We start from the raw sequence: 136,350 nt of genomic DNA, 5'->3' as shown, positions 1-136,350 counted from the left end.
TCGCATATCCACAGGGGAACATTAATGAAGGTGGAAATGTAATTAACGTTAAGAGAAATAACTGCTTACTCACTTATTTCTACTGTATGTCCTTAGGATGTGTTGGTTAGATGAATGTCAGATATCTTTTACAAAAATTATAAATCTTAAACAAAATAGTTACAAGGTACTATATGTTGAATACAATACATATCCCCACCAAACACCACACCTGATAAACTCCCACACTGACCCATATGTGAGAAATGACTTAAAACCACTGAACTTTTAAAACATCTGTTAATATACAATTTCTAATGAGAAGTCAATCTCAGAAACATGAAGAAAAGCAATTGAAATCCTAGGTTATCCATAGCCTAGTCAATCCGAAAGCAATTCGCTCTAAAAAAAAAAAAAAAAAAAAGGACTGCTGAATATATTGTAGTAGAGGATGGGTTGTTTCTCAGTTCGGTTAAACTATGGGTAAATAAAATAAGGAAAAAGTACAGTAAACCCTACAGTACTCAGTTTATTTAAACAGGATGATTTTCATTTATAAATCATGCACAGTACAGTACCACTTCTATGTGTTACACATAACCCTTTGCTTTCCATTGTCACTGCAACGGACCATGTAATGCAAACAACAGATTCTCACCCAAATATTCTTTTTTAAATTTTCATTTAAAAATATTATGATATGTTGTACCACTTGGTTAAAGAAAGCTCTCAATTTGCAAGTTTATTTCATGGTCTGCAGAGTCAAAGAATACTACTGGCTTCAAAGCATTTGTCAACATGGGAAGAAAAGGCGGCATTGAAGGGGTGGAGAGAATTTAGTTCTCTATGTAGAAGAACCAGGAATTGAAAAAATAGACTAATAGGCATGCAAACCGTGAGCTTTCTTAAAACTAGTATGTTTGCTATTACTGTACTTGTGGTTCTTTCTTCAAAACTACACATGTTAGACCAGAGCGAATGGAAGTGCCCCACAGTTAAGGCTTTTCATTTCAATTGCTATAACCCCTTTCATTACTTGTATAATTATGCATATACTCAAGCGCAATGGGATTCATCTGGGACATGGTTACAACCCACAGGCAGCATTGCAGTAAACTGCTTATCCAACACAGCACCCAGCCGCATTGATTACAGTGTGTGCTGTGTTATTCAAAGTGCTTAGAATGACACAGACTGCAGTTCCACCCAATTAGTAGGAGTAGAAGACTCACGACTACTATGTCAATTAGTGTGATAAAGGAATTGCAGCTGAACTCTAAGACTGGTTATATCCTGGTCCAGTCAATTTGTGTCACTTAAAACAACATCCTAATTCCACTGTTGGGCGGATTTTGTAATTTTGTCAACCCACTTTAAGTTACTGTAGACCACCTGTGGTTTAATTACCACTTAGATACAGTATCTTGTCAGTAAATACCAATTTGCTTTACATGGCCATTTTCTGAGAAAATCACAACTTTTATATTACAAACTTCTTGACAACTATTAACTTACAATGATACATGAAGATGCACATGTACTCAGAACAACAAGAGACAACATAACCCATACTTTAACAGTCATATGTAAGATTATCTGTGGCTATAAAATGCGCCAATGTGTGCGGTGGTCTCAGCTTGTCCCTCTGTGCCAGTTGGCAATAGTCCCAAAGCCATTACACAAAAGAGGACATGGATTTGATGGGCATGGAGACTGAGCTGTTCCCTCTACCACTGACAGACTGGTCTCTCATCCATTGTCTACTTGACAAATAATGTGTGTGTTCTAAAACTATGTGGCAATGAATGGTATATTTTGTACAGGACAACACTGGAAATAGAAATTAACTGAAAAATAAAATCATAGAAAATAACTGCTTACCAACTGTAAGAAAAAAAAACAGTAAGGAGTGAATTGTTTATTAAGGAATGTTGATGACATCCTATTTAATTGAGAAAATTATAGAATACAACTGTGTACCAAGTATTAAGACAATAAATCAAAGTGTTCTCCCTCTATACCCCAGAAACTTTAAAAAGTCACATGGCCTCAATGTGACAGCCATATTAAGTCAGGGGTCAATGTCAGGGTAACCAACAAATTTAGCAAACAGTGTTTATGTAACCCTGCAAACATAAAAGCCACTTCCTTAAGTTCTCTGAGATATGAGGCTTTGGCAGTGTGCCGCCAGCCACTTTATAAAATTACTGCCACAAAAGGGTTCATTTTTCTTGTATGAGACCCACGATCGAATAGACTTGAAGAATCATAGAATTCAACTGTGTACCGAGTCCGAAGCCAGCATCTCAAAGTGTTAGGTCTTTATCATCCGGAAACCAAAAAGTGACATGACCACAATATGTCAGCCATCTTACAGTAGGTCACAGTGAGGGGTGCCGTTAGATTTTCAAAAAACTGTAAATATGAAGATGGCTTCTGTAATGGTTAATGAGATATTAGTAATTGGAATAGGGTAGCAGGAGCAGTAGAGGAATGACATATAGGCTCCCCTCATAGGGATGCATCACTTTGTTTTTCCATTTGCAATGGGAAGTCTGATCCCAAGCCAACAGTGGTAGTGAATATCTTTCTACCAAGTTTTATCACAACATGGAAGACTACGTGACGTACTGTATGTACATGCAAATGTCTCCACTAGATCCCTGAGGGAAATAACATTGATAAGTTCAATTTTTATATAATGATTAGTCTGGCTTTTTTTCTATTGTTTCCTTTCCTATATATATATATATATATATATATATATATATATATATATATATATATATATATATATATATATATATATTAATAAAAACAAAGGTCAACCAATCCTTGCCAGGCCTGAAAGCCCAGGAGGCAAAGAAAACTATTGATTTTTAAGAAGTTAAAACTAATTGAAGTGCAATACATGAACTTCAATTGTATTATTACTTGTACTGTGATACTTGAAATGTATTTGCTTACGATTGTAAGTCGCCCTGGATAAGGGCGTCTGCTAAAAAATAAATAATAATAATAATGAACATAAGGGCACTAAACCAATTAAAGAGTTTCAACAAAAAATAACCCTGGCATTGTATCACATTCTAGAATACTGTTATCCATTCATATTTCACAGGGTCAACAGAGAGGAAAATAAAGAGCCCATTTGGAATTGTCACCCGTAATTAATGTGTCAAAAAATATATTAAAGTAATCCTTATCATTTTTTTAAAAGGTTCTCTCTGCTCTATTCCATTTAAAGTACCATAATCATGTTTCATTGTTGGAACTCACTCTGTAAGTAATTTACTTCCGTGTGAAAGTTTTCATTCATCACATTCTGTTCTTAAGAAGCAGACATGTAATAAAAAAGCTTTTTTAAGATCACATACTGAAGCGCTTATTGGTATTCGACACACACATAGCTCGTGTAACCCAAATACCAGCTTGATGAGTAAAAAAATAAGTAGCTATCCTTGTGAAAACCTCTTAAATGGTCACCATGTACCATGTGTTGTTTAGATGGTAATGTTGTCTTGAAAGTTTCTACAGTTTCTGAGGCAATAAAAATATATCATCCCTTTGTCACTAAATCAAATGGCTGCTAAATGCAAAACGAACTGTATACCAGTGGTACCAAACTGGGGTCCGGGGACCCCTGGGGTGCCCCAAGATGGTTTCAAGTGGAGTGCAACAGCACAGACGGAAATATTTCCTCGAAAACAACCATGACAATTCCAGGCATTAACTACAGGAATGCTGCTGGCTCCTTGACGTTTGCTCTTAGTGCATTTTTAGTAACCGAGTCCTCATCACCACCTGACGCACACTAATGATGTCCTGTTTGTTTTCTGTTTTGGCAGTTGCTACAGGAAAGTCTACTGTATGTGCTTGTTTCAGCTAAGCAGTGGGTTATTACCCTCCATGATCCTACCCAACAGTTCCCCTTTTGTGCCCATAGATTAATTGTTGATTGACTATACACACACCGTCTCAGATATCTGTGAGACCAGTATTAAGAGCACTGGGAAACAATGCAGACCAATAACAAGTACCCATTAGTTCTTGGTTTAAACAAAACCTGTTGAGGACCGACACTGAGAACTACTTCTTAACACAACACCAGCATTACAGGAAATGAAATGCTTTATAAATACTGGGCTGACAATGGTGAGAGTGATCAGCCCTTATCAGGAATTGGATGAGCAGTGTCAAGGTAAGGTAAAAAATAACTATTAAAATCGACAAAACTGTAGGCTTGTGCCTTCATCAGTGTACTAAAGATATTGCTAAAATATATGATGTACTGTATTGGTATCACGGATTAAAGTTTCATCAGATTCATAAACAAATTAAGTGTGGGTCTTCTAGCAAGTAAAAAGTCATATCCCTGTTATCTAATTTTGTCAGCCCATCTGGCAAGTCATCCAACAGGCTGGTCAATCTTTCTGAGAGGGGTGGGTGGGGGCGGAGTCCACTGAAAAAGCAATTACAATTGGAGTCACAATCACACCCCCCCCAGCAAGGAGTCTGCTTGGCAGCTCTTCTGAATTAGCTTTAGAAACGTGGAAAAGCTGGGGAGGGGGTCAGGTAGCCCTCTCAGTGCATCCTTTGGGCTCCGTTATTAAAGCCTCCTGAATTTTAATTATTAATATTTCAGAAGCTGTTTCAGTGGCACTTCAACTGTGCGGAGGCAATTAGCGCTCATCTTTCTTGTTTCCCAAAGCCATCTGGATACCGCGTTGCCTAGTAATTTCTTCATAATGGTAACTATTTTAAAATAGGAGTAAAATGTTGCATAAATAGGGATATTACTCACTACTGGATGGGGTGCAAGACATTTCCCTGAAATGTTACAATACTGAGGTAGGAGTAGCAGGATTTTTGTATGCTTTCACGGGACACACACACAAAAAAGAAAAGAATAGTATTCAACATGTGACAGTGCACAATACTGTGTAATAATAAATTCACAGTGCTCTCGTCCAACAGGGTATCATTGCAGACATTGCTATCATGTGCCAGTCAGTGCAATATTCATACATGTACAGTACATGGTCGATTTTGCATCAGTGTTTTTTTGCCACCCACAGCATCTGCAGCTGAATCCACGTACATGTAGATAACAGCAGTAGAAACGAATGTGCTGACACATATATTTTGCCAACCTAACAACAATGTTAAAATGAAAGTAGTCTAAATGTTCAGGTAGGCAGTATCCCCTTTGTGACACTCAACTGTTGAAATGTCAAAATATCACATGATGACCCCAAAAAAAAAACACAACATGCCAAAGGCCTATAAGCAAAGTAGTAGTCAGCTAATGACTCTATACAGGTTGGACTTTCTGTTAATAAATACATGAGTCTAACAGCAGCTGAAATGTCAAAGACTGTACCGAAATAAATAACATTAGCCTTCAGATTTCAGGAATTCAAAATGGCAAAACAATGCAAATACGCTTAAAAAGAAATCAATAGAATGAACAAAATTCTCTCATAGAATTCATTGATGGTTTATCATATAACCAGAACACCTGTATTATGTAGAGTTTGTCCATTTTTTTTTATTTAAAAATCTTGTCATTAAAATCAGGTTCTTCTAAATATTGGGGCATTTGTCTTGATCTCCTGACTTCTAAAGTTATTTCCTGCTTGAACCTTTAAAAAAATAAGCAAAAGATGAAAGGCTATAATAAAACAAACTGTGATAGCAGGATTCATTGAAGAAAACGTGACTCCTTCTGAGAGCAATAGCTGCATAGCTGTTAATTATATACCTCATTAAACTTAAACGATTTAACTATTAACACAAAATAAGTTTGTTCTGAAAAGGCCAGTAGACATACATTGTAGTTTTTAATACAATAACCTCTTACACCAACTGTACAGCGCAGTTAACAATCTTCCAACAGCACACACAAAAGTAGGCTCTTAGACCCACCTGTCTCGTATTACACACAAAAGGAAAGTGGATGTGATGCAAATTAGACATGTTGCCTGCCTTAAAAGATACATTTTTCAACTCCACAACACATAAGGGTGGATTAAAACAGTAATAAAGGTAATGAGTGGAACGGAAATAGCTCTTAAAGCCCCCGTGTAATGTACGTCATTGCAATGTATGTTCTTGTACATGGAGGTTCATGCCATTATGATGGATAAGATAACACAATAGCAGCTGCACCCTGATCTTAGTATAGGCTGGTCATCATCAACTCAAAATAGAGCTCAGTATGTTTGAGGACAAACTCTTCCAAAATCTCAAACCTTGCTGCTTTGCTGTATAAAGGGCTGCCTGTTAATGAGTTAACACAGAGAAACACTTCTCTCCTGCTAAGGATGTAGAGTCACCATTAAAAGGAAAATATCTGAAATGATTCCTTGCATTTCTCTGCATTCTCTGTTGTACTAGCAGGTCATTTTCTACCTTCTGCATGTTGAGATACTTCAATGAATAAACACTGTGAGTAAGAGAGGCCCCTGACCACCACCTCTTGATACAGTGTTGGATGAATACTCCATTACCATAGCAACGTAAGCTTCAGTACAACGTAAGCATGTTTTTGACTCTCCTAGCACAAAACGCAAATGTTCCCCCTGTAAGGACTGATACCTTTGAAAACGTACTGTCATTTGTTGATGTATTCTTATTTTATCATTCCATTTACAGTGTTTTGTATTCCAATGGTCTATTTTATATTCCAACACATTTACTCCTTTATCTGATCCCAATCACCTATTTATAACTCCTGTGTAAACACTTACTAACAAATATCAGGCTTATCCTAGCAGCTGCAATACCATATTATTTAAGGGCACTGCTTGAGATATCCCACATTTCCACAATATGAATTGAATGAAAACTGTGTTCACATTCACCCAAACTGATCCCATAATGTAACTGAGACAGTCATTCAAGTGTTCATGCTTCAGATAATATGAATCAACAGAAGACATACCAAAAAAAACAGTTCAAATGTCTCTTTATTACAATAACACACAAAAGACATCTTCATGTGTATGGGGCTTGAAACGCAGTCAGTCGGGATCTTACTGTACAAACATAAACCATATCAAACTCCAGCATAAGAATGTGCAGAGGGCAGTGTTTGGGATGTGATTACTGAGCTGGACAGTGAAGTGGGCCAGCTTGATGGATCAAACTGTCTGCATTGCGGAAAGCTTAGATAAGGGAAAAGGTGACTTGATCAATTTGAATAATGTGGAATTAACACAAGTACGGGCATATTGTGAAAATATTGGCATCATCAAGGACATAGTAGGTTTGTTTAACAGTTTAATAATGCTACAATAGAGGCTTTAACTGAATAAGCTATATAATTGAATTTACAATTGACTTCCAACCCAACCACCATCACCAGGGGTGAAAATGTGGCACCATGGTGCTAGATTCTAGCACCAGGGTACCTCAAATTGAGCCAGCAACATTAAATGCTGGTGCCAGTAGACAGGTTTCATTTTTCTTATTGTATTCCTTAGCAACCATAGATGGTTGGGTCTGGACTACTAACATGACCCACCCACATACACAGGAGAGAAGGTTTGTGTCATATGGAAAGTTGTGAGGGGGACTTCATTAGGGCGGGTTTTGATAATTTAGCACCAGTAGGCTCTCTGGTGCGAAACTTTCAAAACAATTAAGCACCAATATTCAAAACGATTTGTACCCCTGATCACACAGGAATGTTTCCCAAACATTGTCATTTAAAAACAAAATATTGTTTTGAATTCCTGCAGCTGATGCGATTGTAACTTAAGCTTGAATAATGACATGCATGGCCTTGATCTCTTAGGCTTGTAATTGGATCCAGGGGATGAGTTTCTCAACTTTACTTTTAACTAGGGTGAACTTTGTTGCTGGTTTACACACACTATAGAGCCATACACATCTTTCAGCTTGCAGGTTGCAGGTTGTGAAAGACATTTGTTTTGTCCAGTGTATTAAGCTGTCACTAGAAAGTGCTGTAGAGCGATACAAATAGAACCTGTCAGGAGGAGATGGAGTGGGAGTCTTCTGGCTTCTTCTATTCCTGCCACTATGCAGATCACATATACTGGGTAACAATTTTAATCAGACAAGATAGACAGAGAATTGTACATTATTGGCTGATGTTTCTGGACCTAGCTATAAATAGAAGGATATAAAAAAAGGTTCTGATTTGTTCTGTGTGTTTTATGGGTTACATTTTGACTTTTAAAAACTGTTTTAAACAAGGGTTTAATTACGCAGATACACACACATATGTATGGGTAAAATGGGGTAGCAATTGAACAAAAAGCAGGTTTCTGTCAGGTTAAAAAATCAGTTTAGTAAGTGGGTGATATAGATATAGTTACTAACATGGGACGTGTCAAGACTAAGGGTGACCGAATCCTAAAATGGACTGTCTCACCTTTGGTTTATTTAAATAAAGCTCTCCTGCTCCGACCACTTAATCCATTGAAAATAGGAACCTCTACTTATTAAGCTCAGCTACAGCAAAAAGTGAACTGTGTACAACAGCAGAATGCAGCTTGAATGCATATTCATGGCACTGTACATATACAGACGTGCTCAAATTTGTTGGTACCCTTACAGCTCATTGAAATAATGCTTCATTCCTCCTGAAAAGTGATTAAATTAAAAGCTATTTTATCATGTATACTTGCATGCCTTTGGTATGTCATAGAATAAAGCAAAGAAGCTGTGAAAAGAGATGAATTATTGCTTATTCTACAAAGATATTCTAAAATGGGCTGGACACATTTGTTGGTACCCCTTAGAAAAGATAATAAATAATTGGATTATAGTGATATTTCAAACTAATTAGTTTCTTTAATTAGTATCACACATGTCTCCAATCTTGTAATCAGTCATTCAGCCTATTTAAATGGAGAAAGGTAGTCACTGTGCTGTTTCGTATCATTGTGTGCACCACACTGAACATGGACCAGAGAAAGCAAAGGAGAGAGTTGTCTGAGGAGATCAGAAAGAAAATAATAGACAAGCATGGTAAAGTAAAGGCTACAAGACCATCTCCAAGCAGCTTGATGTTCCTGTGACAACAGTTGCAAATATTATTAAGAAGTTTAAGGTCCATGGAACTGTAGCCAACCTCCCTGGGCGCGTCCGCAAGAGGAAAATCGACCCCAGAGTGAACAGAAGGTTAGTGCGAATGGTAGAAAAAGAACCAAGGATAACTGCCAAAGAGATACAAGCTGAACTCCAAGGTGACGGTACGTCAGTTTCTGATTGCACCATCCGTCGCTTTTTGAGCGAAAGTGGGCTCCATGGAAGAAGACCCAGGAGGACTCCACTTTTGAAAGAAAAACATAAAAAAGCCAGACTGGAATTTGCTAAAATGCATATTGACAAGCCACAATCCTTCTGGGAGAATGTCCTTTGGACGGATGAGTCAAAACTGGAGCATTTTGGCAAGTCACATCAGCTCTAAGTTCACAGATGAAAAAATGAAGCTTTCAAAGAAAAGAACACCATACCTACAGTGAAACATGGAGGAGGCTCGGTTATGTTTTGGGGCTGCTTTGCTGCGCCTGGCACAGGGTGCCTTGAACCTGTGCAGGGCACAATGAAATCTCAAGACTATCAAGGCATTCTGGAGCGAAACGTACTGCACAGTGTCAGAAAACTCTGTCTCAGTCGCAGGTCATGGGTCCTCCAACAGGATAATGACCCAAAACACACAGCTAAAAGCACCCAAGAATGGATAAGAATAAAACATTGGACTATTCTGAAGTGGCCTTCTATGAGTCCTGATCTGAATCCTATCGAACATCTATGGAAAGAGCTGAAACTTGCAGTCTGGAGAAGGCACCCATCAAACCTGAGACAGCTGGAGCAGTTTGCTCAGGAAAAGTGGGCCAAACTACCTGTTAACAGGTGCAGATTGCAGTGATTGCCTCTAAAGGTTGTACAACAAAATATTAAGTTAGTGGTCCCATCATTTTTGTCCATGCCATTTTCATTTGTTTTATTATTTACAATATTATGTTGAATAAAAAATCAAAAGCAAAGTCTGATTTCTATTAAATATGAAATAAACAATGGTGGATGCCAATTACTTTTGTCAGTTTCAAGTTATTTTAGAGAAAATTGTGCATTCTTTGTTTTTTGTGGAGTACCAACAAATTTGAGCACGTCTGTATTATTATATAATGTCAAACGGAAAGGAACTACACAACAAGCAACACAGAACTTTGGAAATCTGTCAGGAAATAATTTGCTCACCAGAGATTATAAAAAATACTGCACTGAGGTAGTGTGTGACAAATGAGAATTTAATTCCCACCCTTGGAATGGGATGCTTGTAGCATCCCACCCCTCAGATGGGCATTACATTCTCATATCACACACTATCCCATGCATTATTCTCTATACAATATGTGATATATGAGATCACTATATATTTTAAACTGCAGTTACAGTGCAATTCAACTGTTGTCTACCTTCACCTTCAAAAGGCAGCATGGTATTTGTCTAGGTAACACCCCACAAAGTCCTGATCTCACCCAAGCCAGGGGTTCACTTTGAAATTCTCCTTTACCATATATTGGTGCTGTGTCTATTATGCTAAGGGAAGCTGTTGAGCAAATATCAGGACACCCTCTGAACAATTTTCACCGGAGGGTTTTAAGCAAATTAACTCACACCTTGCATCTGCACACTGTCAAGAGCCAGGAAAGAATAGAGCTGCTTGTGACCTACAGCTCATCTTCAACAATATTAAAAAACGCCTTCAGAAAGTAGTAATAGGCAACGGTTTGTCAAGAGAATTGAGGGTAGCAACAATGGTACTACCGATATGTTTAGGGCAGCTGATTCCAGGATATTATGTACTGTATTTAATAAGTGACGTCAAAGCAAATACCCCACAAAAGGCTTCTCGGGCAGGACAGCATGCCCAGGTAATCCCCCACATGTCCAGCTATCAAACTTAGGTGGAGGTTTGACAAACGCATCTCCATTGAATATACATTGACACAAGCTCTGCTTGAGGTACATTCTTGTTGGCAACTTTGAAGAAATTGTCTTGTCAACCACACAGTCATATTCACCAGTACCAATAATGGGACAGGCTGTATAAATTCTGTTTTATGTAACTTTGAATTTTATTAATACATTGTATTACTTATATAATCCGTTTCCACAGGCAAATCTCCCCAGAATGCCAAATGCTCCATTTGCAAAGTTATCTTGCCAACTAACTACTGCTGCAGAGAGACCAAATTATATACAGTACCTGTACAACACATTCACATTGAATTATTCATTGCCAATAAAGGGAGACTAAAGGCCTCCTTCCTTCCGAAAACAATTTCACAAATGAATAGAAGTGTATAAACTGAAGTCCAGTCATATCCAAGATCATTTTATGAGCTGTAAATTACAAAGCCTGAATTATGTAGACAGCTCCATGAACACTGCACACTGTATGACCCCGTTTCCTGTATGCCTCTAACAACAAGGGGATAAATAGATGCAGAAAAAGCAACAGGGTAATTTAAAAGAAAGAAATCATAGGGCAGAAGTATACATTTTTTTAAAAATACAAAAATCTAAATGCAGGACTGTGATAGTATTCATTAGGTCATACAAAATGTAATTTAAATATTTAAACTTTATGAATCAATACTGCAATTTATTGATTTTTTGTGAGATGTATTGTAACTGTGTGATATATTGGGTAACGCCACATGTGAGAAACTATTAAAAACATAAAAAAAGCGTTGTATAAATCTCATGGATATAAAGGCATTAACAATAGTGTGGCAAGCGAACATCACACAGGGGTAAATGATAGATAGATAGAAAACATTGCAACAAATACTCTGTGGTTTGAAAATTACAAAACACAGGGTTTTATATAAATGAACATTAAAGGAATACTTTATACCCTCCGAATTTGCTTAAATTTTAATGGATATTTTTTTTATCCAATAATTAAAAAAAAAAAAATGACCACTTACCGTGAGTATCGGTAGGGATTTTCCCCCTAAAACAGTGAGTTTGTTTAGGATTTGCAATGCAAAATATTTTTCTTTTCAAAAACATTGACTGATTTAAAAAAAAAAAAAGGTAAGCTGTTGGAATAAATTACTTCCACAGAAATAATGAGAAATGAGTGGGTTGTCCTACCCTGCACAGGTCTGCAGATTCTCAACAGTGTAATAACAATGTTTGTCCTGCAACGCTAGTTTTACTGTACTTGATGTGAAAAAAAACATTTATTCTTGACAAAATTTTGATAATGATTAATTTATACTCTTCTACAGTAGCTGTTAAACTGGTTGAAATTTTTGTCAAATTAACTGAACAATGAACAGTGGTTTAGCAACAATCCAGCAATGCTTATTCCTCTCCATTTATTTAGCGCTGCAGATTTTCTGGACATGGTCAGTGACATTGATTTACGAAAACATACATACTTTGTGCTTCTAATGCTCACTGAAAGGACACCTGCTGTAAATATTTAAAATGGCAAATGCCAAAAAAGCCATTAGGCACACATTTCTTGCATGCACGATTCTCTCATAAAAGTCACAAATGCTTCACTTGTTTCTATTATGCTACATATTTCCTTTGAACAGTCAGTGTGTGCATTGCACAGATTTTACACTGACTTTGCAAAATGGTCTAGCATTTTTGGTAGTGACCTTTCACCGAAGTAAGACTGAAGTAAAGCCTTAACCATTTGAATTCCGTTATGATACACAGTACTATTTAGTATTAAAAATGGTTTAACTGAAACATATGCAAACTTTATTCATGCAATATTTTGAAATTAATTTAAGAACAGTAATATTCATAAAACTTCCTTGAATTAGTAAACCATATATTTTGTAACCTCTTACTAGCTCTAGCTTCATTATACTGCAATTCTGCTAATATTTTAAAAATAAAAGCAATTTGATTTGTTATCCAAGTTACCTTCAGGTGTAAAGATAAATTAGTTTAATACTGAGAAGGCAAGGAAACTTGCATATTTCAACATTTCAATGGAGGCAAAACAATGAATTACTTCAGTACCTGCTAATCAACCTGCTACTGTAACTCTGTCTGCAAATAAACTGGTGCTCATGTGATATCTTACTTGAGCATTCAGATGACAACTGCACGACCAAAGACCAATGCACTGCTTCTTGATTATGTTCAGGTTGATCAAGGTAGTTCTTGAAACTGCAATGATTGTATGATTGTGGTCCATTGGTTATTACCTGCAATTCCTGTTAGATACAGCAGTACTTTGTCACAGTGAGCTCCGGTCATCAGAATTAACCAATAATCAAACATTTTGGTTAATCAAATGATCATTTCCAGCTGTAATATACATCTGATTTGAAATGAACCATTATAAAAGGTTTACAAAATGATTGAAAGTGTATTGATTTAGCTAACGGTGGAGTTTTACATGCATGCTTAGGGGTCTGAACAAAACGAGGAGCTATACAAAATATATTGAATCTGAGTCATCCCTTCTCAAGTGTATCAAAGGAGCTACTCCACCTCTTACTTCAACCACTTGCATTAATTAATTATTTTTGGTTGGAAAGCCTTCGAGCTGGAATGAGCCAAGAATATAATTGTTGAATAAATAAATGAATGATAAAATTGACAGTTAGTTGTTAAGGAAGGTATATCCATGTTGATTACAGCAACCGAGTCCCATCAGCTTAGTAACACTGCATAACATCTACATCAATGATATTCCAAGGCTCCACTCTCCTCTCCCTCTACCAAGATAGCTAACAAATATAAAGCTAATATTAATATAACTCAGCTTAAGCTCAATAATGCGAGGAAAAGCACAGTCAAAGCAGTGGCGAACACCATGTTCATATGCAGGCAGTATTTGAAATATTGACATCTTGACTATTACATCTGAATACCATTATTACATGCAAGAGAACATTGTTATTTCATTACTGTTCCCAATTTAGACACAACCTTAGTTTTTCCAGATACAACTGTGTCCTACTTATTTATGACCTTTTCAAAAAAGGTCATATAACCGATTATGTAAATCGGGCTATGTAAAATTTTAATGGAAATTGTATTTCAGAAAGAATCCTGTCCAGGGGAACTGTCTTTTACAAAATAGTTGATTTTATTTATTATTTTGTGGTTATTGATACCAGTCTAACATAATTCATTGCATTCATTTTAGTAAATGGTTCTTTATATCACAGTCATGATCAAAATGTGGCTCAAGTTAGTTACCATTCAAGTATCATCTACAACCAAAGGGTAGTGCCTGTTGGTCCTTGGGATCCAAAAATACAGCACCAACAATACTTTAGTGTTGGTAACATATAAAGTATCAAATCCCTGAAGTGATCTAAGAACTTGCAAAAACAAGGCAATGTTTTAGATACAGTACTTAATAAAACTAAAATAAAATGCTGTCTATTTAGAATGAACCTATAGATTCATTTGTATTATACCCACAGTAGCAGAACAGTGACATTTCTTGTCTGTGGATATTAAGTAATTAACTTTAATTAGAAGTCACTTTATTTACACTTTGTGTGTCGAAAGTCTATTGGCTAAAGCTGCAAAGGTTCCGACACTATAGTTTATTCAAAGCATACATTAAGACACAACTTTAGGGACATTGTGTACTAAAAATAAATTACCTTTTTAATCTTATGTAAAACAATCCACACAAATCTTTAAGATTTGAGATCCATCCTGGTATAGCTCTGAATATATTGTTGTCATGCTTCATTTTAAGAGGCACCAAACTGCCTCTTAAATTAATTGTGTTATTCAGTCAGGACATGGAAGTATGCAGTTTAGGGGAGAATTAAAGCACAACATGTTTCAGTAAATAGCTGAACTTTTAGTTTCAGCATTAGTTTCAATATAGGTCATTACTGTATTAACTTCCCTCAACGGATTTGCTTAAAACAGGTAGGCAGATTCCTGCATGCAATAACCAATTGCCTCTTCATTTGTGATGTTCCTTGGACACATTATGAACTATGGCGCTTTATTTCTGAAACCCTTGACCTAATTATTCTCACAGTTGGTCGGATTGCACTAGCTCCATCCCATATAATTATTATGCCAATGGTTACAACATTAAACAAGGTAGTGTGGAAGTCATTATACATGGATCGAAGGGGGAACAGCATCTCATAGGAAATGCAAGTGATTCTGAAGTGGCTTGATTATAGTCCAACTCATCAGATGCCAGAACTGAAGTAGGTCACGGTTACCTACTGTACAATACCAAGTTTAATTACAGTTGGATAAGCGATCGAGAAAAAAATTTAACTTTCATGTGTACTAGGACAAGTTCCAGTCCTGTCTTGTTTAATTATATAACATGTTTTTATGTTCATTTTTTTTCTTATTCGTTGCTTTTTAAAAAAAACATATACTGTGACAGTGTGTGGCAAAGTGCCCCGCCCCTGTGTGCATTTGTGTGATCTGTGTTATGTGTTGCGTGATGCGTGCGTATGTTAATGTTGGTGTATAGATTGGTACACGGGATATAAACGGGTCTGTGTTTCACGTGTGTTTAAAGTGTATAATTATATTTAGGCACGAGGATGGCACATCACTTCACGTGCAGATAAAATGTGTATAATGTGTGGCACGGGGTTGCACGTAATGAATTCACGTGCTGGGATTCAAGTGAGTAATTAATTAGTAATTGAATCCCAGCACAACAGTATATATAGATGCACAGTTTCACTCAGTCGGGGTTGGTGTTCGGTGAGTGGAGAACGGGAGAGAGAGGAGAAACTAAAAAGTGAAAGAAAGAACGTAAATATTGCTTTACTCACCGTGTTTGTTTGTCCCTGTTTGTTAGTGTGTGTTCGTTTTTGTTTGTCTCTTTATTTTGGCGCAAGTGCCGTGTCCAGTGTTTTTTTGTGTTTCAAACCTTTTATTTTCTGTTTATTAAATGCTGAGCGCGATCACGCGCCCAGCTTATACCAAACCACATCTCTCTGTGTATTCCTTTTCTGGTCTGACGCCACCCACTCTGGCCGTCTTTGTGACACGTGGTGTCATCGTGGGATAACAGCGCCTCCAAGCGTCAGACCAGGAGAGGGGGTTTTGTGTTTAAAAAAAAAAAAAAAAACCCACAGGACTGGTTTCAAAAAAAAAAAAAAAAGTGAAAATGGAAGGCTGGAGAGACGGCTGCCGGGACCTGGAGGACCTCCTCGGGGGCCTCGAGGACCAAGGCTGGTGCATGGCCTGTGGAGTCTACGGACACACGGTGGCGATCTGCCCCTTCCAAGGTGAGGAGGAGGAGGAACCGGATAAAGAGGTGAAGGACAGGGAGGAGGAGTGCCGCCTAAGGGCCAGGCATCCACGGCGATGTAACAAGCCATCGCCGGGGTGCCTCCTCTGCGACCAGGATCACCTGTTCGCCCACTGTCCCTTCCGCAGCTATGGGGAGGAGCCTGAGCGTCCACAGACCAAGCGGGAGGAGCCCGAACGTCCTACGCCTGAGTGGGAGGAGCCCGAACGTCCTACGCCTGAGTGGGAGGAGCCCGAACGTCCTACGCCTGAGTGGGAGGAGCCCGAACGTCCTACGCCTGAGTGGGAGGAGCCCGAACGTCCTACGCCTGAGTGGGGGGAGCCCGAACGTCCACAGCCCAAGAGGGGGGAGTCGGTGCGTCCACAGCCCAAAAGGGAGGAGTCGGTGCGTCCACAGCCCAAAAGGGAGGAGTCGGTGCGTCCACAGCCCAAAAGGGAGGAGTCGGTGCGTCCACAGCCCAAAGGGAGGCAAGTCGGGGCTTCCACAGCCCTGGGACACAAGCCACCAGCAGAGGGAAAATGCCTGCTGGTTCAGCCCCAAGGGCCGGAAGGGGAGGAGTTACAGGCCCAACCCCCTGGAAATTTTTGGGGGGGAGAGGGGCAGGAGGCTGGTGTCCCCCAGCAGCCTCTATTCATGCTGCTGAAGGCAGCACGGCGCGCACCAGCCCAGCCGCCACAGCGGAGGGAGCCAGCGCCGCCAGGAGCAGAGGAGCTGCCTCTGCCTCCGCCACCTCCACCGCTTCCTCCACTAGGAGCAGAGGAGCAGGAGCTGCCTCTGCCTCCACCACCACCAGGAGCAGAGGAGCAGGAGCTGCCTCTGCCTCCGCCACCTCCACCGCTTCCTCCACTAGGAGCAGAGGAGCAGGAGCTGCCTCTGCCTCCACCACCGCCAGGAGCAGAGGAGCAGGAGCTGCCTCTGCCTCCACCACTTCCAGGAGCAGAGGAGCAGGAGCTGCCTCTGCCTCCACCACCTCCAGGAGCAGAGGAGCAGGAGCTGCCTCTGCCTCCACCACCTCCAGGAGCAGAGGAGCAGGAGCTGCCTCTGCCTCCACCACCGCCAGGAGCAGAGGAGCTGGAGCTGCCTCTGCCTCCACCACCTCCAGGAGCAGAGGAGCTGGAGCTGCCTCTGCCTCCACCACCGCCAGGAGCAGAGGAGCTGGAGCTGCCTCTGCCTCCGCCACCGCCCGGAGCAGAGGAGCAGGAGCTGCCTCTGCTGCCCGTACCTCCGCAGGGAGTACGGTGGCCGGAGCCCCAGAAAGGGGAGCTGCCGGCCACGAAGAAGGGGGACGAGGTCTGGAGACCACTTTCCCCAGCAGCAGTTTCGCTGCAGGAGTTCTTGTGGCCGGAGCCCCACAGGAGGGAGCTGCCGGCTACGAAGAAGGGGGAGGTCGGGGGACCACCTGCCCCCGCAGCTTTTTCGCTGCAGGATGGGACCAACAGGCTGTCAGCCGTGCCACTACCGGCAGGGGTGCTGACAGCATTGCCAGCCAAGGGCCCACTGAAGCCTCCCTTCCCAGCCCGAGACTTTGTTCTGGACTGCTGGGTTTTTAAGGGGGGAGGTGGCCGTTGAGGCCATGTGTGCTGCGCACAAGGGGGGGTATATGTGGCAAAGTGCCCCGCCCCTGTGTGCATTTGTGTGATCTGTGTTATGTGTTGCGTGATGCGTGCGTATGTTAATGTTGGTGTATAGATTGGTACACGGGATATAAACGGGTCTGTGTTTCACGTGTGTTTAAAGTGTATAATTATATTTAGGCACGAGGATGGCACATCACTTCACGTGCAGATAAAATGTGTATAATGTGTGGCACGGGGTTGCACGTAATGAATTCACGTGCTGGGATTCAAGTGAGTAATTAATTAGTAATTGAATCCCAGCACAACAGTATATATAGATGCACAGTTTCACTCAGTCGGGGTTGGTGTTCGGTGAGTGGAGAACGGGAGAGAGAGGAGAAACTAAAAAGTGAAAGAAAGAACGTAAATATTGCTTTACTCACCGTGTTTGTTTGTCCCTGTTTGTTAGTGTGTGTTCGTTTTTGTTTGTCTCTTTATTTTGGCGCAAGTGCCGTGTCCAGTGTTTTTTTGTGTTTCAAACCTTTTATTTTCTGTTTATTAAATGCTGAGCGCGATCACGCGCCCAGCTTATACCAAACCACATCTCTCTGTGTATTCCTTTTCTGGTCTGACGCCACCCACTCTGGCCGTCTTTGTGACACAGTGTTACTATGATAATCCAAAAGAAGTAAGAAACAAATAAGAAACCATGTAAAGATGTGATACATAGAAAAAAAGCCCAATGTGCAAAATAAAAGTAAAATACAGCAATACAAAATTGGGGCAAAAGTGACTCCCTTTTTCGTCCGCTCCAGCTCATCCAGAACTCTGCTGCTCGCCTGGTGTTCTCTCTACCTCGCTTCGCCCACGCTACTCCACTACTCCGCTCGCTCCACTGGCTCCCGCTCGCATCCAGTTCAAGACTCTTGTACTAGCCTACAGATGCCTTGATCAGACTGCACCCAGCTACCTCCAGACCCTCATCTCTCCCTACACCCCCACTCGACCTCTCAGCTCCGCCTGCACTAGAAGACTGGCTCTACCTCCGCTACGCTCCCCTGCCTCCGAGCCCGCTCCTTCTCCACCCTTGCTCCGCAGTGGTGGAACGACCTTCCTACAGATGTCAGGACTGCCCAGTCCCTGACCACATTCCGGCGCCTCCTTAAGACTCACCTCTTCAAACAGCACCTGTAGAACTCCTCTGTTGTATCCTGGGACACTATCACCCTTCATTTAAATATGCTTTATTTTGCTCTTATCTGCCCCCTATTTTACTGCATTTAATCCTGTACCTCAGAATATTGTAATCTGCCAAGTGTTTAATCTGTAGTATTTTGTACTTAATCATATCCTGATGTAACTATCACTATTTAATCATATCCTGATGTAACTTTCACTATTATCTGCTGTATTATTGAATTGTGGTTTGTCACACTTGAGAATTATTGTATTTCTTGTTCTTATTGTATGACTTATATTGTAATACTTGAATGTATTTGTATTTGCTTGCGATTGTAAGTCGCCCTGGATAAGGGCGTCTGCTAAGAAATAAATAATAATAATAATAATAATAATAATAATAAACCCAAACTTGGCAGTTCATTACGTGGGTATACCAACAATTCACTAACATTAGATTAAAAGCAGGTAAACAAGGTATTTATTGCTCATTTAAAACATCAGTCTTTATTTACCTTTGAATGTTCTGTTCTTCATTTTTGAAAAAGAACCTCATTTTATTTCTATATACTACGAGGTGACTGCTAACTCTACAATTCTGACTACATACCCAAACACTCTGTAAAACTTTGCAATTGCCACCCCACACTACCTGGTTGCTGTCAGCATCAAGTCTAGCACAACACCAAGGTCCTTCTCATAGTAGTAAATCCTACCCTTCTGTGACCAGCATGCAACTCTTTAAATACATTAACAATAAACTGAAAGGCATCTAAAAATCGAAGGGCTTGTAAACATGATGTAAAACTGATATGTGGAAAAGCCTGTGACTTGTTTAATTGACATGCCTAGAGGTTAACAAAAATAGCATTTTATCAGTGCATTTGAGGGTGTTCTTTCTGTTTGTGTTTTACGTTGTTTGCTGTGGTGTTGTGAGCCTCTTGTCAGGTCGTCATTGTAAATGAGAATTTGTTCTCAATTGACTAATCTGGACAAGTAAAGGTTTTGTTTGATAGATTTGATTGTCACTGCTGTGTATTGTGTAACATGTACTTGCAAACTAATGTCACCTCAATAGTAAAATAACCCTGCTTTCTAAATCCGACTTAAGACGACAAATGTTAGACACAAATACTGTAGCTCGTGGTCGTACACTGGCGACAGGATTTTAAATAGTTTTGAAGAGAACAGTGCTGACACTCAAGAGAAACATTGCGTTTGCGATAGAGAATAAAGCAGAGGAAGCCTGCATGCAATACGGAACATGAGCGAAGTTTGGGGGCAAAATAATACATTTGCCTTTTGATCTCCAAACTTGTCAAGTCTCATCTTAAAGGATCCCACATGATTCAACATTAAACAACATAACTAGGTAACCTATTTCATTCCCTCACAACTGTCTGTGTAAAGAAATGTCTCCTTTATCTGTCTGTCTCCACTTCATTTCCAGTTGCCCTCTGGTCTTGGTTTTCTGTGCTGTACTTAAAGTATTGGTTAGGGACACACACACAGACACAGACACAGAAACACACACACACACCGACACCGACACACACACACACACACACACATACACACACACACACACACACACACACACAAACACACCTAACTCTTTGCACTAAGCTAAAATAAATTAAATTCCCTCAAACATCTTCATAACTCATTCCTTATTAGCCCTGGGATTGGCCTGGTTGCTCTTCATTAGAATTTCAACAACCACACACCGCTCTTTTGGTAATGTGGTGACCTGAACTGAACACAGTATTCTAGCACGGCCTCCAGGGTGTTATACAACTTCATCATAACCTCCTTTGATTTGTACTCTATACTTCTGACTATATAACCACACGCTGTATGGTTGCTGAGGGCCTAGTAGGAGTTAAACACAGAAACAAATGAGAAATTCGGTTTACCAAATGTGTAACTTAAATGTGTATGAAGCTACCACTTTAAATATAATACTAATTAATGGAAAGCAGTAATTAAAGGCTGTTTGAGCATTTGAGCAGCTAGACCGTAATATTGTAAATCAAACCCTTTCTGAGTAAAATGCAGAGTGCGATTGCACTTTCACAGGAAGAGCAAGGCGAGATGTCAGTTTTATGTCAGATCCTGTTGAGAAGCTAACCACTTCCAATGACATCCTTAGATTCTAATAACCACCTGCCTCGCACTCCAAGTGCCTTACAGGAAAACAAAGCAGACAGCTGGTTATAGACAAGATCCCTGCGTTTCCAAAGTAATAACACATCCCGGGCTGTTTGTTTCATTGCCGGTGATGTTACTTTTCTATAAGCACACATTTTAGATGTGAGATTTTCCCAGGAAACTATCAAGCTTCTTGTTGTTCTAATTCCATCTTACCAGTCAATGTGTGCATCCCTCAAGTCTGACCTTCAACAAGCAAAGTGACTTGGATGTTTGCTGAAGCAAAAGCTTGGATAAATATTCAATCTTACATGCATTCGCCACCACGGCATTCAGTACTGTCATTTTTACCACACTAGATAAACCCATCGCATATATATATACAGTATATATATATGTTTTTTTAAACCAACTAGCCAGATCTCTCACCGTAGTTTAATGCTTAAGGAATAATGCTTAATAAATACAAGTATACAGTTAAAAAAGGGAATTAAATTCATGTTGTGTTCTGTCGGTTTTATGTAAGGAATCCCCTTTTGTAACTTCACATTATGCTGTTGTGGGTCTCAGGAAGTTATTGAAATCATTCTTCATCATTTCTGACGCAAAACTAACAGAACAACAATATTCCAGACAGTAACCTGTATATACAAGGAAAATAAAAGATTACAATATGTAGTATTACTGCAATCAGATTCTACAAAGGATTGGGGGACAGAATCAAGTCTCACGCAAGTCTCAGAAAACTATAATCTACACTTATGTATGTACAGAGTGATTCCTAAGCAACACACCATAGCTACACTGGAAAACCCAGGAGCACTGCCAAATGTGCAGACACCCCACCCTTTATGCACTCCATATAATCCTTTAGGCTAAAACCATGACATGTACTAAACCCAGGGCTGTCATTGGCCGGATGTGGCTGAGTGTGAACCTGCTGTTGTATACATTTTGGATGCCAGACATATTAACCTCTATTCTCATCTTTGCAACATTAGAGTAGATGTTCAGATGAAAACACATTATACAACACAACTTCCAGCTCCTTTTTAAAAACACATGTGTGCATATTCCAGTAAGTGAACTATAAGAGGTTTAAAAGTCTAGTTCTTATTTTGAGCCCTTTATAAAATCAACCTGATAGTTTCATTATGTAATGGGTGACAGAATCAGCTCTGGTTTAGGGGGGAGTGTTCAGCGAAACCTTGTATTATGAACCTTTACATGCATTGGATCCCTGTCCTTTTAAGGGATATTTTAAGAGAATCGGTACTTTGTCAACTCCATTTTCTTTCACCACAAGCATGTTTATCTCAGTCTTGTGTGGTGGTGCAACATTTAGACGGGTCAAATAGTGGTAAACAAGTTGTAGTAACAAGTCAAAGGCAGCTCTACATTGGGAAACACTGTCTATTAAAATAAATATCACCTCTGATAATGCTTTTGATCCCAGGAAACAAAGCACGGGATCATTGGTGAAATTGGCAATCAAACTATCTGCCTCTGAACCTCAGACTCAAGTGCTATGACTGTTCAGCAGCTAGACACTAATGTGTTTTTTTTAAAAAAAATGCAGTTTAATGGTAATTACAGCAGTGATACAAAATGTGCTGTGATAAAAACCCAATTTCTTCCACACACAACCTACGCTCATACTTCTCGGAAGAGCAAGGCACTAATTAGTGAGTCTAAAACAAGATACCTGATAGCCTAGTTTGTGACATGTCACAGGGAACTAGGGAATCATACAAATCTAGAAATGGCATTTTGGTGAACAAAAGCAAAGCACCTAGAGGGCATGATGTATCAGATGGAATGCTAGATGTGTTAAAAAGATATAAAACAAATTGCAAATATAAAACTAAATAAAACGAGAATCATTATAAAGCAAACATAGAATTGCATTTTTAAATTGGGAGGTTTATACAAAAATACTACAATCATAGTTGCCAAGGCTCTTCCGTTACCCTAGACACTGTCTGAAGGGAAACTGAAGCTCTGACAAGCACTTCTGCAGATGTATCATTTGGAGTGAGTCGTTGGGGAATTAAAATTGTGATGGAAGAAAAGAGACGTTTGTTTCTAAAATGTCTAAACCGTGCATAACAATTAAACAATCCTGCAAAGAATGTAAGCATGAGGGGATGTATGCAGCTGACGGTGACAAAATAATGATGTGCAGATTTTGCAACTGTTGGCTGGCATGGGAGTCGAAAGATACCGTTGTTAAGCATCATTAGCTGTTTATTCCTTTTGGGGAAAATATGGCTTTCTTGCTTGTATTAGTATGCTAATTATTTGTTTTATTTGAAGTGGTCCAAACTTTGCACTGGAGCAGATGCTGTTTTGGTTTTGAATGGGTTTGAATGAATGAATCTGCTTTGCTTAGTGTTTAAATACTGAGAAACCCCAAGCTTGTTGTATACTGTTTCAGTGCAATGGGATTGAAATACAAATCCTATTTTTTTTTATTTTTAATGGGTAGATTGCTGTATGTGCAATTATTATGACAGCCCCACAATAGTAAGGCAGTGTAAGTGTATCTTTTTATTTTACCTTATTGTATTTTTAGAGAGGGCATGGGCAGTATTTACTGTAAATAGGCAGTTCATTAAAAAGAGTGGGGGACTGTATGTTACTGTTACTGCTGTTACCGTAACTGAAGTTAAAACAATGCAGCACTAAAAAAATTATTCAAATTCGACCTATAAAATCACAGAAACGAGGTGTGAGTTCAAACCTAATATCTCAACGTGTTTATCCAAAAAGTCACAGTATGCCACCCATCGTAGGTCACATGTCAAAGGGATTTCCAGAACACTAAAAATATGAACTGGGATCCTAAACGGTTTATCAGATATAATGTATTTATTATTCCAAGATATACAACAACATCTTACAGGGACGCTTAAAAATATTCCTACCTCAGAGGTTACTGTTGATCTCTCTTAAGGACCCCTGCTCAGACATTGAATGGCACATCTTATAAATGTAACTGTGTCTCAAATGTGAAGCAACAGAGAACCAATGTGCTTTGAATTAGGCACTGGAGACTGAAACACACTGGGTATCGAAGAACTCAGTCCTGTTGTCAGCACAAGTACATAATTATGGCTCTTGTTTTTTTGCTTAGAGTTGATAAAAAAAAACAACTACTTGTTATGAATACCAATAATCATGGTTTTGGGGGGGGCGGGGGGGGTGGCTGAAGTGATGCAACCACTGGGGGACAAAATTAAAAACTGCAGATGTTGTTTTCATCACTCGCGGCATTTTCTTGATTAAATCCTCTTGATAGGAGATTAATCTTACACTGCCCTATCATTACTTAATCATTTTAGAACCCTCCAAAGGGTATATTGAGTGGAAGTGAGATTATTTATAGAACTGGCTTTGTGCTTGAGCATTTCTTTTTCATTAATGGAATCAATAGACCATCCAAAGAAAACAGAATGTTTACCAGTTTCAGCAAGATTGTTTATACTGTAGCAGGAATTCAGTTATTATTATTATTATTATTATTATTTATTTCTTAGCAGACGCCCTTATCCAGGGCGACTTACAATCGTAAGCAAAAACATTTCAAGCGTTACAATACAAGTAATACAATAAGAGCAAGAAATACAATAACGTTTGTTCAAGTAAAGTACAAGTTTGACAAACCACAATTCAATAATACAGCAGGTAATAGTGATAGTTACATCAGAATATGATTAAATAGTGATAGTTACATCAGGATGTGATTAAATACAAAGTACTACAGGTTAAAAACTTGGCAGATTACAGTATTCTGAAGTACAGGATTAAATGCAGTAAAATAGGGGCTGATAAGAGCAAAATAAAGCACATTTACATGAAGGGTGATAGTGTCCCAGGATACAAACAGAGGAGTTCTACAGGTGCTCTTTGAAGAGGTGAGTCTTAAGGAGGCGCCGGAATGTGGTCAGGGACTGGGCAGTCCTGGGGGGAGATTTCTACAATACTGGGGGGAGATTTCTACAGTACCTGGAACCCAAGGGCTACAGAGGAATCCACTTAATAGCTTATGCAATACATTTTCATACTAACTTCCATAATGAACATCCACTAAACAAATAATGAACACAATGCCAGTGTTGGAATATGCACACATTTGCATCATGCTTTGTGAGTATATTGTGACTGAACGGCCACTGCCATACCAAGATGGACATCAACACTTTCTCTGCTCAGTCTTAGAACAGCAGGGAATCTGTGTAACAATCCCACCTCTGTAAGTCTGCAAAAGACGCTTAATCACTGTGCTCTTTCTCTCTCCAGTTTTAAAGGGTAACTCATAAATGATCAGACTAGGGTCATCTCTAAAATGTTAATTAGACAGAGACCACAAGGAGATAAAAGGATAATACTTACACTTAATTGTTAACTATACAGCATTCGTTTAAATTTAAATACACTGTACATCAGTTGAATATAATTTGTGTTGATTAGCCTGACTTTGTTGTTTTTTTTCTACAATACACTGCCAAGAATGAGTTTTTCAAAATCACAAGTTTGCTGTCATTTGAGTAATTGGTTTATTAAAATGGAAAATGTAAGCTATCCTGGGACGACAGTTTTAATTAACTGGTACAAAAGCCAACTGTGCTCTGCACTTACTGTTTGGTGTAAAAAAAATAGAAACCAAGGCCTCTGCAGAGCACATTAATGGAGAGGATTTTTCATCTTCGCAGCATCGCAATCAAATAACCGTTTATACAGAATGAGGACAAAAGAGACAAGCGGGACAGTTTGCTGCTATTTTTTAAATTAACCAATTTTCCAAAGCTTTCAAATATTCCTGCATTTAAGGACATTTGCATTAAAAAGCAGGTCACTCAAGTTACAGTATCTGTTAAGCAGGTCAGTTCAGTTTCTAGACGTCACCATTACAAGGGACACAGAGACCTTGATAACCAAATTTTCTTGAGGTGCCAGAAGGAACTAAAATTGGGATCAACTAATGGCCATTACTTTGACTTGTTATCAAAAATATATTTTAATGCAAAATAAGCTCTGTTGAAGCAGTTGTTTCTCTGTGACTGCTCTGTCAGTAAAGGCTAGCTGTTTTGATGGTACAGTTATAGTCTGCAGAGCAGGGATGAATGTGTGCATCCCAGAGTCAGGAGCTTTTAAAAGTAAAATTGGTAGATTTCTTTTAGGTTTTAACCATAACCATTGCTATTTAGAGTTTGTGGTAGTAATGAGATAAATCATATTAACATTAAACTTGCTTGAAGCCTTTTTTTTTTTTCAGTTCCTGTGGAATCCCCAGTGAAGACTTTGCACAGCCACGATGCCCTCACTCTATGCCTCACCCTGCCCTCTATGCAGCCACTTCTTTACCAGCTGAGCCACTCAGGGGGCCCATTCTGAAGACTTCTTTCTAGGAACAAAAGGCATCATCTTGTTTAGTGAACACATGCATTTTGTTTTGCACAAGGGATCTGCATTTTTATTTACGCTGTTCTATTAATATGTGATTGTGTTCATTACAAATAATAAAAACAAAACATTGTAGTTCAAAGTCAGTGTTTTGATTAAAAAAGATTGTAGGTACAAAACACATTTATTTGTTAGACAAATATATGTTTGGGCAGGTAAGGGTACTCTCAGAAATCACATCTATAAATCCTAAAGCAAGTCACAAATATAAAAAAAAAGTCAGTTCGGTTCAGTTCATAATTCAAAACCCAGCAGGAGTCAAACCTTCACACTTACCTTGGATGCCAAATGTGTGGGACTGGCAGACAATTGTGGAAACCCATCCCTCTACCATCTTACACACAGCTGTCGGACCAGCATAAACGTTTTACATTTTAAGATTTTATGGATAGGGAGAATAGGAGACGGTGGTGGTTCCCATTCTAAGCACGTTATTGAGGGTAAACAGCAACAGCAATTAAAACAGGATCCTGTAGTGTAGTCACAATCACTGTTTTTTATTTCCATTTTTTACATTTAGTACCCCGGGAACCCAAGAATCCCACAGTTCCAGATAATAACAAGCTTCAGTCTGCTTTATGTTACAACTACCTTTTAAAAGGAGAAGGGACTTATTTTATTAAAAAAACATTTTTATTTTGCTAAAACCCAATGAGATTATAAGGTGTTGTTTCCATTTATTTGCGTCACATGTGATGTCCATTAGATGTTGCTAACGTTCACATTATAAAAAATATGTCAGTGTGAGAAATCTTCTGAGTAAGGAAAATGGCAGGTTTTAATTCCCTATTTCTACCCTATTCCATAATGGAAATGCATGTATTTATAATACTGTGCTCCTAACAGAAATTAAACCAATAATAAATCTTGCTGGTTACTGCACAAATCGATAATTCTCTACAAATTATAGACAACATCCAAAGCCTCAGTTCAGAAACAAACACAGTTAATACAGTTGGTCATTAATCCCAGAAAATGGTCTGGACCTTGATCGCTAGTGTTTAAATAGCAGATTTATTGATTTAGTATTTTCTATCATACGGTAGTATTGGTTCACAATTGGTTCACAGACACACATTAGCACACTTGATTTGATACGGTCTATCAGTGTGAATTCCATGGCAGGTATAACAATAGCAGAAAGTGACAGACTGACAGACAATTCCTGGAACTGTGTGAGAGATAAATCCAGGAATTATGTGTTCATGGATCTAGAACCAAAGCACCAGTAAAATCACTTTGGGACACAGAAAAATGACAGACTGCGACAGTAAACTCATTCGCAGGCTGTGACTTGAATGTATAAACAGAAACAATGACTGCAGAGATTACTAGGACTGTTTTACCAGTAATAAATAAATACATAACATCTCTTGATGGACTCTTTGAATCTGTTCGTTTAGGAATGTCATTACATAATTTCTCAAAGGCCCTTCTCATGTTAAAGCCAGATTTTTAATGTTGCATCATTTCTATTAACAAACCAAAATAGAGAATGACAAAAACATTGCCAGATATTACAGTAATTAATATGAAGTAGGCATACATTCAGTTTCTCATTTTGGTGTTAAAAATGTGTCTATTCATATGCTGTTTCATATGTAAAGTACATTTGAATTACAGACACTTATTATAAAGAGTTACCCACATATTCAACAATTATCAGTTACAAGAATCGGTTTATTATGCGAGTTACTCAAACAATGACAAATCTCAAGGCGACCATTACAGGGAAAAACATCTAATTAGTTAGTGATTTTGCATTTACGTGGATTTCTTTAATTGCTGGCACCTGATCACAATTAACAAATCATAAATAAACAACAACAACAACCTCATGACTGGGTGTAAGGGGATGCCCTTCCCTATTAATAGTTCCTCGGTTGTATTTTTCTTTCCAAGTAGAAGTTATTATTGTTTAAGGAGCAGGCACGCACCCTGGGATAACATTTAGCTCAGTTGAGGCAGGGACGAGCCCAATAGTGCACAAAAAGCAGGTAGAGGTGGAGGTTATGTTAAAAATATATATTTTAGGGTTAATGCTAACTTTTAAAATAATTGTATTGGTAACAGATAATGTTATGTGTATTATATGTATTTAAGGGGGCATGTGATATAATAGATGCATAGAAATAGTGTTCAAAATGCAATATATTTTAAATGGGATAACCTAGTGTTTTGCACCTGTAATTACATTTCAGGTTTGCTTTTGTGGTATCCTATCTGAGCAGTCAACCCAATACAACAATGTATAACTAAAACAGGTTAAAGGCAAATACAGTCATCATTGTGCCATTTAAACAATAACAAACTCAGCTGGATTATTATTGCTAGGCAATAGCTTATCCCAAGTGTATGATGTTGTTTGTTCCAGTATTCCTGTTCCAACAAATACACCTCCAATAGTTAACCAGGAGCACAGGTGTCCGCCACAGAAAACACACAACAAATGTTCAGACGCCAACAAGATTTAACAAGGTAAGTCAATAACATACACACTCCTATCCTGACGAAGATAGAAATAACACACGGCCACCTGAGAAAGCAACATTCACAGTACAGATCATTACATGGAATTACAAATGAATGTTCAAAATCTTACCTGCTGTACACTTCCTGGTATATGTCTGAAGTATGCAGATTTGAACAAAACATTTTAGTAAACATGCTTTTATATATATATATGGTACTACACTAGGTTAATATAATCTGTATTTGCAAACTAGGCTTTCCGATAGTGTTGCACTCCCTTGGCCATTTTGCCTGGAGGGTGAAATTGTCCCCACCCCTTAAAGAACATTTCCAGTCATTAACCAACCAGCTGCTTCCCTGTTGATTGACATGAAATCTATTTGAATATTATTTCTGAGTGATGACCAAATGATCAAAGCTGTATCATTGCAACACATACTTTGTAATCTCTCTAGCATGCATGTGTTTTCAAGTGAAGTTCAATACCCACAGTGTGCATTACATTCTGTGCTGCCGGTCTGCACTGTTATCTGTTTGTGGTATAGTATTTAGCTACATGGTTACATAAAAATGGCAGGAAAATGGCAGATGTCTGTTCATCCACAGGGCTGGTAAAACATGGTTAGCAGCATTATTGCATACTGTATGTATCATTTAAAGAGAGGTTTCTTGAAGTGTGCCAATTTCGTGTCAGAACTCTCTTATTTCACATAATGTCCCAAACAAACTGAAATTACTTTTGAAATAGAAGGCCCCAAATCGAATATATTTAAGTCCCATTTGCAATTCAGCAAAGTTACTTAAAAATAGAACTGCAGATAAGTGTGTAAAAAACTGCAGAGAAGTGTGTAATTGAGTATTATGGTACAGTAATGAATTACAACACCCAGAGTACAGAATAAGTCACTTGTTATACATATCAATGGTTATACAGTAAAATGAAAACTGTCCTACTCAAGATGAGCACTTACTTATAAATATCAGAGGCAAGGATTATAAGACTAGTATGCAATGATGATAACACTTACACTGCATTTGGTGCACATGTAAATCTCACAGTTTGTAGTATATAGATGTGTTAACAGCTAGAAAGAGCAAAGCTAACAACTATTACCACAAATCAGTTTCAGAACTAGTCCTACATGCTATCCTCTGTATGTACAAAGAAACAGACTTTGCCTTTCCCTGTGTAATTACTTAGTCACAAACAGCATGCCTGCCTCTAAGCACAGCCTGTAGAAGAAATTGTGAATGGATGTTCCTACAGCATCACAAACCTCAGAAGACTGTTTCCTTGGTAACGCAGGCTGGATGAATAAGAAGGTATAAAAACCAGGCACGTCTTAGCTTAGTTTCATTCATAACTGCAAGCCCCACACAGGCACGAGGATAGATAATACAAAGAGACTCTGCTGACTCAACCTTCACACAGAGAGACTAGACAGAAGCAACGTGAAGTGAAGTGTTTGCTCAGATACAGAAAAGTGGAGAAGTTAATCATGCTGAGACCCAAAGATCTCGGACAAGATTCCGGGACCAAGACTTTCCTGGATGCCATGAACAGCGGCAAGGTCCACTTGGCACGTTTTGTCCTTGATGCTCTGGATGGAAGGATTATCAACTCCAAGACAGAGAATGGCAAAACCCCACTAATGTTTGCCATTTCTCTGCCAGATCCAGGGTTGAGAATGAAATTCACAAGGCTGCTTCTGGAGAAGGGGGCTGATGTGAACTGCCAGGAGGGCCAGGGAAGGACAGCACTGAGCCTGGCTTGTGAACTGGGGCACCTGGATGTGGTGAAGCTGTTGGTGCAGTTTAATGCCGACCCTGAGATCCAAGACGCCTGGGGAAACAACGCCCTGATGTATGCAGCCTGCTCCGGACACAGCCAAGTTCTGGAATTTCTCATCAGAGCTTTCAAGAGGCTCGGACTAAAGCTGGACAGGACCAACCATGCTGGTCACTCGGCTATCCAAGTGGCCAATCTTTTTGGCCACAGCCAGTGTGTACAGGCATTGAACATCCCAGGAAACAAGTGCCCAGGGTCAGAAGACCAGCTGTTGGACATGAAAAGTAAAGAGCTGGGAGAACCACAGAACCCAACCCGGCCGCCGAAGCAAGTGCTTGAAAGGTTCACAAAACAGTTTCAGGATAAATGCGAAGACCACCTCCCGACTCTGTTTCAAAAGCAACTGAGAGTGGGAGATAGCATCGGACTGAGGAAACGAGTTAAAGCTCAAAACCAGTCCCCAGATAGAAAATGTCAGCATCAACCTTTTATAAGTCATCTGAAACATGTGCTGCACCACAAGGACGGCCAAGACACAAAATCTGGAATCTTGTTCACAGAAAAACAGATGCAGAACTGTAGAATAAAGAACACAAGAGCAAATAAAACACTGGAAAGCACCACAGATAGCCCAAATGAAGAGCACAAAGAGAATACTGATCAACAAAGTGCTCTTGAGACTTTTAGTTTTAGGGTTAAGTCAACCTTGTTTACCAACGAGAAAGTTGGCTCATTTGTAAGTGATGCCCATCACAGAGTTAAGCGAGGGCCAAAACAGCTCGAACAAGCAGTATTCTCAAACAGGCAGGACCAAGGAATTACGTGCCCTTTGGTCAAGGACACAGACAAACGTGTTACTATTAATAGCACACCCCTAAATCGTGCAGTTTCTGAACAGTCGCTTGAATACCACAATGACAGCCAAAGAGCAGTAGTCGATAGTCTAAACTCGGATGACAGTGAAGTTATTAATGAAAGGTTAGCGCGCTCCGGTCAGTATCAAAAGAGGTTCAGTCTCCCCTACTGCGGGCGCCCTGATAAGCTTCTTGCGCAGAGAGAGGAGATCTCGCAAGAGAATATCCTACCTCGCCCTGCGGGGATTTCTACGTTGGGGACCCGGTTACTTCGGAGGTTAACCGCCCCTGAGTTTCTGAGACTGGTAAAAGAGTTTCCGTCTGACTCTGAGTCCGGGAGAGGAAAGATGTCTAGATCAGAGACCTATCCACTTTCCAAAACGCACCAGAAAGTCAACAATCAGGCCAGCATTGACAGCATCAGCGGGGTTAAATGTGAGTTTGAAAACAACGGAACCAACGTGGTTTATTATGTATAATAATATAAATAATGTTATACACAACAGGGTATGTTGAAAATTAATTTTACGGTAGCAAAAAGCTTAATATTTGAAGAAAGGCGGGGATGCCTTTTTGTAATTTGGATATTGTATGTGGGATACTCAAATGCAGATGGGAACTGTAATATGCCGGTACCCACAGTATAGATTAAAAGGGGTTATGTTGGAATGCAAAAATAAGTATAGAGATGCAGTGTCCTTACTATTTTGCAGAAAAAAAAACCCAACCAAACTGAGATGTAGCTACTAAAATCAGAGAATGAAGCTTTTTGAAATATAAATATACAGTACGCTGTATTTTAAACATATTTGTACAAATGCATTTTGCAATAGCATTTTTGGGTTATGCAGATAGGTTATGTGAATCGTCTACAAATAATATTCATGCTAAAAAGGCTTTTAATTGTAAAAAGTCAGCCGACCTGTGTTTAAAATTAGGTCCATTCTAAAAATGTTACTTCACAACAAAGCTGTCACAGCCAGTGCCACCCTCCACTTCTGTAATATGAGGTATACTTTTCAAATTGATACAGTGTGTATCAAACACGTTTGTCTTACTTTGGTAAATGAAATGCACAGTCTTGTACAGTCATTTGTGTTTTGATAATAAAGGGTAACCTTTAGATTGTGTTTAGCCTTTAGACTTACAAGCACATCAACTGTACAGCAAGAACATTGTTTTCTGTTGTCAATGTCCTGTATCTTTAAAATAAAATGATAATAATAATAATAAAAATTAAAACAACCAACATGTGAATGGCAGGTATTCTGAGTCTTTTCAATGTTGTCAATCCAATAATAGGCTACAATAGATGGCTTAACTGTATAACACATTCATTTTGCATGCATTTTAAAATAATGGAAAACATAACATAGCCTGCATAGTAATATTCGTACAGGACCAAACAAATTATGTTATGCTACCTTTGGGGACACTATATTTGCAAACAAGCAAACAAACATATACATTATTATTATAAACCAATACAATCATATAACCTACCAAAGTGTAATTTGACTGTTTATATTATGATGTGTGTGTGTGTGTGTGTGTGTGTGTGTGTGTGTGTGTGTGTGTGTGTATATATATATATATATATATATATATATATATATATATATATATATATATATGCCCTAACTGCCAATGCAGGGTCACGGAAGCCCACCTGAAAAAGGCCTATTTTGCTGAAGTGCAGGTGACACGCCTTGCAAACACAGGAGGCCGCTTGACGGCATACCTGGACGGCATGTTGTTCTGTTACCCTTCTCAAGCCACTTGCTTCAGAGATAAGCGCAGTCTCGGGCTTCCAAGGGCAAGCCCTGGGCAGAAGCCTGGCTGGCTTGGTGGTGGCGCGCAGACAGCTTTAGCTAGATGCGCCTATCTCCTCTGGCCACACCTTTGGACTAGCGGTAGAGAAAATCATAGAGAGCGAGAGGCGTCCCGGCAGGTGGCTGCGATGCTCCCCTCCCATGCCTCGTCACGGGGAAGGGGAAGGTGAAGGCATCCGGCAGTTACCACGGTAACCCGGACTATCCTGATCCCTACGGCACCACGGGGCGACCTGAGGCACTGGCTCCAGGCCTCCGTGGCAGCGAACACAAGGGGCCGTCAGCAAGGACAGGGATACACTGGACGTGGGGCCCCAGCACCCAGGGAGACAGTTCCAGAGAAACCGCCCCAGGCAGCCTCCGCCACAACTTCAGCAGCCCCAGCAGGAGCCCTGAAGGCTTGCGGCCTCAGACCCACCCATTCACACAACACCATCTGCACTACTGGTGCAATTGCTCCTCAGACTCCTGGGTGCTCACCACCGTACACACCGGCTACGCACTGCAATTCCACTCGGGACCTCCTCCATTTCGAGGGATCACGGTCACAACTGTGAACGACCCTCTCCAGGTCTTGGCCCTCCAACAAGAGGTAGAAACACTACTCCAAAAACAAGCCATCCATCTCGTAAAACACACCTCTCTAAGAGATGGGCTCTACTCAAGGCATTTCTTGGTGCCAAAAAAGGACGATGACCTTCGCCACATCATAGACCTGAGACACCTCAATGGGTTCTTGAGGGAGAGGAGATTCCATATGGTCACACATCGCTATAGTTTCCAGTCAAGGTGTTCCCAGAGATGTTCTTCTGACTTTGGTCCCACACAAGCTAATGGATTCTTCAAGCAGTTGCTTGCAAAAAGAAAAGAGAAAACATTGCCTGAAAGTTGCCTCCTGTTTCATGGGCTTTACACTATGCTGCACATGGGCAATGTGGGGGTTGGGTGGGGAATGGAGAAACCAAATACTTTCTGAAGATAAATTCATTATCCCTTTGATTATTTCACACTTAAATAAGGTTTCTGAATTTGTCTGTTTTGTGAAACTTCTGGTCTGCCCTCACTGGGGTCTATTTTAATGATCTTATCAGTTTATACATTAATATATTCATTTCCCCCTGAGTTGAATTATAAATATGTTTATTAACATTATTGTCACAAAGACGGCCGGAGTGGGTGGTGTCAGACCAGAGCCAGGAAATAAATAAACAGAGAGATTTGGGGTTTGGTGAAGCTGAACAGACAAAAAGGTTTGAACAGACAAAAACACAGGACACGGCACTTGCGCCAAAATAAATAGACAAACAAAACGTACTAAACACTTAACAAACGGTGCACGGAGAGACAAACAAACACGGTGAGTACAAACACTTATATTTACGATCTTATTTATTTTAACTCCTCTCTCTCTCTCTCTCTCTCTCTCTCTCTCTCTCTCTCTCTCTCTCTCTCTCTCTCTCTCTCTCTCGTTCTCGTTCTCGTTCTCCACTCTCAAACACCCAACCCCGAGTGACAGAAATGTGCATCTATATATACTGTTGTGCTGGGATTCAATTACTAATTAATTACGCACTTGAATCCCAGCACGTGAATTAGTTCTGTGCAAGCCCGTGCTCGCATATTACATTTAACCAGCATGTGAAGTGATTTGTGCCCTCCTCGTGCCTAAATACAAATCTACACTTTTTAAATACACGTGAAACACAGACCCGTTTATATCCCGTGTACCAATGACTATACACCAACATTTACACACGCACGCAACACACAACACATAACACACAAATGCACACAGGGGCGGGGCACATTGCCACAATTATTAATACAATAAAAAAAAAAAAACAGTGGAAAGGGATTAAGTAGGTTAATGAGCTTGAGGCTGTATTAAGATCTGCAGCAGGTCAGATTTTTAAAATAGGCCACATTGCCTACAATGTCCACTTTATATGACAGGTGGGAATTATTTATTTTTTAAATTATCTGCAATCAGACATTTTGCTTTAAATACAATTGTAATTTTATTTCCAATACAAAAATCAGAAATGAGTATAACAGAAAGAAAACAGATATCACATTTTTCATTTGCTGACCATTTATCTTCAGCATGTTCTCTAGCTGGATAAACATTGCCTTGAAATACAGTAGAGGCTGCGTATAATGTAAAGTGCAATATTAGTGTGGTGGGTAAGCAGGCAGGTCTGCTGCTTTTCTCTCCTGTGTGTCACTACTGCTGGGCTGAGACAACACACGTGCAGAAGGAATTCCTAAGAGTTTCAGACTGCAGGCTCTTCAAAATTCACCCTTAAAAGTCCTTGTGAACATTAGGAGAACTTTAGAAATGCAGGAGCCTTGATTCTCAAATCTTTTTACTTTATTCTAAAAGAAAAAATGCACCCAATAAACGTACTAACCCTGAAATAAACAACTGAGCCATTGTTATTCAAGAGCTTGTTAGTTGTCTTAATTGATAGTTTGTAATCTTATTTTTGTAATCTTATTTTAGTAATCTTAGGAAATTATCTGAACAACAAAGGCGATTTATACAGAACACACATAATAGGATATTAAAAAGGTATTAAAAAAAATAACATACAGTATTAGCAAAAAGTAGATACAAAGTATCCCTGTAACAATTTGAAGTAAAAAGCTTTGAGAATCTGGCCCAAGGTATGTTTGCAACATTCAACACAATTGATGTCTATTCGATTGACCTAAATGCATGGTGGATCAAATACTGTCACTGTTCAAATAACTGTAAGAAATTGTCCAGAGACTTTCTCTTTAGCGTATTTTTGTTATTTAAGTACAATGGCAGGTTTGGTCCTAGTTGACTATTTAAACAAGGCTGTTATTTAGATTTGTCGCTGTTTAGATCAATTCAATTGACCCCATACTGTACATATTCCCCACCAAAGCTATACATTGCACATTACTGGTGTCAGTAGAGAGAAGGAATATAATTTAATTTAATATAAAGCAGGTCACTGTGGCGTACATAGACACTATGTGGAATAACATTGTAAAAAATGATCATGCAAATCACATTTGGGCAAAATATATTGCTTTCATTACCTTAACCATTCAGAGGTCAGGACTCATTCGAAAGTAGATCACCATGATTAAGAAAAGACATTAAGGAATGTCCATACCAAGTTGCAAAACAAGAAGTGAAACATGCAGACAGAATTTTCAACCCAAGCAGGGGGTAATACAATTGCATGGCCAACCAACAACTAACATGGTATCTGTTACTGTATCCTATATATATATATATATATATATATATATATATATATATATATATATATATATATATATATATATATACACTGTAGAATAACCCTAAAACCTGCATGCCTGGAAATCCAATTGGTTTATTCTTACTGTTAAAAAATACTATTAGAATGACTTTATAATACCAATATAATTACGCTGAAGAAAACCCTGGCCAACCAAGTTATCAACAATGGCAACACTATGGATCTAGGACTAATATTGCACAGCAACTTTGATATGGTGCCATGGTACTGCAGTGGATTAACAGAGTGTATTGTACATGTATACAGTATCATTGTGATGTAAAAATATGAAACTCTGGACACTTTGGTAACAGTCAACCAATGGCTCATATAATTGTAGCTGCCTTTGTGTTACCATTGCCCCTTAGTGCAGAACCTTTGAAATGCCTGTGAAAATTATTTGGTAAGTGTCGTAAAGATATACATTTTCAGTAGAGCTCCAGCCTTCTGCAGCATCCTTCCTGGATAACGTTGTATAATTTCATCAGAGCAACACTTTTCAGTCCATTCAGTTTAACACTGGTTTCTAAGTCAATGCAGGACTGTACACTAGGTACATTTAGGACAAAATAGGGGGGATGCTCAATAATTAAGCTTAGTAGTTGAAGAACCGTCACAGCCCTTCAATACTGCCTTAATACTTGTTGGGATGAAGCCTATGGATCTTAGAGTAAACACCCTTATTATTATTATTTATTTCTTAGCAGACACCCTTATCCAGGGCGAATTACAATGGTTACAAGATATCACATTATTTTGATGTACAATTACCCTTTTATACAGTTGGTTTTTACTGGAGCAATCTAGGTAAAGTACCTTGCTCAAGGATACAGCAGCAGTGTTCCCCACCTGGGATTGAACACACAACTCTCTGGTCAAGAGTCCAGAGCCCCTAACCACTACTCCACACTGCTGCCCTATGCAGGACACTGGCTGTCTTGATCTCTCAAAACTGTTTGAAATGAGAATTGAATTGAGAGTTGTGGTGCACATCCCTAAAAATGCAATCACAACCGGCATTTGATTCTGCCTAACTGCAGCCACTGGACTTTGTCCAGAACTGTAATACACCAGTAAAGTGCTTTGAGATGCTCTAAGTGGGGATAAACAGAATCTAGACACTGGATATGTGAATGTCAATGCCCCAGAAAGCAGCAGTGTTTTTTTCACGGGCAGGGAGAGCTTGTTCCTGCAATGTCCATTTCCCAGCTTCACGTCCGCCCTGTAAAGATCTCTTTGCTTAACTCAAGGTGCTCAATATTGCAGATTACCACTTGGATTCCCCATGTCAGTTCATAAGATGATATTTGCTGAAGTGGAAGCAGTAATCCTGGGATTAGCACCATTCCTTGTGCCTCCTCAAAGACTCCTAACACAGTAGCACAGCATGATTTAATAAGACTTGCAATTAATAGTACTCCAAGTATATCACCCATGGTATTTTTCTAAATAAATTCTGCCTTCTTGGTTGAAGCTGTTAAGAGTAATTTTGCTACAAGTGCCATTTGCTCTCTCTCTCTCTCTCTCTCTCTCTCTCTCTCTCTCTCTCTCTCTCTCTCTCTCTCTCTCTCTCTCTCTCTCTCTCTCTCTCTCTCTCTCTCTCTCTCTCTCTCTCTCTCTCTCTCTCTCTCTCTCTCTCTCTCTCTCTCTCTCTTTGTCCTTGACGTTGGCTCAGCAAGACTTTGGGGTGTCTGGCAATATCAGAGAGAGCTTCAATCTTGCCCCTGTAACTACTGCAGGCAGCAAACTTGCCCCTGTAGTGACTGCTGGTGAGTGGAGCTTCTCCCTTTTATCAGCAGGTTGACATGCGTTTACGGTACTTCTCAATAAGGGGGATGAGGCAGCGTGAGGTTCCTGTCTGGAGCAGGAATGGGTGTTCCAGGAGATCCATGGCGGTCGCTCTCTGCAATGGATCACGGGTCAGCATCCGACCCAGGAAATCCTTAAGAACCGGCGAGGCCTGCAACGTTAAAGAAAATTAGGTTACAAAGTCATTTTCCAGTAAACTAAAATCTAGTTACACTAGGTTTTTTTTTTTTTTTACTTGTTCTAATGTGTGTGAGTATATATATATATATATATATATATATATATATATATATATATATATATATATATATATAGCGAGAGACCCGAAGAAAAACAAATAGGCTAACAAATACTGTACAATCACTCCCTTGTTTTATCGGGGGCGTCAGGGTCCAACAATCCTCCACTTTTTCTCATTTCTCGTATAAAAAGCAGCACACCGTTTTAATTCGTACTGCAGAGTGTAATTGCTTCTCATCAGCGTAAAGTCCCCAATTAATTTCATGAGTCTTCCTCTCCTTTCTCAAATGCACAAACCCACTGCATTGAAAGAATCCATTCCCAACATAGGAGACTTGTTGCTAGGGAGCTGACGTCACTGCCCTATGACTTTTGCTAGTGCGTTGCTGCCACAAGTGAACACCTCGTTGGCTAAAATAAAAACCGCTTCAGCAAGTAGATATTTAATTTGCTTTGTGTTATTTAGCAATGCATGTGTATATGATAACAGTACTATATTAATGTTTTGTTTTTAATTGTTTTGTATATTTTTGTTTGTGATGTGCAGTACGAAATAAAACAAACAGTAATTCTAAGTGAAATTGCCTATGTATATTGCAGCTAAGGCATGCGCAGTTAGACTGTAAAAATGGGGCGCCAACTCCAGTACCGCGATATATCCGAATCCGCAGTATAGAGAGGGCCGATATAACGAGGGGTGCGTATATGTATATATATATATATATATATATATATATATATATATATATATATATATATACAGAAGTTTAAATCATGTAAAGTTTCACTATACCTTATCAACAGTAAATAATATTTGATCAATGTGGAGAATAGACAGAATTTGTTTTATGCCTTTCAAAATGTATTAAAAAATAAATAAATAAATACACTTTTGACAAGACATTTGCTTTCATCATACTTAGAAATGTAATTTAAGACTAGTCAGGACCAAATTAGATTTCAGGTAACCTAAATTGATGCAAGTAAATCATTTTATTAGGAATAAATAGGAATACAGTTTTTGTACTTGAGGTGCTGATGCTATTCCTGTCGTAAAATGTTTTCCTACTAACTCCTAACTACTAAGCATCAGAAAATATTCTTTTAACAAATGGAACTTTAGCCAGTTCATTCATTTTCTTAGCTCTTATCAGCACAACCCTATCTTGCAAGGCTGCGAAATTATTTTCATTAAAGTGATGTGGTTGCTCAATCCAGTAAGAAATATCAAAAATGATTTTGAAGGTAATTTAAAGGACAGAGGCTATTTGGTCAGTGTGGTCTGATTAAAAAGGCTGGATGCTCACCATGTGTGTGTTCTTCACCGTGGGAGGGGGCTGGTCTCGAAGGCGCTTCATGGCCTGCACTGGATCATCACTGAAATAGGGAGGCTCTCCATCCACCATCTCCACCACCATGATCCCCAGAGACCAGATATCCACCTGGACCCAACAACAGGGACTGCGTTGGTTATCATGGTATTTTTAAGAAATGATTATGAACTATTGTTTGTGGGTGTAATGTAATGGGTATGGAATCTCTGATCGAATGGTTTGTAAACATGAAGTAAAACGGATGTGAAAAAGCAAGTGAACTGTTCCACTGATCTGACTAGAGCTTAAAATAGAGTGGCAGTGAAACGGTTCATATTTACTGGACAGCCCCTGCAGTTGGAACTTTGAGTCTTTATTAGAACATGAGATTGAATCCGAGATTGAAACAATCCTTTTGTTATACAGAAAGAGAACCAGAAATCACAGAGAAAAGGCAATATTCGGAACTACGAACAGTTTCGTGTCTGAGTCACATCTCAGATAACACTAACTACCACTGCAGTGGTATCCAGGAAACAAGGTATTGATCAGAAAATGCCAGTGCTGGTACTAAACATCTCAATTGTCCTAAAATGTCGTGCTATATGTTTCTGTGATCATTGTGCTACCAGCTGCAGTACTTGTTTGAGTCCTGTCACTGCCAGCAACACACACAGCTAACACCCTGCAAATCCCATCTGTGGAACTGGCTTAGAATTGTCAACTGTAGATAGCAACTGTAGAAACATGATTATCTGTAATAATGTTTTAAGACATACTGGTTTTTCATGGTCCTTTAATATTTCAAAACTAATTATAAACAACGAAGTTGCACAGTTGAGTCCTCAAGTTAAAACTGCCAATTTGCTTTTTACTAGTTTGGAAACATTAACCATTTTATTTTACATTTGGAAAAGAAAATGCACATAAAACCTTGAAAAAGCATGCTACATTGAATTTAAATGCCATTCAAAATATCTGTGCTGGCAGCAGGTGAAGGAGCTAAGCAATTTCTGAATTTGGGAATAGCAACACTTATTATATCTATTTACAAAAATATAAGAACAGTTTTATTGTTGCAGAGAACAGAGGAGTCACCACTACTTTACCATAGATGGAGGGTGTGTATGTCACAGTTTAAACCAGTTGAGACCAAGGCTGCTATTAGGTATCACAGTCTAAACTGGGTGTTTATTGGGGCTATTATAGTATGTTCTGTTTTCAGCTGTAAGATTGACAAATAGGATCGCTTTGAGGTCAGACAGAGAACCATTGTTTTTGAAGGGTCAAAGGTCCTTGTGGTGTCAATATAATATTTTACTGTTGGGGGAGTCAGTACCTGAGATTCCATGGGTTAAAGGTTAAACCAAGACGCACACACAGCAGTGGAGTGCAAGCTCTCAGCTGTCTTCCTTGCCGTGCATCACTGGTATATCTGTGGCCTTTGATGAGTCCTTTCTTGCCCTTGTGAGATGGTTGCTGTTTTTGTGGTCGTTTATCTTTTGTTTTATTTATTTTTTTATTATGGATTTGAGTCTATATTTCTTGGCTCATATGACAGCCAAAGCTTCTTGTCTTGATTTTACTCTATAAAACTGGGTTACTTAAACTGTAACTTACATTGACTTGTTTTGGTTTTTACTATCCCATTACATCTGTATGATGTTTACAAGCACTCTGAGTGGTTCTTATTGTATTGGCCTATGTACCTGTTTCAGGAGTTAAGGGTCTGCTCCTCGTCCTAATTGCCTGCCATAGACATATATGCGATATATAAGCCAAAGTCCACAGAAGTGAGGGCCAATGCCATCTTATTTTGGATGAGCGCTAGATTGTATTGGTTCTTGCTAATATAAAGACATTTTGACTGATTTAGTGTAAGTAACATGTGGCTATGGTAGACAATTAGAACTGAAGAACAGTAATGTAACACAATGTTAATAAGTAAAAAAATTAAAAATAAATACACATTCGAGTAATTGTAACAGGAATTACTGCACACATCATAAAAAGGTAAAGGGACAGTAAACATTCTGAAGTTACTAACTCTTTACATTTCAACCTCTGTAAAATGCCCCTTACAACAGCTACTGAATGCCTGTCACATTTCTTATCCATGTATGTCTTTTGAAGCCTGTGATGCTTTAGTTAATTATTTTAATATTTGTTTGGCATATGCACAATCTGTATATTAAAACGAATTTCAAGATAGTACAGGGATTACATTTTATACATACAATAACATGAATATGGTTACATTTTTTCAAAAACTATTTCAGTAGGACATCCTTTGAAAATAACAACTCTATACACAACCGGTATTGCATTTTTAATTTATGTTTGAAGCCGTGAGCTATAAGAGATTGATGAAGAGACTAGAAGAAATATTGCCTTGGGAAAAAAGTCAGACTTTGCATGGTTCATAATAATAATGGAAGGATTAATGTAAAAGGAATAATGTATACCATCTGAATTTGCATGAGATATATTTTGTATCTGTTTGTTATACAATGATCTGTGTTCTGAATCATCATGTATTCCTGTTTCTGCAAGATATTTGGAGTGTTTAACCATGTGGGACCCAAGCATATTTCCAAATAGGTGAAAAAATATTGGGGTATAAATATCCAATAGGTGTATACCTCTAAGTGGGGATATTTCGATTTTATTCTAAAAAAATAAAAAAAATTGGAACTGTAGTGAACATGAAATTGCAAAATTTGTCTACACACATGAATAATCTACAAATCAATAGAGATAAGATGATTATATGAACTATATAAACATAATTTATATATTTTATTTAACATCATGTAATCAAAGAAAAGCAAAATGATTTTGCAAAAGTCTATTAGAAGCCATAATAGTAGTACAGTATTTCATTTTAGATTTTGAAATGCCACATTTTTTAATTTGTGACAGTTTATGGAAAAAAGTATATGGAAAAACTACAAAGTGGTATGTCAGTCAATATGTTAATGTAACATTGTTCAGCAGGTTTCATTAGACTTTATGAAGCAAAAATTAGGGTATATGCCTCATTGCCTAACTCATATGTCTAGGATTGTGACTCTTCCATAACTTCAGTTTCAAAAGAAGTAACTTGAGGGTTGAGAAAGACACGATTATTATCTGAAATGGACAGAACTGGCGACTCAGTGACTCTTAATCAAGCACATTAACCATCACAGTGAACGAGCCACCCTGATACCTGAGGTTGTCTGGTTAATATCACAGATGGTTGGCACAGTATGTCCATAACTTCTTAACTCTTTCCTTTGTTCACTGCAGTTTCCAGCATGTGCTTACCCCTGTCCCGTACGGTGTTTTGGAGATGACTTCTGGTGCCATCCAATATGGGGTTCCCACCAGGGACTTCCTCTTTGGCACGTCTTTACTGATCTGTGCACAAAACCCAAAGTCTGATAGTTTGATCTGGAAAAAAAGCAAGATTAATAATCGTTTGAAGATGTAAAAATGAGTTGCGGTTGCACTGTGGTGTTTGGGGGACACTGATTGTTCCATATTGTATTTTTTCAAAACCAAAAATAAAATGTTTGCAACTCTTAAGCAACTCTTGATTTAAAAAAAAAAGTATATTATATGTATGCACTATTTACTATTGTTATGAATTTACTATTCATCAATATTACAAAATCAACTTGGCTCATCAGGCACCTATATTTTTTTTGGGCCATGTTTATCACACGGACATTTCTGACAATTACAGAAACCCACCAAGCACCTACCGCGGTTGTTTTAGTGCAGTTTTAATACACACACATAGTTGCTGCACATTAAGTAACTGAACTGAATTAGTAACCGCACTCGCTACCTGTTCCATACAGGATTAACTAGTGCGGTTGTCGCTGTCTTTTGCATCTGAACTGTGTGTGTATACAAACTGTATTAAGAGCAAAAGGTGAACTCACAACCGCATTTAGGCTGTGTGTGTACAAGGCCTAAATAATACTAATTATAGCAGTCACTGTATTTAGAGCACCACCAAAAAGTGATCACCAAAGAATCTGATATTTTGCATATAGTCTGTGTATAAGGTAACATACAGTAACAACCTCCATGAAGTTTTAAAATAAACATTTTCAAAAGAGACTGACGAAGGCTGCAGTGATTGTCACATGAGCGAGTGTGTTTGTGTGTCTTGCTTACCCGTCCATCGAGGGCAAGAAGGATGGAGTCACTCTTGATGTCTCGGTGGATCACTCCCTGGGAATGGAGGTAGGACATGGCCTGCAGCACTGCCTCACACACTGTGGCAATCTGCTCCTCATTCAGCCTGCGAAACCAAAAGACAAAACAGGAAACCACTTCACCTGCTTTCTTCCACTGATTTTACAAATAAGCTTTCTCAATGGCTTGCTGGCAGCGTTTGGTAAATAACAACTTGATGTTAAAGGCTTATCAACACGATTCGCCTCCATTATACACTACAGATAAAGATTAGTGTTTCCCTCATTTTGTACAGTACTGTAATGTAGTTTTAAACACTGATTATGCTGGTAATAATTGAATGTCACAACATTGCTAATTAATTTAGTGCTCAGGAAAGGTCTGGTATAATGGCATTGGCTTCAATCAGGCAATATGCCAGCTGACACAAGCTTCTGCTCACACCTCAGTCCTGACCTGAACACCCCCTGCAGTCAGCCCTGTGCTTCACTCAAGCAGAGTGTCTTGTGGTTTTGTGATGTGGACTGATGTTGTACAGTTGAGAGCTCCTAACTCATGGGTTATCCTGTTGTGCCACCTATCTACTATTCAGTGATTTCCATCCACAAGAGTCTTACTACTGCAAAAGACATGGTAAGTTTTGAACTGAAAGTTACTAGATTTAGAGATGTGCTAAATACAGTGTTGCAAACGACAAGCATAGTAGGTGATACATTGTTAAGATCAGAAATATGTGCTTTTTTTTTTAGTAAATAAAGTAAGAATTTCTTATAAAATAGGGTATTAAAATAATATTTGTAAATCTTTGTGTAATAAATGTTAACTTGCGCTGTTTTATTTTATAGACCAGTAAGAAACCAAATCTTTTCCCCCAACTTGTAGTAGTTCAGTACCATCCATACTAGCAGTGTTGCAACAGAATTAATTATATTATAATCTTTATGGAACAACCCACGTGAAGGCCAAATTTGTGGACGTTTTTGATTGCTTAACCTTTAAGTAAACTTCAGAGTGCAGTCTGTTTCAGTCAGTGTGCAATGTGTCAGCCACCTGTGATGCTATGATACAAGTGTGAGTCATGTCTTCTCCACATTCAAAGATAGAGGAGTGATATTGCACAAGAAGCAGACAACATTTTAACAAAGAAAAAAACATTACAGTTACAAGCCACAAATAACCAGAATTTTAAAATCTAAAACAAACCGAGGGAGTTTAACTGATTGTAAATTTGAAATGTTACCTTAACCCAAAAAGTGGCATTGGATTTCTAAGGTTAATAGAATCCTTTTTTGTATTTTATTATTTTTGTCAGTTGATACATACTGTAAAGCATTCAATAGCAATATTAACTTAAAATTACTACAGGTCTAGGAATTATTTTGTTTATTGTTGGCTGAACATGTTTATGGCATGTCACATAAAGCAGGTACAATGTAGTCTTCCCCACACAGGGCCATGTGCCTCCCAGAGGAAAAATGAGCAAACTTGACACTACTACCCTACTGCAGCAGCCAGCGCTCTGTGAGACTTAGGGGAGTCCCCAGAAGCCATCAAGTAAGTACATGTCATCTTGAGCTTTACTCTGCCTACACTACATATAGAACTCAAGTTTCATGTGTGAGGGATCAACCCCTTCAGGGAAATATTCATGGTGTCTTGTCAGAATAAGAACCTGGTAACCCCAGCCTGTCAGAAACACTTATTACTATGTAGCACCAGTTCTGTTTTTCTAATAACATGTGAAAAACAGTATTTAAAAAGTGTGACTTATCACATCCTTGCACTGATGGCTTGAATTTATAAAGGCAGACAATCATGTATTAGCTCAGGGTATACCCAGACGTTAAACAAAGTGTTGCCTTCACTCTAATAATGTTCCATTATTATATAGCAAACTAAACGATAGCCTTACCTGGTTTCAGATACAATGTTGGTGAGAGCTCCACCCTGCAGGTATTCCATTATGACCCACAGTTCTTCTTCCACCAAGTAGCTTTTGTACATCTCCACTACATTTCTATGCTGGTAGTCTCTCATTATAACAACCTGAGAGCAAAACCAAACAGATTTTTTTTGGTATCCATATTGATAGTGTCCAAACTAATTAAAGTTAAATAGAGTCCAATCTAATTAAACTAATTAGAAATGTGTTTAAAACAATGACCAGACCAGCCTCTACAGATAAACGTCATTATTATGACTCCTGGTTGGTTTACAGGGAAGTCAAGAACAACTGGTGATAGCTGTTGAGGACTATAACATCTGAAAGACGTCCACTAATACACAGTATCAAAAACACTACTGCGCTGGCTCAGGAACAATTGAAACATTTTCGTAGTTGAACCTAGGTAGAGAAATCTGTATCAATCAGAAAAATGTGTAACAAATACTAAGGGTAACCCCTTCCTAATAAAGTGACAAAACGTTGTAATTGTCATTGGTAAGGCATGTAACTTCATTGAACAGAGGTGCTGAATGTTATTTCCAAAGCTTGTTACCTCATTAAACAGCAGCTCTCTTCTTTGCTGTTTCCGGAGGTCCATCATTTTCACAGCCACTTGACGTCCGGTGTGTCTTTCCCTAGCGATGCACACAACCCCTGTAGAACCTTCCCCAATCTTGACAAAGTTTTCCAGGTATGTTCTAGGGTCCCCCTTGTCTACCACCATCTTGAGAGCAGCTTTAAACTGCTCATGGGTCACTTTGGGGGCATCTTGAGGAGGTGATTTGGGGCTAGGAGAGCCATTCTGTGTGGCCCTGAGAAATGGTGAGCTAGTCTGTGGTGGCCTGATATTAGGGGACCCTGTTGGAGAAGGCCGGACCTGAGAAGGACTATCCTGCCGCTGGGTTGCAGGCTTGGGGCTGCCAGCTGATTTCTGAGAGATATTTGTCGCCATATGATTAGGGACCATAGTTGGAGAATGTCTCATGGTATAGCTGGAAACAGATCTAGCTGGCCTATGAGTCCTTGTCAGAGCAATAAGAGGGCTACTGGTGCCATTTGGACGAAAATCTAGATGTTGTCGGAAATTGACATCTGTCTATAAAAAGAAACATGCAAGTAAGATCATTAGACATGCACACTTACTAACTAAGCTGAACAGAAAAATCCACCAAACACACATTTCAAACTTGTGATATCTTAATAGTATGGACCATTTATATTCTATAACCATGCTCCTACCAGATTAGAGAATGTAAACCCTTGACAAGCATAAAGTCATATTGATTGATGAAAAGGGCATTATTGTAGTGTGAATTTTTTTGAGATGGCCAGCAGTTTCAGGATTCTGCAATGTTTTACTGTGTGACTGTCTCACAATACTTACTTATATAAGCAGAAAACCTGATATAACCAGAAACAGTTACCACAGAATAGTCTTAATAGATCAAGTCTTGCTGCAGACTGAACAGGCTACATTCTCAAATAAATATGTTATGTCATTTAATTTTAAACCTCCACAGGTCTTTGGGCTATATATCACTATTCACTGGATGCTGAAGGCAAAATGAAATAAATCATGTTTAATTCTTGTAACAGAATAAACCCTTTTGTCAAAAGCCCTAAGGTCATCTGAATCATCTCTATATTTCAATACAACTGCTTGTCCCTCTTCCATTAAAAAAGGGCTGACTGCATCTCTCTTCTAGGGTTAAAGTGCATATGTGCCCCTACAAAATCCATGAAAAGGAAAATCTTAATGGCAAAATAATGTTGTACCTTCATGTCATATGAAGACAGTGGTCTCCCAGGGCTGTTCAGTGTCCTACTCAAGAGCCTTTCCTTTGGAGTCAGCTCTGGGGTACTGGGGCCTGAACTGGCCTGGTGTTTTCCGCCAAGCCAGGGACTAGCTGGATTGAGAAAGCAGGAAACTGGTCTTTTTTCTGGGACATTGCTTCTTACAGGCTTCTCCCTTCTCACCATAGAAGGTTGTATGGAGTTTAGTCTTTCTGTGGAGACCACAAGCTCATTATGTTTGGACAAACCTTGATAGAGGCTGCTTGGTGGCCTATTGTCCGCTAAAGTAGGCTTGTACATCTCAAAAGTTGACTTGGCCCTAGTCAGCAACCCATTGGGTGGTTGATAAGCATTTTGTTTTGGAAAAAGATGTGGACTCCCGCTTTCGCTCTTTAATTCTCGAGATCGGTCCTTCCAACTGAATTGCCAGTCATATTTTCCCATCATGCTCAGATCTTGATACTCGTACCGGTCTTCCTCCTTGACCTCCCCCAGTCGGCCCAAAGACTGGGCCCTCTTCCTTGCTGAGGGACTTGTCTTACGTAAAGAATTGGAACTGGTCACTGAAATCTTGTTCAAGTCTGAGATAATCCCTGAGATGTAGCCATCTAGTCCTACGATGCTTCCCCGCACAATGGTCTGAAAAAGAGATTTAATAATTTAATAATTTTCAACAAGAAAAAAAAAATCGTAGAAGCTAGAAGAGAGTACATTGTTGGTCCCTGGTTATAAATGCTGTATACTACAGTGCGCAAATTGTACCACTTTCAGTAAAAGGAAAACATAATAATAATGCTACAAAACTGGTGAGAAACAATGTTAAAGAATTTAGACTATAACTTTTTACACTTATAACTTTAAAGTCTTTTCAAAATGGCCGCTCTAGTGCACTGATAGTGTAAGGATTATTGTCCACATTGTCAAACAGGTAACACGGCAATAACGATCTATGATGTGGTAGCGAACAGAAAAGCCAGAGCACTTGTTATGTTTATTTTTTTAATCGCTTTTCCTGCAGTGATTTAGAGGACAGATCTCAACCTCAGTGCACTAGCGGCCATTTTGAAAAGAGCTTTGTAGCAACACATTGGATCTGAGTTTTTCCTTTAACGGTTCGTAACCCTCCATCTTCTGTTCTCTCCAACTATCTCCACATAATCCCATTTGTGACGACTCGCGTAAATTCCCATCGCTTAGTTACTTTGGATTTTAACCATATAATGCCCAGAAATAATTTTTTTTTTTTTTGTGATCAAATTTCTATTTGAAAATGAGAAATACAATACAGTAATTCAAAACAACAGAACATTCCCATTTACCCCCCAATTCCCTATCCCCATCCCACCTCCCTCCCAGTCCCTCCCCCCTCTCCCCAGATGGCAACCTCCCTCCCACACACACACACCCCTAGAAAGGACCCCAAGAATCCACATCAGACATTGACAGCTGGTTTATCAGCAATTTAATGGTATCTGCGGCTGCTCCCAAGGCCTGTACAGTCCCCTCCCTGGTCCCATGAACCAGAGCAATAGAAAGCTCCATATAAATATTGTCAAGGAATGCAAGGGTCCATTGATGACAGGGCAGGGAATAAGGAGGCTGCCAGCACAGGGCTATCATTTTCTTAGCTGGCCAGACAGAAAATAAACCTAATTCTGCGTGATTAAATTGTAACAAAAAAAAAGTTTAGTTCATTAATCGATCCAATTAATATGTTAATCGGAACAGTCCTACTAGGAACACATCTTCAAACATGGGTCCATTTGATTGTATAAAGACCATGCCATGCTTTAGTTCTCTTCATAGATACATTTACAAACAAAAATGCATACCATGCACTTTCTTAACGCTAAAGAGTTGGAACCACCATGAAGTGGTCAACATGTGTTTAGCTTACATGAGCTTGCAATCAGAAAGCAAAGATGTCTTATTGATAGATGTTCATGTTTTTGTCTTATTCAGTATTGGAAACTTTTCACCTGATGTACCCTTTCAAATATAAACACGTGGACATTACTAAGCTTCCAGAGATCATCAATGCTATTCAAAGGTGTCCTATAGTTTTAAAAATAAGTGTGTTGCTTGTAGGTTTAGTCATGCATATTATGTAGATTTGTTTGTTCAAAGCATTATTTGGAAAATAATTAAAAATCAAGATTTTTTTTTTCACTTTCTATAGCATATAGCTTGGAGAATCATAACCAGGAAAGCATTGCATAACTAGGGATATTTAGGACATGCTGCTAATCAGGTTTTAGGGAAGAGCTACCACTACTATGGTGTATTCTATACAAGTAACTATAACCCAAAATAACTCATTAAATATATGGGCATACCCTTGACCACTTTACTTGTGTGGAGTTAAAGTTAAATAGAGTTATCTGTCCAAGAATGTGATAACAGCCTGTTGCTTTGAGTGGATTCATCTGCCCTTGACTGGTTTGAAAAGCTGAGATAGTTAACCATGTTGTCCATATTTTCGCTATGCTTCACCACATTTTACAACAGTATCCTTTTTCTGCAGAATATAGCTTTAAAGTGATTACAGCTACAAAATAATTCCATACATCTTACTTGTTGTGCACTTTCATTCATCTCAGGTTGCAAACCATGCTTTCAGGTAGTGTTGAACAATTTCACCCTTCACATGGAGGGTGAAATCGTCCCCACCCCTTCAATGGCTTTCTTTCTGTTATTAACCAGCCAGCTGCTCCCCCTATTGACTGACATTCTTTCAGCCAGTAGCATGCTTTGACCCAGAAGACACTGCTGAGTAAAATGACCCAGGAAGTGCAAGTGTAACAAATATGCTGAGAATAAGCCATAGACACTTAGAACTGCATTTAACCTAAAGTAGTAACAGATTTCTGGTTTTAAATTGAAAAGACGTGTTTCCTATAGCATGTGTTTCTTTCAAAACTACACACTGGAGAGCTGTAGCGAATGGAAATGCAAAACAGGTAAGATGTATTTTTAAGCTCTTGTCATAATCTGTCTCCTGTGTTATTGGTATCTCTGTATATGTCTGTCTCTCTCAAACTCACAATGACAACATTTACTCTGTAGCTGAGTGGCATTTCACTGTAGTCTGAGGATCCTGCTGATGCTAACAGAACAACATCCAGTTATAAGAGAGAAATATAAGGGAAGGGGTCTCCAATGTTACATCCCTTATGTGTTTGCAAAATATAGCCCAGAGAATCTCGCTTCTTTAAGAAATCTATAGTTATATATTTGGTTTCTCTTTGACATTTTGTATCATATCGACGTGACTTTTCTGAATTATGAAGCAGTGATGAATAAATGGTTATCAGTAAAAGGCACATTTTAAAGCTACAGTGAACATAACCCCTGACATCTAATTGCTTGTCTTCATTCTATTTCGGTTCCTTTATTTCAGTTTGCTGCAATTTCAGCTCTCTGTGCGTCACAGCCCTTTTAGAGGGAATGTTTTTTAATGTAGTCTGACCAGTTGTCGTTTTTTGAGCAGTAAGTGTTTATTAGTAAAAACCTAAAAAAAAACTCAAACTAGCAACAGTAAACCATAAATCAGTCATTCAGAAATAGCTAAACTGAGTTCTACTAAACCCATTAACACTTAGCTGTTACACAGTGGCCCTTCATCTACACAAATGAGAGTAGATTAGGATCTGAAAATGCTATCTAACTATGAAAAATTGCTTCATTACCACCAATAAGAGAAAGAGTGCCTAACCAGAATTAACATCGAAATGAACAACCTTGAACTGTCTATATTGGTGTGACTAGGTTTAGGACCATGTGGGGTTACTGTACTAATATATAGTTACACATTAAAGCAACATCCTTTCAAGATAAACAGGTTTGAATGGAGTATTAACCCATTAACACTATTCTTTTCCTTCCCTTTCAATGAGCTACAAATACCATAATCAGTAGGCACATTAATTAAAATGAACACATATTATTATCATTAAAAAACAAAATAATTGTACAGAGATGCAATGCATCTATTGGTTAATGGTTTGTTTTTGTTTTGTTTTTAAATTTGGAATCGCCAATTGTTTTTTTCTCATTTTCTCCCCAATTTGGAAAGCCCAATTTTTATTTTTATTTCAACCCGGCTCGCCGCTGTCACCCCCGTACTGACTCGGGAGAGACGAAGACGGACACACAAGTCCTCCGAAACATGTGCCGTCAGCCGTCTGCTTCTTTTCACTCTGCAGGCCCACCATGCAGCCACAGCGTTGGAGGACCACGCAACTCTGGGCAACTTACAGGCAGGCCTGCAGGCGTCCGGCCAGTCTACAGGGGTTGCTGGTGCGTGGTGAGCTAAGGACATCCTGGCTGACCTGAGCCCTCCCCACCCGGGCGGCGTTTGGCCAATTGGACTTGAATTGGTGACCTCCAGGCTATGGGGCGCATCCTGCACTCCACGCAGAGTGCGCCACTCAGGAGACCCCTTCTATTGGGTAATCTAAGGAATGGGGACAAGATTCTGGGTTTTGAAATCCTAATTAACCTAAGTGTGGGTACAAGAGAGACCAAAGAAGAGAGGAGATAAGGACATATCACTTGGGCTAATCTAGAGACTAATTATTATTATTTATTTATTTTATTTATTTTAATAAGCCTTGGAGCACTTGAGGCAGGATTTATCAAGTTAATAATACACAACTCATTAAAAAAAAAAAACAACCTGAAGTACCCATTCAAGTTAAATTTAACCGTTTGGGTTTGAGCTTTTCAATAGTTTGGTATATACTGTAGTTTTTATTTTATAAACTGTAAAGACCAGGTCTTTACGGTGATTTATTTGACCCCTTGTAAATATCACTTAATACAACAAGAATACAATGGAAAAAAGTCTGCGATAGAGTAGAGGTAGTGTCGACTGGCCGAATACATTCAACACTCGACCTTAGAAACTAGTAGTCAAGTAATTGCACGTCATGTGAAGTTATCGATGTCATCACATGACTTGATGTGACGTGCGGCTGGGTTTACAAGGACAGAGAATCCCCTAGATGTCAGAGGAAAGCAGTACCATTTTACTGTCAGCGTCTTCTTCTAAAAACAAAGCAAATAAGTGGTCTGCAGCAGCACTGCTTCAGTTTCAAAGCTATTTTTACCTCTACTATTTCACTCTATCAAATCAGTCTAATTTTTCTTCGTGCCAAGACAAACAAGATGATTGAGTAACAGTATGTCAAGGTTTCTTCACAGGTGTGATTATAAAACCTACCACTAAGGTATATTAACCTTGAATTGCTCAATCTTCATAGAAAAGGAATGTTACTTCTATTTTTAAAAACAGTCTTTAGGAAACACCCTTGTTATACATTCAAAATCTCATGGAGAACAGGCAAAGCAGACTGAGTTGTTTTATTGTCTTATGCAAATTCAGTTCCAGTGTTCCTAATTGATCTAGTCTAGTGCAATTTGTTTAGTTTATTTATATCCAGTCTTACAAAAAATGTATTCTGTTTTCATTATCCAAGATCAATTTGCATGGTTACTAATGCTAATTCTGTTGTGGTTTGTTCTAACCCTAGTTCAATTAATGAGGACTTGTCTATTGGCTATTTTAGTCTTCTGTGCCACTTTCAGGAACTAATTTCATGCCCATTTGTATTCATTTGTAAGTTGCCCTGGATAAGGGCGTCTGCTAAGAAATAATAAATAATAATCAATATTTTCTATTAATATCCCAACTGACATTTCCCGTTGCTGTTCCAAATCCTAATCAATCCAAATCTAAATGTATTCAATTTGCAAAGAATTTATAGCAGAAATGAGCAAAATTGACATCCAAATTGAAGGACCCCCTGATATGATTTTGCTTTGCATCACTCCATTGATATGATTACTACACCCCCTATGGGGCACAATCCTAAATGTCACATGTAAGAAAAACAAATGCTCCTTACGGGCGATGAATACTTAAGACGCTTGCACATGTGTGTTTTCGCCAAGTACATTTTAACTACTGTGTACCTTGAGAACTGCTCATTTAATGGTAATAAACCTTGGTACAGACATTCCCCGGCACAAGTTCTTGAGGAATCCAAGTGCTTTCACACTTTTGAGTTCTGGTGTTTTGATCAGCACTTTTAGAAAGTACAATGGCAACCTTTCTGTGAAGAATACACCAGTGTAACTTGTTCACCTGCTCCCCAGTTACTATCCCTTCTTGAGTGTTTAAGAACCTGATGGTTTTCTCCCCTCTGTGTGTGAAGAAGGGTGTTATCTGTACACAGAAGGAGAAGGGGGTTACAGGCAGAGGTTGCCAGTTATTTCGCTTCATTCCATTTTATTTGGTCATTTATTATGAAAATACTAATTTCTGAGTATTTTGTAATTTGAGCATTTTGTCATTTTGTATCTTTGTCTGAAATACTGTAGCATTTGTAGGCCTTTATGACTTGTCTCTGTGTTATCTCTATGTAAAACTGCTTAATTGACTCACAAAATGAAGGATTTTAAATATGACGATGTTAACACGTTTTTAATAATGTGGCAATAATATTTTTTTTTATATACAAATAAATGTTAAATAAATCCACAGTACCTGCAATGTAGACCTACTGGACCTATTCTTAATATTGTGTAAATAACTGCACCTATCTTTACTCTTAGGTCATTATTGTAGAGAACTGATTATTGAAACAACCAAGTTAAACACATTAAAACCATTCATCTTAAGCTGTATACATTTACACTAATGTGAACTATGACTAAGGCAGATTCATTAGTTTACGATAGCTAGGCTAATGTTTGAGACTTGTAGAAAGCTACTGTATAAATTCCATTTAAATGTATATGTATACATCTCCCTTACCATTTCAGCTCTGCTGAATCCACCTGCTTCTTAACTTTAACATGAAGCAGTTAACAAAGTTGAAAGGTCAAAGCAAAAAGCAAAACCACACAGGCAGTTAGATTGTAAAACCATTCGAGCAACACAGCTGTGAACCACAGAATTATTACAAACACCATAAAGAGGCAAAAGAGGGGTAACAAACTTGTATTTGTACTGCAGTTACAGCCTATGTCATTTTAGTGCAGTACAGGTAACAAAAACTTGTCAAGGGAAACTATTTACTGACTAGCAGGTTGATATGTATTGCTAATATATAAATATTTAGCAAAGACTATCATATTGGAATACAGTATATTTTAATATACTCCATGTAATGTTTTTTTTTTTTTAAAGATAACTTACATTTGCTCACATTAAGGTTTGTATTTAGAAGCAGTGAGTTATTGGGCCTGCCTACCACTTTTGGAGACCTGGCATAAGTCAAATATTTGGTGGTCCTTTTTGGACAGTAGTTGGCATTATTATAAAACCACATAGTTATATTCAGTTAACAGATACGAATGAGCTGGTGCCCTGAGCTCTTTATAGCCCTGCACAGTACAAAGGCACCCTCTAGTGTTCAAAACAGGCACTTCACTTATAACAACTGCATTTACTTGAGGACTAAATATATATTTAAAATGGGTTGCATATTGGCCCTATTTGAGATAGTGAAGTGTGATCCCTCTATTATAGTAATTTTCAATCTGATTTGCAATTCTCGGTGGCATCACAAACAGTACTTGGAATGGGTGTTGCTTTGTTGATGATCGCATTGCTGGGAACAGCAAACATATCAGTGTGCCGAAGCGGTATGTAAAATGCTACCTCACGGCAAAGGAAACCTGACCAGTTTTGAAGGTACTAAGAATATTCAAATAAGCTATCCAAACGTGTATGACAGAAACAAAAAAACTAAAAATGAATTAACACTAGGACCACAGCACAATGGCACAGTAAGATCAAAAACAGAATAGCATTTTGACAGAAAATTTCATCACTTTTGTGACTTTTTTAATCCTTCACTATTCCGACAGGTGGAGGGTTACTTTGAGTGCTGCACCATGACAACATGAAATAAACGACATGTACCTTGAGTGACCAATACCTGGTCTTCTGCACAAAGGAATACAGGCTTGTTTGCAGGATGAAAATACAAGAATACCACAACAAATCAAGCAACTGAAAATGTTTGCAGTCAGAAATGCCCAAGTTAAGTGTGCAGCACTAGTCCTCACCTTTCAAAGAAGCTTTCTCAAAGCTGGAGTTTTCATTTAAGTCTCTCACCCATTGTTGCCCGACTGCCCGACTGCCAATCCCCCATGACGGGGCTAAAAATCAGGTGGAGGTTGGGGAGGAGGGGGTAAACTTAAAAGCATGGTACAGACAGCAATAAGGTTTACATTTACTGGGCTTGTAAACGTATGATAGCTACCAACTAGATGATGGTAGTACCTCCATGATCTCTGCTTTGAATTTTGTTGCTGTTTGCTATAAATCAAGTTATCACATCTGTGGGTGTATCTAAAGTTTCCTGCCTGAAACTTTGTGTGGCTTTACATGTCCTTTAGTACAGAACTATTGTATTGCCACTGACAATCATTTGTAAGGGATAGTAACACCTCTGGCCTACCTTCTTAGGTCTGAGCTCCACGTCTGTGATTCTGGAGGCATCCACCATGGGCTTGGGCCTCTTGAGCGTCTCGATGAGGCTCTGCCACTGGGGCGGGAGGCCAACAAACCTCCCCTGCTTGGGGTCGAAGGAGGTGTGGACGCGGTGCTCGAAGTTCATCGGCGCCGAGATCTCAGGTCGCTTCTTCTTCTTCTTGCGGAACATTTTTCAACGGTGGATAGGTCCTTCTGAAAAATAATGCATATCTGTTTAGGTACCTGGGACAATAGTACAGTATAATGTTATTGCTCTATAGCAGGTGTGTCCAGTTACGGTCCTGGAGGGCTAATCAGGTACAATGAGATATATAACATCAGGGCCTAGATGGAGGGTTAATTACTTAAATTAAACCATTGTGCTTGAAAAATCTGCATACACTATTCCAAATGAATATAACGAATCTAAAGACTGTCATCACTATGAAACAGGGCAAGTGGAAAGAGTTAAATAAATAAATTGAGTTCAAAGCCTTGGTTACAGCTCCTTCACACGTTATAGCTCTCAACTGCATTAAAAAAGCCTATAGCACTATTGGGACTTTCAAAATTGGTGAAGACAGTTTCTAATAGGAGCCAGCAGAATACTGAATAAGAGTGGAGAGCTTGTATTTAAAGAACTCCCACAGTGAAAAGCCACTTGAGTCAATGATCTGACTCAAATTACTGCTCATCACTGCTGCTCACCAAACATTGGCGGTCACAATGGTGATTAATGGAAAAAAAGCTAGTCTTGAAAAAGGTTTCTTCAGCGAGAAGTGAGAGGCATGTGGGTGTGGTCTTTCTTTGGAACTGATTCAGTGTAAATGTTTTTTTGTTTGTTTTTTTTCAAATAATGAGCCCTGGGCAGTGTTGGTTGGAGTTAAATAAATTAATGACACTGCCAGTATGAATTGTGTAAATATATTACATTATATTGCATTCCAGTGGAATATTATGTTGTTCAGTGATTTGTTTTTCGTGAGGTTCGTATTTGCTTTCTTCATGGGGAACTGTTGATACATCATGGCATAACTGTTTTATCTGAACAAAAAGGAAATTAAGCCAGGAGACTGAAAGAAAAAAAAACAACACATTGCTAAACATAATCCTTCAATTACAAAATGATTCCAAACAAGCAGAATGCAGTAGTTAGGTCTAAGCTGTATATTGAGAAACAGTTTTCTGATGTATTAAACATGCTGTAGATGAACCTCCAATATGTATTTGTGACAAACTGGGTTTGCACCAAACGGGTCTGAACAGGTTTGTCTGTATTTGCTTTAAAATGGTGGTAACTTTAAAACAGATACTCACAGGAATACATTCAGTTCAATACACCTTTGTATTATATCACTGATATCTTCCTCTTGTAAAAGTAAATCCATGCCCCAAGCGTGTCATATCTAGGAAAACTGAACAGTAGAACTCAATAGCAGGTGTGGCTCGGCTCGGATTTGCCAGTCGAGATTTGGCAGTTTGGTCTTTCCATCATTTTTCAGTGGTAGAAAATATATTCTATCAAAGTGAATCACTATAAGTGGTTCGGTTTTAGTTACATTTATTTATCCAGGATAAGACTACTGAGATTATATATATAATAGTGTTCTGGGGCAGACAGCAGCAGATATAAGGATATAAGGATCGAAGGAAAGTAATTTTCTGAATTCAGCTGTTTAATATTTAGGTTTAAACATACTGTAGCGTATGTACGGGGGTTCTGGTGGTGAATGAAGAGGCAGACAACAGGGTGTAGAGAAAGCAGTGGATTCTTTTCATACTCTTTTATCAATGCTCTCTCTCTCTCTCTCTGCCTTCTTGATTGAAGCTGTTAAGAGTAACGTTGATACAAGTGCCATTTGCTCTCTCTCTCTCTCTCTCTCAATACTCCCAACTCAACTCTCCTAAACTGGCGCGCAGCACTCCTTTTTATGGATGCTCCGCCCACTGATTGGCCCAATGGCCCATTTGCATCCACTTGCATTCACACACACACACACACACACACACACAGAAACTGACAGGCAGGCAGGCTGCTCAAGGATAGGGTGAGAGGATTAGCCTGCGAAACACTCACTCACTCACACACAGCAGCGCACAACATAGGTTATATTATGGGTACAGTACAAAGTCCTTAACCACTTCTCCAGTCCATAACGCTGTCCTTGTGAGGTATACTGTTCGCTGAGGTTACTCTGGTGCTGCAATACTTTCTTTTCTATAGTACAATATAAACTGAATATTCCCTGGGAAAACATGGAGTCTGTGTTTATTTTATTCATGAGGATGGTCATAAACAACAACCCCCTACCCTCCTTCGGCATGAACATTGCTGTAGTGTCCTCTATTTATTGAGTTATTTACACAAACAATCCATAGCCTGATAACCTGACTATCCAAAACTCATTTCATGGATAAGCAATATGCTGTATTGAATAATATACGTTAAGCTAATTCAATGCAACTTTGATCATCCTAACAAAATATCTGTAAGTGTCCAGTGCAGGGGGTCCCAATCCTGGTCCTAGGGGACCCCTGTGTCTGCTGGTTTTCATCCAACTGAGCTCTCAATTACTTAACCTGAATTGAACTATTCATTAGCTTAATTAGACCTTTTTAATTGTTTCCAGCTTTTTAAACAGTTGGAGATTTCAAGTTAATGATACAATTTTATAAGTAACTTGAAATCGTCAACTTTGTAGGAGCTGAGAACAATTTAAAGGTCTAATTAAGCACATTATTAGTTCAATTAAGGGTTTGATTAAGTAACTGAGAACTCAGCTGTAATAAAAACAAGCAGACACAGGGGTCCCCCAGGACCAGGATTGGACACTCTGGTCTAGTGTATTACAGTTTTCTTTAGTAACAGACTGCACAGTGTATTAAAGTCAATATAAAATTGCAAAACTGCTATTCAGTCTTCCTGTAGGACAATTCAAATATCATTCTCTATACAACAGATCCTATTCAAAGCACTGGACCAGTTGACAGCCTGCTACTAGACCATGATACGTATGCATGACCTGCATATGAATGTATCACTTGTAGCAAATCTTGTCTCTCCCACTGCAAGACAATGACTTAAAGGCTTAATTAGCAGTATATCTGGCACCGTAGCCAAAAGGAATATTGAGAGCCCCATGTTTAAAATCACTCTGGGCCAGTCCACACTGCCACACCTCACAGGGATGCCACAAGTCTTCCAAGTGTGTTATATAGAAACCTCAGGACTTTCATCCACCAATCAGGAGGCTTCATTGCAGGTAGAGGAACATTTAGACAGAAACAGAAATAAAACCAAACATTAAAATACGGAGAAAAATGTGTAATTGAATGATTTAAAATAACAATAAAGGCACCATGTCCAGGTTTGTAAATCATAAAAAAAAATGAAAAGAAGGCATTTTCTTGGTGGTTTACCTTCCTGATGCGGACAACTACCATACACTAATGCACTTAATTAGAGTTCTACTGATTTATTTGGGTTATATTACACCCAGGCAACATGCCCACTCTGCCTGCTGTTTCCAGTTGTGTATTTGCTGTTATTTTTAGTTTACAAATCTGAAGCAGGTGATCTACTCTGCATGACTTCTGAAGAATCGATCTGAGTCAAAATTAAGTGAATTTTGTAGGAGTATGAAATCTGTAAAAGTGTGAAAAGCTGTGGCCCTGTGGCACGGATCTTGAACAGACAATGTATCGGGAATGATTTACACACCTTAAGGTGAAAACAATACTGCAATAAAATACTTTTTTGAACAAAGACATGTTTTAACCACCTGTGGATGCAAATGAAACCCACAGGTCAATAGAACTTGCTGTGTGACATACAGATGGACAGATGTACACACACCTCCATATATCTACAGAATGTAATAATCTCAATAATTTATGCTGATTAGTGTTAATTCCAAGTTTCATGACAATTGTTAAAGAGGTTTTTCAGATATATGGAACAATATATAAACAAACTTGATTTTATCAATGAGACAGCTGTGTAAATACAATCTTTTTCTATTCCTGTTAGAATTCCACATTGAATGCCACCATGATGTATTAAAACAGTCAAGGGAAAATATGTCCAGCACAGCAAGCATTGGGAGACTATAATATGTATGGACCAGCATGCAGTATACTGCTATTCTGTTTTAAATACAACTTAAAGAAATAAAAAATTGAACCAAACCATGACAAATGGAGCAGTGAAAATGGTGCTGAAGCTAAGCAAGTCGATCTCATTTTATACCTTGCTTAATTACTACACCTTCAACTGTCAAAACATAGAGTGATTCACATTTAGTTACGCAATGTTGTAAGGAAAGAAGGCGTATTGGAAATTGGAAACAATGGAAAGATATTATACATTTAAAGCTAAACTTAGAATTATTTTTGCTACAGTAGTATAATTGATCTTGACCAGCACAACTGCAATGTAATTTACAGTAGTTCTTTTGAATGAAAAAAAAAAAAAACTTGTTCCATACTGTGGCTGGATGGCGGACGAAAGCCCTGCCAAAGCACATGCGTGCGTGTGCGTGAGTGCGTGCGTGTGTGTGTGTGTGTGTGTGGATTATTGGATGGCAGGGAGGGAGTTAAAATCCTCCCTGAAAAATCACGTGGGAATGTTGCTGGAGCCGTGAATTGAATAAGCGATTCTAATTAATTAAGGCTCCAGCCACAGGTGTATGAAATAGGTGTTCATGGGTGTTAGTGAGGATTAGAGCGTGGAGTATTAATGTCAGTGTTAGAGGTGAGAGGTTTTGAGGTGAGGGGTTTTGTGCTGTGGTGGCCCGCACAGCTGTCAGCATTACAGCTGTCAGCATTTCCCCTAGCAGCAGTTTCGCTGCTGGAATACATCGCTCCGCTGTCAGGAGGTGAGGAGACCCTCGCCACAGTCCCAATTACCAACCCACCCCCAAGGATTCACATGAGGAAAGATGGTCTTGATGAGAGGGAGGTTGTGTTTTAGGGGGGGAGGGGGCCAATGGCAGCTATGTGTGCTGCGCACATAGGGGGAGGTATGTAGCAGTGTGGCAGGGCAAAAGACCTGCTGAAGCACGGGTGTGTGTGTGTGGATTATTCGGTGGCAGTGGGAATGTGTATAAAACAGGTGTATAAAATAGGTGTTCACAGGTGTTAGTGAGGATTAGAGTGTGGAGAATTGTGTTAAATACATGCATAACAGCGGGTAGAGGATTTGGCATTTATTTTTTAAATTCATCTTGATACTAGTTTCAGCAGTCATCATTGCAGTTTTATTTTGGTGGTAAAATGAATAACAATAGCCCAGTCTCCATTATGCATTTATTCAGCAAACTGTGATGTAGGATACTGTACTGTTCACAGTGAGCCTGGCATGTCATGTCTTTAGATTTGTAAAATAAAGAGCGGAAGTCTCATCCATCTGCTCTGCATTGGAAGTAAGTGGATGTTGTTTGGGTTGCCACTGCACTGGTTGAATCGAGTATTGTATACTAGTGTCTAGAGGTTGAGTTTCAAGCAGTGCTTGTCCTGGAAACTTGATTCATATAAACGTTAGTGCAAGTGGATTGTCCCATTCTAGGAGTATTCTGCATCACATTAATTACAACCTTGATAATTACTGTATAATGGATCTTGAGCCTGTGTGTACTTGTAGATTTAATACAAGTATCCTGTAGATTAGAACTCCCTTTTGTTTAGGGTGCTTACAATCCTAGACTGTAAGGAATATAAAATGTACAATAGATATGCCTGCTACCTTTTTTTTAAGGATTAAAGTCGGAGTAGAATTTTTTTTTTTTTTAAATAAACAACAATCCCTGCGTATCCTGCCTAATTATTTTACATCCAATTTCCTCCTCAAGAAACAGCCCCTAATTCATGGGAGCGCCAGAGCCAATGGAATGCTCCCCTTACAAAAGTTTACTCTCCTAAATTTGTACAATAATTTTCCCCTGGTTATACTATCAATTTACAGTTTGTCTTATTTTTTAAATTTTCTTTACCATACCTCTCTGGGTTTTACAACGTACAGTCTGTAGCTAAGTTTCAGCAAAAACAGTATAAAAATCTATTAATTTGTAGCAGAGATATTGCAATTTTGGTATTTTCAATCGTTCTCCAACTTGGAATTATGCGATTCATAAATTGTACTGGACAATTAAAAAACTTTTCCCGGCCATTTCATATACTTGGCAGTTCAGAACTATAAATACGTGATCCAAACCACAAAATCTTGTGGTTATATTGAAAAGTAAACAGTCACCAAGATATTATATTTTAGGGTAAAACTGAACGTGATTGTGAGACACTGCAGCTTTAGTTTGATATGTTTTATCCTGGAGATACTGCTGCCCACCACTCCCAAATTTAAAACAAACACCCCAGTTTTATCACCTGAAAACATATTGCAGCACACTTCTGTGTAAATAAAAGCTCAAATCAGTCACAGCTATTGTTGAAACAGAGAAAACAGCAACTTGGTAAACGGGGCTGTTATTTGCACGCTGCAATATGACATTTAGATAGCACAGAAGCAGTTTTTTTTGTCTATAAAACAGTACAAGCAGGGCTGATGGGCAGTGTGAATGATGGACAATGAAATGGCTTCAGTAGCAATCTGTTCATTCAAGATCAGCTGCAATATTTTGGGTTGCCATAAAATCCAAAGCTGTTGTAGGAAAACTGTTACAGCAGTTTGGACAATTGTTTGCATTTGAGAATTCCCAAAGCACTCCCCAGCGGCACCAGTGATCTAAATATCCATGCCCACCTACAGTACAGGACCGCACAGAGGGCAGAGTCTGGGGTGGGATTACTGAGCTGGACAGAGTGAAGTGTGCCAGACTTGATGGATCGAACTGTCTGCAGTCTGGAGCGCTTAGGCAGGGGAAGAGGTCGAATGTTATAAGTAACACTGGTTTTAATGACTCATAAAAAAAATCAAAACAATCTTGATTGAGTTCAAAAAGAAATGTGCATCTATAAGCTGTACACTAGTGGCTGCAGCAGTAAGTATGTAATAAATGTCACTTGTCTAACGGTTTAACTCACTAACATGCTTTGCTATAAATTACATGGATTTAATTGCAGTTTTAGCATTGCATTTCACAGGATAAGAAAGCTCTTCATCAAAATTGCAAGGTGTAGAATTGGACAATTCTTTGTCAAATTGTTTTGTTGTTATGGGCCATTTAATTTGATGCATGCACATCGAGAGTCTTGTATTTGTTTAGTTTTCTTTCTGTGATAAACCAACAGTACTCAGAGTCAAGCTGAGGTGCTCTATTAATGCAGTGAGCAGTCTAGCTGGAACATGTAGCCTCTCCTTACACTGACACGCCTCCAAGCCAACAGCAACATGTACAGGGGTGAAATGGTTGTGCTCCTCTACTCTACAGTCTCTCCGAGAGACTGCGGTTGTGGTTCATCTATAACTTCTGAGGTATAAGTCAAAGAGACAAACGGCAATATATAAACATTTGCCAACTGCATTCATGCAATTTTGTTATTCCTGTCCACAAGGAATTCGACACCATAATGCCCCTCATCTCACAAATAACCCCAAAACGAGTCAGTAAACCTACAGTTGATAGCATGGAGTTGCTAATAGAATTCTCCATTATTTAACCTTATACTGTCATTTGTTTGTGGCTCATTAATATAGTTTTAGACCTGTTTTGTTTACTCCTGTAATATAATTCAAGGTAGAACAATCAAAATGTTTAAAGGGGGTAACAGATTGGAGTAAATGCTTTGATTTGGTTAAAATACCTCAAGCAGGCAGCCTTTTACGGCCAGTGCAATTCCCTAAACTTGTGATCCTGCCCTCAAGGACCTGACTTCACACCACAACAACGTGTTTCCCAAATGCAGCAACCCCCAATCTTTACAGGCAGTCACTGTCGTCTGCAGGCATGCCAAAACAATATAGGTGTGCTCCATGGGTTCTTGAAGAAAATCCCAGAGGAACGGTAATTAGGAATTCAAATTAAACAACCACATCAATCCAGATGCTGTAGAATTGTTACAAATGCAGAAAAAAAACACATCAACTCACCCAATGTATTGTCCACCACCGTTCCTTATGTGTGTATTTCAACAGTTGTGATAGTTCCCCTAGTCCCTAAACTGCAGTGCCTAGATTGCCAGTGGGAAATCCTGTAAGTGTGTGAGTACAAGAGGGAGAGAGGGAGAGAGAGAGAGAGCGAGAGAGAGAGAGAGAGAGAGAGAGAGAGAGAGAGAGAGAGAGAGAGAGAGAGAGCTGGCATGTTTGTACAGTGTAAGCACATGAAGCTGTCAGAGTTTGAATTCTGGGTGTGGCGGATGAGACTGTTGGGAGTGTGGGGATCATTGCAGCAGTGTGTCAGCATTCAGGTGAAGAAACATTGTTATTGGCACTCGGACGTTTAGGGGCGGGACATAACAGTACCTGTGGAAAAGGCTGTCTAATAAACTAACTGACTGATTGTATCCATGACTGGTTGATTAGGTTATGTGCTGTGTGTGTTAGAAGATATTTCCATACAGATGTTTTAATTTTTACAAGAAAGAGTTGGGGAAGAGTAAAGCCTCTTTGTAAATCTCCCAAGTTTTACGGACATACAGAAAAAAAAGGTGTTTTTTTATTTTAAAGCTGTCTCACAACCATGTTACGTAACATAGCATAATTCCTTATGTTTATGTTAACTTTCATTTCTAGATTTTACTGTAGTATACTATAAAAGCATAGCATAATAAAGTGTAACAAATTCATAGTACAGCCATGGTAAACGCAGGGTCAATTTTCAATTCACCATTCTTCAATTATTTACTTTTCTACGACCTTCACTTTTCCAGGAAGCTGACCTTGTTGACCAGCTTGTTTGCAATTTGTTTGTTTACATCCCCTTAAGGTAAATTCAGCTGTAGGAACACAATTTTAGGTTATGTTTAACTACTTTTGTACAGCATGGTTAAATATATATATATATATATATATATATATATATATATATATATATATATATATATAAAACACAAACAAAGACAATATTACAGTATATAATACAATTTAGATCAAGTCAGTTTGTTTAGTCAACTAATAAAGGTTGTGACCTTCAGGCATGACTTAAAAACCGGCACAGACTTGATGAATCCAACTAACGGTGGCTTCCAGAGGTTAAGGAATCATAAGAAAATATCCTATCACCCTTTTCCATTCGTATTACAGAGAGTTGTAATAAGCCTTTATTCTGAGATCATAGCCAGGGCAATAGGACCATTTGGACAAGCCTGCATGTTTAACCCTTTTGTATATAATCTTCCAAAATCTTAATTTGTTATATGCCACCTGCTGTATACTTGCATGCTTTAAAATGTACAAACAAACTATCATAAATAAACAAGAGGTTAAAAAAAAAAGGTTACTTTACAATACCAGAAACAAGCACAGTAGGCTGCATTGGCATCTTTACATCGCCATAATGTACTTTTAGTTTCCTGGTTTAGTGTGCCAGTTGGGTTTGTTATCAACATCGATATAATTTTTGCCCAGTAGATTTATTTTGTAAAATCGGTCTGATTAGCTCTAATGCTGTGTCAGGGGTACGATGCTATGGTAAATGTGTGTGATGCTAAGCCTACAGAATTCGGAGCAGTAATATAGGTGGTAAAAAACTTTATTTACAGCACAGAGAGAATGAAAACTGCAGAATGTGAAAATATTACTGCGCTGTTTGATAATGTTAACATTCAACTTTTCTTTCCCCTCAAAACAGTGCACATTTAACCCTTAACTGCTTGGGCCTGAGCAAGAGTATAAAAACCTATTTGTTAGAGCTTGTTTTTACCAAATACATTGAAGAGCAAGTAGCTTCAAATGTCATTAAGTTATTTGTACATTCCTCTTACTATTTTATGATGTCTGGGTGCTGTTGCTTCATTATTGAGTTATTGTCATTCGTCTCTAATTTGTCTTTTTCCAGACAAGCTCAAAGTAAGTTCTTAAGTCAACTGCTTTGACTAGAACACTTTCTCATTCCATTCAAATCATGTTAAAATATGACCTTTCAGATGACAGGTCATATTGCTCAGTCCTAGTACTTTGGATTCTCGAGAAAAGTTGAAAACAAGCTCAAAGCCAAGTAAAGGCATACTTTGTAAAACCTTGATGACTCAATATTGAAGCAATACTAACCCAGAACCACTTAGAATGATTGCACAGACCATAAAAAACAAGTACAATTCCATGTCAAGCTACCAACTAAAACTGTATTTAAGGGAAGTTAATTTTTTCTCCAATGAAATCTCAATAAAGTACACCTGGCCCAATGCATTTCACTACATAGCACATAAGCCTTAAAGAAGGTAAGCAAGTAAACAATTAAATAAGCAGTAAGCAATGGTGTTACTGTATGCTGCAATATGAATGTTCTGAGTTATATTTGCATGTTTCAAAGTGCTCAGACACTATTTGTGACAATGCATCTTAAGGGTTAATCAGTAACTGCCTGTTAACAACTGGAGCTCTTCACACTTCACTGCCAACATATTCCTTATTTCAGACATGAACCCGACGTGGAATTCAGTTCCGCTTCTGCAGCTTTAGTCTTCCTCGTTCCCCATATTGGGAGTCTATGCTGGGACCTATTCATAATGCATTGTACTATAAACTACCAGTAATATTTATATTTTGATTCCTCCTATTTTTTTAGTTCTAAATGTCAGTTGAAGCCATGTGTGATAGATCCCACTTGTTTGCTTAGTACAGTACTTAATATTGCAACAGCCAGTGGGCATGTCCAATGTGTATTTATTTAAAATGTTTGCTTACTGGGATAACTTACACCATCTCATGAGAACTAAGGAGGCAGCAGTCAATCATTCACTTGTGTTACATGTCACATACTGAAATATATCACTTTTTTTTATATCACACAACTAACCCTTAGCCCAAAGTCATTCCATTTGGGAATATAAAAGCCATACGAAACACTACATCTAAGGTGGAAAACACCATCATGGCTTTAGATATGGTGTCCAACTAACATACAGTGGCACCTAAAATCCCACCTAAGCTAAATGCTGTAACTCCTTAAAATGTATTTCATCAATAATGAACAATAAAGTAGAATAGAATAAGAAATTACACATGGGGAACCTAAACTTATACCAGTAATTTAGATAGCATACCTAAAACAATGTAAAAGGACACATTGCACTAAATAAACTAGTCAAGTTAATATTCTGTCAAGCTATTTATCAGGTAAGTTTTAGTTAGTTAGTAATGTCCAATAAAAATATAGTACAATTAACAAAGAAGGCAATTGACAGTTAAACAGGAGGCAACAGTACATTACAGTACAGGATTTCTGTTTTCACTGATGAGATTATTGAGAGATTATTGACAGAAGAGGTGCTTTTTACTGCATTTACTGCATCAGCAGTGGCCAGAGTGCTTTCATTACATATCAGTATCATTAAGAATAGACTAAAACTGCTGAAAGTAAGTACCATTACTGGCTTTGCTGTTTCTGAGCAAGCTGACCTTATGCAGAGCATTGAGCCCAAGCACATATGTCGTTCAGTAATGGACCTGACCATTTGATCTATGGAGTATTAAAGTTCTGAGGTGTATAATATATTGTGTATAGCTATGTCTATTGAAATTCAGGGCCTGTCTAAAGACGCCACTGAAGAGTAAGATTCCACAAGAGATTACCAGACACATGTCTCTCGAGGCTTTCTTCTTACACATCAGACTCTCTTGTCTAATTAAAAGCTGGGGCTGCCATTCTCGGGGATCTAAATTTAGGAATACCTGGGCAGGCTGACACATCACATCTGACAGCTGAGGAATCTCAGAGTTAAAGATACAGGATCCAACGTCAGTAATCCTTCAGTTCAGAGACAAACACATCACAAGACCGTGAAAGGGAGACTCCCTCAGCAAAGCTCCTTAGCTGACAGATTGTTACGACTTAAAGGGGGGATACTTCATAACATTTTTGCATACATATTTTCTTTACCTGTTTAATATCCTGTTACGGGTGGTTTGTGTAATTTGCAATTGCTGTTACTGTTTATGCCATTATTGGTCAGGTCCTTTTTCAACCACAGGGGCTGTTTCCAAAAAGACTTTAAAAAGCTGAATTTTCAGACATTTTAAATACGACCAACTTTGATTTCCTTCATAATCGCAGTTACAGAGGGGACAGGAGTTACAGCTGCACATCCCTAGAGGTCATTTTTCAAACCTCAGCACTAAAGAAATTCAGTTTTTAGTCTTCTCAGCAGCAGATGCAGCATCATATGTAAATAATGATCTAAACAGAAAGAACAACAGAGAATGATGGAGAAAACACAGTAGAGTATAAAATAGGTAAGAAAAGATAGTATGAAAGGGATATAAAAACCCTTTTACCCAATAAGTTTATCTGTTAACTGAAAGCTTTTTTTTATTTTAGTGAATGATGTTGTGTTTTTATTTTCATGTAGACAGCACATAGTGATATACACACATCATTTGTGGCCTGAGCTGGATTCACACTCTCCAGAGGAGAAATGCATGAGAGAGGCCAGCGAGTTAGCCTTCTATGCCACCTAGCACCCGTTCCTTGGTTAAAGTAACAGAAAAACGCAGCCACTCAGTTTCTAATCAGATGCCTTTGAATATGAATCGTCATATACAGTTATCTTTTCAAACGAGTGCCTTGTTAGTCAATCAGTCATGTCCTTACACAAATTGACTTTGGTGCCTGCAGCAATAACACTAGAATTTTTCCATCAAATAAGAAACTTCAAATAAGGAATGTTTATTACCGCAAAGAGTGTCCTTCACATACAATTTTGCATTTGTAAACTAAAGTACAAGTGGTATATGTCACGAAAAGCCAAACTGAAATCAGAGTAGACCAAATGGACCTAGGATTAAATGCATGTGAAATGTTACATTAGAACTGGAAAGCAGATCATGAAATATAATCCATGGTAGTAATGGCTGTAAAGCCAGCAAACAGAAGAAAAAAAAAAAATATATATATATATATATATATATATATATATATATATATATATATATATATATATATATATATATATATATATATATATATTAATTAAAAATCATCCGAGCCAATTGTAAGAATAAATATATAAACACATATTTAATTTTTTTTTTAAAATTTTATTTAGAAAATTTATTGCAAGTACCTGTTATATCAACATATCTAGAACTAAAGTTACCAAACCCAACCATAGGGCTGTATTTACCATACCTAGATGGTCAGAAACTCCAAACTAAACAAGTGGGACATATCAATGACTTTCATAGATGGCTTCAACTGACATTACAACAAAAAAATAAAACAGGAGGCAGCCCCTAGTGGTGGAACTAGGAGATTGCTAACTTACACCAACTGAGTTTTCATCAAAAGTATTACCTTCAATGCTTAGAAATAAATTGGATCAGGAATAACAATTCAATAAAAAATGACTGCATAATACAGGGAACAATCCAGAGTGGATTATTCTTTGTAATCCACTCAATTTGATTGCTTATCATCCATGGCTTTAAAACACATCGGCATTCTAAGGTAAAACTGTAGGAAAGTAAGTCAACTATTACCTTTTTCAGTCTACCCAAGAATAGGAAAAAAGGTCATGGAAATCCTATTTATTTACTTTCTTTGTTGAGTAACCCTAACCCACACATGCAAATTTACTTCCGATATAATAAAAAAGAAAGCAGTTCAATTTCACATGAAGATTAAAACAGTTGTATTGTATTTGGCCTCTCCTCCCAAACAGGTTAATAATTACTGGCAATATCCTCTGTTTGGGGACTCTTTGAGTAGTGTTGTTCACTTATACTCTGTTTATATAAAATCACGTGATTTTTCTCCACTTTTTTAAAAGGTCAAAGTTTAAAGTGTTCTTTAATTTAGGAACATTGTATACCATATCAGACTCCACTCATTAGTCAAAGCGAATTTCATTTTTAAATTAATGAACACTTAAAATTAAGGGGAACTGACATTTCCCTTAAGACTTAAGTGTAGCTGCAATGGCACGTCTGTTTTTATGGTCTAGTGAACTGTGTCTCAACTCATTATTGTCTCTATTAAGGTAATGCAGACAGAAACTTTCTATTTTTGTTGTTTCTGTACTTATTTCCAGTTCTTTATTTTTTTTCTATTGATATTTAATTTTTTTCAATCAATCATCCACCCTCATAATCTTAAATACCAGTTGTATTTTCTCTCTGTTTCCATGGCTACCTAGAGAACTCGGACCTGATCCCAGAATGCAGTGCTGTACCTGGTTTGCTTTGGCTCCACTTGACTGCGTGATGGATTTCTTGTTGTTTCTTGTTTTATTTTATGACCAGAAGTTCTATGATATGACACTTGTCTGTAACCTGAGAGAGGCAGCAATTTAGAATAGGCATTTGAAGCTATTTACTCTTTAAAAACCTAAACAACAGTACAATCTTTAAAGCACACCTATAACAAGGGCACTTTTCAGAAACATTGGCTTCTTGTAATTCTTGAGTTCTTTTATTAACCCCAGATTTAAGATTCTTCATAATTACGGCCTACCAAACCAAAGGTCATACTGTAATTTGATATTTGCTTAGTGGGCCAGAAAAAGCATAACGTCTTTCCATTTATATCAAACATGTACGATTGCAACCTCTCTCTGAATGGTTGATGGGAAACTTCTCCAATTTAAATGTATGTGGTATGGAGGGTGCAAGTGGTGATAGTGGGCCTCACTTGAACCATTTGCATCAAAATAAACAAATTAATTCATTAATTAAGTAAACTTCAAATCCCAAGTGGTCTGGGGTGCCTGAAAAAAACTGCCAGGGGACCTGAATTAACCCCTGCACCTTGAGGTTGGCCAATGTGCTTAATTTAGAAATCATGTAGCAGTATTTATACAACTTTGGCATTAGGTGGTTCTTTGAAACATAAACATGTTAATGTATGTCATATATATCAAATGTATGTTAATAAACATGGAATGTATGTCATATAATCCATACAACATAAGTGGACTCTATCACAGTTAACATCTGTATATATTGAATAAAGCTCACATTGATTGCTTAATAAGCAGTGTCTAAATCCTTATTAACCTGTTTGAGTATTGTTTCTTAGCAAAATGATGGTCTCCCTCCACTTTTGCTTATTTTTTTTGTTTGTTTATTTCAATGTTTGCTTCCAAATCACTTATTTTACTATTATTATTATTATTATTATTTATTTCTTAGCAGACGCCCTTATCCAGGGCGACTTACAATTGTTATAAGATATCACATTATTTTTACATACAATTACCCATTTATACAGTTGGGTTTTTACTGGAGCAATCTAGGTAAAGTACCTTGCTCAAGGGTACAGCAGCAGTATCCCCCACCTGGGATTGAACCCACGACCCTCCGGTCAAGAGTCCAGAGCTCTAATCTGACAAATCTACAGATCCTGAAGAACCAAAAGAACGTAACACAACATAAGGAGAGCCAGTGATAATGTGACTAATGCTAGTAAAAGAGAGAAAAAAACAAACAAATGACAAAATGTAAAACTGCTTTCTCCCCAGCATAAGAATAAAAAACCTATAACCATAACTATCCTGTATGATATGTGCGGAATCTGTTTGCCATTCATTTTCATTAGGGTTCCAAAATCCTGTTATCCTGTGATATCAGGATGCGGTACAGTTTGGATAAACAAACATCTCAAAGGGTCCCATTCAGCACATAGCTGACTGTTTTATAAAATTCCAGAACCATAGAAAGAGAAAGTCAACTGTCTCTCTCGCCAGTATAAAACCTCTATCTTGAATTTGATCTTTTTTTTTTGCCAAAATTCCTCTTGTGTAATCGATCAACTGTGACCTACACAATCCATTTTTTCATACTGAAATCTATATTTTATAAAGTGTAAATTCTTAACAAAATATAATTTCCTGTTTTACTTTATCAGGAGGGGATTTCTAATGAATTAATATGCAGCTGTTGTTAACTGTGTGTGTGTATTTTGGAGAACAGATTCAGATACATTTTTGGCCTATTCCTGACCAAAACCAATCTATAATCTGATCATTCTTGACATGTCCACTGTTTTATTTGTTCTGTAACAAGTGTCAATGAGATTATATTTTTCATAACTCAGTACATTTGTAAACAAGGGATTTAAAAAAGGTCAAACAGCAAGTAAAACTAATGACTAAATTACATTTGTAAACAGGAGGCACACAGTTACAATCGAGTCAGACTGACGAGGGAGGTGAGGAAGGTTGGAATCATTACAGTGGTCCCTATTCATAATATGACATTTTAACATACACTTCATTCAAAGGTTAGAGAGTTCTGAAATGGGAAAAAATTATACCTGAAAACAGAAGTGAAAGATGGCTACCGAACAAATTAAAGACAGTAAATTCATTGGGACAAATGCCATATAAAGACCAGAACACCATTAAGAAGACCACATTCTCAGTCCCTTTCAATTTGAAGACAATAGAACAAACTTCCTATTAAGTCCATTTTACTCTCGAAATATACTGGTCGAAATATAGATTAAGAAGACTGAAAGTCATAAAAACATGATGCACTGTATATCCATGGAGTATATCCATGACTAGTCTACTAGTCTGTCTTGTAAAATGGAATTGCCTTCCTAGACTGCAATAGCGCTCTTTTGCACAAAACTATCCTAGACATACAGCATACTGGTTATAAATACTGAAATAACAAATTCTATAAATATAAAACTTTGCCTTTCATTAGTAGTCCTTGTTATTGAAGTACAGATACAGTAGACAAGTCTTAAACATCCTACCATCAACCAGCACTGCTAAGATGTTATATGCTGTATGTTACAGGTTGGACAGCTTTACAGAGCTGAGAATATAATGTACACCAGCACATATCCCTGTGATCTTCGTTTTACAGTATTCAAACTTTTCAGGCAACCTGTACATTTTTACAGAGACCCTGCAGATTGAAACTCAGATACAAACATGCCTTGAGCATGAAAACAGCCCCTGAAGAATCCTTGGCATTTCAGCATGTAGACGAAAAACACAAGAGCTCTGTAAACATAATGATCATCCCACATTTCTGCTCTTGCAAACCACTTACGTTAGATCCTTCATGCATCTAACAGTGAGCTTTCACAGCATAAAAAACAAACAGCTGAATTAGCCCAATAGCACCAGAGATGAAAGATGAAGTCAAAGTAGTTATAAGAAGGGGGGAAAAAGTTGCACCTTGCATCTGCTTCTGTTTCAATTCACTATCATCTGTAGCTTTGTTTTTATACTGTGGTTTCTAAGTATCTCTTAATAACTTGCTCCCAATGATAACGAGAGGGAGTAGAGCAGTTGAATTTAATGATTAAAGCAGGCCCCTTACCTTTCTGTCTGTGGAGTTCGTCTCTGCAGGGACTCGTTGTGAGTGCATAAATGTTGCAAGCTGCCTCACACCGCCTCTCACTGCAGGCTCCTACTTGCCTGAAAAAACTAATGCTCTCTTCCCTCAGGCTCATCCACGCAGCTCAAAGATCCTTTGTTGGAAATGACTCATTTAGCACGATTGCAAACTTCATACTTATTATCTTAGAGATTATCTTAAAGAGGCTGCTCCAGAATACAACATACTTTTACTTTTAATAAAGCGTTAGGTACACCTGACAGGTCATTACAGTTAAACAGGGGACTGCTTCACCAGAGCCCTTCTTGTAAAGGTTGTTCTGGTAAATGAACTGAAAGTAAATGTTAGCAAATGACATCTGGGGCCCCCGGTGAAGCACAGTCTGAGGAGTAAGTTAAGGTAATTGCTTATGCAGTAAACTTCTTGTCTTGTTATCTGAGCAATAAAAAGCATACACACATACACTTCTACTATTACGTAGGAGTGTGTGTAAATATATACTGGGGGTGCTGAAGTTCCCTCACGCGGAAGGAAGTCTACTGATAATGCACTTTGCTTGCTTGACTGACCTACAGCACAGGAAGTAGTAAGGTATAAGTAAGCCTCTATCTATAGTATTATACTTGAAAAATCTAATTAAAGTAAAAAAAATATATATATTGTTGGACTCTTTTACAACAGAAATGATAACTTCAACAACAAAATAATTGACAGTGAAAACAAAACACAATGTTTACCTTACCACCCTGTTCTAGAAGGACCCCCTCTAATTGATGTATACAGAATTAATTTTAATGCAGATATGTGATGATTTTGTTTTAAATACAACCCAGTAGATTACAGGAAGCTGTTGATTCATGTTACCCTAACCATGTCCTGTGTTGTAGGTCAGATTTACTCTAATGGTCTAGGGTAAATATGGTTTGCAAGGACATGTGACCTTCACAGGAAGTAAGGGCAAGAACTAAAAGCCCAGCCGAAGGGTGTGATATTATCAAGTCTTGGATATCATACCTTTAACCATTTAGCGCCATTAGCACAGACTGTGTTTTTATTACTATTTACTTATCTATGGACACCTTCATGTACACAAAGGTGTCTAATGTATTTCCTAGATGACAGAATTAAGCATTATAGCTTCCTCTAGTCTGTGTACCCAACACAAGGTAAGTTTCCCAGGGAGTGGCTGGGGCTCTGTCCTTCATTACCTGTCATTTTAACATACAGCAAAACCTCACTAGCTGGTTCACAAGCTGGTCCTTTAATATAAGTTATTTTATTTGTATTTCCTGTTTAAGTCAGGTTTCAGGTATTGTTTTTTTCTAAATAAAATGTTCAGACCATTTACATAATGTTGCAGCCATGTTTTCCTATGGTTTGTATAAATAAAAAAAAAAAAAAAAAAAAAAAAAAAAGATTACAGCATTTTGGTCTTAGGTAATTTAACAGATGTTGGCTGCATTTGGAACTGCAGATGGAGGCCGTTATACTGAATACAGGGGTGGCCTTAATATTAACTGCAGTTAATAGGAGAAAACCAGGACTCTAAAAAGGCCTTCATTGTGAAGTGATCTTTTTTACTATGTGTTTTACTGTGTATCACTTTTAGCAGCTACATCACATTACTCACACACCCCGAGTACTAATAGTTACTAATAATCTTCTCTTTTGATGTCTGGGTTGAGGGGTACATAGCTAGCTATTGTTATTAATCAGGTGAACGTAGCTGGGATTACCTAATTGTGAGGCTGGTGGCATTATACTGATGTTACACAATTGCATTACATATCAAGCTGTACTTAGTCTCAGTGTTGTACAAAGTGTCTTTAAAGGAATAGAATAAACAGAGCACACAGTTTATTTCAGTGGTCCTTACAAAAAAAAATTAAAATCCAAAGCCAAAAGAATAAAAATCTATTAGTAAATCTATTAAAAACAAACACAGGAAGACCTGCAACATGTTGTCCCCAACTCAGCCACTCATGCTCTGTGCCAATGAGCTACAATCCTTGGAGCTGGGGCTCAAACTTTTTGCACTACAGTAGATACTGTAGCAGCCTGCATACACTGTAGCAGGCCTAATGCTGACAAGATTAAAGCCACTGACCCATTTAAACGGCCTTCCATCTCTACTGTGTATTTTTTTAAGCACACTTGGTGGTTTAAATGTTCACATCGAGGGCCAGGCATGTGATTTGCAGGCCGTTGGAGATATCCAGCATCTGTTCTTGGGACTAAAAGTTTGGCTTCTTCTCGCAAGCAAGTGCCATCTGCTTTTATGAATTGCTCTCTAATAACCCTTCCAGTCTTGATGCTCCCGGAGTACATATACACATCTCTGTGGAGATGAACTCCCTTATAAATTAACTGTTTACAAATAAAATTACATAGCTTATTTCAATTAAAAAAAAAAGTGAGTTTCCAAAGATCGGTGTACCCCAAAACTTTAACACTACTACTACTGTGTTTTGTAATTTCAATATTGGTGCAGTGAATAATGTTTGTTCAGGAGGAACTTAAATGCACTAAGCAGACCTGAAAATAAACTTTTGTAGGGACCTTAGAATAGGCACCCCCCATAATGTATTTTTGCTTGGGTTATTATAGTGAGTAGTCCTGCGGAGGAAAGTAACCTGAAACTCTTATCTAATAATATAAGGTAGTTATGACGTCCTCCAGCCACTAGGGAGCAACAGCAGGTACACTGGAGGTTGGGTTAGTACATTAGACCTGATAGTGCAGTATAGCTGAGTGAATAAGAGTGAGACTGCCTGTAAAACAAATATTATTGTTATCTGTTTCAGAAATTAAAGCTGGATAATTGAACAGCAGTGGTACTGTGCTTTGTGTCTTAGTTTTAAGCATTGGGAAGAAACTCACAGCAGAGTGCCATTCAAGTAAACATCCAAATCAACTATATATGTAACATAAACTTGCCCGGCCCATCAAGTGTGTTACACTTTATTCACAGAGTAGACATCACAAAAGAGCAGAGGAAAGGTAAAAATGTAATTTTCCGACAACACTAAAACTAAAAATTCTTTACCAATGGAGCTCTGTTTAACTTTTGACAACAAAACAAAAAGCAACTGAAACACAATTACTGCATTCAGACTACACCATCTGTGTTGTACTGTATGTTTAAGTGTTCAGTGGCTACCTCTAGTCAAATTGAGGGTGTATTTCCCAGGCACTCTGTGCTGTGTCAGACATACAAAGAGTGCAAGAGAAAGTGCACTCTCAACTTGATTAGAGGTAGACACCAAACACTTTGAAACATATCGTAAGTCATTCAATCTAAATTAAAAAATATATATAATTGAATGTACTGTTTATATAGAACCTGTTGTGGTTTAAATGTGTAGAATGCTTTGTCTTTGAGATTGAGTGTAGTTGTTGTTAATAGGTTCAATGGGGCCTTGACTTATAATGCAGGTTAGAAGTGAAGTTCCCCATGTTTGTTACTTTTGTTTCCTAAATGTAAAATACACAGGTTTCTGACCACCACAGAGCACACAGACAGGTGAACTATGGATACGTGTGTGGAATGGAAAACTGTAGAACTATAAAACTGAATATGAGTGAGGGATACATAAACTTTACATAGCTATAACTAAAGTAAAAAATGTTATTGTTATGCATTGTGCAGTTATAATTTATTAGTGCAACAAAACAGAACGTCAACTGCAATGTTGTTCAAATGTAACTCTTGTCTCTTTCTGAAATGTTTGTTTCCAGAGTAAAGACCTTGCGATATCAAGCCCTAGATAAGACAATGCTTTCTACTGAGCAAGTCCTGACACACAGGGGCAATATGGAAACTTGCAGTAGCTCTTGCCATTCAATCGTTCAGTTTTACAGTATCTTGGCAACCTAAAAATGTAAAACCTTTGCTGGTTTCTGGTGAATACAATGCACATTGTACTACATATTTCCAAGTTCTATAACAGATGTTTATATGCATTTCAAATATTTCACATAAATGCTTACCATATTGAAGCTATATCTTTCCAAATACATGTCACATTAACAAAAACAGCCAAGTCAGAATACGTTGAGATATCTTTTTTTTAAGTTGGCCCCTTTTGTAGATATCATATAGTTAAGCCAGTCCCTTTATTCTAACTTGACAGGTTTTGTAAATCATACCAAGCAGCCTACAGCTGTCGAATGTTTTTGTAAAATGGGATACTTTGGAGACTAAATCAAGAGACGTCTTTTGAAGAAGTAATTTATGTCTCTCAAGAGCTGTAAGCTGGACAGTCCTGTCCTATAGCACAGGAAGTACAAGGTACCCAGAAGCACAGTTTCTCTTTTATAGATCTACAGTATAGATGCCGATATAAAGTTGCAGAATAAAAGCATGTTGTCATTACTTAAAATCTATGATCTACATTAATTTTTACAAGATAGAGCTATAGTTGATGATTCAACCCCAGACACAACTATGTTAATTATAATTATTATTATTATTATTATTATTATTATTATTATTTTTAATACAACAAGGTAAAACAAGTGTTGGGCAAATGGAGATAAAAGGATTTATCCTTAGGCTACAATTAGTAATAATGCTGATGCACAGTCTCTTGATTTTGACACAACAAGTACAAAGATATTGTTTCATGGAGTGCTTCAATTGTTACAGCTGAAGAACTGTTTTTAATTATTCATACTGGAAAGGTTAATACATTGTAACCAATCCTTAAACCTACATTTAAACATAAAATTAAATTAAATGTTGACATGCTTAACTTAGTTTTAAATGTGCAGTACAAACTGCACCTAATAAGTATATAATATGTTTTATGTTAAGAAATATCAGTTCTATAGGTTTTCCTGTATCTTCCTGAAATGACCTCGAATTGTCCCACACTGGGGATGAAATCCTGTCGTACATATCACACTTCACATGTTTCCATATATATGGAGAACCGCTTATCCAGTTATTGAGAGTACCATAATCTGTGGCTATATGGGGTTGTCTGTCTGTCCGTGTTATTATTTATTTATTTATTTCTTAGCAGACGCCCTTATCCAGGGCGACTTACAGTCGTAAACAAAAATACATTTCAAGGATCAAATTGTTGAGGCTGTATTTGGAGAAAGTAAACAAACCACATATTCTGCTTTCTAATAAAAGTATAAAACAGAGGGAGCTAAATTGTTGAAGAATTTAGTTAAACATTACTACTTTGTGTAAAATTTAACTGTTTGGAATGACATGGAAGCTTTAAATACACATAAAAACTGAATTTATTGCAAACGTATACATTTTTTCTCCGTTTTTGACTGATAATGGCAATTTTGGTCAAGTTTTCAGAAAGTACAATTTCACCCAAACTAGAAACAAATTCAGATATTTGATTTTGGGGCTTGGAAAAACTAAACTCTTTACTCATTTTATAATGTATTGGTGTTTCTCTTTGCACCCCTTTCACAATAAATGTATGAAAGAACAATTTAATGTAAAAAGCTTTGAAATCTCAAAGTAGTTAATCTATCTATTCCATTGACGGTTAAAAAGCAAATAAACAGCCAGCCTTCTCATATGTATTACAAAATGCACAACACAATGCAATACTAATAATAATTTTTGGATTATAGTAATCCAATAATTTACCCATAACCAAGCCTACTGTTAAATGCTGTATCTTCATTAAAAATACAATTAATTCTTGCATGGAACAATTAAATCTGGGCTCCTTTAGTTTGATGAATTACATCGATTACATATTCCAGGCTGTTAAGTAAAAAGTAAAGTAACTGCATACCTAAAAAGGCTAATATTCAACATTTAAAAAAAAAAAAGTAAGCTTACCCAACACGGATTGTCTCACATACAGATCAAAAAGATCACCAAACAGATCATGCAATCCCTGAAGGGTAAAGTATCTGACCAGTGGATCGTGGTCACACCACACATTTCTGCTGAAACTCTATATTCATGTCAGTAGCGAGAAGCACACAACCATTACAAGGCCTACAGTAAGCAAAGCTGAATTTGTCTTGCAAATGAGTCACTGTTCCAGCAGAGGTATTATGTTTGCTCCACAACAATTGCTGACAGTTTGTGTAAACACAAGAAGACTTTAATCATTTACCAATATTGTCAGTGACCATTTTTGTTACTCAATGGTCTTGGCCGATGCTAGTTAAGTACAGTATAAGATAAGGGTTCACAAAGGGTCGGCTGGAGCCAGTGCAGTTTTTGGGCTGTGTTACACTGCTGCAATAACCAGTTTTATTTTGCATCTCATTGATGTTTTACAGGGAATATATCATAACACATATTAGCAATCATTACATATGTATTCTCTATCACAGGAGAGCTGATAAACCTAACCGAAAATTAATTGTATGGGTTTATATTTAATTTATAAAAATAATTAAAACTAAAGACTAATCTTAATTTCAGTTTTCTCTGATGCATTAGAGGCTAGTTTTTAAGTACTGAGTTTGTAGCTGGTTCATTTAATTATTTCCATATCCAAATGCCTTTAGAACCAAGACTGTCTTGAAACTAAATGCAAATTCTAGAAATTGTTTTGACACAACAGTAACTACAGCTTCCTACAAGTAATGTTTTGGAAGTTATATGGAGAAAACTTTGGAACATCTCCAATATGGCTCCACTTCAGGTGCAGATTGCCCTGTAGCCATATTGTAACTCTTATAAGTATGTCTTGCAACCACATTTGACCCGATCTTTTTTTGAATGTCAAAGTAATCCTGAAAATTGGTCTGATTGACATGAAATGCCCCGTAATAGAAAGATATGGGTTAATAGATGAATTATGAGACTGACTTGTTATTAATAGCACTGGCTGATTTCCAATGACCATGCTAAAGCGTTTTTTCTGGTCTCGTACACAGCCTGCTACGCTGTTTATACCCTTCAAACATACAGTAAAATCAACCTAAACTGTCACCTATCTTTACCATAAGGTAAACATCTCATTTCTTGTCCCTAAAAGACACCCTCATTCAAAGTAGTCGTTTAGTAACCAATACGTTTTGTATAGAACTTACTACAAAGTGTGCTCATTGACAAATATCCTAATTGTTTAAAAGAGGTTATTATTGCTAAAGGTGCCTCAAGTTGATTTGAATTTCATTTTCCTTGTCAGGTTATGAATACTTTTGAATTAGCATTTTTGGAGTTTTCTGCTGAAATAAATAATTGTAGACATCTATTTCTTGTAACTTTTCTCAGCCACAAAAGTAGAACTTTTGCTATTAAAGATTTTTCCTAGTCTTTGTTTTCTAGCAATTATAACTTTCCATTGGAGTAAGTAGACTTTTGACTACAACTGTATATTATATTAGAGCTAGGACAAATATCTCTATATTTAAACAAATATTTTTTTGACATGTATTCCAATACAAAGCATTGTGTAGAATTTCTTTACCAAGCAGGAGAAAACAGAATTTGTAAACTCTGCCAAGGAAATATGTCATTCAAAAGGAAGAACCACACTTAATGTGCTCCAATTTTTTTTTGTTTATTTGCTTATTTATTTTGATCTTTCTGGTAAGAAACTATATCTGCGCAACAATTCTAGATAAAGCATTCAGTATTGGAAGCCACAGTTATTGTTAATGGATCACAGTTATCACCGACATAAACCCGTTAATGTTGTTTTCTTTCCGATTTAGTTCCTGAGAAAAATAGTTGCTGCAGTTATTATTGAGGTGTACTTGCCACTCACAGCCTGCAACATTCATCACAAAAATACATTTCAGTACTTGAAAAAACAACTTTATTTTAAGTAAGTACATATAAAAACAGCAGTGGTTTGAAAGTATGAAGAAAAAAAAAGAGATGCTAGAGAAATGACACAAATCATATTCCATGGTTGCTTGTTTTTATGGTTTTACACTAACAGCATCATTAATAAAAAGGATGTACAGGATTTCAGGTCCAAATGCCATAGCCCTCTTAACATGTGTTAATTATCCAAGTTATGTTCATACACAGGTTTAAAATATATTTTAGTCCACTTATTCATCAAATGACCAATTTTTCCATATCCAAGCCTTTAAAACAGATAAAGCATTCCTGGGAATTGTTGCAGAAAATAAAGATCTGTAAAATTATTCTGTATGCTTGTGCAGCTTGATGGACTATACAAAACCAAGACAAAAATGGAATAAAAACAATCATGTTTTGTACTTCATGCTGCCATATGACTTTTGTGAACATTTGTCAGACATGTCTGTCTTTCACAGATTTTACAATGCTGCACTTGCTTCTGTCAAATCTCTGATGGGTGCTCTAGTGAACTACAATACTGTCACTATGGGGTAAAAAAAGGGTTACACATCAGCTTCTAACCAATAGCCTCAAACCATAAAAAGGGCCAGATTAGCTTCAATGCTGTCTTGGAATGACCTCTCAATCTCTGCACTCATTTCCTGGTGAAGATCTGAGAGGACAGAAACAGTAGAACTGCCTCTGGGATTGAGAATCCTCTTGAAGAAGTCGTACCATATACCCTCGTCTAGGCTCCTGTCATTTACAATAAAAATAAAACACTGGTAAAGCAAGGGGGACAAATGATGAAAATACATGGATTATAAATAACATTTTCTACAACTTGTTCTAAATATATTTATATTCAAATTAAGATATCCTTTGAAAGGACAAGGAACGTAAACATCACATGAAGAAAAATAATAAAGATTTCACTAACAGACACATCCATTGAAACAGGTCAATATTCAGTTATTTATTTATTGATCTCACAGCTATAACTATAAGCTTTATTAAACATTAATCTCTGCTGATTGGCTTTTTTCATTTCTAGCAAACTTAGCTTATGTTTCTAGCAAAACTATAATCTATATAAACTGATACATTATTGTTATTCTAACTTCTGCATGACTTATGTTACCTAAACCTGCATTATTATTAAAATGTAGGCTAATGAAGTCTATATTTAGTTTTTAGTGAACTCCTACTAGACGTAATTCTATCAAAAACAGAATTAGTGCATTGCCGTTGGTTTTGGTTTAAATTTCCTGTTTATCAAATTAGAATGATAATTTGATTTTAAAACACGTTCTAAATATATTTCAAAACGTGCTTTAACATGTCTGCGTAAATAAATTAAAAAATTGCACGCCGTGCAGGTTTCAATTGTACTGCAAATTCTGCCAGAAGATTTTGCATCACTGCAGCTCCCACTCTACAAGGATGTTGTGTAAAGCAAATTATATAAATTCTAGCTGAAGTTCGCAATTAGCCAGTTGATGTGGACTGCCTATGAAAACTAGCCTGCCAGATGCAATATACATTATATATATATATATATATATATATATAAAATACACACACACACTTACACCCTGTCCTGATCCTCTAGCAATAGTTTCTCCTCCTCCTCCTCCTCCTCACAGCTTGACTCCAGCTCCTTCACAAGTTTCCATTCTGAATCCTCTTTAATGACCTGCAGATTTCTTCCTTTCAAAATACGATATACGGTATCGGCAATCCCCAGAAGATCAACCTTCAAAGCAAACACATCATGATGCCATTTAATTTTATCCAGAGGATGGATTTGATGTATATTAGAAGTTAACAAGACAGTGATCTCACAATAAGACAGAAATGTCTGTTTTTTCTCCAGTTGCACTGGGAATTTGTTTAATCTTTTGACACATGATCCCCACAGAAAGACTGTGGTTGGTTTATCTTTAGATAATGTGGTATTAGTAGTGTCTCTAAAGAGTACTTTTCTAAAAAGATTCCATGTCCTATCCTTTACAATTCCTAGTTGATTAGACATTAACTAGGTTACAGTTTAGTAATAGCCAAGCTATCCTCTTGCCACCGCACTAATTATTTGAGCGGTGTAATAAAACTCTACCTGATAAGGACTGGTGCATTCTGACAAAATCTCCTGTCCCATGAATGCCTGAGCTGTTCGGAACCCACTGACCGATTGCACTCCAGGCTGTAAATCCAGATCCAGACTATGAGAGAAGTCGACTGTCTTCAGTGCACTGCCCTCCTCGATAAAGAAACTGGGTACAAAAAGAGTATTATCACTTAGTATTAATAAGGTAATGCATGTTATTGTTTGCAATACCTGCATAACATTGCTGAGTAGGGCTCAAAAACGTAGTTTGAAATAAACACAGTATGCTTTAAACAAAACTGGACATTTTAAGGTGACATTAAAAAAATACATACCATATTCCTTCGAATTTAAGATGCACTTTTCCAACCATTTTTTTCTTCTCAAATATAGAGTACAGTATTAAAATTGCCCACAAAAAGACGAGACTACCCAAGTACACAAACAGTAACGTGACTGCTGAGAAAAGACGAACAAAGACGTCACAGCCTGAATACACAAGCAGCAACGTGACTTACTGCCAAGAAAAGATGAAATAAAACGTTACTGCCCAATCTCAAATCATCCATGACTACAGGGAGCCATTTTCAAAGAAGCATCATTAGCTTACTGAGGAATTCGAAGAGAAGTTTTTACAATTTCAGCGTTTCTAACAGTACCAGCCTGGACAGATCAGAAATGCTCATCAGACCCCTGTATTTTTTGACATGCCAAGCAATACCAGTTCACAAACTGGGAAAAAAACAGGCGCGAGTAATGACAACTGGAAATGAGAAGCAGCAGATAAGTGTAATGCTCTGTGTGATATAGAAGACAGCCTCCATATGTGGAATTGAGGTTGTATCTTTATAAATGAATGCATAATTTATTTGATGTGTTATTTTTTCTTCAGTTTGAGGGTGGGAAATTTGGGCTACGTCTTAAATTCAAAGGAATACAGTATATCCTAAAATGAATAGTTGAACAAGGACCTATACATTTTGTAACAAATTGACAATTGAAGAACGCATGATTACATTTATTATATGTGGTCTGCATTGTTTTAATAGCGTATCTTGTTAATTACAAGGACTGCGAGTCAGGAGTTTAATAACCAGCTCAGATTGCCTTCCTCGTGACTCAATGACAGTTGTTTTACTGGGTAAAAGAAATGGTTTCACTCACTCCAAAGGAACAGACAAAATAAACAACCCACTAACCAGTCTCCCAGCAGTAGTGTTTCTGGTCTGATATCTCCGTGCACCAATTGAGCACTGTGCATTTGTTCTACCAGTTCAAGCAAGCTGACAGTTAGAAATGCAGCAAAACTTTGGGAGAGCCGCTTTGCTTGCAGAACATCCTAGAATATTCACAAAAACAAAATAGAAACTTTTTTAATGTACATTTTTTTCTCTTTTAGATCAATTTCTCAAAAGGTAAAACATTATATTAATTGGTGCTTTTACTGATGCTGTAAGACATTGGCAGGCATCCAAGTTAATGCATGTTTTTTAAACACCTGTAATTTTATTTAAATAAGTGAAAAATCTAATATCCATTAAATTAATACAATGACTGTTTATGCAAGTGCATTCACAAGGTCATGACTGTTAGAGCACAGTGAATCACATTGAAGGTGATCTAGTGCCATTTTAATATTTACCTGTAGTGTGTGGGGGTTGAGTCTCTGGTTCAATGTCACACAACCTTCCTCGTACAAGTGACAGCTGCACTGGTCACTGAAATATTTTTCAGAGTTGGCACCCAGGCGTTCCCTCAACTGGCTGTTAATGTAGAAATCCCACGGTAAAGACTGGGAATCAGCCTGCAGGGAAAGATTTGAAAGAATTTATACCCAGTACAAAGATTATATGTAAGACTCCACCTGTGACTGTTAGCTACAGTTGTAAATGGTATTTGGAAAATGTCTGCCTTGTGCAGGACTAGCGACAGCAGATTCAAGGACTACAAGGGAAAAAGGACCGCCAGGGATCAGAAGAAGCAGATGGATTGGGTAAAACACCTGGGGCAAGAGAAACATTGTTTATACCTGGGAGATAGCAGGCTTGAAATGATGAAATGACGACAATGACAGATATCCAAACGAAGATGGATAGGCCATTTCAATGCTGCTGGAGGGGTCCGCATCATAATGTGCTTGCGGGCTTCAGCAAAGATGTTGATGTAAGTGTTAAAGTTTCTTACAGTAGAGGAGAGAGTGAGAAAGTGATGATCCGGCCCAGTGGAATGATCCGGATGATAAAGTCGAAGTGACCGTTTAGAGATGGTGTGGCTGATCTGGAACGAGGACATAAGGGACCTGATGCAGTCCAACTCATCAGGGGCTGGGGGACAGGCCTCGTAGTACAGCATGTCCATGACAATTTTGAGAAAGTCGAGGGAGTGCCCTGGGCTGACAGTTTTCTCCTCTAACAGGGGGATGAGGAGAGGCAGGAGGAAGGTGATGTGATGGTGGTTGAGCTGGAGCCAGCAGAGGACATCAGAAAGGTAGTCAAAAATCTTGGGCTGCTATGGCAGCCAAGAGCGAGCAGGGTAGCGAAATAGAATTGACCCCTGGGTGTCAAAGAGGAATGCAAGAGAGCCAGAGTGAGTAGGAGCAGAATCACGCCATAGACAGTAGCCCTGCAGGGTTTGGGCTTGGAGGAATTCCCAATGGAGCTTGTTTACACTACAAGGGCGGGAGTTCCAGTTGCTGGAGGAGGAGGAAGACAATGGCACTGATGGAGTGGCAGAGAAGAAACAGAATTCTGATCGCTTCCTGCTGGGATATGAATGCCAGATGTATAATATTTTGCAGATTGTTGGTGGGCCAGACTTTGACAGAAAATTGGTCTGCATTATAGAAGAAAGTAGCTTAGAGAGAAAACGGTCTGGTTTAGATAAAGGCCATCCCTGGAAAACTGCAGTAGATTTAAAACCCTGGGCAGCTGGGTTGATGCAGCCAGGTGGAGGAGGAGAGCGATCTAAAGCTTTCACTTTGAACAGCAGGGAAACAGACATCAATGGCTGGAACAGTTCACTACAGCTGGAATGGCAGATTCAGCTGCAGCGTCCAATGAAGCAGAGAGGGATGATTTGAGTGGATTAGAGATGTTTTTTTCCTGGCTGCATCTGGTTGGATATCAGCATCTGATATTTCTGAACCATATGGACAAGGGTGACGCAAGTATCCATTTTATTAATACATTTTTCTTAAGAGTTTTAGTTAGACAAGTTAAATAATGCAGTTTTTAGATAGTGAGATTTTTTGTCTGCAAACCAAAGTAGCAAAATACTCAGTGACCAATAGATTTGTTTGATTTATTGTCCAAGTTGCATTAAAATTGAAGCCTGGGTCTGTACATGGAGCATTAAGAAAAGCAAGACCAAATGAAAAGAGACTTGGAAAGAGGGTTTTAAATAGGGAGTTTGATGGGGCAGAACCGGGGGGAGAAGACCAAGCTCCTGCCCCCTGAGCCACACACCAAGGTTACAATTAAAAAGATCTTCAGGCCAGGACTCTGTCAAATGACTTTGTTTTACCTGTAGGGTAGGTTCAGTTCAATGTTATTCGTAAACAACAACTGCAAAGATAATTAATAGCATACAAGTCAATAATAAAATGCTTGCACCGCCATAATCTTTAAGTGTCCATTCTGCTCCACTTAATAATAATAATAATAATAATAATAATAATAATAATAATAATAATAATAAATAATAATAATAATAATAATAATAATAATATTATTTATTTCTTAGCAGACGCCCTTATCCAGGGCAATTTACAGTCGTAAACAAAAATACATTTCATGAATCACAGTACAAGTATTAATACAATTAAGAGCAAGATAAAATACAATGACTTTGGTTCTAGCAAGTACAAGTATATAACAAAATACGATTCAATAACGGAGCAGATAAGTGTCAGTGATAGTTACATCAGGATATAATTAAATACAAAATACTACAGATTAAATGACACTTGACAGATTACAGTACTCTAAAGTACAGGATTAAATGCAGTAAAATAGGGAGCAGATAAGAGCAAGTAAAGCGCATTTAAGGAAGAGTGATAAAAAGATTACAAAGATTACATTTTATCACATTTACCACAACGCAGTAAATCAGCCATCAAGTTTGACAAAAACATTGTGTATACTCTAAAATTCAAATGGTCTTGGATTTCATTCTCACCGGTTTACGGGCATGATTGCAGTAATCTTACCTTAATAACTATAGATTTACTATCATCGGTGTCCATGGATAGTTTGCCAAAATATACTTTGTAACCCTCAGAGATTACTGCTTCCCGCTGAATTATATAGGTTTCACCACCTGCAAATAAACAAAATCATGATTTTAAAACACTTCAATAAATACCGGTTATGGGTTCCATGAAAATGTCTGCACATTTCCTATCGTTTGCATAGGTAGCGCAGAAATAAGTCGGCGGGTTTAGGTCGGCCAGGGTGTCCTCGGCTCACCGCGCACCAGCGACTCCTGTAGTCTAGCCGGGCACCTGCGGGCTTGCCTGTAAGCTGCCCAAGAGCTGCGTTGTCCTCCGACGCTGTAGCTCTTGGGTGGCTGCATGGTAAGTCCGCAGTGTGAAAAAAAGCGGTCAGCTGATAGCACACGCTTCAGAGGACAGCGTGTGTTCATCTTCGCCCTCCCAAGTCAGCGCAGGGGTGGTAGCAGTGAGCTGAGCCTAAAAATAATTGGCCATTCCAGATTGGGAGAAAATAATAAAAATACCAATAAAAAAAAGCTTGGTAGTATTGCAGCATTAGTAAAAAAATATTTATTTATTAAACAAACAAACAAACAAAAAAAAAACGTGCAACATCAATAGTACACAATCAGGCATGTAACAGTGACCTAAAATAAACCGTGGGTCCACATTCACAGCATGTTATGCGAGTGCAAAAAGGAATGCTATATGAGTATCTTTGGGTGAAAGTGTGGTGTGTATGTATACATAACAGCCAATAGAGGCAAATGGAAATGGACAAAAAAGGCACTTAAATGCAGTTGCCTAAAGAGAAAAATGGTTGCTACTTGGAACACTGAAAAACAGGTGGCATTTATGGACTTATTCTATTCGCTATAAATTACTTTATGATTAAACCTCATCTCAATTTATTTCATTTTGTTATCCTGTTTATTTTAGAACTTCACCCACTTCAGTTTAATTAAAATCTTAGCCTATTAATTCACTTTCTTTACCTAGAGACACTTCACCACCCTCCTCCAGTGTAGGCATTTGCCCAGATTCCACATGAAACTCTGGAAAGGAGCTCAGCGGTTTGGAAATGTTCCCCAAGAGCTGCCTTCGAACCTGTGTGTTCCAGGGGTCTTCAGCTAGAGTACCTGTTGAAAAAATAATTATGTTTTCTATTAAAGCACACGACTAGTTTTTAAAACAGCGGCGTTGAATTTATTTAAAAAACTAGTTAATTACTTCCAGTTTTTCACATGACACTCGTAGAAAAGCAACATTACAATATTCCAGTGCTTAAGAATAATGGCTATAATAGTTTTTTTTTTAAATCTTAATTTCTTGCAGGTTGTGTAAGCATCATGACTAGGCTTAAAAAATGAGAAACCTGGCTGGGCAATATCTATATTAATGATATCTGGGTTAAAGTACAAAACTCTAAAAGTAAAAGGTGCTTGCCTGCTGTCTCATTGCCTTCAATGAGGGCACATACAGGCGGAGACTGCCCTAGCTCTAGTTTGCTTGGGACCATCTCTTTGACAGAAGAAAGTCCACCCATTGAGGAAGTAGAAGAGGCCGAGGAGACGGAAAAATGAGCATCTTCTAAACTGGCTTCCATAATCGGACTGAAAAGAAAACAGTTGGTTAGCAGCAACATAGCCTTGCAGTGGTATTGAAATGGGTACTACTGTGTGCATTACCATTACATTATCCTGACACTTTGAATCCTCAGTAATTTTAAACATTAGCAAATGTTTAGTAACAGTAACAGAAACTAAGGGATTGATTTGGTCAACCTATACTCCTATCTCATTAGTGTAAAATTCCAGCAGAGGCTCAAATCAACAAGGTATTATCTTTATCTTGTGTCCTTAGCTTGTGTTCCTATAGCTGAAATTACCACGTTGGTAATGTAAAAAATCTGGATGGTCAGCAACTTGTTTTCTGAAGTGGAGTGCATCAATAGTATAATGGAAATATAAAAACAAAAATTTGTTGCCATGGGAATTGTAGTTTATTTATCTAATGCACCTGTTCCAGCATGTTTAAATTAGCATGCCATTCTTAATTCAACAATCACTGTAGTAAATACTGCTTAGCAAACTCAGTTTGGTCCAGTTAAATGGGATTTTGGTTGTTATATATAAACCTTTACTGTAAAAGTACAACCAAACAGCAAGATACCACCCTGTGGCACGGTAGCCTCCTAGGCCAGATGGTATTGGCAAAGACAGAGTCTCAGACACAAAGCTACAAGGTTAACACAAAATAACACAGTAGAAACTCCAACAAAAACACATTTAACAAAACGTTCTACAAAACTCAAATAAACCAATGGGACAACACACAAACACTAACCTTCATCATGAACACCGACATTCATTCTCAATACTAATTCTAAATTACCACCCTTGACCACATATTTTATACACCCATGGCTGAAACCTTATTAATCATTTATTCACTTGTCGGCTCCAGCCACATTCCCATGTGTTTTGACAGGGAGAAATTTAACCACCTCCCTGCAAACCTACTATTCCCCACACAACCGTGCACTGGCAGGGATTTCACTCAGCCACACCCTCCAATATGTTTGTCTGTTTTATTACCTGAGCTTTTTAACTCCAACGGCCTGCTCATTTACTGATGGCGTTATGGCAAATCTTTTATGAGTCATCTCCTCACGGATAGAGTTCTCTGGTTCTGAATCACTCCTTTGTGCCATCACTCCATTGAAAGGGGTGGAGGCTAGCTGGGCTGCTCTCACAAAATCACATGTGTTTTCTGGACTGGGACACAGGGTTTTATTACGGTAATCACTGAGAATAGCGTCTTCATTCAAGGGTTCAATTCCTTTCAGCTCATCCTAAAAGAAGAAAGAAGGTCAATTTAACCACGAAAGAAACATGGTATTTTAAACAAACGGAAATATTGTTAACTTAACAAATTGAAATCAGCAAAACAAACATAGGCATAAGACAAGTGGTTTAACTTTCTAAAGCAAATTACATCTTTATGTGCAAAACATAAAACATTTAAATTGTATTTCTCATCAAAAACTGCAAGCAGAATTCTTTCCAGGCTTCTTTCCAGAAATTCCGAAATGCTTTTCATATTTCTTACACTTTCAGCAGCAGCTTCTTTGGAGATGTCGGAGAATGGCTTTAGAATGGCACTAAGTGGACGACGGACACTGGGCTTGGTAGTGGTCACAGGACACCTGCAAAGCAACAAGAGTACAAAAAGATGATCACGTCAAACAAGTCCTAGAAACTGATTTTTTAATATAAAATAAAAGCAGATTTAACTGACATTTGAGAGCATGCATTTGTGGAATATGTTTTAGCAATCGAAAGTGAAAGAGGGTCAAATATAAATTCAAGCTGTTTTGATATTAAAAGCGGATAACTAAAGTGATTATATCAGAAGCTTGTCCCCATTGACTCCCATAATATTCTAACTGGGACATTCCAATGTAGTGGTAATAAGCGGAGGTTGACATTGCCAAAAAATATCCCTAAAACTTACTCTATAAGTTCTTCTGAATTAGCACTCTCATCTAAAATGGTAAAAGGAGTGAACTTGGAGAGAGGTGCATTGGTCAGCAGTGGCCCAAAACCTGGTAAACTTTTGCCTAAGAAAAAAAGATTCATATTAACCAAGTAATCAGTGAAAATATCAGCAGCAAATAATTCAATTAAAAAAACATTGTTTTTCTGATGGGAACTTCGTTATGGTCTCCACCTAGCTTTGAACCAGCACATATTTACTAATACTACTGTACTGTATTGGGATAAGCATCCTTCTCTTACCAGACTTCATAAACATTTTTTCAAATTCATGGTCTTCTTTGACAGATTGATCCTCAAACACTTCATCTGTGGACAAAGCAGATATACCCAATAACAGTCAATAACTAAACCTGGTTCAGCATAAAATATATTACACTAATGTCCAAGTGTATTACCCTTTAGGATTAACATGGGATACATAACAGAAATATTTAACAATGCATTCCACATAAAAGTAGAAAACTGTCTTTACTGAAGTTGTTCTGCGATACTAAAAGGCATTGGAAAAGTAACATGCTAAGCTATATATATATATATATATATATATATATATATATATATATATATACACACACACACACACACACACACACACACACACACACATATACATACAGACAGAGACACACACACACACACACACACGTTAGATTTTGCTTAAAACGCTAAACCATCTCAACAAAAAGCTTTATTGGGTAAAAATAAGAAAAGCTTAACAGACGGGTTGCAAGTGTTATCTATTTCAATGAAAATCAGTGGAAAGTTTCCCGGGATACACTAACTGTTTTATGAGGATCTTGCATAGAATTCTTATTACTTAAAACATTTGAATGCATTGTAAAATACTGTAAATGTTGCATGTAAAAAAAAAATCTATTAAAATAGCACTTTAAATAGTGTAGTAAGCATTTTTTCATTAAATGTGCATCATAGTTTAAACATTTAATCCATTAAACAAAGATTTGGAAAAACAAATAAAACAACAATTTACCTGCAAAACCAACAATATCATTTTCACTTTGAAAAGGTTTGTTGTCCCTGTGGAAGAAAAAGTATGCATTAGAGAACTAGAAAAAAAGAAAAACACACCACTACTAACTTGTTCCAAGTAATTAAAGGGTTTGGAATGTGGTTCACAAGACATTTATGTACACTGGTACTATATTGAAATAGGTATTACATCACCAAAAAATACAATACTTTTTACTGCTAGAATTGCTTACCTGATTGGAATAAACTCTGGTTCCACATATATTTGGAACCCTGTTTTATCCCCTCCTGGGACAGAATGGGGGGCACTTTCCGGAACAACTGGTGATCCAGGCGTCTGACACACTCTTCTTTCTTGAAAGGTCTATATAAAGGAACACCATATAGAACAATTACACATTAGTATGGTTGACGGTTTTCTATCTGTTTCAACAAACAGCTGTACTATCTTGAAAAGTTCAATAAATCAGCAAGGAGGTTTTCCAAAAAGCATTCTTCCCAGATTTTGCCCCCAATATTCTCTGAATACTTTCAAGAACTATAAAGCTAATGTACGAGGTGAAGATTGAGATATTACTATTAGAGATCAGTTGTCCCCATACGATTACTTTTTGGATGGAGAAGACATGTTTTTGGTGACAAAAGGCTATTCTGGGCAGAATTTGGCATGTATTTCACATAATACATCACCCTCAATCCAAATTAAACAGCTTCTTAATGCAGCGATTATGGATTTTCAAAACAATAACTAGGTTTCCAGTTTGCTACAGTTCACTGTAATGTCAGCCAGGTCCACAAACTGAGTCTCACGGTTTGAAACATGTTCATTAAACCATTTTAGTGCAGACTCAAGTGACATACAATCAATTTTGAGATACAAAAAATATAGGATTCTTGTTCAAATCAGGAAAAACACAAGAGAAAAAAAAATAAGAGATCACCTCAGGTGCGTTCATCTGTGCCTGTGCTTCTTGAAGAAGTCTTTGCTTTTCCTCAATTTGTCTTCTCAGCTCCTCTTTTCTTCTAGCTGTTGCCAAAGCAATTTCTGAAGGGAAAACAAATACAACTGAAATCTACAAAACCAGCGGTAATGAGATTTACACAAAAATACACAAAAATGAAGAAAGGGGAGGGAAATCCATTTAATTGTACTGCTGTCCTCCAATCCCTTACATTGCAGAAATGTGCCCAGATAAAATATTAAAATGTTTGGCCACTATTACATTTTTGTGAGGTGTTCAGAGCAGAGATATAGTTACATACTGGTCAATCTTAAAATATTTGCAATCTAGGTATAAAAGAAACATGTATTGTATGATTTTAGCATAGTGGAATACTGACCCATGAAATAACAAGTAGACTTACAGAAATATATTTTCCATTGTGAAGGCGCCGTTCCAAAAACACGCATACATGTCCTGCAAGTTCTTGCTTCTCAGCACCTTCTGTTCAAATAGAGCTCAGCCTTACCTGAATCACAAAGCAGGAACAACACAAGCCCACCCGCCCCCCTCCAAAAAATATATATATATATATATATATATATATATATATATATATTGCTCCTGATGTTACCATTGGCTTCTTCAAGCTTCTTTTTTCTGTAAAGCTCAGCTCGGATCTCCTCGAAACAGAATTCACTGGCGCCACCAAAAAGCAGCTCTGCAGAGTACATGGCCCGTTCTTTTTTGTCAGTCTGCCCCTGCTGCTGTCCCTGCACCCGCTCCAGTGGGTCCTCCTCCTTTCCAAGCTTGCGGGTAGATAGCACATTGTTCACAGTAGGGTTGATTTTACATGGGGTTCTGAAGAGGCGCAAAAACTATTTTAAATGACTTGTATTGCAGGATTTTTCACTCTGTGAAAGTTAATTTAACAACTGGATAACATGCTTACGTATATTAAAAACAGTGCTTTAAAGTAAAACAGTTCAATCCCGATACTTCCCTTTAGGAATTTTCTAATTATATATATTGTTTTGTTTTATCACCTCACGACTGCAGCCCACATACCCTCGCAGCAGGACTGAAGATCACTGGGCAATCTCTGTTCAATTCAACCCGACTAGTGTAGTAGGGTCTGCTGTAGGACAGACGTAGTAACCAAGTACAGTCCACAGGAGCTCATCGACTAATACCACGCTCCCTAGGGTTCCAAGCCAAGATCACCATCTCCGCCTGACCAGGATTGGAACCAGAAGGTTCAATGGTGAACCCTGTGGAATTATTGTAATGAATAATATCTGCTAATAAGCCTGGACAAGAGCACATTACTTACATTGCCGGCTGTTGATCCGACTCCTCCACAAACGGCAAGAAGTTTGGCCTGCTGTTTGGAATTTCTACAGTAGCGTTTGATCTTGGATGTTGTTGCAGCTGAAATCACAGACGATATTAAAAACCACTGTACATGTTCTATAGTTAACAATATACTCCTTTAGGTACACAGATGGAAGTTATCAAAAAGTAACTGTACAAGACCTCAAAGCTAGACCCACCCCTTCTAGAGATTTACTAATCAAGAAGATAGTGAATGAAGAATGAATCAATACAGAACAGCCAACTCCCTGCCCTCTTGTGTACCTTGACAGTGTTCCACTTTCTTGGGTTCAGCTCATTCTCCTTGGCTCTGACTGTAGGTGGTGCACTCCAGGTTTCTGGTCGAGGTGCTAAGGACTCTGCAAGCCCAATCTGGTTTTCATTAAATACTGAAAATCGCTGGTTCTGCTCATTTTGCATTGGAGCGGGCATCTGTATGCTCAGCCCACGGCCATGGTCTGCAAAGCAAAAGATAAAATGACTTGTAGTCGTGTGTGTTTGAAAGACAACAATTTAGCTAACTGACAATGCTCCTGTCAAATATACTGCTTATTCTACTCATATTATGCGTGGTTCAGCTAAGGGGTCTCCTCCTTAATTGACAACTTAAACATTCCAGTTATCATTTAAAAAGACAGGCAAAGAATGTACTAACGCTTAACTGAATCCCCTATTCGGGAAATGGGGACAGTCGCCTTTGTTTTCCCTTTGTGTTTCAGCTCAACCAGTGAGGCTCTTTGGGGCTCTGCTGCTTCAGGACCCTCCACTTCCCCATCTGCAATATTCGTCATGATCTGACGGGATACACGTGCTTGAAAGTTCCTAAATAGAAAAATACACTTAATGTTAGGTGGAATTAGATTTCAAAACCTTATGTACTACATATTTTTTACAGTTTTTTTTCCCCCCTGTATCAGTTAAATATTAAATTAGGAATCTTTTCTCTGTTCTATTATATTACAATTAGAATTTGTATGCTTTCATTTCCTTTATACTTTTAAATCGCTCAGTCAGAATCCCTATTTAGGTACTTGGGCATTACACCTTTAACATTTACAGTAGTCAATGCACTTTAGTTACCTTTATTAAATTCATTTTTCTTATGGCAAAACATTCAACCAACTAGTATGCTTTCAAATGAGTGAGCTTAGGAGGCTAATATTAGGGAATAATGTTGCAACACCAAGGAGTTATTTTTAATATTCATATGGACATGGTTGAGACACAGCTGTTCTTATACTCATGACTTTTACTGAGTAATTAAAAACTGAATAGAGGAAAGTGATAACAGATTAGCCAGTTTAGACTAGAACTGCCTTGTGCACTTACTGTACTTCATTAAGGTCTTTCAAATGGAGATGAAGAAAGGTTGAGACATAATTAAGAGTTCAGTTTCCAATAATCTACAAAAAGCAAGTGTTGATGAAAACTAAACAAGATAAAAGTGAAGAATGGTAATGGCACCTGTGATGATACTGCAGTTTATCCAATGGTTCTGCCTTGCACTTCAGACCCTCTTGAAAAATGGCATCTGCTTTCCTTGTATTGCCACGCATCTCATACTGATCTGCCCAAGAGATATAGAAAGCAGCCAGCGAGACTCCAATCCCTTGTCCATGCAGGTAACTGTACAGATCTAGAGGCTCGCTGCACTGATCAGCCTTAAACAGAAATGCAGAGAATTTAAAATCAAGAAACTTGGACCATCACTTCATTTCATGTTTTTTTTCTTAGGGCAACAACATTCAGTGTTCCATATTAGAATGTACAATGTTATACTTCAAAAATCCGGGGGGGGGGTCTATTTTCTATACAGCGGTTGAAATACCGACTCCCTTAATTATTAATCACACTGGCATCTGCCTCAACCTGGGATTTTTAATGGCCCCTTTATTAACATCACTAACCATGATTTAAGTTTCTCAAGTAAGTTTGCCCAACAGGTTAAAAAGCTTGCTGGTATGGAGATAATGTTTTCAGTTTCAGGTTTACGTATTACAAAACTTCTGGAAGAAACTGTGTGTACATGTGTAATTGATGAGAAAAATACTTTTAGTGCATGAAAAAAATGTGGTCATGGGGGGGGGGGTTTTACAGCATCTTGAATGTTAATGTGACCTAGCAGTGTATGTGCCGGTCGTTGTCATCTGCTATTTTTCTCCTGATGTTAGGGGGTGCTATGTCAGATAGTGCGTATAGGCAGGGAACAGGGGTGGCTCTTAAGCAGCCTGTTATGGCTCTGCATGTTTACTGTGGCTTGAGCGTCCCCAGGTGGAGCAGGCGTACTCAGCCACAGAGAAACAAAGTGCCAGGGCAGCAGTGCGTAGAGTGGATGGATGCGCTCCCCACTTAGAATTTGCAAGCTTTCACAGAATGTTGTTTCGTGTGCTGACCTTGGCTTTGGTATTTAGTTTGTGCTTTTTGTAACTGAGTATACGATCCAGTGTTATCCCCAAGTACACCGGGTGATTCTGATGTTCAAGGCTCTGGTCTCCCCAGAGGACATTCAGGTGTCGTTTTGCATCCCGGTTTCTCAGGTGGAAGGCACAGATTTGGGTTTTGCTAGGGTAGGGTTTGAGATAATTGTTTAGGTAGTAATCTGAAATCTCGTTCAATGCCCTCTCCAGAGTCTTCTGTGTGTCCTCAAGATTCTTCTGCTATGTGGTGATGCAGAGATCGTCAGCATAGATGAAGCGCTGACATTCGGCAGGTAGTGGCTGATCATTTGTATAGATGTTAAATAAAAGTGGGGTGAGCACACTGCCTTGTGGTAGGCCATTCTTTTAGGAGTGCCATCTACTTTTCTGGCCGTTTAGTTCCACATAGAAGCGTCTGTTCTCTAAGAGGCTACGAATGGTCTGGCTACCAGATCTAGGTCACAGTTTATGGATCAAGGTATGATGTTGGACAGTATCATATGCAGTAGATAGATCAACAAACGCTGCACCGGTGATTAGCTTCTGTAGGAAAATATTTAAAAGAATGATTTCTTGAAAAATTGCCATCTTTGTGTTCACCAGAATAATCAAATGTAAGTTCACCCCTAAAAAAGCCATAATATATTACTGTATTTATAAAAAAAAAAAAAACACACACACAGTATCCATACTTACAAATTTAAGCCAGAAGTTCAGATAGCGGGGGTCGTTGAAGTATTTTTTCTCTTCATTAAACAGCATGACTACCCTTTCTATCAAAGTTGAGAGGTTACTTTCCTTGCCTCCTTGAGGGTAGGTCTGCTCAGTCCATTTAATGTACCTTAAAAGAATAAAATAAAACATTTTTCTATTTAATAATGCCCTAGCCTTGATTTTTATGTACCATAGGAATTGTTTAAATTGAAATTTCAGGTAAAACTTTCGCCTTTAAGTTGGTCCGCAAGTATTATATTGTGGCAGCTAAATATTCTGAAAAGTTGAGCTGCTCAATTAGAAATGAAACTAGAGCTAATAAAGGTTAAATAAAGGGATTTTAAAACCTTAGGTACTACACCCTATTTTAGTTATGCGATTCATGACATATTTAACATCTTGCATCCTTTAGAAACATCAATTTATTGTATTCTAATATTTTTTTTCTGTATTAGTTAAAACAATAAGACTATTTTCTCTGTTCCACTTCATTATAATTTGTATCCTTTTATGTCATAAAATATTACTATAAGTCATGGTTTGGTATGCTTAATTTCATTCTATTGAATTATTAAGAATGGTGGAAAAAGTGTCCTACCTGTCCCATACATCTAGTGGATCATCACCATTATAGAAACGGATTTCAGATTCTAAAGCCCTGAAAAAAGAATATTTCAAAATGAGGTACAGATTAATATAAATTAAGGGAACCAAGTTCAAAACAATATTAGTGCTTTAATGTTGATCATGCAGTGATAGGGGTTGTACATCACTGAAACACTTTCACTAGACTATGCATTTCCTGGAATACATATTATGAAAGTATTGCTATATACATTAATAGCTTTGTGGATTGACCCCCAGCCCTGGGGAGTGTATCAATTTAAAATAGTGCTGGAACAAATATTGGCATATTTGAACACTGCTTGAAATGTTTTTGGTGGGGGAAAAAAAAAAGAGACCATAATTTCCTTCCAATAACAGAATATATAAATGACGATGAAAAAGATATCATGCAAAGAAACCAATGATGTCTGAAATAACTCACATTATACCTTCCAGAAGAGTCTCTCTCTCTCATTTATTTAATAGGTAATTTGATGGGGTACCAGGTTTACTTTACTTGATAGAGAAGTTTTACTGTAATATTAGTGCAAATTATACTACTGTTTTGCAGCCAATTTTAAAATTATGTTTAGATTTTGTAAGAATATTCAAACAAGAAAACCCTATGTTCGTCCCTGCACTAGTTTAACATTAGCAGCCACAGAGAAAGTTAACTGTATCTCAGTCTGAGCCTCAAAGGTAAGACAGTTCATGACATGTCCACCTATGAAGTATAAAGAGTTTTCACCAAGCGTGTTTTCATTGATCATTTCATTTGTTTAGTTGTTGACTGTGTAGGCCTACTGTACAAGTTTACAGATGTGTATATTACATTTATTATTATTTTGTTCAGCAGCTTTTAAAGTTATGATGCTTTATTCATTATTACAATATTACTTTTAAAATAATATTTCAGCACCATCCTGTAACACCCTAAATGTACAGTCCCTTTAATGCTGGTTTTCTGTCTGAACAGAAAATAACTGTACTGGAGAGGACACATACTGTCTCTGTTGTTCGATGGCAATGTGGCTGGTTCCCTCTTGAGTCAGTGCCTCTTGTAATGTTGAAATTGCCCGGCCCTGTTTCAATGGCTGGACATTCTCTTTACAGAGCTCCCATTCATCACCTCCCTCTGCCATGGTGCGCTCTGCTCAAACCAGGTTCAGCTTTTATAAAAACAACTTGTAGAAAAAAAAATACAGAGAATATTATGACACAACATAGAAATGCAGCTCGTTGTACATATTAACACAACCCATTTGAAAAATATAAAATCGAATAAATACGGTACAGGTGATTTGGAACACACTTTGAACCAGCTTTGATAAACCAGGATAAACAGCAAGTCAATAATTTTAAAGGTTCTTTTTGGTTATTCAACAAGCACTCACAAACGTGTCTGAAAATAATTGTCAAAACAGATTGAGTCTAACATTTATAATATATTTGATCAAACTAATAACCTGTTCTCTCTTCTGTACAGGATACCATACGTCAGGTAAGCCTTTACAAAAACTAAGAAATGTCAACACATACTAATCTATTATGAAAACAAAATTCCAACCTAAAGTTAAATTCATTATATATATATATATATATATATATATATATATATATATATATATATATAGTTGTTTGTTTGTTTTTTTAAATAACATCATTGTATAACTAGTGACGATCAACTTTAGAATTTTGTTCAATCAGTCGTTGATAGAGACAGCTCAGAGATTTGGGCATGCAGACATTTTAGCAAAATAATGTTATACAATTAAATCTTAATTATTGAATATTGATAGAGTACATGACATGAACAAATAACACGGGTATGCTATTGTAGAACAAACAACACGAGCTACACACAGACACGATTATTATTATTATTATTATGTATTATTATTATTATTTATTAATTAGCAGACTTACGTTGTTAGCACATTACAAACCTTTTTTAAAAGTTTACTTTTAGAGTAAAATCAAGTACAAGACCATACAGATACATACGTTGTGGTTGTGTTCATCTGCTCAGATGCCTTTTTTTGCAACCGTTATCTACAGCAACATCGTGTTCACCCGTTACAATAATAGCGGTATTAGTTGTATTGTTTACCTTTAAAATTCGTTGTAAATGATTGTGTTTACAAATACTGTACGTTGTTTATTGAAAATGCAGTAGTCCTTGAATCCAACTTCCGACTTGTTTGTAAAAATTCAAACAAACCCGCGCAGACGTCGCTTGTCAACACCCTTAACGCTGATTGGGCGGCGCGTATCTTGACACGGCTTCAAAATAAATTATAATAATAACATTAAAACAATAAATAAATATTATATATACTTTTATTTTGTATGTTTAAAGTTACGTTTTTTACACTTTATTTATTGTTTCTTATGATTAAAAATGAAAGCATAAAATATTGATTCGGCCTTGCTCAGAAGTCTGGGAAATGTAGTTCGGCAGCAAGCTTTCGATAAATTAAGATTCACTGAATCTGATAAAAGAACATTTTCTTATGTAAATATATAAGCATCTTGTTAAATAATGGGACTTTTTTCTGTATGTTATTATATATGTATATATGTTTTTAAATAACCGTTTCATATCTGGTAATGAGCCAAGGAACTACCACGACCAGCATGCACCGCTGTAACTAAACAAAACTTCCTGGTTTTGTATAGTTTTTTCTCGTTCATCAAGGAGCAAGTTTTACTTTGTAGATTTTAAGAAATTTACTAATAAATATGAAAATGTATAGCTAGTTACAAGTAATCTTTTCATCTCGCTCTTCGTTCGATTAATAACGAGAAAATAAAGCATGTCATAAGAAATATCGAATCAAACCATCGCTACTAAAAATATGATACTGTATGTATGCTAAATATTTATCTGTAAAAAAAAATAATAATAAAATAAAAACTTTACAATAGTATAGATATTATTGGAGGGGTCCTAATTTAAACGACTACAAATAAATTAAATGAGTGCAGTCGATATTGGATTTGAGATTTAAAAATCTTACAATAGTGTTTTGAATAAATCAATGTGCACACTTTCTTTCACGCTGTTGTTACATTTTTATTCAGTTCACTGTGATAACATTTTTTTTAAAAAAGGCAATTTTTATTTGGCATGATGGATAGAAGATGTAACAGCTGCGCTTCAAAATTTACTCTCTTCAAAAAAGAGGTAATGACATTTACTGTGTTCAGTAAGTTTGTTAATATCAAGTTAGAAACACAAATGGAAGGTTTACATGTGTTTTAACGTTCAGTGTCGTATTCCAAGTGGCAGGTTTTATAAATTAGTAATACAAGCTTCCAAAGCATTTAAGTGCTTAACAATAAACCACTGCAATGTATTTTAGCTGCTTGGTTGCAATTACATTTATATAAAGGTGGGCTACAATGTCTTTTTTTATGTGAACCTCGGAGTTCGCAATATGACCGCTTTCTGAATACCGGTAAAAGAAGGCAATGTAACCTAACGTGAGAACTAGAGCTACAGTATCCTTTTATTAATTGACATGATTTAAATGATGGCGTATCTAAATACCGCCACTGATAAAACGGCTTTGTGGACCAAGATTATAAAACAGCATCTCTTAGGAGTGCAAGCAAGTCTCTTGAAGTGATTTTGCCTGTAAAAAAAATATTAACAATCCCAGGGAAGGTGCTATTTAATTTGTTTAAAGTTTAGCCTGACACCTTCAGTGTCTGTATTAGTTCTCAATAGCACCTAAGTGGGGCAAGTCTTTTATTTAACCTAGTAGCCAACCCAACTGGTTGATTAGGCTAATATATTTCATGATATGATCTCTTTCTCCTAGCTGGGTTGTAAGAACTGTGGCCACTCCTATTGCTCGGGATGCCTTGGTTACAGTGCTGTGGTGCCCCGATGCGGGAACACACAACAGAAGGTCTGCAAACGGTGTCATGGAAACCTGACTGGGTGAGTATCAGTGACCCTTCCTCTATCAATATGTTACACATGTGTAAATGGGTTATTCCACAAGGCAGAAACTGGACATAAAAACATCAGGATGATTGTAGGGTGTTTTGTAGGCTTTACTAGGCAGTTTTGTTTTTAAATGATAAAGTGTATGCTGCTGCAAACAGGTTTGGGAGGTGAGAAAAAAGTACAATGAAAGTATCCAGTTTTTACTCCTTCTTGCATTAGCAGATTTTATTAATTTATTTGAAATTATTGTCACAAAGGATAACACCTAATCACCTGAGCTTTGTAGTTTACTAGGTGCCTCCTGGGAGCACTGTCAAAGAAACCTTTGTACAGTAACTTTCATACCTACCAGACATAGTAAAAACAAATAACTGTGACACTTACTTTACTCAGTCATGTTCTGATACAATGGTGTTGCAGGAGGTACAGGTGGTCTGCTCTGGTGTGCCAGTAATGTTTTCTAGAGTCCCACACAAGATAAGAGGGAAATTATCCATAAATATGAAAGTGACTGATCTACTTTCATTTCCTGCAGTCGAGGAACCCAGAACAATGACGCAAAGTGGTCTCCTCCTGAGAACTACAAAAAGTGAGTAAAACAATTACTGGTAAATAAAGCAATCGATTTTACACCATTCTGCTTTAATATTTAACTTCATACATAACAAAGCTGTGTAGGGATTGACTGAGAGTACCAGTAAGCTCTGTGTTTCATTCATCAGTCACTGAGTAGATTTAACTAATATACTATGTCTATGAATACATGCTTTAGCTCAGGGGTGTCCGATCATGGTACTGGATCATGATCTATTATGCACTGGACTGTAAGCTCAGTGAATGTTTCCAATGGTGTTGTTTTAGGCGTGTGGCAGCTCTGGAGGCCAGGCAGAGCCAGCAGGGGGCACCATCACAGCACGGGACCCGCATTCCTGTTCAAGACCACTCCCTGTACCGTGGGCTGAGCAAGGAGGATCGGGCCATTGCAGAAAGACTGGAGAGACTGAAGGCCGATACCAAACCCAGTGAGTTCATTCCTCAATGTATTGATTTAAAGGGGAGGCTTCATGAGTTGGCCGTCTTATCCTTTATATAATAGTGCTCATGTTTTCTTCCACCTCGCTGTTCGGTGTGAGATACAGTAGTAATGTAGCTGGTCCATCAGTATTTCCGATGTTTTAAAGATCCTCCTTTTAATTGCAGTAATCATATGGCAAATGCATTGAATGGTATTGAACTAAATGGTACATTTTTACTATTATTAATATATGTCAGGTTGAATCTATGTGCCATTTGTGATTCTATAATCAGAGACAATCCCCTCGGAGAAAGAAATTGAGTCCCGCCTGGCGGCCCTGAAGGTGGACCCAGCCCAGCCCGTCCCCTCTGCCTCCGAGATGGAGAACAGGCTGGCTGCTCTACAGGGGAGGGCCCCACCATCCCAGACCCCCAAAGCCGTGAGTCACACAGTGCTTCAGTGATCATAGATTTCTGAGACCTCTTATATATACCCATTATATAAAGTATGATTCAGAATCATAAAACAAGGGGGAAAAATATTTGTTTATATGTTTGATTCTAGTAGTATACCGCACTTTAAACGTCATTCGTTACGGTTGATACTAGGGCTAGCACCGAATAGTTGAACAGTAAAGAGATAGTCGACCTCAGAAACTGGTAATCGAATAATCACAAATGATGTGATTGTGAAGTGTGTGGTTTCAGATGGACGGAAGTGCAGTTGTGGCTGCAACTATTAACATATAAATGGCATTTTACAACATAATAAAATAATTTTTAACAAAAAATCCAAGCAGTTTTAAAATACAGTGCACAAACAGCAAAGTGGTACAAAACAGTCCGTTCACAAATAGAGCACCAGAAATAACCAAATACATGTGGCAACTCAACAACCTATTTAACTATTTTACCTCCACTATTTTTATGTATAGTTGCTGCTACTGTATCCTTATGGTGAAATGTTCTTATATTTTGACATGAACACTACATAATTCCCACACAGACACACACACACACACACACACACACACACACGACTCATAGGAACTCTCATTAGACATGGTTCATATAAATACGTTGAATTAATGCTAAACCGTTTTTGGGCACTTCTTTTCAAATGCTTTGCAGATACACCAGCCTCCGGACTCAAGATCGCAGACTGAAAAAGCCAATGATTTGTTAACCCAGCTGTCTGAAGAGGTGGCAATAGATAATACATTTGCACCACAGCCAGACACAGAAGGTATGATTGGCACTTTGAATTTGCTTTGGATCACAAAGCTCAGCTTAATTTTAAGTGTTTTATTTTCTTTTTTTTATTTGGTGTATCATAAAGCAATAGAAATACATATGGTTACTTCTTATTGTTATTCAATACTTATTTGAAAATGGAAATGGCAACTGCTCAGCATATTTTTATAGCAGAGTTTGCTAAAATAAATGAGGGGATACAATACAATTAAGCAGACCGGGTCCTGATCATACAGTGGAATAAAAGGTAGACACACCCTGTACAAAAACCAAATATTTTTAAAAGTTTTTGATGCAGCACTAAATTAAATGCAAATCTGTTTCATTTGTGTGGATTCTTTAATGATCTGGCTTTGTTCTGAAAAATACAGCCCTCTGTCAGGCTGTTCCCTAAAACAGACAATCTTTATTGAGACTGTTTCTCTCCCCAGAATATCACAGGTCTTTTTGTGTGTGATCATGACCCTTAGTAATATGATAAACAATTTTAATTTAAAGAAAAACTCAAAACAAATACTAGTCACAGCACAGATTTTCCAGCACATACATGGTGTCTGTTGGTCAGTTGCAAAAAACAATGAATTTAAACCTTAGGTCTGTACTAAGTTAAGTACTAGCTTGTACTACTACCTCAGTACCAACAACAAACAAAGTTTGGGACCAGCTGATCCCTAACTTTCTTTCTGTATCTGAAAATGGTAGTGAGTTTGGGAGGGGACAGGATAAGAGGAGTGCTACATTCTTGTACTGCATATTTCAACTGTAGTTTAATGCTTTCTTACATTTTTCTTCAAACCACAAACCTCAGAAAATCATATTTGTGAATTATTTAATGAATACACTTCCTGCGATATGCTACTTTTAGATTCTTCACATTGACCATGTGTGTTTCCATACACAGATGTCCCTCTGAACAACCTAAACAAGGGGGAGAGCACTCTGTATGGGAACCTTGACGACCTGCAGGAGAATGTGAAGCAGCTGGAGGCAGAGAAGAGCAGACTGCTGGAGGAGGCCATGGCAGAGCTGAAACAGGACAACATCTGCCAGGAACAAGTCCTGCAGATGGCAAAGAGGCTGGCTGCTCTCAAAGGAGAGGACTCTGACAAGAGTGAGTGACTCCCATGTGACCCAGTAATGTGCCACCACTCATGTCGCCTAACAAAATAATTTCCTAAATCTTCCCTGTCATGCCCTTTTATTCACTATAAAAGTCTCAAACGTTCAGGAAACCTGTTACTGCTTTACTTACATAGCATGTGACTGGCTATAAGCATGTCAGTCATTAAGGGAAGGAAGGTCCTGTGTGCAGCAGTCAGAGTAAAGCTCAGGTGGGGTGCTGCTGCTGCTGCTGCTGCTGCTATGTGGGGGAAGTAAATCTGTGGTATGGCAGCAGGGTAAAAGAGCTTCACCAAAGTATATAAAATAAAAACAAAAAACAGTGGAAAACTGGACGATCTACAACAGAATTCATAAAAATTGTGGAAAGAGATTTTGGGAATAAAAAATTGTGATTTGCTTGAAAATGATAGTAGTGGTGTTAATGTTTAAGTTTCAATAACATAAGTTATATTTGTAGATTTTTTTTTACCAATTTTATAATTGGTACATGCAACAATACATGCCAATAATTAATATTTTAATTATTCAAGTTGCAATAGCATAAAAAAAATGAAATCAGCCTCCCGTTTCAACCACTGCCTTTGTTTTTGTGTCACATTGTCTTAGTAACTGCAGAGAATTACAAACAGCCAGAGAGTGATGAAGAAACTGAGGAGGAGTCTGTACAAAGAATTTTAAAGCAGGTCTGTAATGTATTTGCTTTACGCTGAAGATGTATTGTTAAAGATTTCAAGTGTTGGATTTCATAAACGCTATTATACATACATACATACATACATACATAGACCCGCTGGTTATTCGACATCTCTGAGCATACCGTAAAAATAATATTCTTAATTCGACACACAAGGTGGCAGCACTGTGCTATTATCAGCTTTATGCAGATTTTCTTATGTCTTAAAAATAAATTTGTCTCTCATTCACAACATTTTCACAAGCCATTAACATGTGTTAAATTATATATATAGCAATAGGACATACAGAATTAAGTAATTGGTATGCTTTTACATGCAAGCCATTTAGTCACTTAATGTTTTGCTGTTTTTTAAAAACTTTGAAATGATGTGCTTCATTTTCTTTTCAAAGCTGTCTGAAGAAGCAGCTATAGATGAAGCTAGTGGCTATAACATTCCACCTGAGTTGACCAGACCATCAAACACGATGAAGCAAGCAGGGAAAACCAAACAGGTAATGACACAATACCCATAACATGGGGTTGCACAGAGAAATATAGTTGCATGTGACACCATTTGCTTGTTGCAAGCAACTAGTCATGTCTGCCAAGCAACCTGTCTTCAGCTCTGTAGCCAATCAAACTGGCCACTAATCTTGTAAAACCTTTTTTTACAGTCAATGATTTATTCTAGCTATTAATGGCCCCCGCTGGCAATGAAATCCCCTACGAAGGGGATATAGTGAAGTCAGTTGTACGGCACGTATGTCACACTTTATGCATTTCTACATATATTATTATTATTATTATTATTATTATTATTATTATTATTTATTTCTTAGCAGACGCCCTTATCCAGGGCGACTTACAATCGTAAGCAAATACATTTCTTGAGAACCGCTTATCCAATTGTCATGAAACTTGGTATTGATATTATTTTAGCAAAAGTTATTGAGAATATCAGAGTCTGAGGATATATGGAGGTGTCTTGTCTCTATCATCCATCCACCTGCACGTCACACTTACGTTTTTGTATCTATCTGGAGAATGGCTTACCAAATTGATTAATGACATTTCAATGCTAATTTGTATTATATGCTATTATTTAACACTGTTGATAAATGTCATCATCAACTTGTTCTTCTTGTTCTTTTTCAATGTCATATTGCAATATAGCCAATGTTTTATTTATATATGAATATCCTCAATCGTCGCTAATGTGTTGTATTAAACGTATTACAATGCCCATGTATTTTTGTAGATGCCTTCTGCTGCACCTCCAGCAGTGACTCAGAAGCCTGTCACTGTTCCCCGGGAGCCAGACAGCGATGAAGAAGAATTGCCCTGGTGCTGTATCTGTAACAGTGACGCCACACTACGCTGCCACAGCTGTGATGGGGACCTCTTCTGCCAAAGATGTTTCAGGTATCCGAATCATTAAAAAGCATCCCTGTACCTATGTGAAAAAAGTACAACCGTGTACCTAGTACTGACAAAATACAAATATTGAGAAAATGATGAAAGCGTGCGTAGGTTATCCAAGACTTTAACCACTCCATCACTAGACCTAGCAGTAGTAAAAAGAAACTGTGTAGACAAACATATTTGTTACTGTCTTTATATGTCATAATTGAGAGGCATTGTGAACATCTATTTGTAATGTATGAGTAGATGAAATGTCTGTCTATTAGATCATTAAGTCTCTTTAGTTGTATTCAGATTTCATAAAAGAACATGTCAGTGATGTATCTTTTGGTAAATTCAAATCCACCCCGAAAGACGATAACCTTTACTCCCAGAACCAGAATATATCATTCTTATATAATCTACAGTTCAGACTATATCTTTCTTTCAGCTACCTACCTAATTAACATGTTGTTTTAATGCAGGGTAGGACATGATGAATGTGACAGAAAAGAGCATCGAACAGTCAGTTACCAACCACCGAGAAAACAGAAGAAGAAATGAAATGCTTGGGGAGCTTGCCAACAATAATAACCAAACACTTGAGTCGAGCTGAATGTATGTTACCTGTAACACTGCATGGTGAGCATAAGACAGTAATCCTCTGACTAATGGAATGAGCCATAGAATACAAGCATTACCCCTCCATGCAGACAGCCTTACTGCATGTTGTTTGCATTGCTGTTGGTAGATCCAAGACTCAAATGTGGCAGTAAAAGTGTATTAATATTATTATAGTGCAGTAGCTACAACAATATTACACTTAAGTCTGGTTTTGTGTATTGCCTGTTGGCTTAAAGGAATGCTAACCAGTGCTTTAAAATATATTTTAGCTTTATGAACACCAGCCCCCTTTTATTATACTGAGAATTGTTTGGATCTTCACTTTTTGTATAGATAGATTATGTAAATGCTTATTGCTATAGATACATTCTGGTACCTTTCTGTAGGTCTGATGATAAACCATGAACTGATTAGTTACCAGGAAGCAGCAGCAACTTTCCATCTATTGTGTTGCAATTGAAATACCTGCAAATTAACAAATAACCAACATATCCCCAATTGTAGAGGGAGGGAGAGGGGTGGGAGAGACATTTACTTTCGTTTCATTCAACACAATAACAGTTACAAAAAATGCACTGTTTATTTCATGAATTGTATTTTCCTGAAAAAACTATTTTTCTCAGCTAAAATGTTAATTGAATTGGGCTTCAGGACCACAAACATTTAATTTCTGTGCACTTCCTGGGTTACGTCACCTGGAGGGTTAAATTGTCTCCACTCCTACACTTCCTTCTCTCCTGTCAACGTCCAATTAGCTCCTTCCCCTATTGACTGACCTGCGTTCGGCCAGTAACATACTTTGACCCAGAAGACACTGTTGGGATAAAATGGCCAAAGAAGTAAAGAAGTAACAGACTTCCTGTAAGGCATGGCTTGCAAACTGAGATTTTTTTTTTTTTAACCAAGTGTATATCAGATATTATGTTTTAAAATGAAAATACATGTTTTCTATACTATGCGTTACTTTACAAACTGCACATTGGTGACCTATTTCATGAATAGATGTGCAAAATGGGTATGATTCATGGAATTCAGTTGTTAGCTACAATTACTTTATTCCTGGATGTATTATTATTATTATTATTATTATTATTATTATTATTATTATTCTACCAATTGCTTTACAAATGAATGAAATCAAGTGCTGCAAACTAAATGTAAAGATTTCTACGAGTAACACATATTTATCCAAGCAATCAAACTCGCACCTAATTTATATTCAATTCAATGAATTATGCAAAGAAAAAAATCCTTTTCATTCTAAGTCTTTATTCAAGAATAACTCAAATAAATGTGATGCCTCAAAGCATTTTGAGACAGAAATACTGAATTCAGTTGCAGAGTCTCCAAAAAAGCACTACAATTAAACAATGGTTACCTTCTGTTAAGCCCCTTCTGTGAACCATTATTGAGAGTACAGTAAGATCTCTATATCATCTAAACTAATTGGGATCAGCGGGTGTTCGGAAAATCGAATTGCAACTGTGAATTTGTTTATATGACTTTCCTAATCAAAGATATAATCCAGCCCTTTTATCAAGTAAATATACAAAATACTGTAGTGAACTGTTCTGTAAGTACCAGGGGATGAAGGGCTGGATAGTGCATTTTCTATGACAATGGGGAAAGCACAGCACACTACAAGCCAGGTTACCAAGGGGCTGTTCGGATAACAGAGGCGTTGGGCAACAGGGTTTGGATAATCAAGCTTTTATGGTATCAGAATCTAGAGATGTATGGAATAAACTGCATAAATCTATCTGTATGACACTCTTACAGTATTACATATACATGTGTTGGGTTACAGATTGTTCATATTGTCAATGCTGCTACAGAGCTGTGTAAGTCAATTGTGATGGTTTTAATTGTTGGGGAGAACCCTGTGTTTGTGTCCTATCTCATTGTGCTTGCTGGTGTTAGTTATATAGACATTTAAAGAGTTTTTGGTAGACGCTTCCGTCACCAGCAGTTTCAACATGTTGTTGGAGCCTCTGAAATGGTGTGGGTAGGTAGCCTCCTCATCTTCTGTTGTTTTCTCTTTCATTGCCTAAGAAAAAACAATAAATGACTCAATGGTAATCATTTCTACTGCAGGCTAGCCTCCTTGTAAATTACCTTTCTGCTGTATGCGTGTAAAATTATCTTATTTAATCTGCAATTGCAGTTTCACAGAATCCCTGCTGAAACACTTTAGTAGATGAGTGCTTAAATTTCAGAGAAATGAAGCTTGAAATTATATGTTACAGTGATGCAGTCACCCAATATCATTATGTGCCATCTTTCCTGTTTTTCTATTAAGATAGATTGGACAGAGATGTTTTTGTTTTTTGTAGTGACTTGCCTGGTTCCCGTGGCATTACAATTAAGCTCACAAAGCTAAATCTACCTTTATTGCATTGTCAATTTCCATTTATGTCTGAAATTCTAGGGTTTGAAAATAACATTCATCATGCTGTGTGGTCCAGTGGTTAAAGAAAAGGGCTTGTAACCAGGAGGTCCCCGGTTCAAATCCACCTCAGCCATTGACTCATTGTGTGACCCTGAGCAAGTCACTTAACCTCCTTGTGCTCTGTCTTTCGGGTGAGATGTAATTGTAAGTGACTCTGCAGCTGATGCATAGTTCACACACCCTAGTCTCTGTAAGTCACCTTGGATAAAGGTGTCTGCTAAATAAACAAATAATGCAAATGATAGTTTGATTTTAAAACCCAATTCTTTTTGGACAGCTGTTTCAAATGTTTTGAGTGCTTCCTATTGGGAATTTGTTTTCAGAGAAAACCCACAAGAACAAGAGGCCCTGACCATTAAGACTGACCTCAAAAAAGAGAGAGAAAGGAACCTGACAAGGTGGAAACACCCATTAATAGTCAATAAGGCCCTGAGACTACCTTATACTTGGTTCTACACCAGGTTAAAGAATTGTCTGTTTGCAAGCCTTCCTTTCAGAATGTCTTACACTTCCTTGGTCAATTCACCTGGACAGTGAAAGTGCCCTACCCATTCAGGGCCTTCTTGTTGGTAATTCCCCTGATGCCTGACATGCTTTGCAGCCACTAAGATGATTAACCCCGAAGACACTGTTGGGGTGAAATGACTTAGAAAGTAAAGCAGTAACAGACTTTCTGGAAAACAATGCAAGAACTGTCGTTTACTTAGCGTAGTAAAAGAGGTCATGTTTTAAAAAGAAAATGCATGTTTGAGACCTATATTGTGAATGAAACTGTACGAGAGGTAAGATTTATTAATTAAATAGCAAAAACCACTTTCTGTAACTGACACCTGTCCTGCAAGTGCTGTTCTTTTACCGGCTTATGTTCTTCATTTGTCGTAAAAGTTATGTCCACATAAATAGATGTGTAAAAGTTTGTGGAAACATAATATTCCAGGCTAGTTCTGATTGAATGAACTTACCTGCTTTGTCGATTGTGTGGTAAGCATTCACAATCACTAGGGAAAAAAGTGTTTCATTTTAACAAAAAAAACAGGCATATCTCTCAAGTTGAAGACTGACCTTGTTTCAAAGTGCTAATGCAGAGATTGCATTTGACAGAAGCTGCCATCCTTCACCACTTGTGCCTCTTCTGGATGAGAGGACACGGGACAGGCTGCCTCTCCGGTGATCCATAGTTAAAATGTTGTCTGTTCAAAACCTCACTTATGCTCTTTGTATTTATTCAGAAGTTGTCCTTAATGCACAACTTGGTACAAAATACCACAGTAGTATCAACAAATGTTTTTCTCTCAGGAACTCAGAAGGTAAAAGCACCCCTGTGGCTCTACAGAGCTCTCAAACAAGCCTTCTCTCTAAGTGCAGCTGGTACACCTGAGTGTAGCCATTAATTAGTTCCCCTGCAACATTGTCTATACTACTTTCTGCACACGATATGGAGCAGTGATTAATGTTGCTGATTCTAATAAATGGATAAAAGGATTCTGTTGAGTTCAGTAGTGACATTCTACATTTGCAAATATTTGTAAACTTGTATGCTAAACTGTACCATTTACATTTAACATTTATTGATTTTGTGAAATTCACAAAAAAAGCCCTTGCTTGGGACCAACTTAATAAAACATAAAAAAGGTAATTAAACTACTTTGCAAAAACAGTGCTCCCCATTTAGAAAGCAACACAGTGTGTAGTGGAATAAACTAGTCAAGTAAACACAAAGCAAGTGAGTGGCATACTGAATGAAGTATAGATGTTTAGTTCAGTATTGAATGGCTAAACATTTAAAAAGTAAACTAAACTGAAACTTGACACCCTAAACATGGCAGATGACTATCAAAATGGCTTCACTCTGCTTTGAAGGAACTGAGAATTCATTTCTATAGTGCTAGCAAAGGGAGTTTCAAAGTACCAGGTGCTGAGAGATCCTCTTCCTCTCCTGGGCTTCTAGAAGCTTCTGGAGCAGCACTGAGAAGTTGGTATGTGGGTTGTTGGATTCTGAAACATGAAGGTACCAAACAGATTGGCACAATACTAGAAGCTACTGTACAGTGTTCCATAATCACGTTCTCCTTGGTGTTTACAATTCAACGTTTTTTGTTGTTGTTTTGCATGAACACAAAAGAAATATATTACAATAAGATTTCTCTACAACAGCTTACTATACGTGTAAAAGCTCTATAGCCCAAAGTCTTTTACATTGGAATTCATGAGTGGGTGTTATGGGTGAGCCTAAATCAATTAGCCTATAACTATTGCTGAAATACATTTAAGGTGATATGTGATAAAAGTTTTAGTTTTTTGCATACAGTATGCAGCAAACTACCAGATGATTCCTCACACTTTCAATAAGTGCATCTGTATGAGCCAGATGTCACTTTAACATCCTTACTAGTATAATATATTCTATTGATAATCTGACTGTAATTAAGGATTGGGCATCTTGTATTATACTGTAGGATGGAGAGCATGAGTATATGAGAGATTTCCCCAGTCTGGTAGGGCTTTACTGTGGAGGGACTTTTTAAAATAACATCTTTTTATACATATATTTCTTCAGGGGGTCCAATATGAGGTTACATAACAGTGCTTCTGGTAATCTTCTAAAAAACAGGATTGTCTGTCTATATAATGTGCTGTGACCCAAGGCTAGTGGCATTGGAATAAAGCAAGTGTAATGAATGGCACGTGGTACCTGACTCTGCAGGGCAGTAGAACAGCATGGCAGCCAGAGCCAGAGCACAGGCGGCCATGGTGAACTCGATGATAAAGAACAGGTAGAGCAGCCGGAACTCACAGCATCGGAACTGACAGGGTACTGCGGACCAGGACGCCAGGGAAGGAAGCGGTGCTTTCAACATTCTCTGTCGTGCTCAAGAGATACCTTACACAGACACAAGCAATGAAGTAAACAGACATTCACTCTTTTACAAATGAGTTTTTTCTATTTTTATTGTACAGTACCTTTTTATTTTTTTTTAACTGTTTGCAACTAACCTACACACATTTGTTGCACATTTGCTGTATGCTGTATTGTCTGTACAGTATTTCAATTAGAGAGCCAATTGTAGACATTTATGGCTGATTTACAGACCCTCATTAGCTTTAACCATGGACTACAGTACAGTACCTCATTTTACTTAGGTAAGATAGTCAAAGACTAGTGTTTAAGGGCTATGAAACTAGACGGTAGAGATGTAGGGGGTGATGTAAGGATACGTGCAAAGTGATTTGCGGGTTCAAACCCCCATATTGCTGACGTAAATCGTGTTTAGAAGCCGTAAAGTTATTTTACTGATCTAAATGCGACGTATGTAAAGAATGGTGTTCACCCGCTATCAAATTTGCACTGTGCCATCATCAATCCAATGCAATTATATTGAAATCCATTCAAATGAGGAAAAGAGTGCAGAATACTAAATATAATACAGATTGCTACGGGAATGAGACTCCTGTTGTAAAACAGTACTGCCTTGTCATTGAAGATTGTTTGATAAGGGAAAGTGTTGATTGTCAAATGTACAAAGAGCAGATTCTAGTTGTAGCCATGTAAAATGTTGAAGGCAGCTGAAGGAATGGGGACAATTTCACCCTCCTGGTGAAATGCTCAAGCAAGTGCAATGCTATCTGAAAGCATTAATATCAAGCAGAGATTTCTAGATTTCTTTAACCAAGTGTATTAGCATGATATCACTTTAAAATAAAAACACATGTTTACAATAATGTGTTTCTTTCAAAACTGGCCTTTTGAGGCCTATAAAATGAGTGAAAGTGCTACAATGAATTTATTTGATAGCCTAATACCTTTGCAATCTTCTAAGGATGGGTCAGTTTGATATTCTTCATTAAATATCGGTTATGTTTACTTATTCTTCATTAAATATCGGTTATGCTATAATCTTGTTGTAAAGCTTGATAGACAGTTATTATTTTGTAATGTGGTATCTGCATGCTTCACCATATATGTTTTGCTTTTAGGTCAGAGGAACTATACAGTTGCTTAAATAGATGCATTAAAAATGGTTCTAAATACATATAAACCGCTGATAGCATATTCCAATGCTCCTGAAATCTGTTACTAAAATAATACGTTACTGAGAGTTCAAAGCACGTTATTATTCAGTCAATTTATTTATACAGTAAACCTAAGTATAAAGACCACCCACAATTAAATACACTTTATTACAGTCCTGATTTACTGCTATTGACTCCAATGTAATGTCACATGTAATATTAAGACCAACCATGTATTTAATATTAAGGCCACAGTCTGAATGTATCAAGCCACTGTTAAATTACCTCTACAGAACCCACATGCTGTAAACTACTGTACCAAGTGTTACATAAATTGGCTATACTAAGACCTTTTAAATAATCAAAACCATATGGTATTGAGTTTGTACAAGAATGAGTTCCTTTTGTTGGTTTTCAATAGTGAGTTTGTAGTGCTTACACACCACACACAACCCAATGTATATACAAACCAGCAAACATACACTACCCCCCAGTAAGGACTGGAATATATAAATACATTCAGAATGACACAGTTGTTTTAATAGCTTGGCATTCCTGAATAGGTAAATGCATGTATGCAATGGTTGTAATGATTTCAATGAGGAATCTATTCCACAAGTGCATTGTCCCCCAAATGTGTTCTGATTATTACCAATGCACAGCGACTGGAGGTGACATGTTCTTTCAATCAGCGGCCAGTTCAGTACAATTTTGGCTGGGAGAAAAACAATTTAGGAAAACAGAAATACATGCACCCTTTTGCTAGCTAAAGAACAACTGAATTAGGACCTAACTTTATAGAAGTTTCCATAATAAAGCATAGCAGATGTCAGGACTGCCCAGTCCCTGACCACATTCCGGCGCCTCCTTAAGACTCACCTCTTCAAACAGCACCTGTAGAACTCCTCTGTTTGTATCCTGGGACACCATCACCCTTCATTTAAATGTGCTTTATTTTGCTCTTATCTGCCCCCTATTTTACTGCATTTAATCCTGTACTTCAGAATACTGTAATCTGCCAAGTGTTTAACCTGTAGTATTTTGTATTTAATAATATCCTGATGTAACTATCACTATTTAATCATATCCTGATGTAACTATCACTATTATCTGCTGTATTATTGAATTGTGGTTTGTCACACTTGAACAAAAATTATTGTATTTCTTGCTCTTATTGTATTACTTGTATTGTAACACTTGAAATGTATTTGCTTACGATTGTAAGTCGCCCTGGATAAGGGCGTCTGCTAAGAAATAAATAATAATAATAATAATAATAGCAAAGTGTAATAAATCATAGTGAAAGCTACGGGCAAAAACTGCAAACATACAGTGGATGTAGATACAATTTACTGCATAGTTCATTTTAAATTACTCATAAAATGTGTTTTATATATTTGAAAAGAGAATAATTATCCATTAAGACCAATATTCCGTATGTAGTAAGCAAGGTAACAAATAACATCCATTTTGCATTTAGAGTAGTGGATATGTGTTTATTAATTATAAAACAATTAATAAATAAATATTAAAAGACAGAAGACTACTGTATGTGGTACAGAAACCCCTGGAGGCCTGGGTTTTAATCTGGTCTATGGGGTTCAACAGTTAATATCACAAAACCAAGAACAGAATTCAGTCTTTGATTGGGGGCTGAATTGAAAAGTGCATTAATTGGATTTTTCAGAAGCTGCACTACCTAATTCCCTAATTACACCACTGTGCTCCTGTTATGCTTCAGTGTCTCAGTAGATGCAGGAGAAAATATAATTAGACAGTTATAGTTAAAAAAAATATCAGCTGTTTCTAGCTTCTAGTTTGTTGTGCTTTCCTTGGCTACAGTACAGCTGGCAGATTACAGAGTAACCTCCTGCTGCTGCAGGTAGTAGAAACCGATATTCTTTTACAGAAATATATTCCTTCACTTTAAAATGTAAACTAACTCGAAAGCCAACACTTCCTGGTTTCTAATGAGGTACAGTGTAAAGCTGGACACATCACTGTACAGAGGAATTTAATATCCATCTGTGGCTCCATTCAGTTGATCTAAACTGGCAGTTCACTAACGTTTAAATGTTAAATCAAACCCTAACCTGTCATTTTACCTTCTTTTGAAGACAGAAATACACTAATCAAGTTTTGCCAAAATAAAGCTGGTCTTTTTTTTTTCAATGTTCAAGCATCATGCTTGAGCACCATTTACACAATATAAAACATACTAATTCACACCTCAGCAAATGCAATGAGTCATACATATACAGCATATATAGGAAATTGTTGTGTGCAAGTTTCAGCGCAATATGAGAAGCAACCCCATTTTATAGATCTAGATCAAAATGTCTAGAATTTTGATGAATGTCACACCCAATATTATGGTCATTATTTAAAATGCTGAATAACTTTATGAAATCAAGAGAAAGGGGAATAGCTTTTCAAGGCATACACTGAACTCAAAGCATTGAAAATCCAACTGTACTGACAAAATTCATCCCTTACCTTTAAATCCAAGGTTAATCCTGCTGTTCATGGACAAGCTTGGCAGCAGATGTTTAGTTACACTGCTCTCAGTCCCTCAGCTCTGTTCAATATGATATTGATATGTTTCTATGTACATATAACCAGACTCTCAACAGCACAGCTACAGATGCTGAAGTCTGCCTGTTAGCACTAAGATTTCTACAGGGTCCTTAAGTCCCTAGGTTTCAAATTGAATCTATTTATTTGCACTGCAGAGTTGCCTTGCTCATTAAAGTCTTCTTCATATTTCTTGAGAGGGGTGGTTATTTATTCAGAGGTAAGATAATTAGTCTGAATCGCGAGCTGGGTAAATTATAAAACCTGCAGACACTATGTTTCCACTGTCCCAGATCCTGCTCTGAAGAGCACAGTGTTCCAGTGATAGCCCTCATGTGCCTCCCCATGCAGGTTCTTTCAGGTGTGAAGGAGATTAGATAGTAAAACATTCAACATGGGTGCTCAGGGGCAAAATTCTAATAATCATAATAATAATAATAATAATAATAATAATAATAATAATAATAATAATAATAATATATTATGCAAATAGTATATTTTGTATAGTTCAAAGTAAGGAGCAGACTTGTCATTACAGGATTTTTTGGTGATTGAAACTATTTTATGATATTTACGTAAACACATTTATTATTGATCAAATACATATCAGCGTAATATAAAAATGTAAATGGTGACACGCACAGTCTTATTATCTTATAGGGGTTTTGTGACAGTAATAAGGCTATAAACTCCGGTTGTACATAAACATGTGTCCTCACTCAATTGACCTGCTTGCAGTCATTAGTACCAGGTCTATAACGGTGTTACTGGCAGTAGAAACACAGATCCCTGTTTGCAGAGGCAGGGGAGGACAGCATCATTGGAACAGCATGCTCATTGAGTTTGGGTAGTGACCTTCTTATCATCTGTCTTCTGGTCTCACACAGGCTCTTAAATTGCTGTCAACTTTAATTTGCTCAATGCTGGGCGGTATAATTATAAAAAATAAGGTGCACTTACCCTTCCACTTCAGGGAAATTGATTTTCTTCATTCTAGTCTGACAGGCCAATAACTAAAGGGCATGATTGCGTGCTATGCTATGTATTGTGGAAGTCTGACTTGAGTGGGATTTATTTTTCATGAAAACAGCAGAGCAGCTGATTGCTAATGAGTGGCAATCACAGCTACAGCTTTTATTCCTGTGATGCAAACTGCTGGATGAGTGCAATTTATTCTCAGGAGCTGCTCTGATTTCCGGAGCCCCTGCCTGAATCAAAATGGAACGAATGATGCAATTAGCTTTTGCAAGCCGAATGTTTTTGACCTCATGTTCACTTGATCTGAACAGTGGCGGATCAAACTAAAGACGCTTTTTAAATCTTTAGAATAAGTGGACTTTATGAAAAGCATCATCTCTAACAGTGTTTGACAGTCTCTTTTGAGTATTTGTGTCTTTAAAAGTAAGTAAAACCCTAGGTTTGTTTAAACAGTGGCTGTACAGTATTTAGATCCATCATTTTTCACTTTAAGTAAACAGACCCCCATGTGTCTTCCTGAGAAATACAGGGAGAGTTTGTACAAGACTGACCCCTGCAGTTCAAAGGAAGTAGTGCACGAGAAGGTAATGCAATTGCTCCCACAAACAAGCCTGTCGCTTTTGTACAGTGGTTAACACTTGGGCACCACAAGATAGTCTTTAAGAATGTGGTTACTTTGCCCTGTTGGTTCCCACATCTGTGTCAGGAAAGGAGTAGGAACTCTTCAATATTTTAGTTTTGGGATGTCGGCAGGCAAAATTAAGACTGCTTGGAGCTGGTAGAAGGAAAGGGCGACAATTAATAAGGCAAGGTAGCCCACACAAGCACTTGCCAACACTGAAGGTGAACAAAGTTAATGTGTAAGCAACTGGTTTGGTTTATTGTAAAACTCAATATCAATGCAGATCAAGGCTTTGTTTTATACCTTACAAACATAAATACTGAGATATATCCATTTTTATATGCATGCCACTAATTTCTTAAAGTTTAAGGTCATTTTACAATGTTTGTTCTAACTCTACATGACAGGTAATTGTACAGTAACGTATGTGAGGCAATTGTCTGCTATAGAAGATGACAGGACTTTTTTATAAATGTATTTTTATTAATATTTGTTTATTTAGCAGACCCCTTTATCCAAGGCAATGTACAGAGACTAGGGTGTGTGAACTATGCATCAGCTGCAGGGTCATTTACAATAACATCTTACCTGAAAGATGGAGTACAAGTGACTTCCTCTGGGTTACACAATGAGTCAGTGGCTGAGGCAGGATTTGAACCTGGGACCTCCTGGTTACAAGCCCCTTTTCCTTTAACCACTGGACCACACGGCCTCCTTGTATGGAATAGACTACCAGTAGTAGCATCTAAAACAGTTGGAACCTTACAAAAAAAACTATTCTGACCCCATAGTAAGACAGTGGTATGCTTTGAAGAGATAGCCTTATTGTGCCAAACAGCCTCTTCTCAATCCCAGACTACTCTTGGAAGGTATGGTATCCTCTGAAGCAGTGATTATCTTTTTGAAATGGCTGCTTTGAATAGACAATGGTCCGTCCCATAGGGTTTTGTTACAGTTTATCATAATCATGTTTAAGTCATTTTAACATAAAGAAAACAGGTTGCTAATTGGCTATTCCAGACTAACTACTATTCATAAAATAATACATTGTTGACTGACATAATTCATTTGGCCTGAAACACTCACATAAAGGCTTCAATGCATTGAAAAATGCACTGAGTAATAGAACTTATTAAAAAGTCAAAGCCAGCATTGTTACTGGAGTTCTGAGCTTTATTGTCTCACAGAAAACATGACGCACTTTGAGCCCCTGTCTTACAGGATTTAATACAGCACTACAATATTAATCAGGGGCCTTTAAAGACTCACAATGTTGCATATTCAACCTGTCATGGCATTAATAAAACCTACAGAATCTAGTTCATGCTTTTGGAATGATAGCAAATCAGAAAGGATAAAGATCAAAGGTTAACTCATGACATATCTCAGAAATATCAAACATCTTAAATATAAGATGTTTGTTTTTTTCTGAAGCAACTACGGTCATATAAGTATAAAGGAATAAACATTAGCTCTAAAATTACATTGCAAAACAGTACAAGGCACAAAGCCCTTTTATAATTAGTTTATTTAATTGGGATATTGTCATAATCATCAACATGCCCGTCATTTTTACTGTCTGGTGTTGTGTAACTATATAAAGCTAATGTTTTACAGTTTCTTGCACAGCAGTTACTAAAGCTCCATAGGGTGGGGATTACGTGGTCACATATTTAGAGTTTTACAGCCAAACGCATACAAATAGCAACATAGTTCACATTAATGTGCAGCCTCAGGCAAATCCAGTGCTTGCTAGAATGGCCTTGTTTACAGCAGAACTAGACAAGAGGTGGCTGGTGCTACCATGCTGTGCTATTCTGAAGCTGTCCGAACAGCACATGATACACAGATACAGAGGTTGTCTTGTGTCTGTCTCGCACTGTTCATTGACAAGGGGAAGTTCACCTTCATGAGGATTTCTCAAGTTAAGAGCATTCAAACCTCATGATTATCAGCACAGAATGCTTCTATGAAGCTGGGCTAGAAACCACCACTTGCTCCAGCCAGTGTTGAGCATAGTTCTGCAGTTTAAGATAAACCAACAAAAATGCTCCTTAAAACAAGTATGTCAGTAACATAAATCCTTCACCCTGGCTGTATATATTATATGCTGTACAGAATAGTATAGAATACAAATTAGTATTGAACTGTTTAAGCATAATTGGATAAGCAGGTCTTTAGATATTATGAAGTGTGACATACATACTTGTTTGTCTGTCTGTCTGTTTGTCCATACATGTATGTTACGACTGCCTCCACTATATTCACTTCGAAAGGGATTTCATCCCCAGCGGTGGATAACAAAGTGACCGGAGTGAAACAATTATCTCCCGGGATGTATGTAGTAATACTAAAATAACGTTTTCATCTTCTTATCAAAACGTCTGTAAGAGTTTCTTTTATTATTCCTATATATTCTACCATTGAATGTTTTATCGTTATGAACCCACAGGTGCCTCGTTATCAATATGCATCATCAGTTGCTGTAGATGTAGCCCCATACACAACTATTTTGATTTTATCAAATGGAACAAATCTCAGTTAGTTAAAAAAAAAAAAACTATCACTAAAGCAAGATGACAGAAGAGAGCAAAATGAAAGCAGATGTATTCAAGTATCTGAGGGTCAATCATAAATATAAACTAATCTAGGGTAGTACATACAGTAACACTAAAAGAAACAAACTGATTGAACTTCAACACTTCCTTGTATCCCACTTGCAGGTGTCTGGGATTTGTGTTGAACCCTTATCATTACTGGTATGTGAACCTGGAATTCAGTTTGTTTCTGGCAAAGCTGTAAAACACATGTTATTGATTGTAAAGATGTTTTTCTTCAAGTAAATAGAAAATAAAAATATATATATGTTATTGTTCATTATAAAATCCAGTGTTGGCTATACCATATTCTCAATCAATCATTCAGAGAGCTGAATGCACTTTTACCAGGTTATTAAATACTTAAGGAGCAACTTGGTATTAGTTTTCTTAACTAATGTATCTTTGTGTTCATAAGAATCAAATCAGAGAATACATGTGGTACTCCTCACATCCACTAAGGGCAGTGTTGCAGGGGGACAGGTTAATTGCTACACTCTTGTGTACCACACACACACTTGGAAGTTTGACCTGATTCTGAGAGCTATATTGAGGCCAACAGGCTTGTTTTAAACTTGTAAAACTTTGTTTTAACAGTCACCAGGACGTGATGACTAGGGTTACCATATGACACCATGTTCACGGGGACAGTTTGGGACAGTCCAGGCTTTTCAACTCACATTGCAATGCAGTCTGGTACGTGTTACTGTCTCAGGTACCTTTCACTTGTTTCTTTTCTTTAAGAGAAGCAGGACTGCACTTACCAGAATGCATTGGGGTGTGAGTTAGAAAGCCTGAACTGTCCCAAATTGTCCCAGTGAGCATGGAGTCATATGGTTACCCTAGCGATGACTGAAAAAGAAAATTATACAAAGTGAATCTAAACATGAATATTATTAGATAAGATCATTTTATATTTAATACTGTGGTTATTATTATTATTATTTGTTTATTTAGCAGACGCCTTTATCCAAGGTGACTTACAGAGACTAGGGTGTGTGAACTATGCATCAGCTGCAGAGTCACTTACAAAAAGACGGAGCACAAGGAGGTTAAGTGACTTCCTCAGGGTGGTGGGATGAGTTGTCCCCTATCATATTGTTGTTTTATTTTATTCTAGTTTAGCAGGAATAAGGAAAACATCTCTGGCCCTGCATGTAACTTGGTTTCTGGCTCCCTCCATATCAGCCATGTGAGAATGTAGCTAGAATGGAGGGCCAATCAATCACGGAATTGTTTAATTTGGCATCATGGATGATGGATATTAAAGGCTACCACTAGCCTGTATGTTGAGTCCTGTAGAGGTTGGGGCTTGGGAAGAACTGCTAGTGGGTTGCTGCTAAAAGTCCAGCTGTATTGTTCTTATTTGTTAAAAACCATTTGGTTTGCTTTATTTTTGTTAAATTGTTATTTCAATGGTCATCTGATTTCCTGCCTTTTTGACGCTTTTGTCAAGCCTTTACAAATACCCATACCCAAGTTACTTTCAATAACATATCTGTGTAATGAAAAAGTGACTCCCATTCATCTTTATTAAAATTGGGTTTGCTCCTCTCTGACTTTTCATAGAACAGTGAAAGGGTTAATGGTCCTCCGTCTCGTATCACAGGTCACAGGCTTGAGGAGGCAGTGGTCCGATAGTCTGTGCACTAGTTGTATGGGACTTGTACCAAGCTGCCTACCCCCCTGTAAAATAGGTTTCCTGTTGGAAATAGTGTTGTGTTTTGTTACTGTTTAATTTGTGTTGTAATTATTGTTTAAGCGTGTGCTGGAAGTCCCCAATCATTTGAGCATGCGGAGCACAAGAAGGAAGTCCTTAACTGCTTAGTTAATTAATCATCAATTAACAAATGAAAGTCTAATGTGTCATATATAGGCTGTTGGATGACTTTCGTTAAGTAAGAGGTTTCAGCACTGACAAATGCTACCAAAGCATACTGTTTCCAAGCCGTGTGTTAAAGTAAGACAGAAGTTCAACTGATGGAGAGCAGGGAAAGCTTTGTCACCCCTTTAAATGCCTGAACCTGTTTGTTTATTTTGTGTTGGCAAATAATAAAAGTGAGCAGCTTTTCCTGCATTTTCTTGCTGCGGCATCAAAAGCCTTTATGAAAAGTCTGGGGGAAATCTTTTGCCTGTCCTCTCAACAGACCAGTTCAACTGCTCAATACTTGAAGATTGTCTTCTTTTCACCTCCCTCTTTGATCTAGTATTGTATTCAGAACCATAAGTGGTCTGGGCTATGGACCAGGAACCTCGATATTTCCACCCCAGAACTAAAACATTTAATCAAAACCAATATTTATTGCACATACTCAGGTGAATAACATTGGAATTATTAGAAGGCGTGAATATTTCTGAACACCACAGAATATAAATTGCAGGTAAGTACACAAAGAAGGTTCTATAAATATTTGATTGATAAAGTGGTCATCTGTTTGGTTTTTTTTTATTTGTTTTAGTTCACAAAATTAAAAAAAAAAATTAAAAAAAAACACTGGTACTGTGTCATTTTTGCACACGATTCAAAAAGTCCAAATGTATATAAATAGATTTCAGAATAAGTCCAGAAGTCCATTTTCGTCCAGTCTAATATTGACCCATTGTTGCGTGAACAGTTTCCTGTACAGACATTAGTTCTGTTAAGAACATATTTACATACTAAAATCCAGACAACTAGAAAAGGTGCTGTCACTCCCCAACGTCCTTCAGGGTCACTTCCTCTGAGTTGTTGACATCTTTCGAACTCCTTTCATTCGATACAGCAGTCCATTGATAAAGTCCTGGTGAAAGAATAACAATGACATCATCGTCATTACAAGTATAACAGTATGTTGCTTGTGGCTTGACTCCCGACATGCTGGTGAGTGCATTGTGTCACAAACCAATTCTAAAATGGGTTTGAGCTCAAACCTCTTTAAGTATACTTATATATACATCAACATCAACCACAGGACTACTTCAATGTTAATGTTGGTTTCAAACCCTCAGCTTTGTGCAGGTGTAAAATTGTCATTTAACCCTGTTTGTACTGTGGAACGTATCAGTCATGGAGCCTGCTACAGTGTGCGCTTAACAATAGAATTGACCTTGTCATAGCATCTTAGTGTCCTCAGTTCAACTTAAAATGACCACCATTTTTCTTCTTACACGTCCAGTGCATTTCTTGTTCTTCTATGCTCTGTTGATCTTTGTCGACTTCAATTATGTGCTCGGCTGAAACTGACAAGGGGGCTGAAAAGAAAAGTAGAGCTTGTGCTCAAAGCAGAGCTGCTCGATGGCAGTACTTGGAAAGGGATGTCTATTGTCTTCAACTGACTACAGGTCATCTGATTTAGATCCTTTAAAATAACAATTTTAGAGAAGTGTTTCAAATGTGTCGTCTGGGACGAATATTGGGAAATGGGATCGGAATGAAAGTCGTATACGTTTTGTGTGCATGTAGTGAGCAATCTTGTCTAATGCCAGAATGGATTCACCCCATCAACGTTCTTCATTTTAGACTGCTAATTTACAGTGTCACATAAGAGCTGTACATTTCAGGGACCAAGTGCAACCCCTATACTGTACCATCATATGTTCCAGATATGACAATTGATTTGGCTAATGCCCTCTGTAAGACAGCAGGGAGGGGGGTTAAAATCCTCCCTGTGTAGGATATGTGCACAGGCACCTTTTTTGTTAGTTTGCTTTATTGTTTGATAGATTTGTTAATTGTTTTATTATTAATTATCCCCTGCACCTGGTGCTTATTATTAAATTAGAGCCAGGTGCAGGGTATAAAAGAAAAGCAGACAGTTTGTTTGGGGCTGCTGAGGAGAAGGAGGCAGATGAGGTGCTCTGCTTCCAAGCAGTCGAAAGAGAAAAAGCGTGCACAATTTAAACCTGTGTGGTTTTGTCACAAAGACGGCCGGAGTGGGTGGCGTCAGACCAGAAACAGGAAGTAACACACAACAGACAGAGACAGTGAGGTTGGTGAAGCTGAGCACTTGGTTGTGCTCAGCATTTAATAAACAAAATAAGAGAACACAAAAACACAGGACACGGCACTTGAGGCCAAAATAAATAGACAAACAAAACGGACTACACAGACAAACGCGGTGAGCTTCTATTTTTCACAATTACCTCCGTCTCCAATCCCATTCTCCACTCACCGAACACACAACCCCGAGTGAGTCAAACGTGCATCTATATATACTGTTGTGCTGGGATTCAATTAATTAATTAATTAATTATTCACTTGAATCCCAGCACGTGAATTAATTACATGCAACCTCGTGCTCACATATTAATTACTTTAAATGCATGTGAAGTGATGTGCAATCCCGTGCCTAAATACAATTACATATTAAATAAGTCGTGCTGCACACACCCATTTATATCCCGTGCAGCCATCTCTATACACCAACATTTACACACAACACGTAACATACAACACAGAAACACACACAAGGGCAGGGCACATTGCCACAGGTTTGTATAAAGTGGTTTGTATTACAGGTAAACGGCTTAGCCGTCCTGTGAGGTAGTCAGGGAGTTACCTGTATAGTCAGCGCTCCAAGACAGAGTTAGGTTTTGTTTTGTGTTTGTTTTACTTTGTTTGTGTGAATTAAAAGAATAGCGCAATCGCTTGAAAAATCTAATTCTGATGTCTGGGGCAATGAACCCGTGTAGGTGCGATTATATCACACCTCATTGTAATTTGATTAAATTGAATTAAGTGTTTAAAGTTCTGGGTGTATGGATATAATATAATGAGACAAATTCATCAAGGCATATATATATATATATATATATATATATATATATATATATATATATATATATAATCTATGCAGATATAGATATATATATTCTGTATATATACAAATAATCTGATAAGATACTAATGTTACAAAAATAGTAACAAACTATTTAGGAACATGTTTAGTCCTTAAATTAACCTTAAATAAGGAAAAACAAATTCAATTAGACTTTCTGAAAAATATAATAAAGTGCCTGTTGCTGTCATTAATATAAAATATATGATTTGGTTTATATTAAATAAGATATAAACTAAAAAAAATTAAGAAACTTGAAAAAACGAGTTCAGATGTTTTTGCAGCCCCTGTTATAATTCATGCAGTGGACTGGGATGTCGCTCTGCCACACTAGCACAATGTACACTGATACGACTGTATTTCTGTTCCATGTATTTATTCATGCTTCATTTATTTCTTCATTTCCTGTCGGCATCAGCATTAACATAACAAGCCTATCACAATACAGAAAGCAATCCCGTGCTGTTTATCACTTGAATTGTTTCCCCTGGTGTTGTAGCAGAGAATGAAAGATTGCCTACCTCTTTGGGTTTGCCGCACTCCTGTAGAAGCTCCTATAAGAAGGATGGTAGAAGGTTTGTTAGCTGCTTTTTAAACTGAGGTTATCATGGAATAGAACAAGGATGGGGGCTGTCTTTTGAAGTCATTGATCAAAATGATTATGTTGCAAAATAAAGCTATGGCCTATTTTAGGTAAACCAGTGTGAAAAGGTATAATGAAAACAGGTTAAAGAATGGTGAAGCACAGAAATGTGCTATTTAGAAATGCTTAGATTGAATAGACCCCCTTAAGTTCTGGGTGTATGTATGTAATATGCTGAGCCAGTTTCATCAAGGCATATCTCTCCCTCTCTCCCTCTCTCTCTCTCTCTCTCTCTCTGAAAGGAAATAATGTTGCAAAAATAGGAACAAACTATTTAGGAAAATGTTTAGTCCTTAAATTAACCATAAATTAGGAAAAACAAACTTTGTTAAAATGAGACTTTCTGAAAAATATATTCAAGTGCCTAATACATATATGAACTGTTGTTGATAAGTCATTTATATAAAATATATGATTTGGTTTATATTAACTACCAAGATATAAACTAAAAAAATAAATAAACTTGAAAAGACGAGAGACTCTGCCACACTACGCACCATCTACAATGATACTACTGAACTTTTAAAAAACTGTTCCATGTATTTATTCATGCTTAATTTATTCATTTCCTGTTGGCAGCAGCATTAATATAACAAGTTTATCACAATACAAAAAGCAATCCAGTGCTGTTTATCACTTGATAACCATGTGTATGTTCATTAATAGCTAACAATATGCCCTTCATAGCATATTGTCAGCTATCAATTGCCACAATAATGTTGAGTTTTCCAGAAACTTTACATTTCAAGCCAGACTTGGGGCTTATTTGTTGTGTTATTTATTCATGCAAACACATTTTTATTATATAAAAAATATACAAAGTATATTTATTAAGCAAAACTCCTGAACACATCTGCTATATCATGGCACACTTCTGAAAGGGTTGTTTGATTCCAGACTGCACTATTTTAATTGAATGCAGTGTTTGCTGTGAATAATCAGTTTGCTGGTGGCTCACCTGAAGCTTGGCTCGCTGCTCTTCATCTGGAAGTTCAATCAGTTCATCTATGTCAATTTCCAACTCTGGAATCTCTTCCTCCTGGAAATGAGAAACAAAAATCTTCACAACCAAGCGGTCACTGAGCCTCTCATAAAGAAGCCTTCATAACCTTCTCTTGTATTAACATTTACAAATATATTCAAATAATAGATATAGGATCATTCAATGAGATGCAACTTCAACCTAAAACCCTGTGGCAAAAGTGAAGGCAATTGATGAGCGCAGGGTTCCTGTGTAGTAAAACCAGGAACGTTACAACAAGTAATCAGCATGTTTTAAATCTTATTTAACGCTGAAGCACTTTGAATTGTTATCCAGAGCAAGGTGCGGTAGAAATGATCTGTTCAGCAGCAGTCTTGCGATGTTGAAAAATGTAAAACTCATATGATTCCAGCATCAAACTGGAGCTGCTGCCTTTACTGTCTGTCAGCAGATTGCCCACAATATCGTTCCTTCACCTTTATTTCCCTGACTGAAAAAAAAATGTCATCCTTCACAATGGATGCTCAAAACATCCTATGTGGATTTTGAGTAAACAGACTTACTTTTATAAATTTGAGAAGTATAAATCTGCTTTGCTTTCATATTTCAGCTTAAAGGTGCAGTGTCCCAAATAAAAAAACTTAATCAATTACGTTGGGCCCAAAATTTGTGTGATGCACTTTAATAACAACTGACAAAAATATAGGTTATACACTAACACTGTGACAGTACATTGCTCTTATGCGTGACATAATTTCAACTCCTTCATACAGGTCTCAAGGTGTATTTGTTTCTCCTGATAAGACAGTCATTAACATGATCACAGTAGCAATTTTACTCATTCTTCACCTATGACCTGCTGTAAAACAAAACAGCCTTTCCTATGGTGGTGGCTATATAAAACTGGCCAGCAGCAGTGTCATCAGTAGTTATCTCTATGGGCTGCTTTGCCAAGTCACTTGTCTTCTCAGAAGTAGTGTGTCCTAGGTAAAGGGGAAATGGTACTTCAGTGGTTCTCTTATTTTTTTTTTTTTTTCTAAAACAAGCTTCTACAACCGCAAGATGTATTATGTTTATAAAATGGCTTGAAATTTTAAAGCAAAAATGAGAGATTTCATAAGCACAATAACACACTCAAAAGCGTGCTGGTTGACTGATAATCACACTTTGGGCACTCTGCCTGTAGTTATCTCAGTCCAACCACAAGCTTTCTCGTGTTATTGCTTACATAATTAAGCAATTGAAACACCGTCTGGTATTTGGCCACGTCACAGCTACCATGGTAATGTCTACTAATCAGGGTTGTATTGTCATTAGAAACCAATAAACTACACTGTAAGGCTTCACTTAAAAAAAAGAAAAAAAAACAGTGGCTTGTCATTGTCGATTGAATTTATTTCAGTATTTCTTGATGCAGCACTACAGAGTGTTTAACAGTTTGTGATTATAATATTAAGTGCAATTTGGTGAAATTGTATTTTTCCACCTGCAAAGCATTTGTGATTTCCATTTTTGATTTCCTTCCAAAGGGAACAAAGCAGTAGTCTGAAAGGTATATCAACTCAATAACCAATACAGTACTGTTTGAGAGGCTGTTGGAGGTCATTATGTTCTTTGAAACAACAGATATGGATGAAAAGTGTCTGCTGCTTGGTACTGAATCACTTCATGGTCTGTAGTTCAAAAGACTAAGGGTGTCCTAATTCCAGTTTAAAAGAAGATACATCCAATTAGGTTCATTCGTTATAATTTGTCTGGATAAGGTTGACCAAGTTAATAATGTCTCTTCAATTGTGAAGACTGGGGAAACGCAGGGATCGTGAAAATGCAATCAACCCAGTTTAAGGGTTAAACTCCCACACCTCTTAAAGATGTAAAATATACTGTCCTGAAGGCCTAGCCATCAATAATGTGCTCAGCATGGTTAAAGAGTGATAGTCCTGCTCCACTGCAGAGCTATTCACTGCATATTTGTGAGTCTAATGTGTGCCTTTGGGGGAGTCACAGTACAATCAAGTGCAATCACATTGGCTTCTGCTCCAGATTATTTCAATAAGCAGCCTTACTAGAAAATATTTTGAACAATGGCAAGTTTCAATGCTCTCTGCATTAAACTAATGAAAAAGTCACTGCTTGTATAACTAGTTATTTGAAGAAAACAGTATCTTCAATGGCAATGGCTCTATTATAGGGACATTATGGTGTGAGGGAAGGTATACTAGTGCCCTACCGCATCAGGACCACTGTGCAATATTTCTTCCAAATCCTTTGTTTTTCTGCATATGAGTTTCTTTAGGGTAAGGCAATTGTATTAGCATGGTATTACAGTGGTTGTATTTAAACTTTTCTGTATTGGCACTTCTAAGGATCAAAAATGCTGTGTTTTGTCTTCATAGAACTCTACAAACTTAACTTACAAATTCTGCTACCATAGCTTATGTAGCTCTAGTTGCTTGGTCATCATTACTTAAAGTGTAACAATTTCTTAACTTGTATTTCTATGGGAACATTTTTCTAAGTTCCTTATTGTTTTGATGGAAGAGTCTTGCTTATCTGTTTCTTAGAGACAATACAATAGGACTCTGCATAAGGTAGTTTCCATTTGGCAGCATAGAGACTGGGTTAAAGGCTCAGGTATAACATTGTGGCAGGAAATACCTGCTTAATCCAAGTCAAATAAAGTCTGGTTAATGAAGGCCAATAGCAAATAAGGCATTTGTATAATACATACAGGATAATCTTGCTATCCTCCAATTGATGTGCATGTTAATTATTTAAGGAGGGAAAGATTGCAGGGGGACAGGTTAATGGTTACACTCTGGTGTGCCAGGCATGTTTAAGAGCTCTAGGCGAGTTTTAAAAAGTCACCAGCATATGATGACTGAAACAGAAAATGATAAGCAAAGCAACAACAACAACAAAATGCATCATTAATTTGACTGTGATATTTCTGACACGTATCAAGATGCTCTTTAAATCCTGTTTTTAAAGAAGCCACTGGCTAATTAGCAGGCTCTCAGACTGAGCTTCACCTTTTTCACCCTTTGAAAGCTTTAATTTTGTTACTGACATACTTGTTTCATAGACACAATCAAGACAGGTAATTTCCAGGGCACGTCAAAAACAGGCCCCTTCCTTGAATGATGAACCTGCTTTTTAAACTAATCCTAATCCTTTTGCTATTATATCAGAAATATTAATCTGGCAGTTCATTGAGTGTGGTTTGAAATGCAAATTCTGTATGCACTTGTGTGCGTTTAAAAGATTATTCACACTTTGAAAAACTCAGTCCTTTTGATCTTTTAATTGGTAATTATGGTGGGCATGAAAAATAATCCATCTAATTAACTGAGTTAAGGTTAAACTCAGTCAGGTAAACTGTCTACTGAAATGACCAATTAAAGGATAAAAAGGATTGAGTTTGAATTGACATATTCATATCCTCTGTCAATATCCCTGCAGATCTAAGTAAGATAACGTTTTCCACTCTGCACAATATAAAGCCTCACAGTAACTCAGCCAGCCAAAAACTAATATTATTTTTTTTATGTGTGTGTACAACCCTTTAGTAAATAACATATAAATTCTAGAGTAATTTTAGCAAAAACAAAACCAAACCACAAACGTTTGTGCCACTGGTAATATACAGTACAATATTTTTAACTGTAAGGAAAGACGACACCTGAAAACGTGTATTTGGCATTGCCCCTTCCTAACTTAATTTATAATTTTTCATATTATAATTTTATTTTAAAAGATGTGTGTGATGTGAGTTTTTAAAGGGTAATGTGACGTTGTCAAAGTTCAAAGGGGCTTGTTGTGCCTGCCTAGTGCAGTTTTCAGTGGTTCCGCACACAAAACAAGTACAAGGTTTGGTTTTCAGGAACCAAAGAAAGTGGTTTTATTCAAAAACCTAACAAAAGACAAACTAAAAGTACTAAAGTACAAACTATAAAGGTTTCAAATACACTCATGCCACACAGGCTTTAACTCACTACTGTTACACCACACATGCTTTCACTCCTCTCCTGCACACTCTCTAACAAACACTCTTTGTTTCCCTTTTATACCATGTGGCCAGTGCTGATTAACAATTAATTATAATTCTATTCAACCCCCACCTATATAATTATATTCAATCCCCACCTGGCCACATTCCTCACTTTTCTCCCAGTCACTTACAGACGAACAATTAAACAATCAACCAATCACTCACACATTTACAGAATCACACAATGCCATCACCATGTAAGCCTCCAAACTCACACCCACACCCACACCCACGCATAGTTTTTCTGTGCCAAAACCAGTAGGACCCCACCTAAGCTTTACACTCACTTTGCTGCACAAAGAACCTTAGGTGGCCTCAGACATTTAGGGGCCCATGTTTAGTTCAGTGACACATTAAGCCTTAAATGTATAACCCTGTAAATATGATGTCGGTACCTCAGCTGGTTCTGAGAAATGAGGCTGTAGCTTTAGAGAGAGAGAGAGAGAGAGAGAGAGAGAGAGAGAGAGAGAGAGAGAGAGAGAGACTTAACTTTCCACTCACCCTCCCATAAGAAAATGTTACGTATTGTACCCGCTACTTGGACAGAGATATACAAATATTAAAGGAGTAGTCTATACATTAGTGACAGGTCCGCTACGAGCAATTTCTAACAGTGAAATGGTTAACTTAGTGCTCAATCAATTTCTTCATCTCCATGTCCAGACCTGTTGCATTACTAATCTCACTCTGTTCCAAGCACCCTGGAAGCTGTATCTCTACAGTAAATTCAATCTTAATACACACACACGGTCACGGTGCACATTCCTAATGAGATTGATTTCCGTCCGGTCTGGATTAATCGAATTAGTTTACAGAGGATAATGGCTCAGCCAATACAAAACACTTGGATTGAAACCTCAAATTCAATTTAGTGGGTGGATGGTGGAAAAAAGTTAATAACTTCAGCAAATAACAAATCTCAAGATATTCTTCGGCAGAAGGCAGATAATTATTGAATTAAACTCTGCAGTAAAACTGTGTCTGCGTCTGTGTTTGACATTAAATTCAATCTGTATGAAGCACTAGCCATCATTTTTGTAAATTTTATTGCATTTCAGTGCCTCTATCAGCCATGGAGCAGATGTTTATATACTACGGACCAGTTTTTGTCTTGCTATGTCATGTTTAGGAATAGCTGCCTTTAAAAGATTAACAGAACAACATCTGGCCCTATTCACAAAGATTTATTTCAAAACGTATTTAAATAACGTTTTTTTTTAAAGTCTGTTTTCAAGGATTACATAAAGTAAGATTTTTATCAAACTGTTCAAGGCTGTTGTTGGTGCTCATTGTTGCTTGAGGGTCTAACAGATCCCAGGAAAGTAACTGTATGACTTTGCAAATCCAGCCCTCTCACAACAGTAGGCTTGTTTGTACTTACTCCTACACAGCTCTCATAATTCACATACTGTGCAGCATTACTGTGGGGGCTTCAACAATGATGGTGCCATTGCCAGTTTGTGGAAATACTCATTTCAGCACAGCATCACTAGCAGCGGAAGCATATTCAAGTTTAAGATTATCATTCCAGATACAGATTTGTTTACGTCAGCAACCAGACTGTCAATGTTCCATCCAAGTCAATGGAATATGACATCATCAGAAATGAGTAACAGTGTAACATTTTGTGCAGCATTTGTATTTATTTATTCATTTAAAATTGTAGTCCTGTAGATGCGGCTTCTGGTGTTCATAAGGATCCCTGTAAGTACAGCAAGAAGGCATTCACATTTTTTATTCATTTAAAAATATTTTGTTGAAAACAAAAAAACCTTATTGAAATTTAACTTCCAATCTTGGGACTTCAGTCACAACAACATTCACGAAACTTTATATAATCAGCATATAATGATAACTTTGCAATTTTAAAATATTGGCCCTTGAAGTCATTCTCATTTTTAACTGATTCCTGAAGACTGGTGCTACCCTGAAATGTAGGGTTCCTGATAGCGAGGAATTATTTTGAATAATTACACATCATTAAACTAGGCTTTAAATACCCTGGTCGTGTTTATTTTTATTCAAAGGTATGTATGTATTACTATATTGAAGCAGTAAAGTGATACGTTTAAAACATATCAAACAAGTTGTAAAATAAAACTTTTGATACACAGTAATATATTATTAAATTACCTTTGAACAATTACTCAGTTTAAAAAACTGGGTGTGCTCCACACATGCAGTGAAATAAATAAACCAAAAATAAATAAAGTCAAAAGAAAGAAATCAGGAAGTGGAGGCCAATGCTTGGTTACCAGTGAGTTACCAAACTGATTTTAAAGTTACCATAATAACTTATAAAAGTCCTTTCTGGACTAAGGCCACCCTATATCCAAGAACTAGTACTTCTGTGTATTCCTATTCATTCTCTTCTTTGAGATCAGAAAATGCAGAACTTTTGTTCTTCCTAAAAATCATCTTAAATCAACTGGAGCCAATTGACAATTCCAGTTGACAATTAGGCAGTTTGATTTTAAATTGAAAACATTTTTTTAACGTGCTTTTATATAATCTGTCATAGCTTGAGTGTATTGTACATATGAGCTCTCTTTTTTTGTTTTTAATTTTGTACAGCGCTCTGGGATGCCAGGGCGTGAAGGGCACTATATAAAAATACATGTTATTGTATTCATTTTGAAACCCTCACCGGGGAGCGTACAGCCCTAAACTAAAACAAAGCAAACTCCAGGGATTCATTTAGCAACTGACCCCTCCCTAATTTTACAAGTCCATCGAACACCCCCAAGTGGTCATGGATACCTCCATGAACCGGAAAAAAACTAGGCCTGAACCGCAGGTACCAGAATGACCAAGCACCCTTCAAATTAGTCAAATTAGTCAACCCACCCAGAACTGCTACAATATTATATTATAATGCAGAGTTATGATCAGATTTGTTAGAAATTATTTATGGCATATGTGTATGTTATAACTTTCAATAAATGTCAACCATAACCACTTAAAATAAAAATACAAAAACAGTATAAAATGTACATTAAATGGTGTATGAAATCAATATCTTAGTACTTCTGTTGTCTGCTCCTTAGCTGCTTAGCTCTCAGAGGAGAAATACAGGAGTCACTTCATAGCATTGCATCTTGTAGTTCACCCTCTGATATACACCCTGAGCCTTACTTAGAGAGATTTATGCACAACCCCAATGTGCTCTATTCAATCTTTGAAGGACATTTCTAATTAAATGATTGAACAGGTATGGCATGCCGGTGGCATTAGCTGTTGCTATACACCTACGGTTGGTTTCACAAACCCTGATTATCAGTAATTGAGGACTGCTTTACCTAAATTAACAGATTGTCCAAGATTAGTGATAAGGGTCTGAGAAGCCAGCCATTAGTCAAGTCACACATCCAGTGTCCAGCTTTCTAACCTGTGTATATACCATTATATATATATTTTTACAGTATACAGTATCTTTTTACAGTATAATGCACTGAATGACTGAACACTTAAAACTATGAGGTAGAAACATGTATTTTTTTTGCAATCAAAAGACCTGTAAATAATAATGTCCATTGAAGACTAACGATAATAGAGTTTTAGGTATTACCTGCATGTTTTCAATACATAAATGAATCTTCTGTATGTATATCTAATCCCATATTGATACAGTATGCAATGCACTATATAATAAACCGTTGCTATATGACCTTAGGCTCACATCACATTTCTTCCCCAGAGTAACATTCCTGCCTACATCCTGATATTGTTTCTTGGCCTTCCACTGTACACTTTGAGTTCTCAGATGAATTGTGACTCATATAAACGTGATGCCTGAAGATTGTTTTACAACTTTAGTTCTAAAAGGTTACCAACACAAACTTATCGCAGATTCCTT

At 37.6% G+C, this 136,350-nt stretch overlaps 5 protein-coding genes across 8 annotated transcripts in view; 2 read left to right on the top strand and 3 right to left on the bottom strand.

The window, feature by feature from the left end:
• Positions 1-30,462: 30,462 nt before the first annotated feature.
• On the top strand, positions 30,463-32,977 carry LOC117422521 (uncharacterized). The gene has a single exon (XM_034037641.3). It carries the CDS (start codon positions 30,585-30,587, stop codon positions 32,205-32,207), a length of 1,623 nt encoding a protein of 540 aa, XP_033893532.3. The 5' UTR covers positions 30,463-30,584; the 3' UTR covers positions 32,208-32,977.
• A 5,055-nt stretch (positions 32,978-38,032) lies between these two features.
• LOC117421884 (serine/threonine-protein kinase PAK 6-like) lies at positions 38,033-80,029 on the bottom strand. 3 transcript variants are annotated; one of them, XM_058987457.1, is made up of 9 exons: positions 79,868-80,029; positions 56,626-56,852; positions 48,134-48,790; positions 46,911-47,453; positions 46,325-46,458; positions 44,392-44,518; positions 43,531-43,656; positions 40,216-40,350; positions 38,033-38,819 (listed from the first exon to the last, which is right to left on the bottom strand). In XM_058987457.1, exons 2-9 carry the CDS (start codon positions 56,827-56,829, stop codon positions 38,652-38,654), a joined length of 2,094 nt encoding a protein of 697 aa, XP_058843440.1. In that variant the 5' UTR covers positions 56,830-56,852; positions 79,868-80,029; the 3' UTR covers positions 38,033-38,651. The 3 variants fall into 3 exon arrangements, with proteins under 3 accessions (XP_058843440.1, XP_058843439.1, XP_058843438.1); XM_058987456.1 differs by lacking the exon at positions 79,868-80,029 and adding an exon at positions 74,029-74,167; XM_058987455.1 differs by lacking the exon at positions 79,868-80,029 and adding an exon at positions 64,684-64,868.
• A 1,763-nt stretch (positions 80,030-81,792) lies between these two features.
• LOC117422654 (mitotic checkpoint serine/threonine-protein kinase BUB1 beta-like) lies at positions 81,793-100,994 on the bottom strand. 2 transcript variants are annotated; one of them, XM_058987453.1, is made up of 24 exons: positions 100,832-100,994; positions 99,727-99,905; positions 98,714-98,773; positions 98,098-98,242; positions 96,449-96,645; positions 95,640-95,806; positions 95,249-95,442; positions 94,944-95,041; positions 94,245-94,471; positions 93,611-93,714; positions 92,903-93,033; positions 92,671-92,717; positions 91,920-91,985; positions 91,636-91,741; positions 91,231-91,327; positions 90,717-90,973; positions 89,566-89,732; positions 89,115-89,258; positions 88,117-88,226; positions 85,552-85,713; positions 85,109-85,248; positions 83,919-84,075; positions 83,395-83,558; positions 81,793-82,558 (listed from the first exon to the last, which is right to left on the bottom strand). In XM_058987453.1, exons 2-24 carry the CDS (start codon positions 99,861-99,863, stop codon positions 82,393-82,395), a joined length of 3,243 nt encoding a protein of 1,080 aa, XP_058843436.1. In that variant the 5' UTR covers positions 99,864-99,905; positions 100,832-100,994; the 3' UTR covers positions 81,793-82,392. The 2 variants fall into 2 exon arrangements, with proteins under 2 accessions (XP_058843436.1, XP_058843437.1); XM_058987454.1 differs by having other exon boundaries at positions 100,726-100,836.
• Positions 100,995-101,162: 168 nt separating this feature from the next.
• On the top strand, positions 101,163-112,046 carry LOC117421863 (abscission/NoCut checkpoint regulator-like). Its single transcript, XM_034036312.3, has 12 exons — positions 101,163-101,587; positions 101,836-101,908; positions 102,549-102,670; positions 103,215-103,268; positions 103,541-103,701; positions 103,988-104,133; positions 104,825-104,939; positions 105,849-106,058; positions 106,676-106,752; positions 107,156-107,257; positions 108,004-108,167; positions 108,632-112,046. Exons 1-12 carry the CDS (start codon positions 101,580-101,582, stop codon positions 108,708-108,710), a joined length of 1,311 nt encoding a protein of 436 aa, XP_033892203.3. The 5' UTR covers positions 101,163-101,579; the 3' UTR covers positions 108,711-112,046.
• Positions 112,047-120,556: 8,510 nt separating this feature from the next.
• LOC117422036 (protein phosphatase 1 regulatory subunit 14B-like) overlaps positions 120,557-136,350 on the bottom strand; it is a 17,928-nt gene continuing 2,134 nt past the window's right edge. The window contains exons 2-4 of the mRNA XM_034036645.3: positions 128,420-128,500; positions 127,340-127,372; positions 120,557-124,781 (exon numbers count right to left, since the gene is read on the bottom strand). Coding sequence (XP_033892536.1) covers positions 124,713-124,781; positions 127,340-127,372; positions 128,420-128,500 — 183 coding nt within the window. The 3' untranslated portion in view covers positions 120,557-124,712. The remainder of the gene's footprint in view (positions 124,782-127,339; positions 127,373-128,419; positions 128,501-136,350) is intronic.

This window comes from Acipenser ruthenus, chromosome 15 (genome assembly GCF_902713425.1).
Source record: "Acipenser ruthenus chromosome 15, fAciRut3.2 maternal haplotype, whole genome shotgun sequence".
Taxonomy (NCBI): domain Eukaryota; kingdom Metazoa; phylum Chordata; class Actinopteri; order Acipenseriformes; family Acipenseridae; genus Acipenser; species Acipenser ruthenus.
This window is presented reverse-complemented; position numbering and strand designations above follow the sequence as displayed.

Bases quoted from the DNA above. Each gene is read 5' to 3' on its own strand.
- LOC117422521 (XM_034037641.3), top strand. From the start codon at position 30,585: ATGCTGAGACCCAAAGATCTCGGACAAGATTCCGGGACCAAGACTTTC.
- LOC117421884 (XM_058987457.1), bottom strand. From the start codon at position 56,829: ATGTTCCGCAAGAAGAAGAAGAAGCGACCTGAGATCTCGGCGCCGATG. The intron at 47,454-48,133 runs GTACAACATTAT...TTCTTTTTATAG, and splicing joins TGTCTTCATATGACATGAAG to ACAGATGTCAATTTCCGACA. The intron at 44,519-46,324 runs GTAAGGCTATCG...TTGGTTTCGCAG, and splicing joins AACATTGTATCTGAAACCAG to GCTGAATGAGGAGCAGATTG.
- LOC117422654 (XM_058987453.1), bottom strand. From the start codon at position 99,863: ATGGCAGAGGGAGGTGATGAATGGGAGCTCTGTAAAGAGAATGTCCAG. The intron at 91,986-92,670 runs GTAAATTGTTGT...CTTTGTCCACAG, and splicing joins TGATATTGTTGGTTTTGCAG to ATGAAGTGTTTGAGGATCAA. The intron at 82,559-83,394 runs GTAAGTGTGTGT...TGTAAATGACAG, and splicing joins CTAGAGGATCAGGACAGGGT to GAGCCTAGACGAGGGTATAT.
- LOC117421863 (XM_034036312.3), top strand. The intron at 104,134-104,824 runs GTGAGTCACACA...AATGCTTTGCAG, and splicing joins CATCCCAGACCCCCAAAGCC to ATACACCAGCCTCCGGACTC. The intron at 107,258-108,003 runs GTAATGACACAA...GTATTTTTGTAG, and splicing joins AAGCAGGGAAAACCAAACAG to ATGCCTTCTGCTGCACCTCC.